This window comes from Trichoderma citrinoviride, assembly GCF_003025115.1.
Source record: "Trichoderma citrinoviride strain TUCIM 6016 unplaced genomic scaffold BBK36scaffold_8, whole genome shotgun sequence".
NCBI classification, from domain to species: Eukaryota; Fungi; Ascomycota; class Sordariomycetes; order Hypocreales; family Hypocreaceae; genus Trichoderma; species Trichoderma citrinoviride.
Genome location: NW_020194716.1, coordinates 1 through 109522, shown reverse-complemented (window position 1 = coordinate 109522; position 109522 = coordinate 1). Strand labels below are relative to the sequence as shown.

The window sequence follows — 109522 nt, the reverse complement described above, 5'->3', positions numbered from 1 at the left end:
CATTTCCTTTCCTTGTCCTTCCTTTCCTTACCACGCCGCGTTCCACAACCGAGAAAACCAGCCGCATTCACCGCATCTATCGACCGAGTAATGACGAGACTCGCGCTGTCATTGTCGACCTAGGATTCCGGGCACAACAATGGCGGCTGCCGATGTCGACGTCGGTTACATCGCGGGCCATCTGGGCCTTGACCAGCCTGTGGTGGCGACTCTGACGACGCAGCCTACGGTCGAGCTGGTCGCTACTCTGCTCAAGGCTGTGGCTGCCAAAGCACACGAGTTCGAGACGTTGTATGCCGAGAAGCTACAGACCGATATCGAACTGGAGAATGCCGTTCGAAATTCCGAGACCAAGTCCCAGACCTTCAAGGCCACCGCCGAAAAGGCCCTCAAGGATGTGGAGGAAGCCCGACAGCGCCTCAAAGAGGAGGGTATGTGGTTTCCCGACTCGTAGCAGTGCCAGAGCCGCGTTTGGCCGTCCGCCTAACATTTGTGCACACCTTAGAAACGAAACGACAGTCGCTGGAGAACGAACTTCAAAGTCTCAAGGCCAAGTACTCCGATTACGATGCCGACGTCAAGGCTCTCAACGACAAGATCGAGACTCTGCAGTCTTCGAACCGAACAAACCTCAGCATCATTGAATCCCATAACAAACGCGACCAGACCTTGACCGAGGAGCTTACCAAGCAGCATCAGCGAAATGTCGAGCTTGCCAGAGAGGTTACGACCCTGCAGCAGTCGGAACAAAACGCCAAGGCGCAACTCAACAGCGCTAAGTTCCGACAGGACGCGCTGCAGCAGCAACTTGATTTGGCCCGTCAAAATGCCGAATGGCTCGAGACTGAGCTCAAGACCAAGAGCGACGAGGCCCTCAAATACCGAAAGGAAAAGGGTTCCAAGATTGCCGAACTTCAGAGGCAAAACGAAGATGCAAAGTCTCAGATTGACTCTCTGAAGCGTTCCGAGCAGCAGTTGCGCGAACGCCTTGATGCTATGCAGTCCAGGGCAGACGATGCCCTTGTCAAGCTGCAAAAGCAGGAAGGCTCCTTCGCGGCAACCGTAGAGAGCTACAAGCAGGAATTGGACGACCAGCGACGGCTTGTCGAAATGTCTGAGCAGCTCAGCAAAAAACACCAGGAACGCGTGCGAGAGCTGGAGGCCGAGAAGGAGCGTCTCAAGGACAACTACGAGAACGAACTTCGCCGCGTGCGCCTGGAGCTTGAATCTGAACGTCGGGTCACCAGCGAGATGGAGGAGCGGATCCGACGACTGGAGGGCGAACTGGACGAAGCCCAAGTCCGCATGGAGCACGCTGCTCCTGCGCCGTCTGCACCGCAGACTCCCCGATTGAATGGCTCAAACTTTGGACGGGCCAACTCCCCCTTTGGAACGCCTGGTTCTGCGCGAAACAAGTCGACCATCACTGCCACGCAGGCAATTGAGCAGCTTTACCAGGTCAAGGGTCAGCTTGCCAGCGAGAAACGGCGAAACCAGCAGCTTGCCGAAGAACTCGATGGCATGATTGCCGCCTTGGAAGCGAAGACACCGGAGATCCAGGAGCTTCAGTCCGAGGCTGAGACTCTTCGGAACGAGATTGCCCACATGTCTGAACTGTCGCAGCAGAGCTTCGAAGAGCGCGACGCAGCACGCAAGGCAGCCAGGAAAGCAGAGAGCGCTCTCGCTACAGCCCAATCCGAGAGCAAGATTCTGCGCACACAGCTGCGAGACTTGGGCACTCAGATCCAGATGCTCGTCTTTAACATCTACGCTCTGGAAAAGGGCGTGGACCAACTGACCGACGAAGAGAAGTACCGCCTGCAGCAGCTCGAGAAGGGCGAAATCACCGAGGACGCATTGTCCGATATGTCTGATACTCACCAGTTCATCACTCAGAAGCTGGTGGTCTTCAAAGATATCAAGTCGCTACAGGCCAAGAACGAGGACCTCTTGCGCATCACGCGTGAACTTGCCGAGCAGATGGAGAGCGAGGAAGCGTTGGCAGCGAAGCACCAGGCCAAGGAGGATCACGACATGGTTGAGAAACTCCAGCAGGATCTCACCCATATGATGGAAGAGATCAAATCTGCCAAGATCACCATGGAGAGCTACAAGATGGAGCGCGACATGTTCCGACGTCTTCTTCAGCAACGCGGCGCGGGCGAGGATCCATCTTCCTTCATGCGCCACTCTCTCGATGGCCGACTGCCCATGGCCAGCATTGAGTCTGCGGAGCAGACGGAGACTCTGACGGAAGCTTTGCGTAAGATACAGGCGGAATACGACAGCTTCCGAGACGCTCAGGATGGCGTGCGGAGGGACTTTAGAGACCAAATCGATCACCTGACTGCAGAGAAGAACGCGCTTCAGACTGCCAACATCAAGCTACAGGGCGAGATCAGACTGGAAGCCGAACGAAGAGAGATGCTGCAGAGCAATTATCTGGCGCTTCAGAACGAAAACAGCGAGCTTCAAAAGAGGACGCAGATTCTTTCCGAGACGGCCGCCAAACAGGATATTAGGACTCAGCAAGTTGCAGAAGAGCTCATTGAGGTCAAGGGCCTCTTGGACAGCATGCGTAACGAGACGGCCAACCTCAAGGCGGAGAAGAAGCTCTGGAAGGACATCCAAGAGCGCATGAGCAAGGACAACGACTCATTGATCGAAGAGAAGAACAGACTGGGCAACCTCTTGACGGCCCAACAATCGCTGGAAAACGAGCGCAACATTACCGAATCCGAGAACCGCCGCAAAGCACAAGCCAAGATTGAGGCTTTGGAGCTTGAGCTGAGCACTGCGCAGAAGAAACTGTCCCAGGCCGTGGAAGATAATCAACATCTCCAGCAGAGGAAAGAATATGAGGCAAAGGAATCCCAGAAGAGGATTGACGATCTCATGGCTAGCCTGAGCCAACTTCGAGAAGAGCACGTCAGCGTCAAGACGTCCCGTGATCATCTCCAAGCCCGTGTTGACGAGCTGACCGTGGAGCTGCGAAGCGCCGAGGAGCGTGCTGGACGCCTGCAGCCCCGTCCCACGCCCCGGCCGGGTCTGGTGACAGATGACAACGTGCGCCAGCAGGAGCTTGAGGCTGAGATCCAGGATCTCAACAACGACATTTCAGACCTCAAGCGTGATCTCGACATGGCCAACACGCAGTTGGAGAATGCAAAGGCCCAAGCCGAGCAATACAAGGAGCTGAGCCAGAGCAACGAAGAAGCATTGGAAGACTTGAGGGCCTCCCAGGAGCAGTACCGCCAGGAGGTTGAGGTTCTCATCCAGGAGAAGGATACGAAGATTAAGGAGCTGGGCCAGCAGATTGAAGATTTATCTGCTGAGCTGTCACGCTCAAACACCGAACTATCCGCAATCCGGGATTCGCAAGGGGAGATCGCTCGGAAATACGAAGACGAGAAGACGATTCTGGAGGAGGAGATTAAGCGGCTCAAAGAAGAGAGCAGTCGCCACGTCGAGGCTGCCCGGTACCACCAGCAGGATCTTCGTGCTCAAGCTGAGATTGCCTCGAAGGCTCAGCAGGATTACGAAAAGGAGCTTGTCAAGCATGCCGAGGCCGCCAAGCTGGTGCAGGAGTTGCGCAGCGAGTACAATGAGCTCAAGCGGGAGTCAGCATCATTGCGCGCTGAAGCGGAATCTGCCAAGGTTGCGCTCGCTCAAAGTGAGAGCTCGTGGGAAGACCGGCGACAGCAGCTGGAACAGGAGATGACCGAACTCAAGCAAAGACGCGAGGACGCCAACGCTCAGAACAAGCTGTTGCACCAGCAACTGGAGAGCCTGACCGCCCAGATCGCAGCTATGCAGCAGAACCGCAGCAAGATCGCTGACGCAGACGAAGCCATGTCCCCGGTGGGAGTGGGCGATGCCATTGAGGGCATGCGAGAGCTGAATGGGTATCTGCGTCGTGAAAAGGAGATCCTGGAGGTTCAATACGATATGAAGACCAACGAAGCGAAGCGTCTGCAGCAACAGGTCGAATACCTGCAGTCGCAGCTAGACGAGACACGTCTGAAGCTCGATCAGGAGCGCCAGGCTTCGCAAAGCGGCAACACTTCAATGGCTCACAAAGATCTTATGGAGAAATTGCACGAGCTCAACCTCTATCGCGAAAGCAGCATGGCCCTTCGGACAGAAAACAACCAGCTCAAAGATCAAATCGCCGAGAAGAACAAGAAGATTGACGAGATGACGCAGAAGATCCAGCCCCTCGAGGCTGAGATTGACAACCTCAAGACGCAAAAGTCTTTCTTGGAAGAGGAGATTAAGCAGATCCAGGAGGACCGCGATCGCTGGCAGAAGAGGACCGAGGGCATCCTGACCAAGTATGGTCGCGTCGACCCGGCCGAGATGGAGCAGCTGAAGCAGACAATTGCTGACCTCGAAGCGGAGCGGGATGCTCTCAAGGCGGGCGAACAGCCGCTACAGACGAAGGTTGCCGAACTCGAGGCGATCCTGGAGACGGAACGGGCCAACTGGTCCAATACCCGAGCCAAACTGACCGAGCAGTTCAAGGACCGATCCCGAAAACTTACCGGTGAGAGGAACGAGGCTAGTCAGCGGGCTAACAGCCTGCAAGAGCAGCTCGACAAGGTGAATGGCGATCTTGCTGGGGCGCAGAAGCAAGTGGAACAGTTCAGTGAGGAGAAGACAGATTTGTTGCGGCAGCTGCAAGGCTTCCAACAGCAGGTCGAGGAGCTTCGCCGACAGGCCCAGCAAACACAACCCTTGGCCGCACAGCCAGTCGCTCAGCAGCCGCAGTCTGACGCGTCTGCAACAGTTGTCGCTGCACTGGAGGAGCGTCTCGCCAACGCCCAGAAAGAGCTGGAAGCCGTCAATGCCCAGAAACTGGGAGCTGAGCAGCAGCTGGAGAGGCTCCGGAGCGAGCTACAGACTGCTACTTCAGAGCGTGATAGTGCGCTGCTGAAGCTTCAAGACGCCACCACGTCAGGACAGCCTTCTTCTGCTGGTGCCGCACCTGCTGCAGCGCCCGAGGCCGGAGAGGGCCAACCTGCTGCAAATAGTCTGTCCGATGCTGAGAGGAAGGCACTGGAAGATAGGGTTGCTGCAGCCGAGGCCAAGGCGGCCGAGTTTGAACAGAAGGCGAATGAAGTTGAGGCCAAGATTCAGCAAACGATCAAGGAGCGGTCCGATAGGATGAAGGACACGTTGAACAACAAACTCAAGGAGAGCCGCGCCAAACTGGAAGAGGAGTTCAAGAGAAAGGACGAGGACCTCAAACTCCGATTCGAGCAGGAGAAGTTGATTTGGCAAGCCGAGAACACTCCCAAGGCGGCTTCCGCGAAGGAAGCCCCTGCTGCCGAGCAGCAGCCTCCGCGCACGCCAGCCAAGGCCGAAGAAACGTCAGCCCCCGCCGCTCCAGCTTCTGGCGGGCCTCCCGACCTGTCCCAGCTCGACGACTCAGCCATCCGACAGTTTTTGTCTACCAACGGGACGGTCAAGAACATCATCGCTGCCAACATCCGTAAGAAGATGGATGCAGAGAGTGCAAAGATCAAATCAGAGTACGAAGCCAAAATCACGGCAGCGCGCGAGCAAGCTCAGCTCATGGAATCGAAGAAGTCTACGCTACGCATCAATATGGCGGAGAACAAACTTAGGACTGCAACCGCGAAACTGGGCGTGGTTGAGACAGCAGCAAAGGAGACGCCGCAGAAGCCAGTTGTAGAAGTCTGGGAGGTTGCCAAGTCGACTCAAGCTCCCCCCCCTCCTCCAGCAGCATCGGCAGCGAAGCCGCCGGCTCCAGCCTCGGCTACTGGTACGCAAGCGAAGCCGTCAGTGACGCCTGGCACAATGCTGCCTATCTCACCCGCCAACCCGCCAGCTGCAGCTCCGGCTGCCCAGCCCGTCGCCAATGGCCCCAGGCCCGCAGCTGCTTCAGCACAGTCTGCTACCCAACCTCCCGCAGAGCCCAAGGCTGCAGACACGGCCGCGCCGGCAACCAGCGGAAACCCGCCTCCCCAAGGTACAAATCCATTCGCGGTACCTGTGAATGCGAGCAACGCAGGAGGTCCCAACCCGTTTGCAAAACAGGAGACTGCCGACGCACCCGCAACCCAACAGACGCAGCCGCAGCCGCAGCCGCAGCAAGGCTTGCCAGGGGCGCCGCAAGCATCACAACTGCCGCAGCCGCCAAACCTACCACAGATCCCACCGCAGCCCCAGCAGCAGGGCCAGATGCCAGTTCGATCCGGGATCCCGATGCCACGTGGGGGCGGTCGTGGACGAGGAGGAGCTTACGTGCCTCCTAGCCAACGTGGAGGAGGTGGCAATGAAGGGGGACAGGGACATGCTGGCCGTGGCGGACGTGGCGGTGCTCGTGGAGGTCGTGGAGGCATGAATGCTTCGGCCGCCGAGTTCCAACCCGGGGCGAAGCGACCAAGAGGCGATTCGGAAGCCGCCGGTGCTGGGGCCAAGAGGGCTAGAGGAGCTCATTGAGGGCAACGCAAGTGTGTGAAGAATTTGCAAGGCTGAGGAACTTGGTAGATCTTGGGAAGGGGGTTTTGCAATGTATAATGCATGAGGAGGATGAACTCTCGATTTATCTACTCAATGTTTGTTTCATTATCAAGGGGGAAACGACTTATGGAGATATAAAATGGATGGGGAGGACATTGGAGACGCATTGCTGTATTCTTAGCATCATTACTATTTAAACTCAAACATTTTCTTTTCCCTTTTTTTCTCAGACGCTTCTTCTCTCAAAGAACTTTGATGTATTTCAGTTGAATTCGAAGAGATCTACTGGCATTTGTCGTGGGATGAGTGTGCTCGATACTCTATCTGGCCGCTTCTCAAAGTGCGGAGAGAAGTACTAGGTACCTATGCACTTGCAGGATGTACTGCCTACGGTAGTAGTATCTGGTACTAGGTACCTACCTTGGTGGATCGAGGCCTAGCGGTGCCGTTTTCCACTAAGATAAGCCCAGCAGGGGGAAAAAAAAAATTTAGGAGCTTCATCCAGCGATAAGAGAATCTGGCGACAACTTCCACCTTTGCTTGACACTGATACTGGCATCGATGCTAATTTGTTGGACTTCATTGGCGCTGAACTTGGAATCGAAGCGATCAGAAACGTCGAAAGAGCCTCGATGGGACCGCCGTCAAACAAGCGAAAGCTTCCCTCTGCCGCCGCACCAGCCGCGAAGCGCAGCAAAAACTCTGCCAAAGGCGCTGCCGCTGTCACGAAACCGCAACCGAAACCGAAATCGAAACCGAAATCGGACCCAAAATCGCAATCGAAGCCGTCGCGGAAGCTGGTCGATGCTGCCGCTCTCGCCTGGCAGTCGGTCGGAGAGGAATTCGGCGGGCTCGAGGTGATTGAGGGCGTTGACGTGGTGAGAAATGGTGGGACTGTGCAGTTTTTAGTGGCGGAGCAGCAGCAGCAGAAACAGAAGAACCCCGACTCTTCCGATTCATCAGCACGCAAACAGGGGTCGAGCAAGCACGAGAAATCACCGACAGACGCACAGGATGCCGTCGGCGAGCCTTCTAAAGGGTCTGGCGACAGCGCTGTGGAAGGCGAGGATGTCGATTCCGGCGAAGCTGGCGCTGCTCAAGGTGGCGTGGAGGGCGAGAGCGGCGAAGAGAAAGCTGCAGGAAAAGACAGGGCCGGCGACGAGAAGAAGCAGAAAAAGCAGAAGCAAAAAAAGCAGCTGGAAACGGCCGACAAAGAGCTACAGAAGCCCGCTCCACGCAAGCAGCAGCAGCAGCAGGGCAACTCGTTCGACGCGCTCATGGCCGTGGACGACACAGCAGAAGAAGCAGACATGGCTGCCTGGGTGGAGCTGAATCTGTCGACGCGCGTCGTGTCTGCGATTGCGAAACTGGGCTTCCCGAAGCCGACGCTGATCCAGCAGAAGACGATACCCGAGATCCTGGCGGGCGAGGACGTGATTGGCAAGGCGCAGACGGGATCTGGAAAGACGCTGGCCTTTGGTATACCGATCGTGGAGAAGTGGCTGGAGCTGTATGTGGACAAGGCAAACGTGAAGCGCGAGGGCCCAACGGCGGTTGTTCTCAGTCCGACGCGAGAGCTGGCGAAGCAGCTGTCGGACCACATCAAGGCGCTCTGCGATGGATTGCCGACGGCGCCCTACGTCTGCACCGTCACCGGTGGCCTGAGCATCCAAAAGCAGCAGCGGCAGCTGGAGAAGGCCGACATTGTCATTGCCACGCCCGGTCGTTTGTGGGAGGTGCTGGACGGCGACATGAGCTTGCAGAATGCCTTCACCAAGATCAAGTTCTTGGTCGTCGATGAGGCAGACAGGCTATTCAAGGCGGGACAGTTCAAGGAGGCGGAGGACATCATCGGAGCGCTGGATCGACGGGATCCCGAGGCTGACGAGAATGACGAGGACGACGATCTTCCTCCGCGGCAGACGCTCGTTTTCTCGGCCACGTTTGATAAGAACCTGCAGTCGAAGCTGGTGGGCAGAGGGAAGGGCCCCAAGGCAGCGGCGGGGAGCGACGAGGAGAAGATGGAGTATCTGATGAAGTGTCTAAAGTTCAGGGGCGAACCCAAGTTTATTGATGTCAATCCGGTGTCGCAGATGGCTGACGGCCTGAAGGAGGGCTTGATTGAGTGTGGCGCCATGGAGAAGGTGAGTTCTCTACGTTCCGAGCCTTGCGTTGTTATGTCCTCTCGCTAACCATAACTTACTAGGATCTCTATCTCTACACTGTCCTTGTCCTCAATCCCGGCCGTCGCACTCTCGTCTTCACAAACTCCATTTCGGCCGTCCGCCGCCTCACCCCCCTCCTCCAGAACCTCGGCCTCTCCGCACTCCCTCTACACTCTCAGATGATCCAAAAGGCTCGTCTGAGATCCATCGAGCGCTTTGCTGCTGCCAAGAACTCCATCCTTGTCGCAACAGACGTGGCTGCCCGTGGTTTGGACATCAAGGAGGTCGACCAGGTGCTGCACTACCATGTGCCGCGCCAGGCAGATACATATATCCACCGATCAGGTCGAACGGCTCGTGGCGATCGTTCGGGCGTGAGCGTCATTCTATGCTCTCCAGAGGAAGTCTTGCCCACGCGACGCCTGGCAAGTAAAGTACATGCCGAGCGAGAGGGTGGCGGCGGTGTCAAGCGGGAGCATTTCATCGAGACGCTCTCCATCGATCGCAAGATTGCATCACGTCTCAAGACTCGCGTCGATCTGGCCAAGCGCATCGCTGATGCTGTCTTGGCAAAGGAAAAGGGCCATAGTGAAGACACCTGGTTGCGCAACGCTGCGGAGGAGCTTGGCGTGGACTATGACTCTGAAGAATTCGAGGGCGGTGGACCGGGTAACTGGGGTGGTCGGGGAGGGGGTCGCAAGAAGAAGGAGAAGGAGGCCCGTCAATTGAGCAAGGCCGAGATGGGAGCGCTGCGGGCACAGCTGCGTGAGGAGCTGAGCAGGAGGGTTAACCTTGGCGTGAGTGAGAAGTACATCACAGGAGGAAGGGTAGACATCGCCGCGTTGTTGAGGGAGAAGGAGAAGGGGTCTGTTGGGGGTCTGTTTCTGGGAGGAGACGGGCTTTTTGGGTTGAATCTATAGACTTGCTTGCTTGTATGCGGACGCGCGGACACTGACTAGATGGCCATGAAGGGAGATGAATATCCAGCACGATATGAATGTGGATTCGATGCTCTACTCTGTTTCTTGCGATGCCGTATGGGAATTCAATTTTCGTGTCATCATTATTCCGTATATAAGCTCCTATCGTCTCAGTGTCCAACGCTCTTCGCCCATCTCACGCCTGCGCTTTCTTCCGTCGCACCTGAATCTCTGCTTTCAAGGGAGGCAGGCAAGTGCCACCCAAGAATTGCTTCTCGGGCAACTTCCCAACGAGCTTGATGTCGTAGTTGAGGAGGATGTGAGCCATGATGAGCTTCAGTTCGTGCGCGACGAAAAACCGTCCGGGACTATCCGAAAGTTAGCATCCTGACATGTCATGTGTGTGCATCGTCTGAGTATGGCTCACCATGCGTGTCTGCCGTGGCCAAAGGCCAAGTGCTGCGCGCTCGTCGTGACCATTCCAAGACCTCGAATCTTGGCCCCCTCCTCTGCATCGCGCTTCTTCTCTTCGTCCGATTTCGCATCCCAGGCTTCCCTTAGTCGAGAATAACGGAGAGGATCATACGAATGGGGATCGGCGTACAGATCCGGGTCGTGATGCGTTCCCTCGAGATTGACGGTGACAAAGCTGCCCTTGGGAAGAGTCCAGCCCAGATCGGGGTTGTGCAGGCCGTCCTGAGCCACTACTGTCCGTTCGATCAAGGTGGCGGCGAAGTTGCTCACTCTCTGAGACTCGCGGATGGAGGAGTCGAGGCGGACGAGTTTGGAGATGGCGGCCTTTGTCCAAGGGCCGGAGGAGGGCTTGTTGGCGGTAATTTCGGCGCGAAGGATGTCAAGGATGCCGGTTTCGGGGTCGGAGGTGAGGAGGTCTTGCATCCAGAGCTGGCCTGTGAGGACGGTAGTGTGGATTGCCGCGAACTCAATAGGTAAGAGACGGCGAGAAATAACGATAGGATCGAGCTCGAAAGTCTTCTGGTCGAGGAGGGCTTGTCGGATTAGCCAGGTGATGAAGTCTTCAGGGGGCGTGTAGTCTTTGTATTCTTCATCACCGGCGGCTTTCTTCATCATGGCGCTGAGGCGCCTCTGGATAACGGGCTGGGCCTGGGTGTTGGATGAGCGCCAGTGGATGTAGTTGGATATGCTGAAGAGTCGTCCAAATATGGGGTGGAGGACCTTGGGGAGTAGGCTTAGCAGGAGACCGTTCCGGACAACGTCGTTTGTGAAGTTGATCATGCCATGAAGAAATTGCTTGTTGCGGCAAACCTCGGGTCCTATAAGAAGCCTGTTTGTGACGTGCGGGACGATATCGAGCCAGAGGTTCCATAGCTTGATTGACTTCCAGTTGTCCGTGTCCTTTCCAAGTGCTGTGTCTACAGCGTGCTGAATCTCGTCGTCGACGTTGGGGATGACGGTGGACAGATGGCGCGCCAGATACTTGTGCATTACACGATTGGGGAACGGATCGTATGCTAAGCGGCGGCCAAGAAAATTGTACTGGGAATAGAGAATCGCGTTATGGGCGTCGTAAGTTGAAAGGATTTCGTCAGGCAAGTTGAAAAGCCAAGCGAGCTGGTCGCGCGGGATGACGACTTCTGAAGGGCGAGACAGCGGCGCTCGCACAATGAAGGCCATGCCCTTCTTGCCGAACTGGAGTTTAAGCGCATTGTGTTAGCAATATCTTCGAGAGACGGATGAGTGCTGCTCACTTTGGCGTAGCCATCCCTTAACCAGCTTACGTAGCTTGTAATGTAACGAAAACTGTCGAGAAAGGCGTTGAGCACTCCATGGCCCTTGCCCATGACAGGAATCTGGCGAGGATACTGCGGATGGCTGGCGAAGTCGACGATGAAAGACAGGACTAGGAAGAGAGCGCCAAAGCTCCACAGCTGGCTCGAGGTCACAGACCCCAGCAGCTCGGGGATAGCCATACTGAATGGATGTGTTTTGATGCGATGAAACGTGATGAGATGTCTAGGCTGGAACGGTCGCTGCTTGTTTTCATACTCTTTTCACCGATGCGTTATCCATCACTCACGAGCAGCTGTCATTGCGACGTTGCCTGATTGTGAAAGAAAATGGATGTCTTGGAAGAAAAGATCCTACGGAAGGATGAAGAGAGGGGACGGACGTCTGTGAGAGGTGACATCGCAGCGCAGCTAGCCGGGGGGGCCATGCTTATGCGAACAGGGCTATAAAAAGCGCGAACCATCAGCGACAACTTCACTCGGGAACGGAGGGATTAGCCGTTGTTGTGCGGGAGCACAAGCACGACGTGGCGTTGGATCGGGCTGTGCCAAGCGTCTCACACTGTCAATGTTGACGAGTCGATTCTGTAGTCGACCCTTGGATGACTGTACTGCCCTGGCGCCTATAATCGCGTTCGTGGTGGGAAGCCGACGGGATAGGATTGACCCATCGGAGGCGAAATCAACCATTTGGTGCCGTAGCTTGACAGCAGATGATATCAGAACTATTATGGCCTCGACAGTTGTCTGCCTCAAGGCAAATGAAATAATGTTTGTCAGGCGAATCAGATAGTATAACCTGGCTTAATCGGTATTAGTGGTTGCACGAGGTGACGCTGTCTGACGGAGCCATTGAAAACCCCGAATTCACGTAGGCAGTGGTATCAAGAGGATGATGTCGGTTCGGTGCCTCACTGGGTTGGACAATGCTATTGGCCACCCAAGCGAGATTGCGGCGACGCATCAGAGACCCTGGGCTTCTCCGATTGAGAACTGATTCAGTGGTTGCTGATGCGCTTTGGCGACTAGGTACCAAGCGGAAATGCGGGAGAGGGTAGGCTGCATGCGGCATCCAGAGTCGACATGTGAAAGTAGAGCTGCTTCAATTTGCTGCGGTTAATCTTAGTACAGGCCGGTAGTGTAGAATGTCGGTTCCAAAGATAGTTGGAAGAAGCCTCACTTTCCATTCCTACGCTCAACGGCTAGAGCTCTGTCTCTATTGCGACGAACTCAATGGGTAATAGACGTTATTTCACCCTCTACCGGATGCTAAGCCTTGCGGTGTACAGTAAGATACCCTTTTTGCATAAACGAGCCGGCGAAGGCGCTCTATACTCTCGCAGACTGTGCGACAATGATCGCATGTGACACTGTCCAAGTATTCCTGGGCGACGAGATCTTGATCTTCATCATTGCCGTTCTGTGGTTGATCAAGACCTCCACTGTCATGCTCAAGTCGACAGTGCTCGACAAGGGACCCAGCGGTGTCGAAGCGTGCTGTAGAGTGCTCACACTTGAAGATGGAGAATGAGAGGTTGTCGTCAGGGCCATGTGTCTAGGGCGCAATCGGCATCAGAGGCATGTTGAAGGCAGGCGATGGTTGAATGGGCGTAATTGTATAAGCTTCTCTTTGGTCGCGTTCTCCTCTGCTTTATGGACTCCGTCATCGGTGACTATGACCTTTCGATCCGTCTTCTCATAATTGGCATAAGTCTTGCGGCGAATGTTTCCCACGGCAAATTTCTTTGCGGCCTAACGAAAGTGGGTTGCTGGCTCCATTGACTGCGTCCTAATTCATGTAAGGCCATTCTCGTCAACGTATGGATCTCGGACGAGGTTATTGTCTCCACGACCGGGCTCCTTTTCCGAGCCGTCGGCGGCGGCGTGCTCCACTTCCAATTCGTCGGCCACGGCGCGGGGCTCCTCGTCCGAGTCGTCAAATGCACGATCGAACTCATTCTTCCGAGCCGTCGGCCGCTTCCTCGAAGTCGCTGCCATTGTTGTCGACGTCAACCTTGGAGCGGCCGGAGGAAAGGCTGATTGATGCAGCGGGCCTTTGAGCCATCTTTGACCTGGGAGACACACTGTAGAGATCGGGCTCTTCGTCGTCGTCGTCATCGTCGCCGGCCGATGTTTTCTTCATTGGGCTGGTTCGAGAGACGACCTGAACGCCTTTGGATAGTGACTGGCGTTGCGAGAGGATCGGCGAGACGCCTCTTTGGTGCCGGCGTGTCCAGGACGGGTGCGCTTCGCTTTGCTGGCACCGTCTCAATCGTTTCGATGCGGAGCATGGACGCACTGTGATCCTGTTCAATCTCGGCCTGCTCGTCCTTCCTGTCGCCGGCGACGGGGAGCTCATACCAGAGGACATCTCTGGCAGACTTTGTCCAGCCACTGACTCCATTAGTTTATGCACGAAAGTATGAGATGATTGGTGTACCTACCAGACTTGGCGAATTCCAGCAGTTCTATTTATCTCTGAAGGCCGTCGTTGGCCTTGTTGCGGAGTTTTGCGCCGAGTGTCTCCTTGACAGACCGGGTCCAGGCCTCCTCCATCGCCACCTCGATCTCCTCGCACTCCCGCTTGGTGCGTTCGCAGTCGCGGGTGTAGGTCTCCAAAAGCCTTACGCTGTCGGCGATTTTGCTGGGAGAAGAAGAAGAAGAAGAAGCCATTGTGTCGATTGAAGCTATCTTACATGTCAGTACAGCGCCGGGAGCCAGCGAGATGACGGTCACTTACAATGGGAGGACCACCTGAAATATTGTCGACTCACGGGGAGTCGAACAAATCCACAACCAGAAGTATCGTCAGCCCACGGGGGGCTGAGCTTCGGAGGACAAAGACGGAGAACGTTGGTAGCTGTCAGTAATTGACGACCGACTCGAACGGGCACCACGGGCAGGACGCAGAACGCAATACGCAATTGATTCGCGCTGTTCGACAATACTTGGACATCACATTGGCCCAATTGTCGCAATGCGAAAATACATGTATAGTCCATCAATTCTGTGGGAGTCTCCCTGGGCGGTATGGCCGCTCCTTCCTCCTCCTGAGGTCTCGCCAACCATTCTGCCGGATTCGCTATCGATACCGGAGTATTGTGCAGACATGTTGAATGATTGCCAGCCTGGATTGCAAATGCCTTCGATGAAAGTGAGATGGCTTGTTCTTGGACGTGTATGTACGCTGGTAGTTTGTGTAAGCCCATGCATCTCTGGTGGTGCCATCGTCGCCTAGTCGCCAGCTTTGTGTCGGATGCCTACCTACCGTTAAAGCCTTGTGAGGGTGCCCTTGCATCGGCCACCATGGAACAGGGTGGATATTGAGTACGCGCTTGAAGGCGCCTGCGTCAAGGCTAATGAAGAACGATTATCAGGCAAGTCAGAACGTTATAGTCTGGTTTAACCGGTGTTGGTGCGTGAGGTGATGCTGTCTGACGGAGCCTTTGAATACCCCGATTCCACGCACGCGGTAGTATCGGGAGAATTCTCTGGGTTCGGTGCCTCGCGGGTTGGGTGCTGCCATTAGCCCCCCCACGCGAGATTGCGACGACGACAGAGCATAGAGCCCAGGCTTCTCCAATGGATGACTGATCAAGTGGTCTCTGGTGTGTGTTGACAACCATTATTTGGCGGGCACATAGGAGAGAATGAACTGCATGGGGTATCTAGAGTTGACATGTGAAAGTAGGAATGCTTCACATGCTGGCCAGTCTCGGTACGTGCAAGTCGTTTAAAGCGTTGGCTGGAAGATGTGGGAGAATATTTGCATTTCATTCCTCCGCTCCACTGCTAAAGCTCCGTCTCTGGAAAGCTATGATTGCAACCGGTCGATATGAGCTCAATCGAATGCCAGGCGGTTCCCTGGAGCATCCGGTCGTATGCGTCGCGCCTAATCGCAGAGTGACGCATAGAGAGGCTTGAGGTGAGGGAGGCATCAGTGGTTTGCGAATCGTCTTCGCCGTTGACACTGTCGCTTTCAACGACGACCAGGGGCTCCAATGATCGTTCTCTAACGGCGTCTCTGACCGCTGACACTGACTGTCCATGATAATCTATTGGCCCTGGGCCATCATCTTGAACGATGATGGTTCTGGGACCAACGCCATGGACAGCGCTTGGTGATGTGCAAATCAAAGGAGAAGCCGACCTTGATCTGCAGCTTTCTCCTTGAGAGTATGGCTCCTCACGAGCACGCCGGATCCCTTGCATCGCAAGACTGTTGATTCTCATGTCGTGCGCAAACCTATTGCTGCTGCAATACTTCCCAAAGAGCGATTCGACGGACATGCCTATGTAGAGTATCTTAGCTTTGGAGGAACATCACCCAAGCTTGTGCGAGTTACTCACCTCTGCTCTGCCAAACATCTAGATGGAATGTGCAAGGCCATACATCGCTTGGCCGGAAGGCTTCCACTAAATGGCAGAGCTCGGCATAAGAGGAGTGTCGCGAATATGGAAATCGTATGATGTTTGGTAGACTGGAGCCATTGCCACCCTCGGTGAAATTGAGGGAAGAAATCGCCCTTGACCGGCTATTGGTACTGGCGACGGAGAGTATGGCTTGTCGCAGATCCGTCGAGTGGGCGTCTTCACAGGAAGAAATGTTGATGTTGAGCGGCAGGTTGCGTCCGCTGGCCAGTGCATCGGTGAGAATACGAGCACATTCTCCCCGCGCTTCCTCTGGCATATTGTGTATCGCACCTATTCTATGGCAGTATTCATATCAGTTCAAGAACATCAATATACCTCCAGAGTGTCCGTTCTGAAACTCACATTTCCAGTAAGCTTTGAAGATCCCTCCGGCTGGGGACCCCCAGTTCCATCTCCCGCTCCAAGTCTTCGCCACCTCCCCCTATTCCAGCTTCCTGGATGACTCCGCCGTCAGGGAAAGATGCGATAACGGGCTGAATTCTGACTACAGAGGAATTCTTTGCAATCGCGCACAAGTTACCACTTTCACAGCTGTGGAGACGAACATTCTGGTCCGAGGTAAGGCAGCCTGGCTGAGGCGTGTTTCCACACATGAAGCCGGTTAGGGCGGCGGCAGTTGACGTCAGTTGATTGCCAAAATTGGGTCGAGCTTCTGACGTTGTGTTCAAAGAATTGTATATACGGAGCTTGTAGTCATCGACATGAATCTTCGCCGGCGTCAGTTGAAGCGTTCAGTATCGGGGGGGGGAAGCCGATCAACTCACAGGGGAATGTAAAGCCTTCGAAAGCGCAACCCAAACATCTTCGTAACCATATGTCCAAGACTGAATGTAAAAGACAGTATCTTTTGGGTACCTCTGGACTTTTCGTAGCAGCTCTGCAATTCCCTCGGCCTTTGTCTGGAATGGAATGTCGTCTGTGAAGGACGTGTCGAGATATATCGTATCCAGAGTCTTCAAACCATAGGTATACTCGATAAGAGCTGGACTCCGCGTGATGGAATTGACAAACCACGGCTCGCTTCTAATATCTCCTGTGTAAAGTATCGCTTTTCCTTGTCCCTCAATCACTAAGTCACTGTCCGTCAGAAGATCATTCCGAAAAGACCAGATGCATCACTTACGGAACATGACAGACCCAGGGCAGTGGTTGGCATCAAAGAGCGTCACTTGGATGTAGTTTCCTGGCTGGAGCTCGATCGCGGTTGGAGATTCGAGTGGAAGAGGCTTCTGCTTAAAATCAACCACAAATCTTCGAGGTAAAATAAAGAGAGACACGCACGATGACCTTGCTCAGATGCTTGTAGGTCTGCTGCCGCGCCTCAAGAATGCCCTCGGCATAGCTGAGGCGGCAAGGGTATCTCTCTAGGCGTAGCAGAATCTCTCTGGTAGCTGCAGAGCAGTAGACGCTGCAACAGCACGTCAGCACTGAGTGTAGCAAAATGCCGACCGTGTACTCACAACGGAGACCTCAGCGTCTCCAGCCCAGAGAGATGGTCGCTGTGGACATGGCTGAGGAAGCACGCCAAGGGTGGTGCTACGCCTTCGTGATGTCTGAAGAAATCAACTGCCGGCAGATTAGCAACAAGCGTCGACGGGTCACAAACGGACGATCCGAACTTCTAATGTCTGGGAACTCGGGGACGAGGCCGTTGAATGTCGACATGGCGACCGCGCGGCATCAGGGAGAGCATAGGAGCCTCGAGATGGCAGAAGGAAGAGTCGTGAATTCTGTGGTGTCTCAGGTGGCTTCGATTTCATGGTCGGGCAACATTTCAGCGGTGCGCGCGAAAGCATTAGGCGGTCGGGTCATTCCGCACTGTAGGATCAGTGCATATGTGCGCTATACTCGCTTCACTTTGCCAGTAACGGTCAGGTAAGAAAGCCACCGGCGTACAGTCCCCATCTGAGATCACACAGTATTTCTCGTGCGGACTACAGAGGACGGTCCTTTTCTCACCATTTCGACTACGAGTCAGAGGCTCATACGGCCGTATTTTCACGATTTCGATGAAATTTGTTTTGTAATTTGTACTCAGCGCTACTAATGTTAAGAACAGCATTGCCTCCACAGCTGAGATACTACCAGGCTCCCTTGGACAACGACAACTCCAATTGCCAAACAGCGAAGGCTAGTCAGTCAAAATGGATCCGCCACAGCTCTCTATCGCTTCCCGACAGGAACGCGCTTCTCGTATGCATCATCAAGATGTTGTCGCTCACTACAATGTCGCCCTTGTCCCAGACGTGGTAGTAGACGACTCTCCGGTCATATAGAACGGAGTCGATGGCCTCGCAGATGGCCGCACTATCGGCGGCGTCCAGCCCGTCAATGGTGACTTTTGTGGGCTCGAACTTGGTCTTGTGTTGAGGCCATGGCTCGTGATATCGGAGGCAAGGCTTTCCTGTCACTGGATGCGGTGTGATTAGTGGGAGTCCCTTGAGAACCGTTTGGTCAAATGAGGCAGTAGAAACAGTCCAAGTCATCTCTGAGAGCGCTTCGAGCTGAAGCCAGTCTGGGAGATGCTTGAGGAACAGTGTCGAAGACGAAAACAGCGTGTATCCCGTATCACGAGGGCTTGAGGTGGCTCCGACGAAGATTTGGAACCTGGAAAACCGGACACGTTAGAACTGGATGCCCTGGTCTCGGCTACAATCGAGGCTACTCACCGAGGCGGCGTCGAGACCAGTGACTCTTTGCCATTGTCATCCACTTGCTTAACCGTTTTGAAAAGGCCGTCATAGTGGAAAGGCATCGGTTCCATGCTGAGCACGTTATTCAGGCCTTGAGTGTTCGTTCCCCGATCTTTGACTTCCAAGATGAGACCAAATTTCCACGACGTCAGCTTGCCAAACTCTTCCGCCTTCTTTGCGAATTGGTCCTTGTTGGGCTTCTTGACGAAGCCACGCAGGATAACTGGCGAGTTGAGCTCGGATAACGACCTGATCTTGCCGGCATCTACGTCTTGCATCGTCATGCTAAACGCGCCCCTGGCCGGCTTGAACAGCCATCCGGACGGGTATAAGGGCTCGCATACAACGCCGCCTTTTTCCGATCCCCATGAGAATAGATCTGATTTCTCTCGGAAGTAGCTGGGTCTTCCGTTCTCGTAGACGAGCTCATATGAGCCGTCTTTTTCAAAATCGGATCGCATGCCGGTAGACGTCGTTCCGTCTAGCCGGTATGCGACGGCGCAATGCCATGGAGTGGTGTAGATGGCGTCGGTGGGCAGCAAGCTGATGGAAAGCTTGTTTGTCATATTGGACGGATGAATTGAGAGCCTAACTGAATCCTTGTACTTTTGTCGAACTGCGCTGGCAAATGCCTGGAAACCTGAAGTCAGCGCTGATGAACGATCTGGATGACATCAGGGGAGACACTTGAGAACTTACATCACCACGGGCCATCATCTGCTGGGCAATGTATTCGATGCCTCGCTTGTACTTGGTCTTGCTGCGGTCGTCTCCGACGGGATACACCGTCTGGAGATCCGTTTCCAGGAACTTGATGTATCCTCTGTATGTCAAACAGACATCCTCGGTTTGGCTGACCGTCTTCCAGTCCCAGTCGGGGCGGCTGAAGGTATTAAGAAGTGCTCGCCGGAAGTTTGACGCGTTTGCAACATATGTCATCTCGTCAAGCTGCTCGGGTAGCTGGATCGCCACAAGGTCTCGAAGACGCGAGAAGAAAATGTGTTTGTATCCCCTAGCCCTGGCTATAGCTCGGAGGGTCTCTCCGTAGTGCCACACATCTCTGTCTGGAACTCCAAGCAAGTCTAAATCCTTCGAGTTAGTATTGCTCAACAAAGGCACGTGGAGGTGTCTTAGCAGTACCATTGTATACCAGGCCATCGGAGATGATGGTGAGATTCGCCCCTGGAGGGTAAATGTCTTGGATGGCTAGACAAAGGCCGTGGAGGTGTGCCAGAGCGAGTTCCTCTGCTCTATCAGGAAGCTTGCCAAGCACTTTGGACTGTGAGTTCGGTGACTTGAAAGGAAAAGCGGGCAAGCACATGGGCACTGCCTCGCCAGCTTTGACATGAGTGTAGATGAGGGCGAGGAATTTGAGGGCGCCTTCATCACGTTTGACTTCGGCATCGATCGGTCGCTTGAGACGGTACCGGTCGATGATGTGAAGGACCTTGGAGGCTGTCTCTAGAGCGGCTGCGTCCACGCCGGCAGTCAGGGACACAGAAGGGACAGTGACTGGAAGAGGAGGAGGAGAGGTGGACTTGAGCTTGGGTTGACTCGTCGGGACGTCCACGGCCGGGGACTCAAGTTCTACTGCGGACGGCATGGCTTCACTTGGAGGCTGGAAGAGAACAACTGTAGTGAACCAAAATGTGGTCAGTGCCGTACCGCTCCTGCTTGGAGAAACAGGATCCTTTTATTAGATGTGAAGCTCTTCATATGAATATGCATAGCCAGGTCTTGACCTCATGGCCCACCATCTTTCAAGTGATAGCCGTTGGGGCTATGCTACCTTCTCCATCTGGATTGGTTCGCCGAGGGGGGCGTGTGGCAATTTGTCGATACATCTCAAAAATTATTCACAAGTTTCACCTTGCAAGAAACTTCAGAGGCTTGGTACTCGATATGGCAATTGTGGGAGCTTGGTGGAGTGGTTGGCTCCTGGTACGGTGCAGCGGTTATGGAGAAAAGAGTTGAACCCCTGTGGGTGTGGTCGTGCGAGTTGGCTGCCGCTTAGGTTGGAGTATCACCGTCCTCGGTATGTGATAATAGGTAACTGAATCCCAAGGAAGCTCTAGAATCCTGTGACTACATCCCATCATTGTTCTGTTCTTCGCTTTTCCTCCAGGACATACCTCCAAGAGAACGGACCCTGAGAAAATCTTGTCAAACTCTACAACATGTCTGGATCAGACAGCAAAGTCGAAGAGGTTGACGTAGCCATCGTTGGAGGCATGTTGCAGCATACACGTCCCATCCATAATAAACGGGTTGATATTCTATTGCTAACGAAATTGGTCTGTTATAGGAGGCCCTACTGGCTTGCTCACCGGCTTGCTTTTGCATCGACTTGGTGTTTCCATCAGCATTTTAGGTACTGCCACCCGCGGGAATACTGACGGATGAATGAATGCAGGCTAATATTGGCCAATTTGCAGACGCCAAACCCCAAAGTCTAGATCTTGGACGAGCAGATGCCCTCAACGCCAGAACGCAGCAATATCTGGCGGTTGTTGGCATCCTTGATGAACTGCTTCCATTGGGTTTGAAGTGCAACAGTACGTGAACACCTGGCTCTCGAATCGTTTGTGCTTCGGGCTTACTTTGTGTAGCGAGTTCGACATTTGGAGACGGAGATTTCATCTCTCGCCAGAACAAGTGGTGGGTCAGCCTTGAACACACGCTTCACAAGAACTTCTTGATGATCGGACAACCAGTCATTGAGAAGGTCTTAAGCAATCGTCTGGATGGGTTGATCCATTACGGGGAGCAAGTGGAGACTCTGCTCGAGACAGACGACTTTGTCGAACTGGTGACAAAGAGCGGCCGTACAGTCCGCTCCAAGTATGCCCTTGGAGCAGACGGAGCCAAGTCGACAGTACGAGCAGCCATAGGAGCGACCTTTACCGGAACCAAGCCGGAGATGCTGTGGGCGGTGCTTGATACCTTCATCAACACGGACTTCCCCACATGCCCCGAAATCATTACTTTCCAGTTGAACGGCCAGTCTAGAGTGTCTTGGATTCCGCGAGAGAGGGGTCTTTGTCGTTTCTATGTGCTCCTTGAAGGAGAGGTGACGCAAAAGCGCGCTGAGGAGTCTATCAAGAAGCACTTGGCTCCATACCGCACCGAGTTTATCAAGACTGAATGGTATAGCACTTTTGATGGTAAGTGGATTTCCTTTACTCACCCTTCCCTTTGCTTTCTTTGCTAGCTATTCCCTTGTTCAGTATTTGTCCTACTTGTCAATCCTTTACAATGCCCTCTGCTCCAGGTCTGGTATGCGCGCCGCTTGCCTGGGGAGGTCGCATGATACCTCGCTAGCTCGACATAAGTCCTCGTCCATTTCTTTTCTGGCAAAACCAAAAAGGGACAGTATCAAAAAGTGCTAGGAGTCAACGGAGCTAACAAGATTGTGGTTCAGTCAAGGAGCGAATAGCAAGCTCTTTCATCTCCAAGGATGGCGCGGGCCGCGTGTTCTTGGCCGGGGACGCTGCCCACGTCCACTCAGTCAACGGGGGTCAAGGCTTGAACACTGGCATTGCCGATGCCTTTAGTCTTGCCTGGCGTCTGGCCCTTGTCATGAATCAGACCTCGGGCTCGCGTCTTCAGAAGGGCGCAGGGAAGATCCTCCTCCAAAGCTACGACATTGAGCGCAGACAGACTGCCCAGGGGGTCATTGACGTTGCTGCCGCGCTGGTCCGTGATACCGTTCACACAGCCAAGCAATATGTTGGCACAATCGAAAAGAACGCGGGATACATCACAGGTCAGTCAATTTCTCCGTCAAAGTCAATCAAATTCTTCCATGGATGATGGTGGTTGTTCGCCCACCCTCCCGATGAAGCATGGGCACACACACCCCGTATCACGGGCCTTGGTGGGCCAAACAATGAAGATGGGCAATGGCTGGCTAACACGATGGCCAATAGGAATGGGCGTCGCCTACGACGGCATGGAATCACCTGCGGTGCAAGAGTCAGAGCACGGATTCTGGAGGGCCGGTAAACGCTGCCCAGACGTGGTTTTGTCAAAGCTCGAGGTAGATGGCGACGTCTGGCTCTACTCCCAGGTCACTTATGGCAAGTATCTAATGTTAGCCATTGGAAACCATCCCGAACAGGTGCTTGCCTACGAGGACGTTGCCGTTCTATTCAACGTCCTGCCGTCATCGGCAAGGGCCGAGGGCGTGGCCACTTCCAAGGCGAACACGTTCACGGCGGACTGGGCCGAGCCGAACGATTCCTTTGCAGTCCTGGTTCGACCTGACATGTACATTGGCTACGTGGGAGCCGACATTGAGAGCTGCCAACGATACCTGGATAGGTTCTTCATCCGATGATGGTGCAAGGACGGGGTTGATCACCCATGCGGTTCTCGTATAAGCAACATAGATAGCCACAGTAAATTGAGTTGAAGTTCCAGAAGAAGACGAAGAAGGTACCACCTACCCACCGAAGTAGGGCCATGATCATCATGGTTCCACGTAGTATTATGTAGTCTGGCGTGCGTGCCTTGTACATGGATGGAGTGAAAGGAATGCAACCTCATCGGGGCGTTTTCCCCTTGTTCGCTTGACCCTATGGGGACTTGAACCATGGGGCTTGAATCATGAACGCTATCCCATTGATCGAGCCGGTAATTCATCCCACCGGCGGTAAAATTTTACTGCCGTGCCTGGGATTGGATTCAGATACATACCGCAAAGAGGGTGCTGATGCCAGTCCCCCAGGATCCGGCTTAACGTCTCAGGCCATTAGCAAACTTGATGGAGCCGCTCATCGGTTTGTAGTTCTACTCACGATGTGACACTGACATGGATCAGGGTGTCTCAATCAGGAAGTTATCCCTCATGTTCTGCATTGCATGATCCGCGGCTTCTGCTTTATGGTTAAATTTCGTCAGCCCAGTTGCGCTGCCTAGTGCCTCGGAGCCGTTTGAAGGGCATAGAGTCCTTGACAAACTACAGGCACGAAGTACGGATAGGCAGTCATGATTCATACTTGCAAGTTGGAGAAGTCACCCCTCCGTCATGTCGCGTCTTTCTATTTCTTTGAAGGATATCCGACAGGAAGGCCATGTCGTTTGGAAGATGGCTAGAACGTTGTTCAGGGATGTCATCTCGAGGCAACAGCCGGCGCCTTATTCCTATAGCGGCATCTGCGAGGTTGTCAAACCTGTTCTGATGTCTCTCTTGCTTAGATAGGGGCCGAACGAGACTAGGGGGGAGTGTAGAATCGGACTGTATTAGCGCTTTGCATGGATGTTTCGTCCGATCCAGTGGGATATAAGGTCTTAGCACTACAACTCTAAAAAGTAGTTCCCAACCGGCTTACAAAATAATGATTACGCACACCCATACATGTATATGGAGCATGGAGCATGGGGCATGTGGGAATTTACTGGACGGCCAGGGAAAACAACCCCGGTGTTTACATCCAAGGGGGAAGTCGATGCTGCTCAGACTTTTAGGGAGGCTTCATTTTAACAATGCTGATGCTGTCCATAGGGTTACAACCAACTGAGTCCATGAGTCAATGATTTTCTGTTCAGTAAATCTGAAGTGAATTAACCGATAATGGAAAATTGCCGATTTGTCGGTGTTGAGATCCCGGCTCTTTCTTGGAGACTTCCAACAGGCACAGAGCAATACAAATCACACAAGAAGGTGAAACGACATGGAGCCATCATCTGCAGTCCTTTGTCTATTTTTCTATCTCTACCAAATCTGGTTCCGATCTACTCCGTACTCAGCTCTATAAACCCAGCGAGTATGAAGCAAACAGGCCTCTCGACAACGTCCGACAAGGGCAGTGATTTTCAGTCGCCTATCTCGCTCTATTTGCGGCTCTTAATTTCCCGTCCGGTCCGTCCCACTGTCATTCCTAGTAGAACTTGCTGGAACCCCCGTGCCACTCAGGACCAGACAGATCCTGAGCAGGGTCAGAAACAGTGTCAGCGAACGTTGACAGGCGAGGTTCAGGATATCGAGAGCTTCTCACCAAGAAACGAGCCAATCTGGCTTGCCGTTGAGAGACTTGCACATGGCTCTGCTGCTCTCGTTTGACGGGCTAACATCAGCACATAGCCAGCCATCATCTCCGAACTGGGGAGACTTTTCCCGTAAAAGTTTCGTGGCAAGTTTCTTCGCTAAGCCCCGTCGCCTATAAGGCTCCTAGTAGTGTGTTCTACATGTTAGTCTGTCTTCTCGACACTCAATATTGTCAGGGCCGAATGTCCCATCCGTGCTGGTACTTGCTTCGCAGTGGACGCTGACAAGACTGCCATCTGTCCCTAGCAATGCCCATGCTATCGGGGTCCCATCGTCTCTTTTGATCATCAGATTCGGAAGGTTTACAAGTATCTCCCTGCGGTAATACCGATTAGTTCCTGAGCTGTGTGGGACCTAGCCAATCGAGCAGTGCCGATTGACCAAGGATAGATGCGTGGTTTGAAATCTGGAGTTGGACGAACGCAGTTCGTGGGATATCAGTCCGGGATACGATAATCTGGCAATCTTCGAGCGAGGCACTATCCCAGTACATGCCAGAAGGGAGGCTTTCGTCCAGGAGCGGCAGCTCATCCCTCCTTATGAGCCATTTATCATAGACTCCTGTTGGCCGAGGTTCGACAACGCCGTCGAACTTCTCCAAGATGGAGCGTACTTTCGAATTCAGGGACCCAACCAAAATTCGGTCCGGATTCGTGAATAGCAGTTTTTGGCCGTATTCTTCGCGCAAGAGGACGACTTCTGATACCAATTTTTCCAGCTGCTGCTCATACAGCTGCATTTGACTCTCATCGTCTTTGTTGCGGCCGTGTTCTAAGGTTGAGTAGATGTACATTTGAGTTTCCTGCCTGGAAAAGTCCAGATACGCCGCCGTATATGTCTCGAACTCATGATGCTCGTCCAAAGGGGAGTCTGCGTCATGGACAAAGACAACACGCGCATGGGGAGAGGTGCCGTGCTTGAACTTTGTCGATTGTAATCGGCGCAACAAGGGCAGAGAATATGGCAGCTCGGCAGCCAACAGCTGCACCAGCCATTCCGGTACGGAGTCGAATGAAGCTACGTGACCTGTCATTTGAGATGAAGCCCTGTCTATCGATTCTGTGAATGACGCCCACGTATGTTGTGTTGTAAAAGTAGTGATTAATGCGCCCTCTCGGAACGGCTTTACTGACAGGGGGTATAGTCACGTGCGCTTGTACGATAGCACACTTTGAGCGGTTGACTCATTTATTCGAGCTTGGTGATGAGTATTTTGTTTGTCTTCTTCCGTCGTCTCTTGTCGGAGCATTTCCATCAAGTTACGCAGTCAAACTCTGGCTGCGAAGCGCCTCCTCTTCTCTCTTGCGGAAGGTTCAAGCTTCACTGGTCTGTGCACTGCATGTTTTGCCGACGAAACCAACATGAAGTTTAACAAAGGCCGAAGCCCGCTTTGATTGCGGACATGGAATATTGTCTGTCTTTACATTTTCTGTTGATCAATTTTGTAGCAAATGGGGGGCCCAGTGTGACGTGATTGAAGAAATTAATTTGCAGCAATGGTTTTTCATGAAACAGGCATACAGAAACCGCCCGTCAACGACACGCAAAAAGTGATCGAAGGTGATCTAAGCTGTAGGCGTGTGTACATGTAGGTTAGCTGACCTATAACCCATGGTACATAAGTGTCTTCAGTATTGTCTCATATCCGTTGTAAGTGTCTGTAAACACGGATTGTTAGTACGAGTGGGTTGGAGGAACTTCTCCAGGGCCTTTAAGCGGTCGATGAAGAATGTGAAAAGGTATTCTGGCAATTGTACTACTTATTTACAGCTGGAAGACAGGTACCTAAACTAAAGACGTTAACCAAATGAACTCCGATACATTAAATGGATGTAGCGTAGCGTCCACTGACCATCAAGAAGCCTCATACGGATACGTCTGTGAGCTGGAACGAGCCGACTCTAATAGCAGCTTATCTTCATGACTAACCCATGACAAATCAGCTCTTCGGACATTCGCTTTCGCCTCTACTCCTTCTTTCACAGTCGAGAAAGGACGAATGTCATACGAATGTGACGTCTCTCACTGCCCATATCGAGAACGCTAAGAGGATTTTGGTGCCTCCGAGCAAGCTTCGCCTCTTAGTTAAGAACTTGATGTCCCTGGATTGAAACGATTGCTCGAAGAACACAATTTGAAGTTACTAAGATATGGCATGGGACGTAGTAGGCGCCGATTATGGATGACGCCGAGTGTGTCCGCTAAGGAACGCCACTGGTTTGAATGGCCTGAGTTTTATCCTTTCAAAAGCTGCGACAGAGAGCAGGGCCAGGCGGTCAAAGATTGAACCACGTCGGCCTTCCCTTTCAGTCATTGACGGTACTGATATGATCGAGAATACTTCTGCCTATCTGCTGTCTGCTGTAGGTGGCAGCTTCGTCGCGGGTAGTGTCCCTGTGCTGACGCACAAGGGAACTTCTGAGAATAAGCTGAGTGGCACGAGGCGTCCCCTTCAGCTTAGATTAGCGAATTCCTTCTATAGATAGTACAAAAAACACAGCCCTATAGTTTCGAGTCCAGCTTTTACTAGGCTACCTACATAAATGTGCCTACTGTTGCCAACTAAGGCACTCTCCCGTCGTGCTTATTTTCCCGCGGACTTGCTCATCTCACTTTGATGAACTTCAAAGTGTGATAGGTCCAGAAATACGACGTAAGCTCGGCTACTCAATAAATCATCAAGCTCATTCATTTAGTTCTTTAGAGGCGACTAATCATGAAAACAATACCTCTTTTATTTAATGCGGCAGCAATCGTTGCCGCATGATGCGAGACATCTGAGCCGAGTTCTTCATGATCAATGAGAAACATCCTGGGATCCAAATCTTGACCATACATCCAGCCCCCGCAACATGGCCGCCAAGATAGCTCTCGTCTTTGGCTATGGACCTCGAGTTGGAGCTGCTGTAGCTTCTGCCTTTGCCGCTCGCGGCTATAAAGTGGCCGTCGTCTCTCGCTCCGGTGACGCCGGTGCCGCCAACGACTACCTTTCCATCAAGGCCGATCTATCAGATGCTCGCATTGTCGAAGGTGTTTTCGCTCGTGTCAGGGACGAACTGGGGACTCCCAGTGTCGTCGTATATAATGGTATGCAAAGTCTACCGCTCACCAGAACATAGATCGCAGGCTGAGGTGTCCATGTTTTCCCCAGCTCTCGTTCTGTGCCCCCAAGGGTTTGAACAGCCCTTGTCGAGCATTATCACAGATGCTCATGTCAACACTTTTTCTGCATACGTAGCGGCGCAACTTGCAGTCAAGGGCTTTGCAGACCTGCCACCAGATGCGCCCAGGACCTTCATCTATACCGGAAACAAGCTGAACATCATGACTTTGGAGCCCCTTCTCTCCTTCGGCATGGGGAAATCAGCAACGGCTCACATGATACATTACCTAGCGGAAGTTTACAAAGACTCTGGCTACAAGTAAGTGTATTATGCTATGGATCCAGGGAATATGCTCATCACATACACAGGTTTTATTATACTGACGAGCGTGAGCCAAATGGAGAGCCCGCCTATGACAAACTTGATGCTGAGGCTCATGGTGACTATTATGTGAAGCTGGCGGAGGAAAGCGGCCAGGGGCCCTGGCATGCGACGTTCGTTAAGGGAAAAGGCTATGTCAAGTTTGACGAGAGTCCGGTGCACGGCGGCCGTTATCCTGGGGCGTAGAGGAGTGAGTGCAGGCTTCTTGCTCGAACATCATTATATTATATAGGCAACTCTGGATAAAATCCACTGAGGATATAGGAAGGCCACCTGTACACATTTTGGATGGAGATATCGGCTTGTTCAAGTCCAACACCCCGAAAGAAACAGTCAAATGCTCGAAGCACAGCTGAAACCCAGCTACCTAGTAATGAAAGAATATAGATCTACTTATTCAGGACAAACATGTCTCCAGCCCAGCCGTAGTTTCTAGCAAGTCTTCGGCCGTGGCGCCTCGCTACCATGAACGGGATCTTGCCTCGCGGATGCGGTTCGTGAAATTGAATGCTTGCTTCGACGTCAAGTCCAGAAGGGGAGAATTGCCAGACTGATCCATAAAGTTTCTGCGCGGCGAAGCCAACAGAAGTCAAGGCGTGCACGAAATCATTCCAAGGAACCTCTCCAGGAGTAGAGGTGATATCCGAGTTGAAGAACAGAGTACGGAAAACCTTGAAAGCTCGGCTGTCGACTTTGATGCAGGGCTTGGGGGTTTCCACTTCTTCTCCATGCGTGGGCTCAGCACTATGTGATGATTCAGTTTGTCGATCTGCTGTGCCTCTAGTCTTGATCTTGGCCCTAGCGGGCGTCGTATGGGCACTGCTGCTCTTTGTCTGGTCTTCTGCGCGTCCGTTCCAAAGATCAAAGTAGAGGGGCGAGAGTGGTTGTTCGACATGAGCAGTCGCGGCAACGTTCAGCGGTGTTGGCTGATCGACCCATTCCGGTGTGCGTTGCAACGAAGAAGATGCTTGCGTAAAGAGCTTCTGAACAGCAGTATCTTGCAGTTTGCTGGAAGCAGGCCGCATGACACGGTCTACTTCGGCCCAGAATAGATCGAGATCTCGCTCGGCTTGACGTAGCTTCTCCACGTTCTCCTTCGTGCGCCGCTTGTCAATGGGATAATTGAAGTTCCTCAGAAGCGGCTCCGCAAGTCTCGCCACCGCGGCCAGCTTTGTATCTCTCAGTGCCGCCATTATCTGACCCCATGGTTCGCTTTTGGTGGCAAATTCTTGTTGAATCTCGGCCTTGACCCCCAGGAATGCATCTTCAAAGTTCCGGGCCCACGGCTGATAGATCTCCAGCTGATGTATGACTTGGGACACGATGGAGAGATTGCCGATGAGGCGAGCCACGTTACTGGAGATGAGGTCACCCGTCGTTGGCTCGGTCAGCAAGAGACGCTCCAGCTCATCCACTGCACATGATAACCGAAGGAGAAAGAGGTTATGGTCGTTTTCCCACAGCGTTTGAAGCAAGTAAAGAAGTTGACTCTCGAGGGTTGTCTTCTTGAGCCCGCTTGATGTAATGGCCATTTTCGAAGAACTGGCATCCTCGGGCGGCCTACGAACGAAAAACTTTCGCATCGGGGGACTCGCCGGTACAGCTACCTTGAGCTGATCCAAGGGCCCTTTGACTGCTTGGTTGAGGAAGTGGTGGAAAGTCAAAAGGGCGTTCAGATATTCCTCGGGAAGATCCTTTAACGGCGAAATTGCTGCCTCGTACTTTTTCTGCAGAAACACCAGATTTTGGGCTTGGTGGTGGAGTTCCGAATAGAATTCGAGCTCAAGGTATGCTTCAAAAAGGATTTCTCCGACAACGCGGGCTCGGAAGAGTCCCTCACGACCTGGTATCAATGTCGGATGAGTATTATTGAGCTCATCCTTGATCATTTCTAGTCGATGCTCTCGTGCATCTAGGACATATTGTCGAAAGTATGCGGGGTCTTCGCGTAGAGCCCATAGGTGATCTTCTGCTGCGCGAGTCTTTGCAGAGAGCAACGATTCAATTCGACCGAGATCCAGTTGAGCCGGGGCTCGGTAAGGAGCTTCGGCGGCCATTGAAGCCAGCGACTCGAACCCACGTGCTTCATCCCCAAGCTGTAGAGGCGGCTCCGGCTGGATAGCGTACGCTTCGCTAATCAGTTGGTCATGAGAAATATCGTGAAGTACGTCCCGGCAACAGTCGACGAGAAACTCCATGAGCCTGTCCTGAGCCTCGAGAACGATGAGGCCGTCGCTGGGATTGAACTGCTTCTGGGTATGCATCCAGTCGAAGGCATCCGGATGATCGTCCCACGCGAGAAGTTTGCCGTATTCCTTGGCAACGGTCACTCCATGTAGTATCATGGTATACTCGTTCAGAAAGATGCGCTCAATGGCCTCGGTAACGATGCCCAGGTGCATGGCTTCAAGATCCGCGGCGGCAAAGCTGGAAGGATGGTTACGAGCTCTGGCGTTGAGCAACAGAAGAAGCGGCTGTGTCTGCGATAAGTCTTCCTGGTTAATGTACGGCCACATGAAGCTGTCTTTGACCTGCTTGGGCGCGCGCTGCAGCGGCTGAGATTTTGCTCTTTTGAAGACTTCGTAATCGGGGCGATGCTGGGTCGCCATTCCAGGCCATGCTTTCATCAGGATCTTGAGCCTTTGCTGTCGGCCTTTCTTGGTCCATCTTTTCCGGATGGTGGATTCATGCCTCAGGAGAATCTGGTTCAGCAGCTCGTAATTGGCGAAAATCGCGGCTGCTTTCTTCCGGGCCGTACTGCGAACCTCAGCTGCGGAGGGCATTTTCGGCACGGGACGACCCAGGGCATTGAAGAAGTTGGCGGGGTCGGAGTAGAAGTCATCACCGAACGACATATCCATGATGCTATCGGTTGGGGGGTTGCGTGCATGGCAAACCCAACAAGTAGCCGGACAAGAGCCCCGAAATTCTGTGAGGCGGCATGCAGGTGAGGAGAAATCTTGTCATGATCACCTACCTCTAGAGGTAGGTTGAAGTTTCAGATCGGTGGGCAAGAACTGCGTACCTTACCTGTCTGTGGCACATTGCTGAATCAGCCATCACCAGCCACAGCATGCATGTTATCAATTGACGCCACACTGCATGCGCTCACGAGCTTCAACTTCAAATTGCGTGCCACATAAAAGGTGACAGACGTAGGTAGAATTTTCAAACCCGCTGAGACGAGATATTACCGGATTGTTCACATGCAGCAGTCGCTTAGGCCGAAGCTGCATGAGAGGCAGACGCAGTTTGACTGAGGACGAAGCACCGAGAACGGAACACCATCAAGCAGGCACAGAGCATTGGTCACGCCCGAGAAGCACGATATAACCACAGACGGCGGATAAAACTGGACAGCGGACCGAAATGTATAATGGTCCTCATATCGGCTCTTGGGCACGCTATTGATGCCAGTACATCACAATACCCGTATTCTGTTCTCGTATTCTTAAACAGTCAACGCAATGCTTCTGGATACGCTCCTCATGCTCTGTTCCGCTTTCACTATCCAGACCGATGGAAAAGGGCTTGAGTTGCAATATGCGACATCGGTGAGTAAAGCTCATTGATGCATCTATTTGCAGCGACTGTGTTCAAGAAGCATTGAGTTGCTCATTCCTGCTGAATGCCAACGAGACATGATAGGGTCTCTTTCTAGTCACGGTTTTATCGTCAACTGTCAGGCGAAACCAGAGCGCGTATCCCTTTAGCAAATGAACAAGTGCGATAGCCCTATTTGTACACCGGAAACATAAGGGATGATAGCTGATATAGGCAGTGGTATGTATTCGACTTTCGAAAATTCACCAACATCCAGAGGGCTTCAGATACAGCACCTCTTCCAGAGCATGGCGACAGGCGTTTCATATCAAGGCCAATGTCGGCTGTGAGAACTTCACGGTTGATTAACCGCCTCCTCTTACGTCAACAGTTGCGTTCTCTCAAACTTGCTCCACGTTTTTACCCTTCAGTAAACACCGACGAATCCCTCTTCCGCCGTTTAACAGTATCAAATTCTATCCCTCCATCCACCTGAGATTTATTGGCCACATACTGAGGAGACTGTGGAGCACTAAACGTTACCCTGATTATCATTAGACGGATATTTTCTGCTTTGTGTCGGTAGTTGTTGACATGGGCATACAGTACCTTATTCCCAAGTCTCCCGCAGTGCCATTTTGAGGCCACTCTCGTGCCATTGAACCAGCAGCACTGGTTGTCTTGCCACCTTGGCACCTTGTAAGAGCACAACCTAATCAGCTGGACTATAAGTTTCTGAATTTTCCGAAAGTGGTACCTCTCCTCGTCATACCTTTCGTCCTGATCTGCAACACTGCGCTCGAATTCGAGAGATCGCTACTACCTTTGCCTTTCTCATCAGTGACCGTTCCCTTTTGACTACCTCGACGAGAGATCATCTTCTGGGATGAATGAGACTCGTATCGAACCAAAATGTCCCATACTTGGTACGTAGCAAAGCCCGATGCATCTAGGCCACGCCCTCAAGCGAAGACAACTTTCCAACTAACTTATTCTCTAACTTCTCAGTGTTCTGGCCGAAAATGGCTCCAACTTATCTCCGCTTGGCTGTTGACTGACGCATCGGGAGCCTTACTTCTCTCGTAAGGAATTTCAGCCAGGCTCTTTGTCGCACCGCATTAGTAACAAGCTTCGGTATTTATAACCACTCTTCCATACAATATCTATACCCAGAATGACTACTAACAAAACGCAAGCTATTGATGGAGAGATACAGGAACCATCAAGTTCGGCGTACTACTGCGCGATCTGCGAAACATACCTCTGATCGTCCATGCTGCGTGGCCTAAACTCGTCCACCAATTAGAGCGGCTCTCAGAAACACCAAGAGAAGAAGAAGGTTAGTATGGGCCTTGAAAAGATTCTGAAGGCTGCTGCCAAACAGGAGGTGGAAGACCGACTCAGGTTTTTGAAGATGCAGAACGCAGTTTGCGGTTCTTCTCAGATGAGAAAATTGAGATTGACTTCCCACTGACAGTCGGACGATTGATTGGAGTTGAGCCAGAGAGAACTCCGAGCAGATCATGGAAAAGGTACTTGTGACACTCATCGCAGCCTAGTCGCTAACGTTCGCAATCCTGATTGAGGTCATACAATATGTGAATGACTGTCTGGGAGATGGAGTGGTTCCTCAGTCTCTGAAATACATCGCGAGACTGCTTTTGGGAGAAATCCTGACGGAAATCGACGAGCATAATGCTGCTCTCTGGATGGACCATTGGGGTATCCTTGGATGGTGTCTGTGAGATTATTGAACTGCTTCTCTTGAGCGAAGTCGACTGGTACTTCTGCCAAGGACTCCATGCAGCCTATTCATCTCTTCGCTTGTTATCAATATTGAGAGGCAATGGACACAGTAACGCCCGCCAGAGATGGACTTTGTTACGAGGGTCCTAGTCAGCCTGTCTTTAGGAAGGGGAGTGATACGCGTCGGATGAAACGAGAGAAAAGATTTCATTTACTTTATTTGCTCAACATTGTGAATGATCATACGAACGCATATATAACTGTGCAGAGCTGTTCGAACATTGATAAAGTCAGGATACCCCCAAGCTTTCTTGCACCCATTCCGAGCTTTTCCCATAATATCAGACAAGGCCCCAATGGCTTGGCCAAGTGAGGCACTAGAAAACAGAAACAGGGTCATAATACGACAACAAGCAACAAGACTTCAGACTTTACCACTAGATGGTATTCATGGAGCCGATTACTATGATCAAAGAACCTTCTGGTGGCCGTCGAGTCTTGCTCTTGTGCCAGCCCTTTCCCTCCTAAACTGAAGTCATTACGGATACTTTATATCCCATCTATAGACAGCTTATGACTTAAACTCCTCCACTCAACATCAAGCTTGAGGTATTACCAAATGTCTTTTTTGGCTTCTGAAATTGGTAACTTGGCTCAGTAGTCTATCGGCACAGGAGCTCGCACCGTACCTGAGGGGTTGGTCAATCTATATGCCAGAGACTGTGCCCTTTGCCGAAGCACTTGGATTAGGCCAGCCCAAGTCAATAACCTGCGTTGATAGTGGTCTGTCAACTCTCCGAGCAGTGCAGTGACAAATATCGCAGCTTTCTTTGGCGATGCCGGAAGTCATGAAATCACCAACGTACATAGTGTCAATGACATGAGTGTGATTATAATTGGGCCTCATGGTGTTCAAATCCTGTCGCAGAGTATGAGATGCACGACATGCTCTCTACTATTCGCAGTAGTAATCCAGAGATATATGCGAGTTCTCATTGCCTATATCGTTCCTCTAAAATGTAGTACGATAGAAACTCTACCTTATCAACTCAGCCCGGCGTTCAAGCTCTATGCAAGTGTCATTGAGTTACAAGAACCTGATTTGGCGACTGTTTGACTGTCCTGATGGGCATATATCGATGCGTTACGGGAGATCCCATTTCAGCGTCAACAGATTGGCCAGTCGGGACGGGTAGGCCATGTATGACATCGTAAATCATCCATCCATATAAGCATCGCTTTCTTGACTTCATAGCAATACTGGACACCACATTTCTGATTGTACAGCAGTTTAAAAAAAAGAAACAAATGCTTCATTGATCATGACCCTTGTAAAACCGCAAAGTACCAACCCGGCTTCGACTGAGACGTCTTTCCCAAACTCCCTTTTAGCCAGCAGCGGTGAAGCGAACCTGCATCGCCCGGGATCACCCCCCAACCGCAGCCCGTGCAATTCGGATAATTTGCGCAGTTCGTCACACAGGCCTCCATGTCAGTTGTGTATAAGCTGGCCAAGTCTGTGGCCTGGCCCGCGCCACTGTAGTCTATATCGCAGACGAGCTGGAACGTCTTGTGCGAGTTGGGGACGTCATATTTAGTGCCGTTGCCTTGAGGGCAGGAAAGAAGAAGTGTTGTCGTGGGCTGAGGCGCAGTGGCGGTCTTTGAGCGCGAAGCCGAAGTCGGAGATGATGTCGATGTCGGGATATGCGTTGTTTCAGTGGGCGTTGTTCCAGGGCTATTGAGAGACTGCAGTCAGTATATCACCTTGCCATTAACATCAATTGGGGGCATGCACAACAGCATTCTTCCAGACTCATCCCGGCGTACCTTGTTTCAGCACCTGACTTATGCTCCTTTCCTCCAATCCCAACGCCAACACCTACTCCCACTCCAATGACCAGAAATACGACAACAGCTCCCAGAAGGAGCCAGAACAGCCGGGCCTTGAGTCCGAAGATGGTTACAGCCGGGATCGGGGCTGGTGGCGCTACGTGATCGTACTGGTAGTCGTAGAACTCGCCCGCCTTCTGCAGTATGTTGGTCGTGCTCGACGCATCGATGTTTGTTTCTCTAGGAGGCGGTGTTGGTTCGCGAAGGAAAGTTGGGACAACGGATCTGCGGTCCGGAGTCACCGGGGGCCCGTCCGGGGCCGCACGGAATGAGTCCTGTCGGCCTCTACCATGGATATAATAGTCGGAGTCGCTTCTGCCAGTCGAAATGGTTCTTGAACGGCCGCGCCATTCATCGACATCTCCTCCTCGTCCCTCGGGGCTGTACTGAGGCGGGAACCCCATTGGACCCCTCGCTCAAGAAGTTCTTCGCGTTTAACGCGCCCCAGGGTCGCCTTGAACCAAGTGTACTTGTTTTCCTTCTTCCCCTTTGACTTTCTGGCGTCAGCAGCCACCCCCGGTGATTGTGCTGTCGTAGTGGCGTTTTTGTCGCTGTTCAGCTCAGCCTTTGGGCAGAGATTCGACCCCGTACAACCCAAGCTCGTCCCTTTGCGACAGGGAGCTCCTTTGTTAAAATGAATAAAGCGCAATGTCATGGATCTCTGACGTCTCCAAGTAATATCCCTGCTCGGCGCCATCACGTGGCAATACCCTGTCACTTTGCTGCAAATGAATTCGATAGTGCGACAGCGTATCCGCTTCAAGCCGGTATTAGTGCTTCAAAAAGCGTGCCGGCTAGAAGGCCGTGCTTGTTCAGAGTTAGGAACCGGCTTCTTTGCAGATATATCTCAATGAGATGGGAATAGAGACGCACCTTGTCATCTCTACGGGCCAGTCCAATGAAAAGGCCGTAATAACCTACACGCCAATTGCTTGGCGCCCGTCATTGCAGCCGCCCAATGGCATCGCTTATCCGCACAAACGTGACGAGTGGCATTATGCAGGCCATCTCCATTCTGGAGCGGCTTCGATCGATCGACATTAACCGAAAGCATCTCTCCATGCTTGAAGATGATCACCAGGAGATGCCTTTCCCGTAAGATGCCAACCAAGCTTACGAGTACACGCGTTATCAAGCAAAACCCGAGTTGACATCAAGACCCGCCATGAGGGATTGTCAATTTGCACCGTGTTCGTGTGCGACAGTGGAAAACCGTCCTCCGGCGCCGGCCCACGCCGGAGTGCGTCGGTCCAGTGCCTTTCTGCGCAGCCTCTGAGCAATAGACTGACCATTATCAGAGCCAAGCACAAGATGCCCTGACGACCCGGATCTCGTGGCGTATCCGCGCCCTTTCTCGTCCATCAAAATCGCGTGGTCTGTCCCGGAACCAACGTGTTGGGTGTGACCAAGGTCAGGGATCGCGATAGGGCGAAAAGGGGTGCGTGGCCGGCCATGCTCGTCTTGGTGAGTGAGTGACTCGTCCTTGAGCTGCTCCGCTGAAAGCTGGATGCCCAGCTGTCCTTCGTCAAGAGAATTCCGATACAGCTTGGCTCTCGCCATCAGCTGCGACAGCGGCAGAATGGTGAGCACCTTTGGCTTTGGTCCTGATACCCATCCCGCACAGTTCCCGGGGCTCCGTGGTATGCGGCAGTACGGCGAGGCTACCAGCCGCCGACTTGGCATCTCCAGCCTTTGCCAAAGAACTTAAGTCCCCAGTCCCAACCATTGCCTATAGCATCCACTCCAAAGCTGTGGTAATCCCGTGAGGGGATGTGCCGCGTTTCTACGGCATACTTCGACCCGTTGCGGCGTGAGGAATTTACCCGCAAGAGATGGTTGTAAGAATTGGAAATCAGGAAGATTCTTTGTCGGAGGATAGTGACATAGCCGCGGTCGCGGAAGATGTCGGTCTCTTTGAGGTCACTGTAGAGGCCTCCGGATGTGATGACAGTGATGGGAATGCAACGATCATGCGTGGCCCTTCGCTAGAGCGACTATTTGCCTTTCGTTTACCCGGGTCGAGAGCCGACCAAGGTAGAGGAGTGACCGGTACATTTGTCGACTTCTTCGCAGTTTGTCTCTTAGGCACCGCGTCTGCGTCGTCTCTGAGGCCGTCTACACGTTGAGAATGTCAGTCAGACAAACAATATCACAATATTACAAGGGGGCAAAATGTACAAGTACTCCTTGGGAAATCGAAAAGCAAAGTGTAACTCATGGGATGCCTTCTCCTGCCATCACAGTACGGGATTTCGCGTCCTGATGGGAAGCAATCGTCGATGCCTGATCTTCGGGAGGTTGCTTGACAGAGACCAGGACGAAATTCAGCAGAAGCAAATTTCTGTGCGCGGAGGAGGCTGCACCAGCCAATAGAAAGGTTACGTGCTTGGGAAAGGTCTCACAATGTTGAAGCATGGTGACTTGTTTTTCCTGCGATTTATTCCAGTTGCTTCACTCCAGGGTGGAGCTCGAAAGCAACGTGACCAGCAACGTTCTCTCAATTGCACGCAGCGGCAGCGCATCAGCAACCTAGGAAACAACTGCAGGCGTTGCTTACAATGCGGTCAATACGACACAAAATGAGTTCCTCCAATGCGATGATGGAGGAGGACACCAAAAAAAAGAAAAGGTCTTGAGAAAAGTCAAAAAAGGTACGACAGAGGCAGGGTTCGAACCTGCGCACCCGAAGGTATTAGATAGCGAGAATCGGTTGGATTCAAGTCTAACGCTTTAGACCACTCAGCCACTCTGCCTGCTGGTGAATCTGATGATGTAAGGTGAGCTGCTTCGGACTAAGTAGCTCTTGCACACTATCAATAAGTTGCCTTTCTCAGTCTCAGGTACGTGCATGAGGTTTTCTACAACGTCGCTGGCTGGGTTGCATGTCAGATCTTTACGGCGGCAAGCTCCCGGGCTGGACGGAAGTGTCAACTTTAACGTGGAGCTTCTTGATCCGTAAGCACGATAAACATGGAGACCAGCCACAACGCACAGAGACTCTTTTTACGGGGCTAAGACAGACTGTATCGTATCCAGACGCATTGTAACGATGATTCACAGCCTTCGAGAGCAAACTGTGTAGGTCCAACTGAACCTGCAGTTCGCGCTGCGACCCTTTTCTTCTCCCTTGTTTGCTGTCTTTCCCGCGGTCCCGGGAAGGACGGGCGCGACGGGTACCGTACGCGCCTGATGGGTGCCAGGTTCGATGAACCCAATCTGCAATCAACGCTGGCGGATGCTAGGATCACCATTACAAGCAGCATGTCCCACCAGACCCCATAGTTGGTGCAGTGGAGTGCTTCCCCGCCATCGCGTTATCGCCCTGTTGGAGATACATACATACTACACAAGAACCTTGAAGGCTGGGAAGCCGACGTGCACTTCCTCTCAAATGTAGCTGTCTCCAGTCTCACGTGGTCGCTCCCTGGCTGGCATTCCTCGCTTTTTCATCATCTTCAACCACACGGCCTGAACCTTGCCTTTCATCATCTGTCGGCATTATCCTTATCAGCATTGCTTATAGGCAACTTACTGAGAGCGACAAGGGCTGAGAATGGTCTCGCTCAATCGCTTCGTCCGATATGGCACCGTCGCCCTCGTAGCCTGCGGCCAGGCTGCCGCTTTGGTGCCAATCAATCTTGCCATGCACGCCGTCCATCTCCATGCAAGGCCTGATCCCGAGCAGCACGTGTCGGTCAAGCAGTACGAGGACAAGTACCCCAACATCAAGGCGTACAACTTGTCAGTGCCGATCGACCATTTCCACAATGACTCGAGATACGAGCCGCACTCGGACGGTTCGTTTCCCCTGCGGTACTGGCTTGACATCTCCAACTACAAGCCGGGAGGCCCCGTCATTGTCCTCCACTCCGGCGAATTCGATAGCACTGAGCGACTGCCTTATCTCCAGCATGGAATCGTGCCTATCCTGACAAAGGCGACGGGAGGAGTCGGCCTCATCATGGAGCATCGATACTACGGCACCAGCTACCCCGTCCCTGATCTTACGACAGAAAACCTGCGCTTCCTCACGACGGAACAAGCTCTCGCAGATACTGCCTATTTTGCAAAGCACGTTCGGTTCCCCGGTCTGGAGCATCTCGATCTCACCTCTCCCGGAACGCCTTGGTTCATATACGGAGGGTCTTATGCTGGCGCTTTCTCAGCCTTCTGTCGCAAGCTATACCCAGCGACCTACTGGGGGGCCATTTCATCATCAGGCGTCACGGCTGCCATTGAGGACCTCTGGAATTACTTCGAAGCGGCGCGACAGTACGCTCCAGGCGACTGCGGCCCTACCACGCAGAAGCTTACTCACGTTGTTGATACCGTCCTCTTTGGCGACGACAGGGGCAAGGTACGCCGCTTCAAGGAACTCTTTGGTCTTGGGGACCTCGACGACGCCGACTTTGCCACCACCATCACCCGCGGTCTCCATGGGCTGCAGTCCACTAACTGGGACCCCGAAGAGGACGTGTCCTCCCTTGGGATTTACTGCGCAGTTGTCACTTCGGATGTTCAGCTGTTTGCCAGCACGGCTCACCTCATCCCGACGGTGCAGGATTTGGTCGCAAGAGCCGGCTTTGCAGGACAGTCCGATGTCCTCTCTGTTCGCATGCTCAACTATATCGGCTATGTCAGAGACTACGTCAAAACCGATCTCAAGAAAGGTTGCAAGGGCAAGTCAGTCTTGGAGTGTTTCTCTTCCCGCTATACATCCAACGACACGAGTCTCAACGCTGGATGGCTGAGGAGTTGGAGCTACCAGGTGTGTACACAGTGAGTATCGCCGCACTTCATTAGTTGTGTGATGTTGATCATTGCATCATGGCACTAACTGGATCATCTCATCAGATGGGGATATTTTGTCACCGGCTCAGGTACGCCCAAGGACCAGCTTCCAATGATTTCTCGAGCCATCACCCTCGAAGCGGCATCGTCGCACTGCGAGAGACTCTTCAACATCACCACCCCCCCGGACATCGAGTCCATCAACAAGCTTGGGGGCTTCAACTTCAGCTACCCTCGCCTGGCAATTTTGGACGGCTTACAGGATCCATGGCGCTCCGCCACGCCCCATGCCGATGGCCTTCCCGACCGAGAGTCAACCACCAGCGAGCCCTTTTTGCTCATCGACTGGGGGGTGCACCACTGGGACGAGTTTGGCCTTCCCGAGGACACGCGCATCGAGGGTCTGCCGCCGCCTCAAGTTGCTGAGGCACACAGGGCGGAGATTGAGTTTGTTAAAGCGTGGTTAAAAGACTGGAAAGAAGAGAATGGAAGTTCAAGGTCACAATCAATGGACGAGGAAGAGACGATGGAAGAACTGTAACCGATTAATTGACGCTGACGAGATATTGTTACAACTAACTTGATGATTGCAAAATGTGAATGGTTAATGCTCATGGTATGCAAAATCTAAGCTGCTGATAATGTTGAAGAAAATTTAGTGTATAGCTTGGCTGTTGTTCAAGACGGAAAACTTACCTTTGCCGGTTACTGCGGTCTGTGAATCCAAGTGCAAGCTTGCCTTCACTCCATCAACACACAAATGGACGCTCGGAGTAGTTCTGTTAATGATTACAATAAAGCTGAGCGATTCGGTGCGCCTTGTCATCGATGAGTTTATCTCATTACAAATTCCGTTCTACAAGAGGCGAACAAGCCGGCAACTGAGCCACGGATGCGTGATCAGTAATCAAATTGATTCGACTCACTGATTACTGATCTTTGCCAAGAACGCCTCCCTTTCACACACAATGAACAATAGCAGGAAACTCCCGGTTCAGTCTAGTTGCGCCTTTCCATCAGAGCGAATATCTAGCTGCGGCAATTCGGGCTAACAAAGACATCCCACCGGTGAAGATGGACTGGAATCAACTGAGTCCGTCGCTTTCAAGCGATAAAAGAAGAGGTGTGTCTTGATGAGCACTTACTCTGATCAGTAATATGATATCACTCAGCGCCTCGGTTTCGCAAAGAGACTGATGGCAACGAGACTCGCAATGAAGAAACGATGGCTGATATAAATAACCCGGCCTATTGCCTGAATAGATGGAAGTTGAGAAACATGACCGGCAAGAGCTGACTGCACATCCTCATATAATCGGCAATTCTCCAGACTTCGTTCCGACATGGCACCTCTCGTCTTTGTTATTGGCGGAACTGGAGCTCAGGGCATTCCTGTTATCCGCGGCCTCGTCAAGGACGGCGCCTATGCAGTGCGATTCCTGACTCGAGATGCTACCTCGGCTAGATCGAAGCTCCTCCTTAACTTGGGGAATGTCGAAGCCCTTGAGGGTACTTTCGCGAGTGAGACCGATCTTCGCAAAGGCTTTCGCGGCGCTCAGTATGCTTTTGTGAACATTGACGGGTTCAACTGCGGCGAGAAGACTGAGATATACTGGGCCATACGCGCATATGAGCTGGCGCTGGAAGAAGGTATCAAGTTCTTCGTCTATGGAAACCTGGACTATGTGTATAAGAAGAGCGGGTTCGATCCCAAGTTCAGGACGGGCCATTATGACGGAAAGGGCCGCATTGGAGAGTGGATTCTGCAGCAGAACAAGACGCCCGAGATTGCGAAGCGTATGGGAGCAGCTGTTTTCACCTCGGGCCCCTACATCCAGATGGTGCTTGGACAGGGAACCCCCATGTCTCCTGTTCTTGAAGACGGCGCAGTTACCTGGAAGGTTCCTCTAGGAGAAGGTGCTGTGGCTCACGTTGACCTTGACGACTGCGAGTATTATGTCCGCTGGCTGTTCGATCATCAGGATCGCTCCAATGGCTTAGATCTCGAAGTAGCCATTGAACTGGTGGATTATCACGAAATGGCCAAGGCCTTTACAAAGGTCACTGGCCGTCCTGCAAAGTACGTTGACATCGACTTGGACACGTACTGGAAAATTGGCCCATTTGGCTCTGGTCAAAGCTGTAAGGCGACCCTATCGTTCATGCTGCCGTTGATCTATAAACGAGCTCTAACACATCACAGCGTCGGGGTACAATAGCGATCTTTCGGACGCGAGCAGCATGACCGTGCGCGAGAACTTCACGGGATTCTGGAATATGTGGAAACACACATACACGGGGAACCGAGGTGTCATCAATCGTGACTTTGCTCTTCTCGACGAAATACACCCCAATCGGATCAAGAGCGTTGAGGAATGGTTCAGACGAGAGGAGAAGAAGAGCAAAGAGCAGGGCTTGCCTAGTCTATGGGACCGTGCTACAATGCTCAAGCCTGTGCTAAAGATCGCGGAGGATGGAAGACAGGGTCGTCTGTAGTCGTTGCTCCTGCGTCTCATCTCCTTACTCCGTTAGATTGCTGAGATTATTTGTAACGCTGTAGAATTTCAGATCAATTTTCCCCACTTCACCACAAGGGTTCTTCTGCGTTCATCGGTATCGTTCACCTGACAGATTGAGTGTCACTGTCTCGGCATGATCGGAATGAATTGGAAGACAAGGGATACAAGAATTGAACAGTGACTCCTTTAGTGCCTTTTCCTGGGTGCCACATGATAGCGATGAAGGTATTAAAACTACCATTGCTGGGCGTTAATACTGCCACACGCCTCAGTGCCATGTTCGGTGGACTTCGCGATGCATCAACAACCCCTCGACAATACAAGGAACAGCGCATCCTTGGCACTTGTTGCACTACATGAGCTCGGTGACAGGATGCATTGAATCCTGAATAATACGGTATAAATGGGGCCTTATGTTCGGAGTTTTCCCCAACGAAAGACCAATAAAGCAAGACATGCATACCATATACGAGGGCAGGCTCCTCAGTCCCTTGTCTCGTCCAAGCAGTCTCTGCATCCGATTGGTTCAGTGTGCATTTCTTAAGGATCAGCTAATAGCAGTATATTTAAACTGCAGGTAACCACCTGCGCGCAAGGTCAGGATTGGAATCCTTTTCACATGCGACTCTGCCTGCTGGCCGTGCAAGTGGCTGGAATTAGTAGCTGAAAAATAGCTCGAGGATGGCCACGAACCACGGCCGAGAGCCGCTTGAGATTCCTAGCTGGGCTTAAAGGCTACATGTATCTTTGTAACGTCACATTCACTCCGCAAAGGCTTGAGCCTGCAATTGTGTTTGGTCTGCCGCTGGTAGCTATTTTACGGAAGCGGAGTGAAAGATAGATATTTAAACACCGAGTCCCTCCCAGGTTTCGGAAAAAGAAGAAATCGTTTCCACTTCAGCGGAGAGGAGTAGGGATATCCAACAACCACACGCTTGAGATTAGCATCAGCTTAGTCTACCTAAGAACAGGACGCAGTCGGGCAAACCTTTCAACATGCATCGTTTTCTCGCTCTCACCGCGGCTGCGGCAAGCGTCTTCGCCACGGCCTCGGGCACCAAGGTTCCCAGCGTCGACGTGCCCTCATGCCCTCGCGTCGGCTCGATTGTCTACAACAAGTCGGTGCCTGACCTAACACCATTCCCGCGGACGCAGGTCGACCTGTGCTATACCGACGACAGCCTTGAGCTCTCATTTACCGCCTATGATGAGGTGAATTACTTCTTCAACGCGTCGCAGGGCACCAACGACGACATCTGGGAGTACGAAGTCATGGAGGCCTTCATCTACAAGGGAACCGAAGACCCTCAGACATACGTCGAGCTCGAAGTCAACCCCAACAATGTGACGTACCAAGCATTTGTTTACAACCCTTCCAAGACCCGAGAGGCTGGCGCACCGTTCGACCACTTCTTCGTCTCGGATCCGGCTACCGACGGCTTCAAGTCCAAGACACTTCTCAACAAGAAAGCCCAGATGTGGAAAAGCACCCTTACCGTCCCTCTAGGAATCTTCAATGTGGACGTTGGCAAGGCAAAGGGTACCTCTTGGAGGATGAATTTCTTCCGAACCGTCGTTTCAGAAGAGATTTATCCAAACCAGATTCTGGGCGGCTGGGGCGTTCCTGACCAGGCGAGCTTTCATATCACCAAGTATTTTGGTAAGGTGAAGTTCATTTAATTAAGAGCTGGTGGTAGTTTCAGAGCGGGCTGTGACATAGTTCCAAGACACATCATATCCTCAGCCCGCATTTTTAGTGTATGCAAGATCTGCTGTATACTTTGCCAGAGCGTCAAACTTGCCTGGTCGCATCGTGAAGATTGATGTGCCATGTTGGAACTTGCCCTTGAACGGTTCGCCCTACGAATGACATATATGAGTAGGTAGTTATAGAGATATGACTTATGTTGGGACGCCGAGTAGCCAATCTGAGGTGTCGACAAGCCACAAGGCTCCAATCAATGATGGGCCAATCGTCAAAGATTGAGAGTGTTCAAAGTGATGCTTTGTCAAAACTTCATATAACTAAGCATCATCCTCGATATACTTATTGTACACTTGCGGGTAGAACTTTTGTCCATTAAGTCGATGACTTCGAATTTTGGTCCTTAGTTGACTCTCCCCCCACGTATCGTATTTGCCTTGAAGAAAAGGAGAGTCAATGGCGCGTCCAATAGTTGACTTATGGCCTTGGTTCAGCGAAAAAGTAGAGAAATGCCCTCGGAAAGACTCGGTGGCCTCTCGCTTGGTCAGATTCCTCCGGACTCCTTGGAAGAAAGGAATGCTGAAACGCTCGTCGCAGGTTGAGAGAACTCGGTGTATGGTGGCTTTGCAAGTACCCAAGGTCAACACTTCAAACGCTTGGCCGACATTCACCACAAACGTGTCCGGAATTACAGGAACATCAATCCAATCACCAGCATTGTTGAGCACTTGAAGGCCTCTCACATGCTTCTCTGATGCCTGGAGTAAAAAAGTCCACCAACCGGAAGAGTCTGTATGTGGGCCAACGCCTTGAGTGACACCAGAACCAGGAGTGACGGCTGGGTAATGCGCTACCTTGAGGCGATTCTGATCCGAGAGAAAGGGATGAAATGCTTCCTTGGGTAAGTCCAGTGCCTGCGCGACCAGAGAAAGGAATCGCTCGCCGAGAAGAGTCAGCTCAGTAATGTATGCCTCAACGATGGGCCGCAATTCTGGGAGTTCTGAAGGCCACTGCGGAAAATGAGTCAGGACGTGATCATTCTCTACCATAACTGTACAATAAACCAGTGCATATCTACGCTACTCACCTGGTTAGGGCCTCTTAAAGATTCGCACAGAGGAGCATGCGGATCAGATACAGTCGTCAATTCGGTTGCAAAGTCCACCTGTTCTCTTTGGTCGGCCTTTGCCGCCGTAGTTTCACTTCCCACGGAACTATAGCCGAGAAAGTGCTTGGAATTCTCCAGCGAGATTCTATTCTTCGCACTTTCGGACAATTCGAATAGCTTCGGTAGGATTTCCACGAGGTTCCGAATCACCTGCGGTGGCACTCTGTGATTTGCAACGTAGAGAAACCCCACCTGTGTAACTGCGAAACGAAGAGCGTCGAGAAATGCTGGAAGCGACGCGGGATCATCTGCTAAGGAGAGGTCAATTATGGGAATCTCATGAAAATTATCCATAGAGGGTGACATGTTCAGGCCTTGTGTATGTGTGCCTCTGTGATGAATACGTTTGAAGTTCTAGTCATAAACATGAACAAAGTTTCCAGGTTGTCGGATATGACGTGCTCGCTTATATAAGTATCTAGGTAAGGTAGGTAAGGTAGCTAGGTCATGCAGAATTCCCCTCTGCCGCTCAAGCTACCAGATGAGAAAAGACAGCCCTAGATGAAAGTGCAGAGTTCATAGACCTAGACTACTATGTCATAGAAAGACACTGCTCAAGAAGAAATTTATTCGAGGTAGAGTCATTATATAAATATATGTTTTAGATCAATTGCCATTTTCTGGATATTTTCATTCCTTTGAATGGATGGAAATCGTATCTTCGTAAGCTCCGATACATGATACACTGGAGAATAGTCTTATATAGTCTTCTAATCTGTATATATATCTTTTTACTATGTGCAGTGCAAGGCTGACGCAGACTAACTGGTTAAACTCTGCGCTGTCGGTTGGCAGGAGACCTAGCGTTGTAGCAATACCTGATGATCACATGTCCAACACCTAGGTATCTGGGTACCTAAGGTAATAACAAGTACCTGGAGTTAGTATCAAGACGTCTCTTACCTACCTTACCTAGTGGTTACATGTCGATAGATGCTTGACTTCAGCAATTCGTGCTTGAGAAGTCACACAATGGACGAATTCTCCCTCCCAGATGCGGAGGCACGAATTTTTGTCGAATTTGCTTCACAGGATGTTCCAGAACCGTGAACTGTTAGCATATCTCTCAGACTGTAGTGGATAGAAAGATGATACTATTACCATGCAAGGATATTCATCTGTATTCATCTGTTCGTGGCCTGCCTCGCAACTAGTAGTAGCTACACGTTATTAGTTGCAAGTACTCTGGCTAGTGAATCCTGCCGTGCCTGCTACCAATGCGGGCGAAATTGATTAGTCTGCCAAATGGAGAATAGAAAATCCTCTCGATGCATTAGACATTGAGATGGCTTGCTATCCTTGAGACATAAAAACTTTTCTCTGGACAGATTCTGTTCATCTAGCTGGACAGTACAAACCTGTCTCTCCATAATGATAGACGTGATTGAGCACTTAGGCATTGATGCTCCTTCTAATATGATGCAGTTTGGAGGTCACTTGCGGACTTCGTAGGTTGAGCGGCATATTATTCAGACTATGCAAAAGCCATTATCTCTGTCTGCAGTAGTAGCATTCAGGCTTTAGTACTTCAAACTGGACTGAATGCATATACAACTTGAACTTCCAAATAATTTCTGCCAATTTCTGCCCAGGCAACATGTGCCGATAGAGGGCCGGACTTTCTTGTTCTGTGTTTAGGTTGCCTGCTGAATGGTGTTCAGTATTCAAGCTTCAGTGTATCTCACCCTGCGCAAGCTCCTGATATGGAAATACCCTAGGGTATCTGGGGGAAAAGTTGAAACAACTCCCTGCGCAGGGCTCTCTTCGGTCAATTTAGGCTGAGTAAGACGAGACGAGGCAGTTGGCCTGCACAGTCCAATTTCTTTTTCGCCGCTTTCTCACGGCAGTGCTATTTCAGTTGCCAATTTGGGCATCTTAGGAGCATGCATTGTGCCGTTTGCGCGGTTCAAGTTGAGAAAACATCAAAGCTTTCCAAGCAACATCACCCCCTGCGGACCGAGGAAACATTGTCAAGGTCTCGCCGCAGAGCCGAAAGACGCCCGTACTGTCGTTGGATGATACAGTAATGTGTCCCATCGCTCCGACAGAGCGTATGGGCAAGTGTTGCTCACGAGGAAGATAAGTGTGTTCCCCCACTTAGCAGAGTGTGCTTGTTGACTCCAGATTAACTCCGAGGAGCATGTGGTGTTGCATGTACTCGTATGCCAGTATCTTTGGTCCACGAAGAGGTTTACATTGGATGTGGGTGCAAATGCCGGTGCGGTGCCTCGAGGCTTCTTATCGGTATCCGTTATCAATAAAAAGCATGTCACCGTGCCAAACCTTTTGGCCTGCAGACATCATCACATGAAGCGGTCGTCTATCAAAATGGTGTTATCAGCAGTGGTTCACTTCGTGTGGGCCGCGATGCGAGTGATACAGCTTCTGCAGTAACTCATGCGGGATGTTACTACTCCATAGTCCAAAGCTTCTACCGTCTTGACTCGATCATTTCATGTAACATCACAACCCCCCCGAACTCTCATTGCAGCGGACAATATTATTCGGCTATAAAGATGCTCACAGAGTCTAAAACTCCGTACCAATAAGCCTCTTCTGCCAATCAGCCTGTCACAAGAGACGAAGCTGTCCCGTGTCCTCGTGGGGTGCTTGTACCAGGGACCCTTGGTGAACCTCCCACCACGCGTATCACATCCCATTAATAACGTGCCGTCGGTCGTTACATGGCCACCTACACGGAAATCTCAACCAGAGGAATGCCGCGTCAGAGGAGCCAAACGAGAAGCGAAATCGTTATCAACTGAAAAATAGCAGAGTACGCATGTGAGTTATTTGAGACTACTGATTATTGATATGAAGTGCAGTGCCGCGAAAGCCGTGTAGCAGAGATTACTTTCCAATTACGCTATGCTGGGTACAGGTCGGACATCTTCAATGGTCGGGTAAGCGCCCTCTCAGCGGGCATCGCGAACGGAAATATTAGGCCTACTGATTCAGAAGAAGCTAACGGTGTTAGTCTCCGGACTCTGGTCTCGCATTCGCCCATGATTGGAGTATACTGTAGATTTGTATTGCAGAATCGCAACTATTCATCTCCCTCAGTACTATTTAGTCGATATATTACCAACGCGTTGTAGTCGTTCGCCAGAGGTCGATGCCTTTGTTAGGTACATGGAGACGACGAATATACTTCTAGGTACCTAGGTATGTACGCGGCGGCTGCTTATTGCCCTGGTCAGTACGTATGTACTCCCAGGGCCGTTACACTAAGGTAGTACCTACCTATGCTTGCAACGCATCCCCGAGATTTCCTTTCAGTCCGATGTCAGCCACGAGATGAGATTGCATTTCGACCGCGGACTTGTTTGGTAGGTACAGGCATGCTAGATGGATACTGAATTAGTAGCCGAATCCGCTTGCCAGACGCTCCATGTTAGAGGGTCATGTAACTTGGGCCAGTCCAAAGCATCGATTGTCAGCCATTCTGCTTGCACGAGTTGTTTCCCACGAGAATAGCCGTAGCATGAGCAGCGTGACAGTTGGTGTGGTAGCACGAGGTGTGCAGCGTAGAAACATGTTTGCTCCATCGCGTGGTCATTGTAACCCCAGAAGCAAGTGACGGCCGCATGGATCGCGTGCACGCAAACACGTGGAATGAGGAGGGGAACCAGAAAAGCGCTGAATGACACTTCTCACTGATATCAATTTGAGAAATGTACCATCTGTTTCTGTGCGGCCATTCTAGGTGTGAGACCCAAAACGGGCTTGCATCTTCTACCTTACAAAAAGGGAGTGGGCTCAAACGCCTCACGATGCTAGAGCTCCCTGATTTGGTCTAGACAAGTGACCCCCGGCGGCCGATTTACCGAGCTGTGTAGCAGCAAATCCAGGAACGCGAGATGCAGTGACCGGGTTGTGGCCAATCGCCATCATCTCCAATTCTTCATTGAGAAGCTGAGTCGGCTGTCCATTCTATCTCGTCGACTAGTGGCCCGTCCACTTGATCCTTCATCTGGCAGTCAGCGGGATGCTGCCTACGCAATCTAGGCCGATATGTAACGTCTCTTTCTGGGACTGGACGGCGCTCTAGATTACTCGGACTAGGTAGTAGGGAATGCAGCCCTGTGTGATTAGGGAACGAGGAGTGAGGGTATCATAAGGCCAGAATCAAAGAGTTGCCCAATTCAAAGACTCTGTTTCTGATACTTAAATATAACATCCCGCTCACTCTGTTCATGCTCTTCCCTGAGTCTCAGCAGGAGCTTCTTTGCCGCGTCAACCTCCACAACAGATTGCCCAAGGTCCTCGACGGATCGATCCTTTCCTTTACCAAAGCTGATTATATTCTTCGTATATATACCTTTACTTTCGTGTACATAACGTTATACAAACAACATGTTCTTCACCAAAGTTGTAGGCAGCCTTAGCCTCCTCGCCGGCCTCGCATCAGCTGCTCCCAACCCCATCGCTCGCAGGCAAGCAGCAGGTGCTCAAAACGTCGTCTACTGGGGCCAGAACGGCGGCGGAACAAGTATTGAGGTCCTTTATTACTCTGCCAGATGCATAGAACTAACCTGTGTATAGTTGAAAACAATGATCTGTATGTTGCGTTTCCCGGAGGTATATGCAGCTTGTACAGGCACTCTGTGGATGCCTACGGACAATCAGAGGCGTAAAGTACTTGTAATTGAGGATCTTATAGCTAACGACGGTATATCAGATCGGCTTACTGTACCCCAACCTCGGGTATTGATATCATTGTCCTGTCTTTTCTCTACCAGTGGGCAGAGGGATCCTCAGTCCTGGGTGGTACAATTGGTCAATCTGTCGGTCTTCTCTCGTCGTTTCTGTCTTTCGACTAGTATACTGATTAGTATACAGTGCGGAATTAGTAACTCTGGCGAGCCGCAAAACTGCGACGCCCTGACTGCGGCCATCACAAAATGTAAGGCTGCGGGAGTCAAGATGATACTCTCTCTGGGCGGTGCCAGCGCCTTCTCCAGCTTCCAGACAGCGGACCAGGCAGCAAACGCTGGCCAGTACCTTTGGAATGCATATGGAGGCGGCAGCGGTGTCACTCGTCCTCTCGGTAACAACGTCATGGACGGCTGGGACTTGGACATTGAGAGCAACCCTGGCACCAATGAGAATTATGCTGCTTTGGTTAGCGCTCTTCGATCCAACTTCCCTAGCGATCCCTCTCGCCAGTACGTTATCAGCGGAGCTCCTCAGTGCCCGTTGCCAGAGCCCAACATGGGTGTCATCATCCAGAATGCTCAGTTTGACTACCTCTGGGTCCAGTTCTACAACAACAACGACTACCCAGGTGACCCGTGCTCTCTTGGTCTTCCTGGAGATGCCCCATTCAACTTCAACAACTGGACCACTTTCATCCAGTCCACCCCGTCAAAGAACGCAAAGGTGTTTGTTGGTGTTCCTGTACGTAAACATACCCGTTTCTGTGACTATTCGTCATGCCAGTGAGTCCTAACAACGCATCCAGGCGGCTCCTCTGGCAGCGAACGGCGCCCCGAGCGGCGAGGTTTACTACGCCACTCCCGCTCAGCTGGCTGAAATTGTTAACGATGTGAAGAGCAATCCGGCGTTCGGGGGGGTGATGATGTGGAGTGCCGGTTTCTCGGATTCCAATGTGAACAACGGCTGCAACTATGCCCAGGAAGCGAAGAATATTCTGCTGACTGGCTCTCCCTGCTCTTCTGGCCCTGTCACTATCTCGCCACCGCCAGTTACAACCCCTATCACCATCTCTTCGCCTCCGACAAGCAGCCAGACTCCTCCCCCCTCGTCAGGAGGATCAGTTCCTCAGTGGGGACAGGTAAGTTTCTATTTATGCACCACTACCCAACTGGCCATGGTTCATCATCTAACCGGGTATGTCAGTGCGGCGGTAATGGATACACCGGACCCACGCAATGCGTTGCGCCTTTCAAGTGCGTTGCCACCTCGGAATGGTGGTCGCAATGCGAATAAGCCGAAGAGAAATGCTGCGATAGTTTGGAAGCAACTTACTGCTTCAAGTGCAAAAGAGGTTCGTCCACAGCTTTGACTGGGCCTCTATAAATCCACAGGTCATCGGGCTTTGGATAGTTATCAAGTTCTTGTAAATAAGTCTTCCCTGCATGTATATAAACTCCAAGAAGCTTTGTTTATCTTGTCCATCTTGTGGACACAAGCAATATTATTTAAGCCTCAGCTGAACCGCTTCCATCACAATGCGTGACAGTTTTTCAGGGCTACACACAGCCCTATCTGACCGTCAGAATTGACAGAACCACTCTTTATTTCACGCGACTGTTTGCAATTCAGGTCAGGGCTCTCTCTCACGAGCCTCCCTTGTTATGATTTGCCTCTTATCTGGCCTCTCGATAGAGCTTCCGCTTCACGCTATTGTTGAAACGGGAAGCAAATATTGAGAGAACGTACATGGTAGAGCGCTCAGCAGCACATCATTAGAGACTTCTGCTTTCGATGTCCCTTGTGTGATAGAGTGAGACTCCGCGGAGAAAAGCTGTTGCACATCATACCTTGTATGACGTCATGTGAAAGTGAGGCGTTGTAAAAGCCAGGTTTCTGAACGACTGCTTTGGAATCGTTCTTTCGGCCACTGCTTCTGAAACTGCGCAGATGGTTTGGTTCCATTATTAACTGCCCATGGGCTCTGAAGCGTAGGTATATCAGCTCGCAAACTGTTGCCATATGGTTGTCCGCAAACCTCGAGCTTGACATGACTTGCCCGCCTCATTCTTGGCTTAGTGTGCCGCGAATCAGCAGCCATTGCTCCGTACGGAGGCATTACTACTCAATATGGTCTCCACCGCTGAGTCTCCCCTGTGTTAACAGGAAGCCGCCAGGTATGCGTTGCTGCAGGTAGGAGCCTATGTAATCGGGCGAGGCTTCAACTTACCTAGCGTCCTATGAGCCTACACTCGGCAGACTCATCCGCGGAGGTTATTAAGCCCCCCTCGTCTCCTGAAAAGACCAAACCGGGAAAAGAGCGCCACAACCGGGCAACATTTGAGGAACTGAATCGCAAAGGCTGCTGGCCAACAAAGTCCTAGCGGGATGCACGTCAGCATCTACAGCGGCGCAAAACCAACTGCCGGTGTTTTCCACACATCGCGATATTGATCCTTCAAGCACGTCTACGCTCTGGCTCGGAAGTATAAGTACCCCAGACTTATCCCTCACGATAGGTCCATTTGGATATGGACAAGGGCTTTTTATCAGTGCATATCACCTACTTGGATTCTGGTCTAAGAACTCAAAATGGCAAATATCACAGGCGTAATTATACCAGCCATCCACCATCTGGAGGTTGGAGACTACGACGTCTTCTACCGTGAGGCTGGCCGTGTTGATGCTCCTACTATCCTGCTCCTTCATGGATTTCCTACTTCCTCCTTCATGTTTCGCCATCTGATTCCGATTCTCGCGGTCACCTACCACGTAATTGCGCTGGACTACCCCGGCTTCGGCTTTACAACAGTTCCAGAATTATATCCCCATACATTTGACAATATCGCTCGTGTGACCGAGAAGTTCTTGGAAATACTCCAAATCTCCAAGTACGCACTTTATATATTCGACTATGGTGCTCCAGTTGGTCTGAAGCTTGCTGTGCGAAACCCTCATGCCATAACCGCAATCATCTCACAGAATGGCAATGCTTATGGTATGGCGCCTAGCCACCGTCTATAGTCAACCAGCTGACTAGCAGTGCAGTTGAGGGACTTGGACCATTCTGGGATCCAGTGAAAGTATACTGGGAATCTGGAAGCAAAACGTAAGACGCTATTCTCTGTCTCCCGGCACTAGCAGATTTACATACTCTGAGGCAATGGCCCCTGACACAGAATGTATTATCTAGTGATCGCGACGCCCTAGATGGAGTTCTTTCTTTCAACACGACCATGGGCCAATATACGGGAGGGACTGAGAATCCTGCTGCTCTCGAGCCTGAGTCTTGGTGGCTCGACTGGACACTCATGGCAAACAGACCTGGCAACGATGATTATCAACTAGACCTCTTCTATGACTACCGAAACAACGTCAAGCAATATCCCGAGTTCCAAGAATACTTTCGCAAGTCTCAGGTGCCATTGCTCGCTGTCTGGGGAGAGAAAGATACCATGTAAGAGAGACCATGCCACGAGACTGCTCCTTTTTCCTTCCAGATTGACTGATACATATTCCTCTTTAGCTTTATTCCTCCTGGGGCTGAAGCATTCAAGAGAGACCTGCCCAATGCTGAGATTCACCTTCTAGATGCGGGTCACTTCACTTTGATCAGCAATCTGGAGCAGATGGTGGAATATATACTCCCTTTCCTTGGAAACCACCTTGGCAAAGGTCGCGCATAAGGACCCAAGTCAACGGCATAGAATTTTGTGCGTGAAGAACCTGGGTAGAGTGAACCGTGGCCGCGAAGACCCGACATGGACAATTGTAATGTGTGCCGTAACGAGGCCGGGGTACGTACACAATCCAGCTTCTAGGTACTTATGGACGACGTTGTTTGGTGGAGTTTGCAAATGCCAGAGGGCGGATAGTGTAGATGAAGAGTTATTAATCTTATTTAAAGTCTCATATGTCTTGTCCGCTTTAGACCTCGAGCATCCCACCATCTTGGTCCGACAAATATGCAATGTTTGCAAGCAGCTCCGCATTCTAGAAGACCTAGCGCTTACCTTATGTAACGCTTAAATGGCTGTGGTAAATGCCTAACGCCCGGCTTAGCTGGTATGGCGCTGCTGCTCCTGCGATCCTAGTCTGCAGAGAAACACCATCTTACCGTGTCATGGCGTCGTCTTGCATCTAGTATCGCTTCAGGTCCCTTCTTGTACATTTGCAAGAGAAGCCTTGTTTGCACGAGTACACGGTCAACGTAGGATAGGCGAAGCTTCGCTCAATGTCCGTCAGGTCACGTCTCTCCCTTTCTTTTGTTATAAAACCTGGCTTCTTGTAAGCAAATAGCGCCTTTTACCATGTTTGTGATGCTGATGAAGATTAAGCCTGTCACCGAAAAGCACCACCTCGATAGACTGGGCGCAACCCAAGAGGGACTTGATATGATTTCCCAGGTTAGTAAAGAGCCTATTACATAATTTTCATCCGTAGTACCTTTTCCCTTTACCGTGATTGAAATAAATTGCTGTTCTATCACAATTCTGGTTCTTCGGCTCATTTTTCGTCACGCCGTGGCCTTGATTTCCCAAGGCACTCATCGGCCGGGTCATCAACCGCGAAGTTGTGCGCCTCGAAACTCGGTAGCTTGGGGAGTTGGAAAGTTTGCCACTTCGTATCACCAAAGTCATTTATTCCGAAATACGTTTTGTACTTTCTATTACCCGGTCCTGATCATCAGTTCAATAGCAACAATTACTGTGGGCGCGATTGCCCGACCGCGGCGGCCATATGATAGCTTACCTAACCTAAGGTAGGTAGGTAATATCTAAGCTTATTACAATTAGGGATGCTATCAACACGTAAAGATTTTCGGATCATTTCGCACGAGTGCATTACCATTACGTGAAAGACATCAAGATTCCAAAGGCGCGTACTCTCACTGTCACATCTCTGAACTTACCCCTTCCTTTGTTGCGCGATTGAAGCCGAGTTGAACTCTGATCCTTGCCAGTGACCGCGACAAGAAGCCACCCGCCGTATGCACAGCGGCGGCTTTCTAAAGTGTTCAAACTCGTACTCGCTGGGAACCATCCGCGAGCTAAGGCACTGATTAAACACTGACACCGATTCCAAATGCTGCAAATTCGTCCGCCAGCTGATTCCACATTGTAGATCGAGCATTTTAGACGGATAGATACTATATATACCTAGATGTATAAACTCTGTATGATCTTGGAAGCCAGTCAACAGCAAAGCAGGATTGCAATAGACAGCCTCATCACGGAATTTTCTCTGTTGTCTTTTCGTCTTACTTAAGAATCTTCCACTTGAACGGCTACCCAACATGGCTGAAAAGGTAAAGTCTGCATGGCGGATTCGAGCTGATCTCTCACTGATCCAAAATTTAGTTTACTATTTATTCGTCTTCCGAATCGCAATGGGTCGGGGTCATGCTCCTTGCGCTCGCTAAAAAAGGACTCAAAGAGCAATTGGATTACGATGTTCGCGAGATTCGCCTTTGTAAGCCTCACGGCCGCCAAGTGAACAGCCATATAAATAGCCAGCGCTAATGTATCATCATCTCCTAGCTACGGGAGATAACTTCGCGCCGGAATATCTCGCCATTAACCCCAACGGCACAGTCCCGTCTTTGACTGCCCCCTCTCTCGCCAAACCTCTGATCGAAAGCGTCGATATCCTCAGGTGGATTGACTCTCGCGGCACAAAGACTCTTGTGCCCCAGGACGAAACCCGCTCAAAGGAAATACTTGAGCTTATGCATTCGCCGTCAATGACCACGAATCTCATCCTATTTCAGGCACGAGATTCCGCTGAAATGGCGGCAAAGAAATCCAGTGCTTGGAACGCATTTCTAGAAGGACGTCAGACGCGCCTTGACAAGGAGCTCGCCGCCCAGCCCGATCATCCGTTCTATGCTGCAAAGACCGCCGAGAATCTCTCAATTACTTCATTATATCGGGCTAAGATTAGTCCGGATCACGAGCAGCTCTATAAACTGTCAGATCAGATGTATCGCACTGTGGCGGAGGGTCTCGATAAGCTCGACGGCTTGATCGCCCTGCCGTATGCGGCTGGATCGCAAGTCAGCGAGGCGGACTACAACATGGTGCCGTGGCTCGCTCATGCTATGATGGGGGCGCAGACGCCAGTGAGGGCGATTCACGACTTTGGCCCTCTAGAGGAACTGATCCAAAAATCCGTCCCTGAATTCAAGATTGGATCTAGAATAAAGGAGTGGTGGTCCAATGTTTCCGAGACGGAGCCGTTCAAGCAGGTATATCCGACCTTGCATTAGAATGGTACGTTGATTCGGGACATGGTCGTTGAAGGAAGGTACATCGGCATGGTCAGCTGGAATTTCATCGGCTTCAGCTACTGATTTTCGCCAAGAAAATTATCAAGATACTTTATGTATACATGACAGAAGGAGTCTGAAAGACGGTAATTGCGTTTCTCATTTCTTTTCTGGCGCCTCTGTGGCAACCTCTGTCTCATATGCGTCGACATGTACAGATGAGAATTTTCGGGCAGAAACCTTTCTTGCAAATAGAATGTCCAGCTCTTCATACGTTCTCCCCTTCGTTTCAGGAAGGCGGAAGTAGGCCCAAACGAACATCATCAGAGCAGTGCCACCCCTATCTTCACTGTTAGCACGTTCGCGCGCAAGGCCTGTGCTGGTCATGACATACCAGAAGAATCCCGTCTTCCCGGAAGCATTCCAAGCTGTTGGGTTCATAAAGTAGGGCTCAAGAACCTGTGGGGAATTAGTTCCATCGTTCGGGCAGGCATCGAGACACACCATGTACTGACCTGAGAAATAACGTTTAAAATCTGGTAAGCACTCCGCGCAAGCGATACGGTGAGCGGCCTAAGCCGGATAGACGATGTCTCGGAAACAATTGAGTACGCGATCGGGCCGACTGTAAGAGCATAGACCAGAAGCCAAAAGATGCATAAAGCAGCTTCTGCCCATATGGCATCCTTGGCAGAGGTTGCAGCGTTGATGATGCCAATAACAAGAAGAGTGGTGCATAAGACACCTTGGCCCACGACGTAGAGTGTTCGACGGCCAAAATGCGTGATCAAGAACCAGGAAAATACAGTTCCAAGAAAAGCAATAGCTGTGCCCCCGAGGTTGAGCTGATATGCGTGATCAGGACTCATCCCATTAACAACTAGGAAATACGACGGACTATAGGAAAAGGAGCTGCCTGATAGAATTTGCCCAAGAAAGGCCACACAACAGATTTCTGTGCGCCGGAGGTCGGTGCCCTTGAAGCATTCCACGTAGGACCTGCTTGCCTTAGCTTGGGCTTGCTCAATGTTGACAGTATGCACCATCATGGCAAGCTGGCCACTGATTTGGTCTTCAGTCTTGTTCCCTCCCAGCCTTCGCAGACTTCGTTTGGCGTCCTCTACGCGGTCCTTGCGCACAAGAAACCAAGGCGATTCGGGCGCCAAAAAGCACAAAATCATCAGAGGGACTGGCCATATCCATTGGATCGCGAAAGGAATCCTGTATGCCCATTGGTCACGACGGTGAATCAGGCCCTCGAGTACACCTGCGGCGATGAACTGGCCAATGGCCCAGCATAGGTTGACATAGGTCGTGAGATATCCCCGTAGGTTTGTTGGGCAGACTTCCGAGGCGTAGGAGGGGCTCGCAACTGCGAAGATACCCCAAGATAGGCCGCAAAGTAGCTGACCAACTAGCAGCACGGCAGCAGAGTTGGCAAAAAATACAACGAAGATGAAAGCGTTCATGAAGAACAACGCTCCCACCAAGACGAGTCGGTAACCGAACTGAGATACGAGATAGCCGTTCAAAATTCCACCTGCGGTTTACCGTTCGCATTAGCAAAGGTTGGACCACACAAACAAAACAGTATACGATACCAATCAACTTACCGAATATAGCTCCCACGGTGCTACCCATGTTCAAGCCCGACTGCCAGGGCGCTGAAACCTGATATCCGACAGTGCCGCCATGGTCCGTGCCATACTTTTTCGCAAACTCAGGGTAGCCGAAGAAATTACCCATCAATATCGTGTCGTAGCCCTCCATGACGATGCTCATGGAGATTAGCATAGACCAAAAAACAGCCTTGCGATTGCTCTTTAAGGCCTGGAAAAGAGTCTGGGAATGCTCTTCGTCGGACGCATTCTTGGCCTCGATGATGGCACCTTCACCCAGGGTATGCTCGAGGTGCGCTGCCGCCACCTTAGTAATACTTGCCTCCGCCATGGCAGTATTGTAGTAGAAGCTGCAAATACACTGACCTTATCTCAGGGGCAAATGAGAAGAGGTCTTGGAAAACTGGAACCCGTAGATCATGATGGGGTTTGAAGAAGGGGTTTAAGTCCTTATACGCGCCAGAAGGCCGCAAAGGCAAGACTAATTACAGGTCAGCTGGCACGGCTTGCTCGTAACACTCCTACGGTCTACTGCTATTGGAGCGCCAAAGAAAGCAGGATCATGAAGTCAAATAGCCTAGTCTGCAAAAGATCGACCAACGTTGGTGTCGCTCCAACACTGGGCGCTGCTAGCATATTTATCCAAGCCTTTGGTTAATCGATATGTAGATATTAGGCTATTCTTGCAGTTTTACGCCATCATTTTGCCTCGTAACTGCGGCTGGCTCCTATGCGAGTCCGAACAGCGCTTTCTAGCTCTTTCCTCATCACACTTGCTCAAGCGTACTTCATCCCCGGATTTATCTGATCTTCAATCCGGTCCCCGAACCCCACGATTTGCCCCTCTTTTACCCGAGGCCAAGCTACCTACCAGCTAGTACGCGTACTAGCTTGGCTGACATTAAGGTTTAGAGCGAATTGGGTTTGCGGAGGATCATCTTCCGCGGCTGGATTGGCAATTCTTGAAGTGACATAGGCGATTCCCCATGGTCTGACGACTCTTTCGTGGATGACTCGAGGCAAATAGTAGCAAGCACTTGAGAAGCTCTAAGCAAGTCCATGGGCCTTTGGATAATTTAGCTGTTGTCTTTAATAACAGAAGAATTCTTCAATTAGCTATAATTGTAAGACAGACACAGTCCAGGCGCAATTATTACTGCCTGTATTGCGTGGGTTGCTGTTAGGGATCACCGAACGAACTTTTATGGGATGGTCGACACAAGAGTTCTTTTGACCGCCTCATCGAGATTGCAGGCTACACTTCGCTTACGCTCTCGGTGCGTTGCTCCCCCGACAAGGCTTCGACTAATGCTCATTCGGGGCCTTCTTTGCCCGATGGTGGGGACAATCGAGACACGAGTAGCTCTACGAAAGTGCATTGCTCCTCTTTCTCTAAGTCTAGAGTAAGTTTCCACTCTAATTATCGTGCACTCAGGTATGTTTAGTATGCAGTCCTACCCCGCATCCCTCTCCCGGCCCTTCGGCGTGGTGATATGCGGCAGGCCTACGGAGTGCAATGTACTGCGAGTACATGTATTTCAATCTGTGCAGGCTTTTCTTCTAGTAAAGGCTGACCACTGTGGTGATAGGAGACTTATGGAAGATTATCTTTCAATCTCATCTCGGCCCTCAGAAGCCAAACCGGCAGAGCAAAGCGCCGAGAGTCATGGGGTGTATAGGTGACCTCTTCACCGGGCGGATACGCTGGTACTGAGGGGGGCTGGACTGGCTCGCTCTTTGCCTTAATGGCCTCATGATCCATTGATGAGCCGATTAGATTCATTACCTCTAAGTTTGCAGTAACTTCGAGCGACATACACAAGAGGAACAGTTTTCGGCGTTAGAGCTCACATATATGATATGACTTGATACTGTTTTTACGTTGAGAGTCCCCCATTCAATTTCGGTTGGTCATAAGGCCTGATTTCTCCAAGACTTCCGCGCTATCTTAACAACTCCGCTCGTCTGGCGACAGTCACCATATGAGTCTTAAAGCTATTGCATACTCGTACGTACGCCTAGTGATTGCATTTTAAGTAGAAAGACTTTTACATGTCATAATCCTGATTGTTCAGAGGAGTACGGCTGGCGGAATCCATAGACTCGACGTAGCCAATGTGGTTTGGCGCGTTTGCTTCCCATCGGCAATGGCCCCATCAATGCTCTCGACTTTCATTAGAGCGCTTCAACGGAAATTCTCTTTTAGCCTAAATGCAGCACATTCAGCTTGATCTGCGTCGTACAAAGTACACCAGATGAGAAATGTCGCTGACCATGGAAGCTGCCCCCACAATAGAAGCATCTTTGTTCCTCTATGAGACGACCCGTGACGGTAATAAATGAACTCTATGTGCCGGTAGCTCATTTCCTATGTGTCTCACACAAGAAAGGACAAGCTCGCGTTTAACGACAAAAACGACATTATGAAGTTTCGCAGTGGGATGTGGCTACCCATAGAGGGTAAGAGGCTAGAATATGCAGAAGACGTGTATAGCATCACAAAGCAGCCAAGCGGACGTGCTCTGTCTTTGCTATGCCCTACAAAGCACGTCCGCAGTCGTGGAGATACCCTAAATCTGCCCACAGTGACCATTGTGAGTACTGCGCCGATTGGGTAGACTAGGGTGCTGACATTAGCAGGACATTGAGGCCGTCTTTGATGGCGTGCTCTCTGTTGAGGTCACTCACTGGTCCGGAGCTGTGAACAGAGGGCCTCACTTTGAGCTATTTCCTGAGGGGAAGCCTCAAGGTGACGCCAGCATTTCTGCCTCTGAAAAAGGGACAACCATCGCATCGGGTTCTGTGAGCGCCACAATCCATCCAGACCAGCACACGTTCGACATTCGTTTTCACGCGACAGATGGATCCAAGCAACTCACCTCATTGCTGAATCGCAGTGTAGGGTTCGCCTACGGTCCGGCACCCAGCAGCCCTGTGCAGCTTGACGATATGAGAAATTTCGATCATTATATTTTCACGCAGACGACGCTAAGCGTGGGCGAGACGGTACACGGACTTGGAGAACGGTTTGGCGCCTTCAACAAGGTTGGCCAGAGCGTGATACTGTGGAATAACGACGGCGGTACGTCCTCTGAACAGGCGTACAAGAATGTACCGTTCTGGTTGAGTAGCCGGGGTTATGGCGTCTTCATCGACACTCCAGACGAGATTGAACTCGAGGTGGGAAGCGAGCGGCTATGTCGTGTACAAACAAGCGTAAAGGGCCAACGACTCAAATGGTACTTGATCTATGGGCCATCACCAAAAGAGGTCCTTCACAAATATACCACATTGACTGGCAGGGCGGGGAGGGTACCCAGTTGGAGCTTCGGCCTGTGGCTTTCCACGTCGTTCACGACAAGCTACGATGAGAAAACTGTAAGCTCATTCCTCGACGGCATGGCAGCCCGCGACATCCCGGTCGAAGTCTTTCACTACGATTGCTTCTGGTTGAAAGCCTTCCACTGGTGCGACTTTATCTTCGATGGGGACTCCTTTCCTGATCCCAAAGGCATGATAACCCGCCTGACGTCCAGCGGTCTGGTTAAGAAGGTCTGCGTCTGGACCAATCCATATCTTGGCCAGGCATCGCCCGTGTTCAAGATGGCAGCAAAGAAAGGATACTTGTTGAAGCGGAAGAACGGAGACATTTGGCAGACAGATCTTTGGCAAGCAGGAATGGGCCTCGTCGACTTTACCAACCCCGAAGCCACCAAGTGGTTCGTCAGCTGCATGGAGACTCTATTCGACACAGGCGTCTCCGCCATCAAAACGGACTTTGGAGAGAGGATCCCCGTCGACGACGTTGCGTGGTTTGACACAAATGTGGACCCGGCTAGAATGCACAACTACTACTCCTTCATCTATAACAAGGCCGTTTACGAGGCTCTGCAGAAGCGCTACGGCAAGAGTGAAGCTGTTGTGTTTGCCAGAGCTTCAACGGCAGGCTGTCAGCGTTTTCCCTTACAATGGGGAGGAGACTGCGAATCCACTGCAGAGGCAATGGCAGAATCACTTAGGGGAGGGCTGTCCCTTGGCCTATGCGGATTCTCTTTCTGGAGTGTAGATATTGGTGGTTTTGAAGGCTACCCTTCGCCGTGGATATACAAGCGATGGGTTGCTTTTGGGCTTCTAACTTCTCACAGTCGTCTTCATGGGAGCAACAGCTACCGTGTTCCTTGGACTATTGACAATGACGATCAGGGAGACCAGAGCTGCACAAAAACATTGGCAAGGTGGACCGCGCTTAAGGCTCGTCTAATGCCTTACTTATACGCACAAGCCGCGGAAGCCACTGCTGGAGGCCTGCCACTCAGCGTTCGTGCCATGTGCTTGGGTATGAATTGACCGATTAGATGAACGGAAACCGTATTGTGAATGGCTAGACAGCTAACAATCATCTTGCAGAGTTTCCCGAAGATCAAACATCCTGGTATCTCGACCGCCAATTTATGCTTGGATCCAGACTACTGGTAGCTCCAGTCTTTGAGGAATCAGGAGAGGTAGAGTTCTATTTACCTAAGGGCCTCTGGACCAACTTTTATACTGGGGAAGTGAAAGCTGGACCTGGCTGGATGAAAGAAACACACAACTTCGACACATTGCCACTCTATGTCCGCGAAAACACAGTCTTGGTTTTGGGAAAAGAAGGTGAAAGACGGACGGTTTATAATTATCTCGAGGATGTTGAAGTTCGCCTCTACCATACCACTGCAGGAGCTAAGGCACAGCTGGTGGATAGTGACGGCAACGAGAGAGGCACGCTGCAAATTGACGCGAATAACGCCGTTGTTGGGAAAGAACTTCTTCAAGGGAATTCGAAGATCCAGGTTATATCTAATGACCAAAGATGAGGGATTTCAACAGATGAAGCATGATGCTGTCCGTTGTTCTCATGTCGTGGAAGAATTTTTGTTACTGCCAGCGCTACCCAAAGCTATCTAGATGAGAAGGATCTTACAGTACGCACCGAGACACCGCCGCAACTCACTTGTTTGCTAGTCTAGTCAAGAGAACAGGGGGGCAAGCCTTCAATATCGATTGTACTGCAGAGCAAGGAGACTACAGGCTCTCTTCAATCAGAGAAATAGAGGCCAGCCATGATCCGCATTTACGCGTGCGATCCGCCAGAAGTGCATACACTGAAAGAGGATTTATCACTGTTTTCATTCAAAGCCGAAAACGATTTAGCGGTTTGGTCTATTACGGCGCACATCAACCCATGAGGCTTCCTCATCTTAGCTTCTTAAAAAGCACCTTAACCGTAGGGTCAGCCAAGACGTTGACTTCAAACATAAAGTTCTTGGGCCGTCCTTTGACCGAGTCATCAAATTTGATGTCATAGCTCGACAGGATATGTGACAGGACGATCTTGATCTGATTGCTGGCAAAGAATCGGCCAGGACACGCGTCATTACCAAAACCAAATTGCATGCTGTCATAGGACGGACTCGCAAATTGGAACTTGTTGGCATCTTCGGGATTCTCCCGTAGCCGATAGAATCTGAAGCCGTCGAACGCATGCGCGTCGCCCCACGCTGACGGTGTCTCGTCCAGGATGTTCGTGTTGCACTGTACCACAGTACCAGCGGGGATTTGGAACCCGTTAGAGAGCTTGACGGGGATCATGACTTTTCGTTGGTAAGTAGCTTCAATTTCCGTCAGCTTCGGCGAACCATTTGGCCATGAGATAGGTTTGGGAATACTTACCGACTGACGGTGGGCTGTGTCTTTGCGATTCCTTCATGAAGCTGTCGAGCTTCTTCATCTGGGTCAAATGCTGCTTTTGGAGAGAACCGTTGTTGGTTACTTCTTGAATTTCTTGTCTCAGCGGCTCGATATACTCTGGGTGAGCTGCAATGTCGTAAAGAGCATGTATAATGGCCAGCCTCGTGGTATGAATGGCCGCAGTTGCTGTCAGCATCTGGAGATTGGCCAGCTCCTTGTAATTGAAGGACTTGTCGCCAATTTTTCGAGCCCGTTGCTGCATCCATTCAATCATGTCCTGTCGTGGTACGGCGTCTATTGCCGTAGCTTCTGCAGCTCTTTTCTTGAGCTCCGGCATCAGCAGATCAAGCGCACGCTGGTGATCGCCCCGTATCTGCCTCATCTCGGGTATCCAATATTGTGCAAATGGACGGAGCCACGGATGCCACAACTTCAGTTTTTCGCCGCCAGTCATGACATCGAGTGCAAATTTGGTGCTACATTCAAGCCACTCTTCATTACGACACATGGGATAACCAACAAATATCCGCGCGGAAGCTTGAGCAACAATGCGAAGCAGCGTTTCGTGAAGGTCAACTGGAGTCCAATCTGTGGCGAAGGTGAGATGCTGGAGGTTCATGGTCAAGGAGCAGGGAGGATGTACCTTCACAGGGAGGAAAATGTTGCTCGAAGCAGACCTTCACTTCACGGTCAACATCTCCAACGAAGAGCCCTAGATTCCTGTTCAAATCAATCTTGATAGCACCAAGCATCACATCGCTTTCATGGTCGATTGTCGTATAGTGGCCAAGGTGGCGCTACAGTTAGATGAGGCCTGTGAGCAAAACGAAACCTAGGTCTATCGGAGGGAATTCAGCATACATCGGCTAGAGCTTTCATCCCGCTTGCTTCGTGCCGCTTGAATGGTTTTAACTCATTGGCAAATTTCCTGGGGAGAAAGAGCCTTGGACCATCTGGCGTGAGGACTTGGAAAATGGTGTTTTTGAACTGTGGGTTATGTAGTTTCGTGGTCAATACGCCTGAGAACTTGGATCATCGGAGGGAAGACTACCTTTTCGTATCCTTCTCGAAGGATAACGTCGGCCTCGTGGACATATCGCATCTTGAGTGCGTTGGGGTCCGTAGAGTCTTCGCCAAGCGTGGGGACGTTGAACCCTTTGGGTGAGTTTTTGTACCCTGACAAGAAAGCGACAAGTACGACAGCTACGGCTGTCAGAGCTGGCGACATCCATGCCAGCACGGGAAGCGACTGCACATCTTCCAGCAGCCCTGAGAGCGTCATCACGGCTTGCCGACCAGTTTTTGCTTGCAAGAGCTCTCAAGAGTATACGTTATGAGCTGTAGAACCAAGAAAAAGTATGCTCTTCTTCGCACACTAGACCAGCATCGTAAGCCTCTCTTGTGTTATAGCATGTCCGCACAGGAAGTTTGACATCACCTACAATTGCTACTAGACAAGAGGAGGAAATACTTTGACCATCAAGCGTACTGTGAGTCAGGGACCCGAGCCAAACGCTTGGATTTTGGGGGCAATTGGTGCAGCTTCTTCCGCCGAACTGGGGGATGTATCTGGCGATAGTAAGAGAAAAGAGAAGACAAGGAATACTGAGGGACACTTCATTACTTTTCTACCACAAACTATAAAGCGTATCTCACCTTTGCTTCTGGCTAACCCATCAGAGCCACATATACAACTTTAGGGTATATCTGTCGAGAAGCAAAGTCTGTCTCAAAGAAAGCAGAATGCAGAGTTGTAAATGTAGGCGCTAATGAGATATGCAAGGGTTATCACCTCTGAAGACCGCCGTTTTTCTCGGCGAACGCACTGCAACGTCACATCGTCCTTCAATGGACCATAACCCTGTCCAAACATTGTCAATCGTGGCCGAAGCAAGACGTGGATGTTGTTTTGATGAGTCCTTCTTCACTATCAAGGGAGCGTCTTCATATGCAGCTTCACTGGGCAATTGCTTACTGGTTGTGAGTAAGTTGTATTATCTGCTTGTCTTACGGACCCCTCATTGTAGACCATTGGCGTGCCATCGCCACCTACCTATGTGAGTAAGTGCGCCTTTGAGATTTCCGCATCTTGTGCACAAGGCAATCGATTCGTCGGAGTCATGTTTTCTTAATATGGGTGTCTCATCACCCGTTCGTGATTCTTGATACCTTGGGTTTGTGCCATGGCCCTGTGACGACAATAATCGTTGTGCAGTCTCATATTGTCCACTTTGATCGTAATCCTTAGAGAGGATCTGAAATGGCCCCGTCCAGACTTGAGAGTACGCCTGACGCGGAGGACACCTACAAGGCCGCAGTTCCTGTTGGTCTGAAGGCCATACCTGCTGAAAAACTGGACCTTCGCTCAGACGAGGAGATTGCATCATGGCTACAATCTCGACACCCTATCGAGTCGGACAAGAACGTTTGGGCATTTTGGCATGCTGGTTACTGCCAAATGCCTCCTTGGGTCCAGCGAAACGTTATCAACTGGGTTCGCCGTCTCGGTCCAGAATGGACAGTCCATCTCCTCGACCGCGTCCCCAATTCTGAAACGAACATCTACCACTTCGTCGAGGAATCATTCTTCCCCGATGCCTTCAATAACAATACAATGGACGGCGTCCACGTCGGTCCGCACCAAGGTGACCTTATACGCCTTCCATTGCTGTGGAAATACGGGGGCGTATGGATGGACGTCGGGTCGTTCTTGTTCCGACACATAGACGACATCTGCTGGAAAGAGATTGAAGACCCCAGCTCCCCCTACGAAATGGCCGGCTTCGTGATCGAGATCCGGCCTGGGGTAGACACAATGCTCAACGGCTTCATCGCTGCTAAACGCGAAAATCCATTCATCAAGCGCTGGCATGAGATCTATGTGGCACTTTGGAGAGGGAAGACTAACTCGAATGGCTTCCACAAGTCTCCCCTTCTCAAGCATCTCCCTCTCCTCTGTCCACCCGTCGACAAGATGAACTGTCCAGATCTTGGTGTGATGATGGAGAGTTTTACGGATTATCTCTCACACTTCATGGCGTTTGAGCGGCTTCGGAAGATTATCGATCCATCCGATGGGTTCAACGGCCCCGAATACTATGCCAAGCATATGTTCCTCGCTCCAGCCCTCCAAGAGACCTTCTACTTTCAACAGGTGACAGGATGGTCCGGTACACGGCAGTTCGAGCTTCTCACGAAACAGCGCGCCGGTGAAGGCGTAGTCAAAGACGAAACGTGGCATGCAGCCGAAAAGTTTGTCCATGATGCGCTTGCCAATACTTCAACCATGAAACTCAGCCACGGGCCCCCGGGAGCTTTGGATTCATTCTTGGCCGACCTCTGGGACTCCGAAGAGCACCAGGATAAGGATAATGTCGAAGACACATTTGCAGCCTATTTGCGATATGGAAGCGTGCATTTTGATCAGACGCGACAGTTGTTGCCTCTCAAGTTCGACATAACCACCGAGGAGGTACTGCACATTGGAGTTCTGGAGCCGAAGGAGGATTAGAAAGACCACCTGCACTCCGTAGCTGTTGATAGTTAAGGCAGTCATTATACATACCAAAATTAAGGTAGCTAAGCCAATGTCACTTCTTCACCTCAACAACTGCATGCCGTTGAATGCAAATAAGCCTTGAGATCGGCGGGAATTTGCCTCTGATCCCACAGAGAGCCAAGCTACAGAACAATAGATATCGCGCTTTTCGCGTTACAATTCTCGAGTGCAACTGCTCTCTATCCAGCGCCGCAATTCTCGCCTACAAACGCTGCAGTAGACATGATTGTGCAGCTAGACGAAGGACTTCAGATGGAGCGGAGTTTCGGAGTCAACAAAGGTAAGAAGCCTTGATAAGAAGCGGCTAGCTAATAGTGCTGAGGTGAGAAAGGTTCCAATCGCGTATTTGGAGATGCAGCTGCTGTTCGCGGTTAGACAAGACGCGGGGATTCACAATCAGCTTCGCAACGGCCCGAGCCATGCTGATTGCTGATGGATATGAGCAGTACTTGGTACCATAGCTTCATAGCCTCAACGAATTACCAGTTACTTATCAAAAGATTGTAACCCTGCCGATATGATCTAGGGTTATGATGAGCATTCAATACGGCGTGTAAGAGACAAAATGTGCGTATGGCTAACTCCAACAGGCGAAGCAGCTCACAGTACTACATAGATTCGGTGATACTTTTGTGGCTCCCCATATCCTACACTTCATGTTGCTGCCGCCGCAAATCATGTTAGTCCATCAAAGGGAATCATTTCTGGAACGTTTAGGTTGGCAAAGTTCTCCTTTGCAGTGGTCTGCCACCGTCTTTACTCTCTATTCGTATGTACGCCCCCCGTTGCTTGCACTTTTATACAACTTCACAATGATCCATGTGCATACCACGCAGCTCTACGGCGTACTCCATACGCTCGGTCTGACCCGCAGCATCCATCCTTGACACACGTTTACTTTAGCTTCATTCAGGAATCCTCTCCAAGGAGCCCGGCCAGGCTACAAGTTGAAGGATTGTAAGATACCAGCTAGTCATCGTTACATAGGTATCTGGGATGACATGCTGCATACAAAGTCACGCTTCGTAACGTTGATCGAAGGTATCTGCCGGAGGGGCTGACAACAACTGATGAGCCATGTAACATTGGTGCGTATCGAGGATGATGAGCATGGCCGACGATGATATCTCAATCCAAGGGCATTGGAAAGCATCCCTAAGAGCGGGTATATTTAAGCGATGCTGAATATCCGTCAACGATGGCGGTATCGAAGAGCTCATCACGCTCGAAATTAGGAGAGCTTCGTGAGGGCCAGAATCATGGATTCACTATGGAGTGTTATCGATTTCATACGTGATATTGCTGTTAAGCACACCGTCGGAAGCAGTCATATTCATAAAGCTGCCGCCGAAGCCTTTAATGAACGCAAAGATGTTATCAGAAGGGCTTTGAATAAGAAGGTCCTCATACCTGATATTCTAGCCTTCATGCCTGCATGGCCCAGCGAGTTCCAACCAGATGTTGACGAGATTAACCTGGAACTCGACGAGTGGTTGCAAAGGTTTGTCTCCAACTACGCTACCACTTTACGATTTGTCGTTAGGAGTTACTAACTTATATTTCACCAGTGTAAATGTCGCAGAGGAAAAGAAGGCCAAGCACCGGGCTCGAGGCAACTATACACTTTTGGCGGGTATTTACTACCCCCATTGCAAGAAGGATAAGCTATTGGTACTGTCTCAGTTCCTTTATTGGGTATGAATCTCTGTCCAGTCAAAGATCAAGGCGGCTTGCTAATGCGTGAGGCAGATATTCTTCTGGGATGATGGTGAGCATATCTATGGTGTAAAGGCCACAAGATGTGGAATATCAGCGTTGACATTATTGAACAGAGATTGATACTGGTGGGGAACTCACCCACGACAGACAAGGCACGCTGCAGTGTTGCGCTGAGACGAACAAATGCATTGACGATTGCCTTGGTCCCAACCCCAATTATACCCCCCCTCCAGGTGCCCGCGGTACCGTGGAGATGTTATATCCTATCCTGAGAGACCTTCGGAGTGGCCTTGGACCTGTATCCACCGAGCGATTGAGGAAAGAGCTCCACGACTACGTCAATGGAGCAGCCAACCAACAGAAAGTGCGGGAAGAGGACCACCTCCCTGACCCTTGGGATCACTTCAAGATGAGGTCTGATGATGTTGGGGTCATACCTAGCATCACTCAGAATGAGTACGCCATGGAATTTGAGCTTCCAGAATGGATTCGGAGACATGAGGCGATGGAAGAAATTGTGCTGGAATGCACCAAGCTGACTATCCTGCTCAATGAGGTCTTATCTCTGCAGAAAGAATTTGTGAGTTGTACGTTTCAAGTGTTGATAGGGTACTGATCCGCTAATCACTCCGGCGGCAGCGCGTTTCTCAACTGGAGAACCTATGTTTACTATTCATGAACACCGACAACCTATCCATTGAGGAGGCCATAGGCAAGATACTTGACCTTTTACAAGAGCATTATGAGATTTGCGTTGCTGCCGAGGCTAGACTTCCTTGGAGTGAGACGGACGAGAAGCTGAATGAAGATATTCGGGAATACGTACGAGGCGCAAATAGATTGGCGACTGGCACCGCGTGTTGGAGGTAAGCTTTGAGTCTCTTATCCCAAACATCTTTCTATGGCCTTCACTAAGCATATATGTAGCTACAACTGTGAGAGATACTTTAAGCTGAGCCAGGTCAACGAGAAGCGGGAGTTGTTGTTGGACTTGTCTTACCAATAGGACTGGAGTATTAGAAGAAACCCCGTCCATAAGTGCGAAGCTTAGACAAGCTTGTTGCTTCTTCTTTTATCCGCATGACCCTTTGCCATTGCTGACGCTCTGTGATTACCGCGGCCGTCATCTTGTAACACTGCGCAGCTCATCTGCAGCATTGCTTGAATCCAATGGCTTTCAGGGAAGTCTTAATGCTATCGAAGAATTCGCGGGTGTATGACGTATTTTCTACATCTGGCTAGAAACCTGTCGTGGGTACTTATTCAAGAATGGCCGGCATTATACCCGGCGATGGAAACAAATTTCCTTGATGAGGCTTGACCATTTTTGAACAATCTTCATGAAAGACTCGACGAGGTTATTTGGCGAGATATTACATCAGGGCGGAAAAGAATACAAGCTTGGCGCTGCATCTATTTTATATCCATATCTATCTGTTCAGGCCGTATACCAGATCACCCCGTCGGTGACTCTCTCATCAAAGCATAGCACGCTTGAAAGTGTCAATCGCTTATTATGACCAATGCAAATGCAGTATGCAGAATATACAAGTTCTAGTTCAAGAGTATGTTCAGAGAATATGCATAAAATGGCGGGTGGACATGGATCTAACGACCCTCTTTGTTCAAGTTCTCTAGCTGGGCGTCTTGAGCAACGGGCAGATAGCTTCCTTTCTTGCTGTGTGCGAAACGGTCTTTCGCCCACCCGTACAAGGCACTCCCGCCCAAAATAAGTGCCATGCTGCCGGCACGATTGGCGGTGATTGGCTCTCGAAGAGCTACGACGGCGATGGCACTTTGGGCGACACCTCGTGCGGCGGTGACAATCATGTGAGTTGTTGGGCTGGTGACTTCGATCTGCATGAACGTGGCTATCGTGAGCAGGAACCCAGCCACGCCGGTAAGCACGGCGGTGCCCAGGAACTGGCGAGCGCTGGCCGAGACCTCAGCTGTTGCCGTCGAGCTGAAGAGAGCCATGGTGGTTCCCATCTCGCCGGACAAGAGGAGCAGTGGCGCATAAAACGCACAAGCCATGACGTTGGACATCCAGACCATCTGCCACATGCCTTCGCTGCTCTTCCCTAGAAAGCGCTTGACGACGACTGACTCGACGGCCGTAGTGAAGCTCGAAATGACTCCCAGAAAGACGCCCTTGCCACTGGTCAGCATCTGGCTGTAGTCGGAAGCCATTCCGGCGCCAAAGCCGGCCATGACCAAGGCGCATCCGGCAAGCGACAGTGGCGGGTAGTATGGGCGTGGTCGAAGGACGAGGAGCGACAACATCAAGGTGAAGGGAAGGAGAAGTCCCCGAGCAATCTGGTAGACGGAGGCATTAACTGAGGCCAGGCAGTACGTCTTTGCCAGAATGCCGACAAGTCGAGCGGCAGTGAGTGGGAGAAGCGCAATCCATGCCTATGCAGATGTACGACACGATATTAGCATTCGCAACGACCACACAAAGGCAGCAGTGACACCCCAAGGAAGATTGCCGGTCCCCCCCCCCCGTGACACAATCGTCGAGAAAGCCAAGCGGTCGCGACATACCGAAACGGGTCTTGACAGGGTGATCCATTTGGTGAAGTAGCCGATGGCTGTAATGAGCACGACCTGTACTGAGGTCTGAAAAGCCAGAAGTGTTACGGGTGCATCAATGCCGTTCAAGGCAGACTTGGAAAGAATGGTGCTGAGGATGGCGCATGTCGAGTGGAACAGCACGGTCAAGGCGACGCGGCGCCTGGAGGGTGGATGGGCCTCGGGGGCTTCACTCATATTGGAGTGTGCTTCGTAATAAAAGGCTGAGCGAGTGACTGGGGAAATACGGTATAAAGGAACGTCAGGAATACTCCCGTAAACACAACGACAGAGAGAAGAACACAGCAAACAGCTACTACCTCGTACTCTTGTTACAGAAGCAAAATCTCCAATGTGCTCTGAGGCAGCAATGGAAATGCCACAGATTACCAGCGTTTAGCACTGGCACTAGTAAAGGGGCAAGCTATCAGTTGCGCTTATGTTACGGAGGTGAGAGATAGTGCGAGGGAGGTATTTCCGTGCGCTCTCGCACCATTCCTCAGGTACCAGTACACGGACCTCGTACGGGTACCTCTTACGGAGTATAAGGTATTCTGTAGGTAATGTCAGACGTATGCTCAGGGCCCCGTACTGCCTTAGGTGTCGTCCCGGCGAGTACGGAGAATGGAATACTATCTGAATGTTGCTGACGCCTTGCATGAAGCACTCGTAGAGACGCTTCGTACAGCGACAAGTGCTCCAGGACGGTTGCGAAGCAAGAATTTTCCGTGCTTGCAAGTTACCTACATACTGGTAGCTCCGGCAGGCAAAGCAGGCTAGAAGCAATTGAAAGTCAACTCGGCCGTGGAACTCTGCGGACTATTGGGAACACTAGTACTTTATCTAGTAACGCCAGTCGTGCGAGCCTACCAGGAATACAGGTAACTTCTTGAACCGGGTCGCAAGTATCTAATACCACTACGAGTCCCCGGACGAGCAAAGTAATCGCCGTGTAGTTTTTTTTTTTTTTAAACTTCTCGCGACTGTCCGTTTCAGCCACCACTGACGCGTCCCACCCCTTTTCTCTGCATGGCATGTGTTGGAATCGCACACACACACACACACACACTTTTGCATGAGACTAATATACCAGTATGTACTCAAATAGGCAATGAGGTGACTTCAAGGACAAGGCTCACCCTACGGATTATATATACGTATTGTACATAACATGTATGCGGCTGATGAGTACTCGTACTTGTACTCCTAGTATCTGCGGTTGAAGTCCGTACCGACTGGTAACCTTCTCCGCCCCAATAACAAGCACAGACACAGTTGATCAATCTCTTCTTTCATTAATCATACGGAGTACCATCAGTAGGGTTCCTGATTGCGTCGCCTCCATTACGCTAACGCCTTGGCAGCTCCGCCTAATAATAGCTTCGGGGAGCTAAAGAACATCATCCGGCCACTCACAAGCTGCGGCTGTTGAAGAGCCGTCAACATGGAATAGTTGCCAAGACTTGACAACTCTGAAGAAAAATGCCGCCAACTCCGATATGTCCCTCAGTCGCCGCTCTGTAAGCTAAGTAAGCTAAGTACCAGGTACAGAGGGCTGGGTGCTGCCCAATGCCAGTAATTCCTTGCAACAATGACTTGAAAGAGTGTATGAGGAGGGGGGAAAGGAAGGGATGCGAGTCCAGAATTACCGCGGCTCTCATAGATCTGTGGTGCGAAAAGATACGGCGGCTTGGTGAGGAAGCTGCAAGAAGAACGAAACAACAAGAGAACCCTTCTCTCGTCAGTCTAGCGCAAGAGGAAAAAAAACATGCTACATGATCCATATATGACTGAATACCCACATCCCAAAATCCCAATCAAATCGAAGTATTATGATGCCGTAAAAGTCGCTTGTAGGGCGTCGTCATGTCGAGACGGCGTCTTCAGGCACGATCCCGCGCCTGGTGAAATCCTCGTTCATCCACTTTCTCACGTTCAACCGATTTTGCTTCATTATGTTTTCGGCTGCCTCCTTGACCTTTTTCTTCTTCTCCATAAACGCTTCCCTATCGCCTACCACCCTCTCGATTGTCTCCATCTCCCTCTCATCCGGCTCCGAGAGCCAGACTGCCTCGCGCGGCAAATATGAATAGGACGCGAGAAGCTTCTCGTTTGCCACCAATGGAACTCCCGCAATAAGCGAAGCGGGAACTGTTGACGAAGCTTTGCGGTCGAGATAGGTTTCGGAGGCAAATGCAGGAATCACCGCATATGACTGCGATAAAAGCCTGTAAAAGTCGGGATACGAAAGATCTTCGTCAAACGCAACGTTGCCGCGAATGTTCTCAGGTACTTCGACGTGTGGGCCGTGTCCGATCAAATGCAATTTGACCGTCTCGTCAGTGTGATCGCCAGCCGTCGCAGCACTTCCGTTGATTTTCTTCACGACGTTGTCCAGGCTTCCAAATATGCGTTTGTAGTCTCGGCGCTCAGGAGCATAGTCCCCTTGCATCGCTAGCGAGACTTCATGGATACTTTCGTTGTGTGTCTGGTTGACCGGGAAAACTGGAGGAAATGTTCGCGCCGTGACACTTGCCTGCAGATTTTGCCACTGAGTCACTGACTTCTGCAGAAGATAATCAACCGTGTGCTGGCTGAGACCGATGAAATCAACACGCTCTCGGTCGACCCATTCTCGGACGACGTCGACATGCGTGCCCTTATCCCAGAAATCGGCGTGATGTACAAGGCAGAACAAGTGCGTGGTCTCGTTGAATAGCAGGTGACGGAGAGGAGCGACAACCGATTCTGGTTTCTCAAGGTCCAGTTCGCAAGTGGTAGAGACAACAAAGTGAGGAGGCGGCAGGTTTGCGACGTCCCTCTTGAAGTAGTTGGAGCTGTTGACCGAGAGAATGGGCGTCTCCAGCTCGAGGCTGTTGATGATAACATCGGACTGGTAGCGCTGGCGAGCAAAGTAGAGCCGCAACTCAGCGTTGGGATGCCCGCCAAAGGCATAGACCAGCGCTGCCGTCACCTCATCGTGGACACCGGCAGACTCGAGGATGGCGATGCGTATCGGTTCATGTTTCTCACATGGGAAACGGTCATTCCACCACAGCAGATCGTCATCCGTGGTGAAGAGGTTCTGCCAAATCGGGTCTTTGCCGAGAAGCAAAGATCGGGTGCTTTCGCGGCTGCTGAGGATAAGTAATGCGATAGCAAGGAGAATGAAGAAGAGATAGAATGAGCGTAATCGCCGATAGTAGGCGGTAAAAACCATCTTGAGCATATTCTAAGATAATACAATCATAAAGACAATAAAAGTAACAAGAACATCATGCCCTTCCACGATGGCGCATGAAGAGAAAGGAAAAATCGGTTCATGGAAAGGTCAAGATTGGATTGGCACGAGGGGACTGCCCCAGACAATAGCTAAAAGCCCGGGAGTCTTGTCTGATACATGACCCCCGGTCTGCCCCGGCCGCCACTTTCCACGTAGGTGTGCTTATTAGCGAATGATGATCGATATTTGCCGCTATGTACTGCAAGTACTTCTACGACTGTCAGAACTCCTATTTCATGAGCCCGAGTCTGTGAGATGCTCTGAGGTCCAGCTTTATCACCGGCATCGCCATCCTGAAGCAGACTAGCTGGCCGGCTTGGTGGAGACGACAACTGGCCGATCCTGGTAGCTGACGCTAGAGTTGCAAGCCGGCTTTGAAGCAGTCAGGGGCAGCAGCCTTAAGCGCAATGACATGGGTCAGCAATTACTCGCGGAATGATCAAGTACCAGTTACTTGTCCAGCTTTGCGTGTCTTGACGCTCCTTGTAATGAATGGCATTGCCACTGGAGTGAGGCACACGCTACTCCGTATCCGCGACGCTCCTTAACACGTCCCACTGTGGTTTGATCTCAGTTATTTTTTGTCTTATGACAACCACTCCGTGACGCCTGTACACCCGTCAGCCTTCAAGAGCACCGCTGCGGTCTCACGCTTCTCGCCATGCTGCTCGCGAATCGGTTTGGCAGGGCCACCATCATCGCCGGGGCGACCCTCCTGATATCGTTGCTCTTGGTGATACTCGCACAGAGCGCTGACCTGAGATCACATCTTCCCAGCTCCCCCTCAATATGGCCGGCGAAAGAGTGCTCCCCGCCGGCTTTGGCGGAGAGCAGGAGAAACATTTCCTATGATCTCACGGTACCCCCTTCGATCGGCTGTGAGGACATTGTCAACGACCTCCAACAGAAGCTCATTCAAGCCTATTCCAAGAGCTTGAAGGGCGTTCGGTATGCGAACATCTGGGGCTACCTAGAGACGGAGAACAAGGGCGACGCCGCCATTTGGTCCGCCCAGCAGATACTCATGAGCATGCTCGGTATTGAGATGATGGAAGCATGTCGGTAAGAAAAACAGCTGTTACCTCATGTTGCACCCCTCGTGACGATTTCTTGTGTTAACGATTCTCTCTTCCCGGCGCAGATTCATGGACAGAGACTGCGACATCAAACGCTTTCGCAAAGTTCTCGAAGATCACCGGCCCAATTCGGCCATCATCATGGCAGGTGGCGGCAACTTCAACGACTACTACTGGGAGGACCAGCCTTCCCGCATGAAGATGATCGAGAGCTTCACCAACGTCTCCATCCGAGCGTTCCCCCAGAGCGTGTACATGACGAATCCGGAGCGTATCAAGGCGACCGAGGAAGCTTTTGGGAAGCACAAAGACCTGCAACTGGCTGCGCGGGACAAGCCTAGCTATGATTGGCTCGACAAGACATTTGGCAACAAGGAGGGCATCGATAGCCATCTCGTCCCGGATATTGCATTCATGTGGGGAAATCGATCCGACTTTAGAGTCAATGGGAAAAAGACGTACGTATTGTCGCTGCCTGCGCCTTTGGCCACCCGATATCATCTCGGCGATCGTACTAACAAGCTTACAGTCACGATATCCTCATTCTCGCCAGGAAAGACATGGAAATCTCCGACGGCGACTCATCCAACATTGAGTTTGGCGAAGGTGAACTTGACCTGGGAGAGGGCGTCGGCAAAGTGACCTACCAGAAAGTCGACTGGAAGTTTACACAGACACCGGATATCGATCCGCCAAAAGACTCTGGCGACGAAGCAAACGGCTCACCTGCTGCGCCTAAGCGAGAGAACGGCAAGAATCAGCGCGCTTGGGCCAAGGCCATTGCCGGCTTTGAACTGCTGGGTTCTGCCCGCTTCGTCATCACCGACCGTCTCCACGGTCACATCTTGTCGACACTTATCGGAGTGCCCCATGTCCTCATGGACAGCAAGCTGGGCAAGAATCTTAACTTCCATAACACGTGGACTCGCGACTGCGAGTGCACCAGAATCGCGTTCAGCATTGAGCAGGCCTTGGACGTGGCACGCCTATATTTCGAGAAGGAGAACAAGGCGGTGCAGACCTAGATTAATATCAGCTGTGTGTTTTTTCGTTGCGTGTGTTACTAAGATTTTTCTCTATAGAGCATAGCACCCAAACCTCGTGTTTCCGAGCGGCTGGATTTCCAGCTGCTGTTCTTCTTGTTTCACAGAAGTAGTAGCACCCTATTGCCGGATAACTTGCAGTGGGAATAATGATGCCTCGGCGTACGAGAGCCTCATACTGATCATACGGGTTATCAAGATCTGTATTACACACTGATAGTACTACATATTCCCCTTCGTTTATGTGCCCGTCGGTCGTACGATCGCGAGTCCCCCAATGGCCATGTAAACTGCTTTATTTTAAACCCCGCTGCTCGCCACCATTTCCTGACTGAACAAAAGCTCCGGTAGCGAAAGTAATAGTCATGGGCTTTCAGAATTTTCGCGTTGGGAAACATGGGAAAGTGGACACACGGTTTGTTGACAGCATCTTTTTGTTTATTCCAACAGTAACGCAGGATAAACGAACGAACTGGGACAGGATATCAAGCATCAGGGCTCGTTGAGCTCCCCATTCAAGTGGTTACCTGCTGTGGCACGCAGGTTTATCCGTGGCCGCCCTACTAGGAGCAGATTAGATTAAGAATGATAGGTAGTACTACATACAGCCTTATGTGCTGGCCACCTCTGATCTGGACCGTCATCGTCGAACTCGATATGAAGACGCAACATCTCTGACTGTACCCATCTTGACGAGACAGTCACTAACTAAGCTATCAGTTTTCAAATACATGGTCTATTTACGAGCAGCTAGAGATGCCTCAATCAGGCAGAGACTGCAGACCGCAGGTTAACGTACTCTCATGGTATGTCACACAAACATTCAGTAGTAGTTTTCGTCCCCCTTGTTTTACTCTTGTCATCAAGAAGCCAAGTGCCGCCGGTTTCGCCTCAACGCCAGTGGTACATTTTAATAGCACTCTGTTGATATTGACTGGCGGCCTACGTGTTTGTCTCAATTGCAACAGAACTAAACATATATTTGCTTCTCTATACTAATCTTTCCTCTCTTTTACCTCCACTTAGTTAGAAGCTGTGAGATAGTAGAGTACGCTCTCGCCGGGGCCCAAGAACGATGCAATGGAAGACCTGGTAATTCCAAGGTCACTGTGATCTCCGCCGCCGGAGCCGCCACCTCCGAGTACCCTACGAACACTCCAGCCTGGTGCCCCGTTGGGTTGATCTTCTGCTATCCCGAGCAGCGACAATGAGATATTCACCAGTTGAACCCCTTGAAGATTTCCACCAAAACCACCTTGTCCTAGATCCGGGCCGTAGTTCGCGAGAACAACCACAGCATTTTTATTATCCGTGTTCGGCCCAGCAATCCATGCCTGAAGCTGTTCGGACGCCTGTGATCCCGGACTTGCCGTTCCGAAAGGGTTCTTTGGTTGCATCGGATACTGAGCTGTGAAATCAGCGACAGACAGAAACTCGGAATCGTAAAGGAGCTCTCGCCCAAGGGTGTCAAGCTGTGATAAATCCGAGCCGGTGATTAGATTTGCGCCTGCTCCAACCCAATGGATTGCAACCGTGTATCTTTGTACGTCTGAGAGGCCCGTGAGTGATTGGGCGTTACCAGTGTACATATTGTCCATGTCTGGACGGATCATTATCGGGGTACCCTGGCGTGCTGGATCTTCTTCTTGCTGGTTAATGAAGCTTCGGTACTGTTCTATGGCTCGCTGCACTGTATTGAATCCCAAGAACATGCCTTGATTGGCATTATTGATATCTTGGTCCAGGCGCAATCCATCAGCATTGCCGCGCCACAGGAAGAAATCTGCTGCTGAGTTCCGATCAAGCTTCCACGAGAGATCCAACCGCATCGGTCGACTGGCTTGCTGAATTGCCTTATGGTACGCCACTGCGGCCAAAGAGTTATTGGCAGGCAGATCTTCGTTAGCATCTGGGCTACCCGGTGTCATGTAATCTAGCTTGATGTAGTCCACTCCCCTGTCGTGGTATGTTAGCGCCATTCAAGCGCGAGGCACAGAGACTTACATTGAGGCCCAGTTGTTGACAACGGAGTTATGCCATTGCTGGACACCGTCTTTGCTGAAGTCAAAAGTCTGCCTCAGGTTGTAGCTCGGCTGGCTCGTGTCAAACAAGCTTCCCAATTTGATGTTGGTTCCTTCAACAGTAACGCCAGCGTCGGCGGACAGCGCCCCTGGAAGCGCGTAGATTCCAAGAAGCTTGCCCTGAGAGTGCAGGTTATTTGCCAAGGCTGTCAGGTTTGGAAAAAGAGAGGTGTTTGGCACAAGACGACCAAATTGGTCTCCTCCATCCGCCGACCAGCCCGAATCCAGGCTGCACAGCGTGTATCCCGCCGTGGCATTTAGAAGATCGCATTGGCTTTGAACGTCCGCCTGATTCAGCGTAAAGGATGTGCCTGCCCGAGATTGCATACCATAAGAATTCCATCCCCTGGGAGGCTGATTGAATCCATTGGCACTTGTCCCGTAGAAAGGCACAAAGAGCTGGCCCGCGGCGGTCGTCGCTGCTGTCATTGCTACCAGAGAGACCGTGAGAAGTGAGTGGTTGGCTTTGTTCTCCATTTTGCCCACTCTGCTATTTGTAGCATGTAATCAAGTGCAGAAGGTGTAAAAGTCAGTCCGTAGAGCCGTGGAGGAAACGGGAGACAAAGCGACTATTTATTTACCGTTGCCGCTGTTCCCTCGTGGACCGAGGTGATATGTACATCGTATTATGGAACGAGCAGAAGCAGCTTAAGGGGTTATATTCGGCATGTTTTAGACTGTATCACCACGCTGATGCGGCTGACACGGCATAAGACCAGCCTTTTATGGGGTACACGACGCTATTGACGGCTTCCTTTTGAAGGTTAGGGCTCTCGTCGCTATTGTCCGATCCTAGATTACTTACTTGAACTGGCATTGCAAAAGCCCGATTATGTAGCCTTGCCAATCAAGGAACAAGATTCATTTCGTGATGACATTTTATGATCCTTTATCCCGTGGCATGAACCAGCAGGTGCAGAGGGCGCCTTTTAATTGAAAAGAATGACAAAGCGGAGCATTAAGAAATAGATTGGGACGCACGAGGCTTACAGTCAGATACCAAACTATTAGAATGTTTTTTTTTTTTGCGACAACTTTGAGTCGAGTCCTCTTTCTCGCTCGTGTCGTTGTGTGTTTCCTTGTCGGCGTGTGTCCGTATCTGCCGGGATTTCCTACATCTTGGGATCAATGGTCTATGATCAGACCTTCTTCTTTTCTTCTTCAGCCGGGTTAAAGAAAGAGGGAAGGCAACCAATCCTTCGAAAGTTGTAAAACAAACTATTACCCAAGCTTGAAGAGGGTGACAACTCATTTGGCTCCATATGATGCTGATGAGATCTGAGAGGTTTAGCAAGATTTGAGTTATCGGAGCTCTACAATCAGGTAGGATATATTCCCTTCTCAGAAATTCATCAGTCGTTATCGGAACGACTTGGTGATATGAAAACTAAGCTTTTACAAAGCCTTTGAGTTGTCACCGCCATCTTAAGCGTGTAATTGTAATGGGACATGTGACTTAAAACCACGACTTTCATCAAACACCTTGTCTAGGGAAGTTCAGAGGAGTTGATCTCGAGATTGTCTCCTATTGTTTCCTATACTTTGCGACTCGCGATAGAAGTGTATAAGAAACATAGTGATCAGCTAATGTGTATATTATCAAGCGGTTGAGATCTCCATGTTGAAGTCATAGGCACAGCTTTATTCAAACATACGTCAATGGCTTTCATAATTGAAGCGCCGCGAGTCATCGACCAGTAGCGGTTATAGAGCTGTTAACTGGTCCTTCTAATATTTGCGTTACTCGCTGCTAATGTTTGGAACTGTCTAGTGCTTTTCTGCTTGAACCTGTTCGCCACTTGCTTCCGAGTATCCTTCAGCCGGCTCTGTCTTGATTTCGTCGATATGGCGATGGTTACGGACAACGAGATAGGTAGGAAAAACCGCCAGTCCTTTTCAAGATCAAGGTTAGACTCCCTCCGTGGCTTATGAGAGCAACTATTCGGAAAGAAAGACTCACCAAGAAGAACTGTATTAACAGCGAGAGGCACTCGTCCTCCATACCAATCCCTCGTATTAAGGCCATATGACACCGCTTGTGCAAAGCTTTCTTGACCCCTTAATATGCCCGTCAGACGTGTCAACTCTGACATATTATCTGTCATTGTAGCGACAAGATAGTACAACCAGCTCTGGGCCGCCTGCTGTGAGAAGCTCCAGAGGAATAGAACGAAGAAACCTTTAACGAAGCCAGGCGTGCTCCAGTCCAACGTTGGGGGGTTTGCTGTGAATTGTTCGGAAACCACCCAACCATATACCCAGGAGAGAATGTGGACTGCAACAACATAGTAGTATCCGTATTCAAGGCGTTTCCCAACTGAGAAGCGAGTCCAATCGAGCCATTGGCTGAGAATCTGTGAAGAGAACAGCGTGGCAAAATTGCTAACAAATCCGATCAGAGCACGCCCCCGGATGCTGAAGTAGTAAGCTTGAAAATTGCCGCTATACTGGTTGAAATAGGCAGCCCAGAAGACGGGAAGGAGAAGAAGAACGTTGCGTTTTCGGGATGTCTGGTAAAGGGCCTTAAACTCAGCAAGGAACGACGCCTCTCCCTTGACAATGACCCTAGATCCGTCACTTCGCTGAACCTTTTGCGGTGGTGATAAAGCCAATGCCAGGGGGCCGGCCAGACACTGCAAGACGATGAAGATGAGGTAGGTCACATAACCAACGCTTCCCTTCTTTGAGGTTTTGACATTCAACCCCAGAACAATGGCACCACCGACAATGGGGCCAAGAGTACGAAACCACACCCAAATGTTCAAGTACTTGGCGCGTTTAGTAGGCTCTGGGTAACCTAGAGCGATTGCTCCCTCGCTTGCCCAGAAAAGACCCGCTGATATACCACAGGCGACAGCTCCGACGAGCACGAACCATTCGTTTCCGAAACGATTGTTGGTGTAAAGGCCTGCCGCATAAACTGGGTAGCCAATGGCGCCGAGGAAAAGCGTGTAGGAGAGCCCGATTCTATTGGCAATTGGGCCACCGAAGAGACAAAAGAATCCCATCAACCCAAACACGAGCGCGTTGGCGGCGTTGACGAGGTACGGAGATTCGGCTCCACCGGCACCTGTCGAAGTTACGTATCAGAGATGTATCGTGGGATTAAAAAAAGACGAGCTATATGGAAACTTACCTAGCGAGTTCATGGCATTCCATAGACCTGGAGCCAGAAACCCAACTCCTCCAATCACAAATGCGTTAAACAACGTACTGCGGTACCAATGCCGCTTTTGAGTTGATAGAGGGGAGACGTGCTCTTCCGAGCCATCTTTGGATACATCTGCTTCGATATCGGTCATGATGCCAGAGTTGCCGTATAATGGAGGTCAGGCTCCAGTTGACCTCTGCGCATGAATGCCTCTTGGAACTCGGTTGTAGGGGGCGTGATCTGGTATTTATGTGCCCACGTCCACGTCCACGTTTATGGAGCCATTTTGGTGGGAAACTTCGCCATGTGCTTCGCTTGCAAGGAATGTGATGGGTACAATCGGTACAACCTCTGAGATGGAAAACTCTGCCCTTAGCTATCTCTGATGTTGTAGCATGAATTCGCTGAATGCTCATTCTTGTTTGAAATGGCGTGAGAGAGAGAATGTGGATCCAGCAACCAATTGGACACTGGCAAACTCCATGTGGGCATCATAAATGGAGTCTTTCATCTGCTACATGATCGACCCAGCCGCTATCTTTCCGCAGTTTCAATGGCATTATTTCGCAGTACATACCGTTCACAGAGCATTTCTTTTGACAAAGCAGATGGATTCTCCATCGAATGCTAATAGGTAATTGGCGATTAAACGCAGACCGTAACTACATATGTTTCTGGGGGGCGCTGCAGCTCCACTTGGTTCCTGCATCGCTCCGTGATGCGAGATGCTGCAAGTCCAGATGGCAGTCATCTGGTGCCATCAGTTCTTGTGCGTGCCACAATAAAAAAGATCGTCATCCAGTCGGTCACCCTCAATTCGTACAGAAAGACAGCTGTAGGGCAATAAACGCTCAGCGGCAGCCAGAGTAATGCTCGGTTCCCTTGTCGATGCTCTGATAAATCTTCGCACTGCTGTGTAAGGCAAGGTCACCAAGATGAAAGATTTGGTAATCCTGTTCACCTCGATGAACCAAATATATCGAGCATTTATTGTCCGTGATGTGGCTTAAGGGTACAAAGACAGCTCGATAAATACTAAGCCTGCAGGAATATGTGGCTCCAGATCTCAAACACCGCAAACCAATAACGCATAATAATTAGCAACTAGATCACGCATCACGGTTGAGGATCTACTGAATGAGATACCACTCGGCGTGAAAGCAAATGACCAAAGAAGGAGAGCGAAGAACAAGTTTATCAAGAACAACTGGATTTTCGGGGGGCATGCAAGATAAGGTACGCTACCAAGGCTACTTAGTCAAACTTGAGAATCTGCCACGGAGCTTTTAACAGTTTCCTCGAGTGAAGTCCACTCATGCCCCACAAACGGTTTGAGCAGATCCTCAGCCCGTCCATTAGTTACAACGCTTAGATCGCGCTGCAGATTCGGGATATCGTCAATCAATTGTCTGCCTGGGCAGAGCTCTCTGAAAATAGCCAAGATGTCATTCCAGTTGTATGAATATGCAAATGTGAAGATTCTCTCCTTGCTCACATCTTTGTATAAGAGCGTAGCAACACACACGATAGCGTCGTCCATGCTATTGATTAAGTATTGTGGAGGCAGATTCCCTAAGGTTTCTTCACCATCAAAACCACTCTACAGAGCGCGGATCTAACCTAATGTGCTGGGGTACTTCTGATGGTGCTTGTCGAGAACAGAACCGAAATTCGCATTGGGTAAGACGTGTTGAAGATGAAATTTGGCTTGTTTTCGCGAACCCACTTCCACGCTTCTTTTTCTCCTTGCGTCTTGCTAGCGTAGTGAACGTCATAAAAGGCGGTTAAGTGCTTCATACGGCGGATGTGCCCATGCGGCAGCTTCGGCCTCTTCCTTCCATGTGTTCGAGTCGATCGTAAAGACCTTGCCGGGCTTTGCATCTGTGCAGGCACCGGACGAGGATGTGAGCACGAAATGCTTGAATTGGGCTCCTTGGCGGCAGACTGGACTGCATTCAAGGTCCCATTGACAACGACTGGTATCGCAATATTGGGGTCTGCAGTTTCCATTACCGGGGTGGCCATGTGAATGAACCCGGAGGCGCCTTTAACAGCTTCATCGAAAGCACAGCTCTCTGCCATGTTACGAACCTCTGCCAGCTCGATTTTGCCAGGTCCGTATAACTGCGAAGAGTAGCCAACCAGCCAACTGTTCTTTTTGACATCCCAGACGCTGCCGCGGACGAGTAGCCCGTCTTGACGAGCTGGTCCACGATGTGGTTGGCTATATTGCCGTTCGCTCCTGACGCGACAACAGTTGTGCCTGTAGGATTGGCATATTCTGGATCGAGATGAAACATTTTGGAAGAGTGCTTGAAGAGACTGATGGAGTTAGGTAGTCGATGAAATGCTAATGACAAGACATCTAAGGACAGGTAGTCTCTACGATAATTAATTTCCACGGTAAGTAGATGTTTTACATCTGTCAGGTGCCGATGCGATGCACAAGGGTCTTCCGTATTGAATGTCATAGCTCATACCTGAAGCCCATTGGGATTCCGCCGGGCAGTTTAAAGTGAATAACTATGACGCTAGGATTTTCCTAATATTTCTTTTTAGGTACAGCAGAAGACGAAACACCACCTCTTGGAATCACTCAGGTGACGAGTTTAGCATTTAGATCATGATATATTGTCTGTTCTGTTTGAGGCCCGATTGATTTTACGGAGTAAATGAGTCTAGCAAGCAACAATTCACTTGAATGTATGTTAATGATGAAGCAGGAAACTTGGAATGCCTCTAATCACTACACGACTTAACCATAGGTGGGGGGTTCAAGTGCGGGCATAATTTGCCAACTGGGATAGAGGCGATGCATGTTTAACGGCGAATTCAGTTTTCTTTCGTCACTTACAGATACACACGAGACGTCTCTGGCACCGTAAATGCCGGTCTTCAACACATAATGACCGGCAATATCTTCGCACATCTTTGGGATATAGCTAGTGATAGGATTACTAAACAGCGTTACCAGGATGCAACCAGACTTGCCAGGAATCGCAGAGGCGATCACGAGCGCTACGTGACCAGCTCGCCTACCCTGTTGATTTTATGCATACTATCAGAACTTGCTGGGCGCATTATGGCGTATGTAAATGCTGCCACGATCGCGATTGTCCTAAAGCAGTTTTCTTCGAACTTGGCTTTATTACGCATGCAAGCGTTTTGCGCGTCTGTTACTTTAGAGTCGGTAAGAAGTTGTCTTTTATTTTTCTATTTTTCTATTAAGATAGAATCACGAGTTTATCTCACCTTCATGATCTGGTCCTATTATACAGCTAGATCGAGCCTGTTACTATTATCCGTCTATAATTTAACTGAGGAATCCCTAGCATATCCTCCTTTTACCACTTGTAGCGATATGTGAGGTATTATTGCTACGCTATTACGCATCTATTCCGCTACGTGCTGTATATTCTCAACCGCGGAGACGTCCGTTCGTGGCGTGTCAGGAGTAGTAATTGAGACTGTGACTCACGTCGCTTCTGTTTAGATGCTGCTCTTCTTACTCAAGCAATGACGTCCTAGGTGTATATAGATTACCCCAGCTTTACTAAGCCGACCGTCTGTGGACATGGAATCTAGGCAGGATTAACACTGCGGTTTTACACCGTATGAGACTGTAAGAATACATACCGTGTTATTGACCTGGAACCAATGAACTGCGACTCGAGGTGATAGTGCATTAGCGTCACGCTAATTTGGATCGGATATCGTCGTGGGTTGCCCTTTTTGAATCGGAGCATCTTGCCATGCCCTTAATAGACCGCACCAAGACAACCTAACCGCAGAATATGCTTACTCAACCCTACCTTAAGCTGGCAGAGAGACAGTCAGTGATCTGACTAACGCAACAGCATCTTCGTATACTTGGAAAAATGAAAGGGTTCTGTCATGAAGTACTTACCAAGGTAAATGACAGTAGGAATCAGGATTAGTACATTGAATTGGGAAGCAATCTGGATCTCTTTCCCATTCAGAAGTATATAAGGCCTACAGCGCCTTACACAATTCTCAGCGATGTACAGACAATCCTAGTAGATAAATCGATATGGCTTCCTTCGACCTCACTTCATATAAGGCTCTCTCTTTCGACATTTATGCAACGCTCATCGACTGGGAGTCGGGTATCTTCTCGCAATTCCTTCCACTGCTCGGTAAACTTCCCAAGCATCATACATTATGGGACAAAAGCCTAGTCGACGTTCGAGGCTATCTACTCAAGCAATATTCAGCTCACGAACACGCCCTTGAAGTTCAGTATCCCGACGAGAAATATTCAGTGTTGCTGAGCAAGGTCTATGAGAATGTCGCGGGAGATTTGGGCATCGTCGTAACCCATGATGAAGCCAAGGCGTTTGGAGGGGCCATCGGGAGATGGCCGGCCTTCGCGGACACGGTGGCAGCCATGCAAACACTGGGCAAATACTACAAACTCATCGCGTTGAGTAATGTCGACAAGGCGTCATTCAAAAATACTCTAGAGAACGGCTTGCGCGGTGTTGAATTTGACGCCATCTATGTCGCCGAGGACATTGGGACCTACAAGCCGAATCCCAACAACTTCAACTACCTCGTCCAACATGCGCGCCAAGATTTCGGTATCGAGAAACATGAAATATGTCATACGGCGCAGAGCCTGACGTTTGACCATATTCCGATCGCCTCACTGGGATTTCCTCCCGCGGTCTGGATTTCTCGCGGAGGTGGCAGCATGGGTATGGGAGACATAGAGGCAGTGAAGGACAAGGTTAACATTGGGGCCACATATGAAACGTTGGGAGATATGGCGGCAGACGTGGAACTGGCATTCGGCAAGAACAAAGAATAGTTCAGCAGACTCTACAGAGATTGTTTAGCCAAGATAGCGTTTTAGGACACGTAAATTACAGGATGCGTCTTTACACAAGGGTATGAATAAGAAATGGCTATGTCTCTATAGAAGTAAAAGGTCAACTCCTAGTCTTTGCTGGACTGTCTTCCAATCTATTACCACCAGATCGGGATCTAAACCACGAGCAGTAGCTTCCTGAGATCTCTCATGCCATATGTGGTGGATAACTTTCCCAGCTATGAAACGATTCTGCATCCCTATCTGGCTTGAGATGGCCAGCCATTTCTCGACGATGACCTGATCTTCTTTTCCAGTAGCTTCAGTGGCAGCAATAAAGACAGGCCATAGGGATATTGACCCTCCTCGCCTGTGCATAAAGGTCATGGCGTCCGCAAGCACGGATCTGACCAAGTCTCGAACGCCACGGGGAGGAACCTTGAGAACAGCTTGGTGCAGATAAATTAGTGCCGCGGTACGGAAAAGTCGGAGGTGCAGGTTATTCAGAAAGCCGAGTAACTCCCTTTCCGGTAGTGATTCAAGAAAGATCTCGCGGTCCGGAACATCGAGATCCAGACCAATGCCAGAGTGATTCTGTGGTGATAATTCGACGAAGTATGCCTGAATGGAGACGCCTAGATCATCCGGGACAACGCCCAGTGCCAGCTTCTCCGCAAGTAGCCTGATGGATGAAATGGTGCGTAAAACTTTGCAGCTGGCGCCTACTGTGTACCCAAAGTTTTCGCGAGTTGCAACGCCGGCCAGGAGAATGTCCGTTATTGGGGACGAGCCATAGACCTTCGCGTTTCCTGTCTGTGAGATCTCGAACGAGAGCGCGAGGCTCTGAGATATTACCCAAGAGTGCGCCGACTGACTCCAAGGCTTTTGTTCAACAAATTGCGTGACGAATCCCCCGACACCGTCAAAGTGATTCCTCCAGGCGGTTGAGCCCCGCGCGTTCCCCTGTGACGCAAAAAGAATTATTATCAGGGAGCTTTCAAGTCCTCAATAGCTATCACTTACCTCGGATATCATCAGCGTATACAGAGTCGCAGCGCAGGCATCGTATTCTTCTTCCTTGGTGACGATCAGACTCCGACTTAGTTCTCTTAACGAAATGCCGTAGTGCTTCATTGCAACAGACTCTTTGCGATGAGAAGACGCACGGTTGTCCTTATGCAAGTTGGCCATGTTAAATGCTGATTGGGCAAGAATGGCATGGTATAATGCGCGCGAGGCGGCGGAGGAGTTTCGAAGCGCTGTCGATGGATAGACAGATTTCCATGGGTTTTCAGCACCATCCACTGGGATCATCAGAGGAGCGATCCACGTCACATAGTGGTGGAATATCATAGCCTCCTCCCTCGACCCTGATAAGCAATCGATTATTGTGGGTGTCAGGGAGCGCGCCACGAAATTGAAGTCTGCGCTTAACGGCGAGTAGTAAAAGCGCGCTGGACGAGGAGATGAAGATAGAAATTCCGTGGCGCCAGAGGACGACGTATCCTCGGCAAAAACATCCGATTCTGTGCGTATATCCGATGGATAAGCATTAAAGACAATGAATGGACTGGAGGAACACGAGGGCTCTGGACTTGCGGCATCAATGTCGTCCATCTCGTCAATCAGGCGTTGAAGGCTCCCTTCCTTGAGGGTCGGCCGGCCGCGCCATGTATGCTCGAAATCCATGCTCCTGCGACAGAATGGCGGATACGCGCCAGTCTTGGGATCTACCCAGACCAGCTCGATGCCGTAGCCTTCGCATTCGACCTTGTACTTTCTGCACGGGTTGCAGGGCAGACCGACGCCATCGCATTTGACACGCCGGCGGCGGCAAGTCCAGCAGGCGGAAAAGGACCTGGTGACCTGCTTGCGTGCTCGAGTCATCGTGTGTGAGATGTGAGCAGTGTTTCCCGTGATCGCTGCGCAAGCTGTTGCAAAGGCGTAGAGACTTGATCGAGTAAAGCTCCCGACTGGGCACAAGTTGGTAGATATATCATCACGTGTAGAATTTCAAGAAAGATAGAATGGCAATAACGATTCTTGAAATTGCCAACCCCGCTGGGATCGCAACTTATATGCATCCCGTCCATGCTAGCCATGGCCATCACAAATACCTAAGGTATGTAGCTTCGTCCTGGGTTGAAACAGTATGTGCACCGTATGCCCCGCAAATGCAGTAATGTCTGCGGCGTACCCGCACGAGGTCTTTGGTTCCGGCCCCTCTAATCCCTACATTGCCCACTTACGCCTGCATAGAGTCGATCCTGGCAATTGACAGCTTCACGTATATAAAGAGCTGGATGCGAAGAGGTTCAAGACGAGAGACGGGGCTACAGATACAATCGGATTGAATGAGAACAGAACAAGTCAAGAACAGAAATAAGTCATAAGCTGCTAACAGCGACAAATTGTCAACATGTGTAATTGCGTGCGTGGTTAGCATTATCTGCGCCGTGGAAATGAAACTAAGCATGGCGTGACTGAGCTTGAGTGTTCTGCGACTATACACTTTTCAAGCCGTATGGCTGGCTCGCCAATCAATCCGTCACATGTTTATCACTCTAACCTTCCACTCACTGGCAAGTATGCGGGTGTTCCCAAATCCCAATAGTTCCAATAGTAGCTCTGACGAGTAGCTCTTGAGGTTACAGATCTACACATCTTTTCAAGGCGTAAAATAAGGAATTGCGAAAAGTAGAAATCTACCTCTCTCGTTATACACTCTGGAGTGACACGTAGGGCCGAGCCAGCAAATACTCATTATGCCTATAAAATCTCAAGGTCACCGAGGCTGCACTTTGTTATTCGATTTGTGAGAGGAAGTATTGCAGAATGGACATGAAGAATGGGGCATACTGATTGTCTAGACAACGGCTGCGGAATGTGTTCTTCGAGTGGTTGTGCTGGGCCATTTACCAGTGAGCTCAATGAAGAGTCTTCTTCACAATTTGGACCGGTAATTTACTTCAAGCTTCGCTTATAATCAGGCGACAAAGTTATCATTTGCTCTGGGCTGGCACTTTGGTTTTTCGTCGGCTGTCCTACATCTCGCGTCCTAGGGTTTGTGTAATATGGCCTAGATAAAGAACTCCACCAGGGCACTGGACAAGGCAGAGTGCTTTTTTAATATACTTGTGACATCGACTGTATCACACTCCGTACAAGAGCAAAGGGTGGTACTCGAAGTACTGCTGCTATTGTTCTTCTTCACTCTACGATTGGTGTGTCTTCCAAGAGGAAATGACAGCCTGATAGCCTGATGAGAAGATGAGATGCGTGCCATGTTATGACAACCATCACTTCAAAACCCATCCCGATAACTTGGAGCTTGATGTATACTGAACGATATTCGAATTTGTTAGTAAAGTCAGTTTATGATTGCAAAACTCGTTAATTGACCTGGCTGCGAGTGCTATTATTAGGTAGATTACGCTTTGTCTGCATTCACGCCCGGTATCGCACTGGAAAGGCTTCGCGAACCAGACAAATTTCGAAAAGCCGACATCGTATGAGTGGGATGTGACGTGTTGCAAGCGGACTAGATTTACCTCTATTGACATTATTTTGCAGTGATGTGTGCCTTTGATCATATATCACGTTGGGATATATATACTCGACGAGGCTGGCATATTGGTAATCTTGGTTGTTGTCCCATGGGGTAATCGTTGAGTTCTTATTATTCAGAGGCTGACCTGGCCCGCTGCCGATCTCTTTGTATCGGAACTAGCGCTTATCCTAGCCACGACACACATCATGCAACTAAGATTGAGATCCTTGCAATATGAGCCTTACGGCTTCATATAGGAAATCGCCCAGGGAATGTCGGGCGATCGGCCGTTAACCAACGACGTATGAGAAGACTCACGCATGTACTGAGTCTACGTGACCCTTTAGTGTCCTATTTACAATTATGATTCTCTAGTAGTAATAGTTTATCTCTCTAAATTGTGGTAAACTACTTTGTAAGCAGTTGATGTTAATAGTGACATAAGATAAGTACGACTCCAGAAGTAACAGAGAGCAATTCGTGCAGCCTCTCACAGACCAGATGAAAGGTTTTGACAAAACAGAACGGACCATTGCTGAACTTGCCTGTTAGAGAGAATCGGAAATACTTATTATGTCTCATTTTAAAAAGTCACTCGCAGAATGGAGAAACAACGCCGATAAAATAATTGGCTATACACCCACATCTCGTATCCATGCCCTTCTGATGCAGATATTTGGCGGATGCCCGGCGCCAAGGCGGTGCAATATGCTGACTTTTCCGGCAACGTACGACTCGTTATAGAGTGCCTGAACCCCATGTAATGCAGGGAATCGACATCGTACTGGCTGTTTCCTCTTTTGATCCGTGCCAATGGGTAAGACTTCTGCCGTCTTATCATCGTGAAAGGCTCAGCTTCACAAAGTAAGCAAATATGTTGTGGGACTGAAAGCAAGACAAATCACTCCCACTGTGGTTATTCCACCATCTCGGCAATGATCTTCAGTCCTCAGTTGAGAGGACAATTATAAAAGGGCATCGAAATCCGGTTGAAACAGCAGCCAGTCCAAGCATATCAACCACTCTTCTCAACGAACACTCAACCCTTCTTACGATTCAGCAAGCTCTCATACTTTCATACTATTCATCATGAAGTTCTTCGCTTTGGGCCTTCTCTTTGCCAGCTCTGCTATGGCCGGACAGATCTTGTTCTGCAACCAGGAAGACTGTTCTGGTAGCTGCAGCTTCCAAAGCCCTGCTGGCAATGGAGCTTGCATTCAACTTGGCGGTATCTCGAGTGCCAAGGCGACTCAAGTAGATGCCGGGTGCAGCTGTGAGTAGATTAGTCTCGCACCTTCTCATGAATAACTGCCTAATAAGCTCAGTCTCCGTTTATACCGACCCCAACTGCAGCGACTTTGCCACCACTGTTGGCCTCGACAGCTGTGTATTTGCCCCTATCTTGGGCTCCTACTCTTACGACTGTTAGATTGGCAGGTGGCACTTACTGGATTCCCACTCCATGAATCCACATGACGACATGGTAGAAAACGTGGAAGCCCGCGACTATATATAAATAGCTCCCTTCACATATGTAGTCCTCAATACGATAGTTTGCTTCTGACTACTATACACTGCCTCTAGTACTATATGCATGACAGCACTGCCTAAGTATGAATTAGTTGCAGGGCTAAGATTCCAGACACTGACGTTACTGAAACGAATGATACTCATACTCTTCACATTGCAAGGAGTAAGATCACAACTAATGTTCTGCAATCAAGCATCTGCGAGGTGATGTAACGATCAATCTTACGTGATGTACACCACTTCCATATATCGGCTATCCTGCAAAGTACAATTACATCTTACTGTTATCCCATTGGCTGGAAACCCACCGTTCGTATGAGTTGGTGGTGTGTCCTTTAAGCTCTTCATCACGCGCACGCTAGGTTCTTCTTATCTGGGAATAGGATAATTGTGGAAAGACTTGCTCGAGCTCACTCTAGGTTTAAATCTGAGTTCGCATCCCCAGTACATTGCCTCAAGCTTCATTCACCTCGACGTGAAGCTTCCCCTTGTCTGCCTCCTCCACCAGTTGGTGAAGTCTGTCAGCTTTCGGCAGAGTGCTAGACTTCCAAGGCTTTACACCAGTAGCGAAAAGTTCGTCAATATCTGGAAAACGGGTTAACTGCGTGCTGCGTCACGATGAAGACTAAAAGATCCAACTGGTAAGGGGAGACTTGTGTATGAGATCATTACCTTCTAGGCTTCTTCGCTTAGTCTCTGGAAAAAAGAAGAATGCGTGAAGACAGGCAACAGCATTAAACGTGCCAAAAATGATGAACGTCTTCCACTGGATATTTTGAAAAGCCGGGGGCGTATAATAATTGTTGGCGAAGCCCAGAATCCAGTTAGCAGACGTTGCAATCGATACGGCCTTGCCTCTTAGGCGAATGGGATAGATCTCTGATGGATAACACCAGGATATTGGAGCCCAGGTGAAACTGTATGTCGCAACCAAAAGGTATGTAAACGCTATCACAGCAGCTTTGGCTGACTGTGCACCGTCATTCATCGTCCATGTCACCGCACTTGACCCATCAAAGCCTCCGGGTACATAATGACCGTACTGCGCCATGACGCCCGCCGTAGAGTATAGCCATATCATCATGAAGAATGCACCTCCAATAAGCGCAGGGCGTCGACCGATGCGATCCAGAAAGAAGATGGCTGGCAAAGTGAAGATAACGTTAATAATGTACTGAACGCTCGATGCGATGAGCTTGACATTGCCAGTAAGACCAGCCATCTGGAAGATGTACACGATGTAGTATAGCAATGCATTATTGCCGCTCAATTGTGTCCAGATATGGACGAAGATTCCGTTCGAAATGCGGTGGATGTTGTCACGATGGATCAACTCGGCCCATTTCACTTGGCCTTGCGATTCTGCAACGGCCATTGATTCTCGAATCTCGGCGTACTGCGCTTGCACAATTGGAGCTTGGTGGTTGCCTTGGCCATGAATGCTAGCGAGCACATCCAGAGCATCCTCCCATCTGTCCTGAGAGGCAAGCCAACGTGGCGATTCAGGAATAAAGAACAGCGCTGTAAGTAACACGATGGCAGGAAAAATTTGTACTGCCCACGGCACTCGGAATACCGCCTCCGATTTTGTGTATGACGTTCCGAAGGTAATGTAGTACATGATGAGAGCCTGGGATCGGTGAGCTATGGTTCCGACTGCCATTGCACGCTGACAGATGCTCGCTTACTCCCCAAGTAATGCTCCATTGTTGGAAACTCAAGATACGGCCCCTTGTTTCCGGGAGCGACAGTTCAGCTAGAAAGAGTGGCCCAGTAGAGGTGAACATGCCTGCCATTCAACTTAGCTTTTGTATATTCATCTGGGTAGATCAACGATCTTGCAAGTCGAGCGCTATATCTTACCAACTGCTCCGCCGCAGAGTAGCCTGCCAACTATCAACATTGCTATGTCAATACTGGCCGTACATATGATGGCGCCAATCACAAAAATAATGCACCCTGCCATCAAAGTATGCCTGCGACCAAACCTGTCAACGACAAGCATGTTGACTAGGCATCCCAAGAAGGAGCCGCCAGATATGCTGGCAGTAATACCGCCTTGCTGGTCAGCGGTCGGACTGTCAAATCTCTCTTTGAATGGTTTGGTGCTGAGGATCGCTGAGAGAGACGATATGTCAAAGCCTTGCAGCAGGCCTCCGATGACTAGGAAAGCCGTGATGACGTAGATGTTACTTATCTTGTAAGCCATCTTGAACAGAATCGACTTCGAGGGTAATGTGAAAGTGTAAGGGAGCGGAAACATTCACAGTAAGAAGTGCTATTTGTCTGTCTTGTATATATAATTACGGAGGTTAAGGCGTGTCATTCAGCAACCCAACTCCCTGTCGCCGATATCGCCAATTTGGGTATTTCATCAGCGTCCTGGCTCTGTCAAAGAAATTTGTAGACAGGACTAATGCCGAAGCAAAGAGAGAAGTGTCAATTTACCGCGGCCAAGCAATCCCTCTGATACGAAGAGGCTGAACAGGACTCCCCAGAATGTACTCACTCGTAGTGCGACGGACAGTCACCGCATCGCGCAATCCTTTGCTGATAGGCACTCTAAAGTAACAAGCTTATACCACTGCACCTTGCACCCAAATGTTATGAGCATGGATCGTGATTAAAGCGGCATGCCGTGGGGCTTCCGTTTCTACACAGAGAACTACATAGTAGCAGCAATTTCCACGAGACACGCCCAATGACACCGAGATCATCGGCACCAAGCTTCCGTGAAAACCGGGGTTATTTCCGCGCCAGACTTCCTGGAGCTGTCGCGACATATATAAGGTCTATCACGACATCTGTCGCTATCCTAGAATCTGGCGACGCTCAATGAACTCTATCCCAAAGGGGGATTGAACAGCGACTTCCGATGATGTCTTACGACGGAAGAGCGAATTGCAGGTGCAGGACGAGGGTGCATCAAGTCTTGGCAGCGCAACCATGACATTAGCTCTGCCGTTAGCTGCTGGATCTTCTCGCCCATATGTAGCTTGCCTATTGTCAGATCAAACCAAGCTGGCAAAACATATGTGGTGAACCGCAAAAGATCCTTGGCAACGGCTCCTCGGCACAAGCTCAAGCCGCATGGCTCCCGGAGCAAGTGAGGGCAAACGGGATGTGAGTTGTCATGGTGAAGCTGCATTTCGAGCAGCTCAAAATGCCGCAACAGCGCGACTGTGAAGCGACCTTATGGCTTGTGAGAAATGAACCAGGCCAATGAATTCGGTGGAAGAAACAGGTGATTTTGCCTTTGAAACATCGTGCTCAATGAGCTGTGGAACTAGGAAGCAGTTGGGCTTTGCACGTGTTGGCATTGTGGTATTAAACCTGCTACGAGGTATTGTATGTATTGCAGCGTATTGGCGTGCACAACCTATCAGAGCTCAATTCTCTTCTCTGTAAATGGGATGAGTTTGACTGGTGCTGTAAGCCCATAGGGTTGGCCACCATAACTCCCTGCATACTGTGACTGCTCCCATGATTGGGTGACATTGACTTGAAGCAACCTGTTTCTCAAGGTTGAAGTGACCTCGATTTTAACATCGTTTACGCCAGGTCTTAAATATGGTGTGATGTCGACAATTGCATCTGTGATGTCGATTGGGCCAGTCCATTCGCTGTTGATCCAAAGGCGGACAGTATTGAATACGGGACCCAGATCTATCAAAGCACCATTGGTGGCCCCTTGGGGGCTCCAAGCGAAGCGAGATGTGTACGTACCGACGCCAGACGTGTTATTGAGGCCGGTAATGTTGTACCATGGGATAAGCTTGTCAAGCTCGAAAGAGTGATACCGGTACGTAGAGGTGTAGTTGTGAAATCTGTCCGGGTTGGGAAGCCAATCTTGGATCGTGACATTCCACGGACCTAGTTCCAACGGAGTTGATTGTTCGTCGAGGCCACTAAGGGTAAACTTTCGGCCATCGCTCAAGGTGATCTCTTTGCTTCCTTTCGACGAAGAACGAGCGATGATGGAATGGCTGCTGGCAGCGTAGCTCAGATACTCGACATTTGTTTTGGCAACGTGCACGTCCGGCACGCGAACATTTGCGAAGAATCCATGGGGCGCAAATGCCAGTATGGTAGACTGGTTTGACCGAAGCTCGACCCAGACATTGAACCTGTCTCCAGACGTTGTATAGTTTACCACCGGGGCGATGGCCCCTGTCCATGCGTCTAATGTATACGGAATTCCGTCTCCTCTGATGGAAACTTCCGTAGCGTGGTCATCGTAGATGTCGGAGTTGTATACCCAGTAGTAGTCCACATGATTGTCTTCATCGATCCTGTGGACATACAAGATCGGGGCTGGAGCTAGGTTCTTTGCCGCAGGTTGCACATTTAGTGCCAGCAAAGCGTCAACTACTTGGTTCTCCGACTGCAGTGCTTTGACCGAAGGATATTTGAGCAGCTTTTGGACCTCTTGTTTGACGTGTTGGTCGCATGAGTCGCAGTAGTAAGGAGTTGTCTCGGGGACACCGCCGACGAAAAGGATGGGGAATCCGAGGTCAGCATATTCTTGAAATTTGGCAACGGCTTCAGATGTTATGTTAGTTGAATTATCCACAATGAAAGCGGAAAAACCTGGGCCGCTCTCTGCTAGCAGACCATTCGTGATAACTGCATTATCCTTGAGTCGTAGCTATGTTAGCACCAATTTGACATGAAACCAAAATGGGAACCGTACCAATTTCAGTAGCGAAGGGCTCACAGAAACGTAAGAATACCCGGCATTTTGCAGTGACTGATCCCAGAATATGTTTTCCCCCATGTTGTAGTGCTTAATGTCGACTGAGAGATACTTGTGACGGTATATGCCAATGTCCACCCTCGGAACACCAGACTGGAGAATCAGCTGTGTCCTAGCAATCCAGTCACCCATCTCCTTGACGTGAGACCAGCTGGGCTGTCTGGGGCCCCACATCTCCGAATACAACCATTCAAAAGTTGTAAGGCCAGGCCATTCGACCTCTGGTCGAAGCCCGGAGTAAGGGAAGCCATGAGTGACAATTCGATTGACACCGCCTGCGTAGTTGATCTTGCAGTCGTTGAGGATGACGGGCCAGGTGATTGCGTAAGACTCATAGCGGTGCGCTCCGAGCTCGCTGGAAAAGATTTGCTTCTTGCCCATCATGGCACCGCCGCCCATGGCGCGGAAGGCATCGATTACCCCATCGAAATAGTTGGACTCCGTCTCAGGCGCGTCAATGTGTGCAGCTGCCGAGTTCATGTCCCATGGTGGCGCTGAGTTTGGCGCAGTGGCGTAAGGTTGCAGGCTTCCCTGGAGGCCCCATTTGCTTGTCCACTTGGAAAGGCCATCCAGGTGATACTGTTCATACATCTCTTGGAGACACTGGTAATAGTCATTGCGTAGTTTCCAGCTGATGTCCGTTCCATTGGCCTGGCTGTTGAAAGCGTAGTAAAAGTAACCGTTTGCGAGTGTGCTGGGCGGAAGGCCATTTGTCCCGAATAATGCCGGCAAAGCTAAGGTAATATCGTAACCCCGTGTCTTACGAAAGTACGAGCGCAGGTTGTCGGTCCAGAACAATGTTGCACGGAATTCAGCTGAATCTTCCCACGCATACAGCCCGAGCTGTCTCAAAAGATCGCCGTTCTCGCCACTCATCACATATTGCTCGGTAAAGCTCGTCCAGAGATCCGTTCCTTCTTTGCTGAAGTGATCAACAACATAGGCAAACCAGGAAGCCGGATTTCGAGGATCAGTCGCATTGTTGAACGCGCCTTGAGCAGCAAGATAGCCAGTTCGACGCTGATAGAATGCGAACAGGACGTAACTGCCTCCATCGGCTGGCGCCGTATAGTGCAGTTTGCCGTCTGTAACTGAGTCTGTGATGTCGACAACACTATCATAGTCGAGCTGAACCACTCGCGGATCTTTGGAGAGTACTTGAGGAGCAGGGAAAAGAATGGCAGTGAGCATAAAAGCTTGAAAACGCATTGTCCGTCTTGGATCTCTCACCTTTGCTTTTGCGTGCAACAACAGCGGCGACAAACTTGTTCGTGAAGTTGGTAAACGGAGCAACGAAATCCGGCTTGTTGGCATAACCTGCATCTGTTCGGCTAGGAGGAGGGACATCTCCGTCGAAAGTTTGCCCCGAGGCCAAGGTGATACTGCCGTATGCCAACTCGGTATTCATCCCCGGAGAGTCGGGATCCAAGATTGGAATTGAAGCGCCCTGCGTTGGCCCCAAGGCGAAGTCCACAAGGAGGTTCAGATCTTGCGAAGCCCTCAACATGGTGTTGAACTTTTGGCGCCATTTCTCTCCCCCATATCCATATATGGCCGGATCAACCACAGCCGGCTCGATGCCGTAGTTTTCCAAGCAGATAATCTCAACACCGCCCCATCCTGCTTGCTTAATCTGCTTCAAATCTGCGTATAAGACATCGTCGTCCACATCAGCATCTGGAACCCAGTAGCGAAATGTTGGCCGAGCCAAGCCCTTCGGATCAGCAAACTCTGAAGGAACATTGTACGTGATCCATGGGGCTGGACGACTACCGAACCCTGGGTTCTTGTCGGCAGTTGCCGCAGTGTTTCCGACCACCACCAGGCCAAACAATAACAACAATGACACCCTCATCTCAACCTTAATCCCTCTGGCAACAAATTAAAAAACGCGAAATTGCTCTGCTGTTGTCATATTAGGGACTTGCAAATGCGTAGGCACTGGTCGCTATGTAAGACAATTGGTGCTAGCCACGCCCATATACTCTGCTTCAATCGAGACGACATCGCCACGTGGCTTGGCACAATCAAGCTGGAGCAATCCATAGGCCAACGGAATCACATCATCGCAACCCTGCATCATCTCTTCATCAATAGTTCACTTTTCAACGTTTCGCTACCGGGTCAAACTGCGGGTTAAAGCACACCGAAGGCCAAAAGGTGAAATCATCTCCACATCTAACTAGGTTAAGCGGAATCGACCAACTCTTGCCGCTTTATCTCGACGTATGAGTTCCCTTGCGACGGGTCGCAGCGATGATGAAATCGAGTGCCCTGGACGGATGTGACTTGGACTAACTACTATCAGTACCTCGTTGAGGTTCCGAAGTTGCCGATCTTCGACTGCTACCCACACGCGGTAACGCACCTCGACCCTGTCTTGTCTCCTTCGTTCTCCGGCAGGTAGGGCCATCGCGTGGTTTCCAAAGTCATTGGTGGGCATTCTGCCGAAGTTTGTATCTCCGTTTAGCCAAAAGCAATATTCTTCCTATGTAAAATAGCACCTGGCTAGGACGAAATAGAAAAGTCTTTCCCGACGGGCCGATGAGGAGTTCCACCACCATCACAACGCGGTGAACGTGCATGTAATGCAAAATGGAACAATCTCCGGTTATCGGTGAGGAAAGGGGAGGAGTTTGAGAAACTCTTGAGTGGCAGGATGTAATCGGTAAATCACAGTTTCTTCTAATGTTATATAGCTTAGGAAATTAGCACTCTTCACCAGGTCCAACAAGGACGAATTGGTTTCGACATACCACGATTGCCATTATGAAGCTCTTTTCTTCGGTATTATGGGTTCTGACAACCATCCTGGTGGCGAATGCGCACAGCTTACCGTCTCCAGAACACACATGTGTTATCCCTGCTTCAAAAGATGGGAGTGATGATTCTCCTGCGATCCGCGAAGCGTTTGCCAAGTGTGGTAACAATGGGAAAGTTGTATTTCAGAAAGATACTACATACAGTATCCAGACCGTCTTGCAGCTACATAATTTGAAGAATGTTCAAGTGGATATGCTTGGCACTCTTGAGGTAGGGATTTGGCAATATCTTGACTGGTTGTCGTAGTTTATTAACCGTGTACAGTATTCGACAGATGTCCGGTACTGGATCCTTCACGGGTCATACTATTACTTCCAGAATATCTCTATTGCTCTGGAGTTTTCTGGCGAAAACATTGTAATTGACGGACATGGCTCTGGCACGATTAATGGCCAAGGCCAAGTGTGGTATGATCTGGCTCTTGGTGTTGGTGGGCTATACGGGCGTCCTATCCCATTCTGTCTACGAAACGTCAAAAATGCAGTGGCGAGGAATTTTAGAATCCTGCAGTCCGGTAAATGGTAAGCTCACGTGCTCCGCGTCTTTGTAAGGTGTCTCATTGACTTCGTTATAGGAACTTTGTCATGGTGGAATCTCAAAACGTTCTCGTGGACAATATCTATTTGTCTTCTACTTCTGACGACTTCCAGGTAAGTCGTTGAGCACTCAAAGTCTTCTGCAGCATCGCGTTATTAACTAGTTAAAGGCCAATCCAGGCAATCTTGGCAATACAGATGGATTCGACACCATTAACAGCAACAACATTACTATTCAGGTTGGCCCAAGGGTCCCATGAGCCATTTTAGAACATGACTGACATTCCTTTAAAATAGAACAGCTGGGCAAACGTTGGTGACGATTGTGTCAGTTTTAAGCCTGGTTCTACAAACATGCATGTCAAGAACTTGACCTGCTATAACAGCGCAGGCATTGCAATAGGCAGTCTTGGTCAATATGAAGGAGTGCGCGATGTCGTTGAAAATATCACGGCAGAAGACGTTTCTGTATGCTCACACCCAATCATTGCAACTATATGGTTAGTGATAGGAGACTAACATGTCATATAGCTCTACGGAAGCCGCAATGGAGCTTATATCAAGACGTATGTAGGTAAGAGAACCTACTGGCCTCCACAGGGTGGCGGCGGCGGGAATGGTTATGTTCGCAATGTTGGTACGTCTGCACAGAACTATGTTATTCCTATTTTGGGTATTCCCATATGCTAACAGCAATAACTAGTTTTCAAGAACTTCCACATAGAAAACATCACCGCTTCACCTGTTCTTATCCAACAGTGTACTCATTGGGCTGGATACAACGTGCCAGCATGTGCTGATACACCACCCACTGGTTTCTTTTCGAATATTTCGTGGTCTAACTTCACGGGATATATGAACGAAAAGGTCGGAACAAAGGCAATTAGCTGGACTTGTTCCCCTCTTGCAACATGTGAAGGGTTTTCGTTCAAGGACATCAATGTCAAGTCGGCAAACGGAACAGAAGGCACATATAGCTGCACGAATGTCGTTGGCTATGACTCGACCTGTCAGGCACAAAACTGAATGTAGAATAGATAGACTGTGAAAATATATATATATAATAAATCACAAACTGACTGCAATCACTTGAGGTACTCTATCCTTATGCCTTGGGGAGAACGTAGCCCTCCTCCAATTCTTCTCTCCTGGAGTTATCGTTAGTACAGCAGCAAAAAGAGATCATGCTGGTAGGTCAACTTACAGAAATACCCCAAATTCAGCCACATACGCCAACCAATACTTGATGAGCTCATTGAGGATTTCCGGCTTCTCTTCTGCCAGATCGTGAATTTCACCTATATCGTTGTCCATGTCATACAGCTGCCACTTTTCAGGGCCTTTGGGCTTGGGAATAAACACAGCTTTCCAATTCCCTTTGCGAATTGCTTGATGGAAGAAGAGCTCCCAGCCGGTTACGTGGTCTTCGTCGTGCACGCGGGGAGCTTCGCCAAGCAAATGCGGAAGCCAGGATTTGCCCTTCACCGGAACAACTTGTCGCCCTCTAAAGTCTGATCCCGGCTGTGGAATACCTGCCAGGTCAAGAATTGTCGGAAGAATGTCCATAACCGTGGTGAACGAATCAGTAATGCGCCCATTAGACGCATGGGCAAATCGTGGGTAATGGATGATGGCGGGGCAGCGAATGCCTCCTTCCGTGACATAGCCCTTGTGCATCCTACACGGCGCGGTGGAAGCTTGCGCCCACTGAGGGCCATACCAGATAAACGAGTCGCGATTACCGAGATTCTCATAGTCGTTGTTGTAATGTTTGTCAATGGACTTCTTGATAACGTCTCCTGTCATGGGAATTGCCTCAACAATTGCTCCCTCGGCTCCGTTATCGGACATGAAGATGACAAACGTATTGTCCCACTCGCCAATTTCCTTGACCTTGGCAATGACTTTGCCAATATTCTCATCCATTCGGTCGACCATGCCTGCAAATACCTCCATTGTTTTCGCCGACCACGCTTTTTCTTCCGCTGACATTGCATTCCACTCCTTTGTTGACGCAATGACTGGATGAGCTTCGACATCCTCTGGAAGGAGCCCAAGTTCAATCTGTCGTTTCAATCTCATATCCCGCAAAGCATCTGGGCCGTCGTCATATTTTCCTTTGTACTTTTTGATGTTGGATTCTGGCGCTTGAAGAGGCCAGTGTGGCGCCGTAAATGGGAGAAACGCGAAGAAGGGCTTTTCTTTGAGAGCCGCGCTGTCTTCCCTTTCGCCCAAAAAGTCAATTAGCCTTCGCGAGAAATAGTCTGAAGAGTAGAAGTCTTTAGGAAAGTCTTTAGTCTCGACTCTCTGATCGTCCTCGTAGTAGAGACTGGCCCAATGAGCAAACACAGGAGTGCCGTCAGAATGCTTCGGCTCGTAGGCATAGTGACTTGAGCCACCAGGTAGAAGGGCAAAGGAACGATCAAACCCTCGGGCATATGGCGTTCGCTCCTTTGTCAGGCCAAGGTGCCATTTCCCGCTCATGCATGTATAGTATCCTGCATCCTGGAGAATCTCTGGCAGAGCTGCAACGCGAAAATTGAGGTATCCTTCGTAGCCTGGTCGTCCGGACCATGGGACTGGCGGATCACGCCCACGGCCCCAGTACTCCATCTGTCCAAGGCCGGCAATGTGATTGTCAGTACCTGAAAGAAGCATCGAGCGTGTAGGGGAACACATCGATGCTGTGTGGAAGTTGGTCATGCGTATGCCAGAGGGCGCGTAAGCTAGAGCGTCGAGATTTGGCGTCTGGATCTCTCCACCAAAAGCACCAATGTCTGAGAAGCCGAGATCGTCGGCGACGATGAGGATGAAGTTGGGTTGCTTAGTGGGAGCCATGTTTGCAGACTGTAAGTATTGCTTTACTTGTAAAGTGAGAAGTGGCCTGGGTATAAAGAGCTGAGGGGAAAGTGCAGTAAGTATTAGATATTTTATATAGACGTACTTAGTATAAGTAGTATAAGAGAAGCTTAAAGCAGCAAGAGATTAAAAATATATTTAACCTATAGTAAAAGAGATATAAAAAGAGAGATTTAAATAAAGTAATTAATATAATTATAAAAAATAAGATATATATTATATAATTAATTATATATAATATTCTTTTTATTTTAAATCTTCTATATATTTATAAAATAATATTATAAATAATAATAAATTAAGATTTTATTATAAGTGAAAATAGTTTTTTTTTTAAAATAAACTTATTATTTTAAATATAGCTTTAGAATTTTTTTAGTTAAATTATATAAGTTTTATATAATTAATATAATAAAGTGATATATTTTATAAATTAATATTTTAATAGTAAGTAATATTACTACTTATTACTAATTATTTAGTAAACCTAAATAGTTATAATTAGATAAATATAAGTTTAGCACTCTTTTCCTAAATAAGTAGACTAATATCTAGAGAGAGAAATAGTATAGGAAATTTATAGCTAATTAGTCTTATGAAATAATATGCAGAGCGAATGTTAATTAATCCTTACGTCCGTCCAGCCTCGCTTTAGTGGGAGCCCCTGAGGTCTTGATATATCCTGATACAAGAGTAATTTATACATTGCAAACCTCGGCCACCCGCGTCTAGTCTGTAGGCGAGAACATTGAAAACTGACAATCGGAGGGTGCCAAACTTGCCATCCACGTCTCATCTGTGGGATCCCAACTGTTGTGTTGGATTTGATTATCCCAGGCATTCTAGCAGAGTTAGTATCGGCTTTTTAAAGGATGGAATGTTTTGAGGAGATGTGACATATGGACACAGGACACAGAAATATTGGAAAAGCGCTTACCCAATCAAACCCTTCGGGATTGTTCATCATATCCTCCATCGCCATCGATGTAGGCTCTACCATTCCGCTGAGGTCTAGGTCCGCTGACTGCTTGCTGGCCTCGTTTGCCTGCGTTTCGCCAGGGAAGAACACCTGGGGCTGGCTGTTTTCCAAGGCGAGACGTCCGGTGTCATCTGCAAAGTGTTACTAGCCTTACATAGTAAGAAGTCTGAAAGAGGATATGGGACAACGTACGATTAATATTACGCAGCCTCGACCTTCGGTCTCCCACTGGCTCCTCTCCTCTGTCTCTAGAGCCCGGATGGTTTCTCTTAGCACTTTGAAGCATTAGCGCCAGCGCTTTGGATGCCTTCCGAGCTTCCGTTGAGGTTTCACTGAATGTGGTCCAAATGCTGTACGAGGTCTCTAAAGTTTTTGATAGTTCTTCTTGGCTTTTGGGTGTCGAATTCATTGAGCCAGGGTATAGATTTGGTGGGTCGCTCGTCGTCTTCCAGGAGAGTTCCAGGCATAAGATCATCGCAGCCAGAAGAAAGTCATGGCTGGTTAGCGATGATATATACCATCTATCTCTATACAGCTGGCCCCCTGGTAACGTCTCGTCGTAGAGGTCACTCTGGTGGCGAATAATCTGCGTCGCTGCATCTACACACGACCACCTTGAGTAAGCATATCTCAGATCTGATCGGTAGTCGGTCAAGTATCTGCGATGAAGCACGCATCGGGCTTTCTGATAGAGCAATTCGAGATTATACCGTTGCATGATGAGGTCTGGTGGATCGGTAATAGACATGGTCATGGTACGGATGCGCAAAAAAGGCGGCAAAGAGGTATGTGCGTCCTGGAGATTCTTATCAAGCTGCGTCACCTCCTCGTGCATTGCACCTCCTGTCAAGTATGTTTTTTCGACAATCCGGGCGAAAACAGACACAAGCTTTCCTTTCATGATTGTGTATGTCACCGGAGTACGCTCCGTAATTGGCCGAGGCGTGGGAAGCACCTTTGTCGTCTCGTCAAAGTCCTCGTCAAGAAGGTTATGAGGCAGGCCCGCGTCGCACTGCGAATCAGATATCGTTCTAGGAAGACCAACTTGGAACGAAACAAGATGGTCTACTTGCCATATCAATGCCCAGGCCCGTCTCCGCATTTCACCTTCAAAAACCGAAAGATTCTGATAATGTTTTGAATCGCGATGGTAGCCCATATGCATGGCCAGCTTAACGATGACGCTGACCAGAATAGAAATGCCAATCTGGCTATCTCTGGTCCTCATGAATTCTGTTCCGGAGTAGAGTAGGAGGGCCTCGATCTTGTATCGACCTGGTCTGGTGTAGTCTGCGAGGGCTAGGCATTGCGCAGCACGGGTTCTGTAGAAATCGCGAGCGCGCCTTGGCTCACCCAGCGAGCCCGGAAGTGCATCGCCTGCGCGCTGGTAGAAGGAGACTGAGTAGCACAAGATATTGAAGAGGAGACCGACCCAAGCAACAGGTGCTGCCTGTTAGTTCTCCCAAAATTGAGTGTACTATAGTTGTCATCAGTTTTCGTTTGTAGATATATTCTCAAATAGTTACCTCTTTATAAAAGGTCGGGATATGGAGGACCACTGAAATTTTATAAGCATTTATTCTACACCTTAGAGAAGTATTAGGGCATTGCCGTGCCCTCACATACTTAGTATAGGCTCCTTAGAGTTAAAGTACCGAGAAACGAGCCGGTCGGCAACAGGCCTTGAAGGGAGGGATGCCAGCAGATCAGACCGGTTCATTGACGGTGATAGTCCAAAAAACAATGTCAGTCCGTAATTCTCTTCTTCTGCAGTGTCTGGAAGGGGGTCGCCGCGTGCTTGTTCGAGGGTATCTGTGCAGCCCTTGAGCTCTGCTATCTTTAGTTGCATTAGCTTTGCTGCGGAAAAGAGGCCACCGACATGTCCGTTTTCGGCAAACACCTACATCGTCTATGATAGCTTGCCAATGCGTATCATCAAACCATCTTGTGCCCATCTGATCTCCAAGCATTGTCCCTGGAGTGCCGATCTCTTGCGACAGCCCACCATCATTGTCGGGAACTGCTACACGAATCGCTGCCGCGTCGGCGCTTTGGTTTTGCAGACCGGAATTTCGAGCTCCCAAGGAAAGCACGAGATTTTCCAAGTGACGTACCCTCTCAGCAATGTCGCCAGAGTAGGTCACCCGGCGAGCTTGAGCAGTTCTGTTGCGCACCGCAGGAGTGGCATACTGGCATGATTGAGACTGGTTGCGTTTTGCGCAGTTGTCGCAAGGATGCCCTCGGTCGCACTTGAGCCTTGAGGTAATTGGATGAGATAAATTAGATATGTATAAAAAGGAGGCCTGTACTTACTTCTTTTGTCTGCAGTATGTACAGGACAGTTGAGGTCTGAACCGCCGCCCTTTATTGTAAGATGGTGGGTTTATAGAAGGGTCCCTCCTCTCTGATAAGGTTGCCATTCGATTCGCTTATGTGGGGGAGCAACAATTGCTTTACTATTATAGTACAGAGGTGTTTAATAGCGCCTGATAGAAAACACAGAAGCCGTGCAGTTATGTGCTGGGTTGAGATAAAAGTAAATAACATTCTTTATAAATGAGTGTGATAAACTAGTGTTCTTATAATTAGTAAGAACAGTCTTTCCTAAAGGATAAACCTAAGGTTTAAGGGTTTATATTAGCAGAGAGGTTAGGTTAAATGTATTAATAGTAACTTATTATATAGCTAGGAATATAAGCAGTAGATATCTAGATTTTAATCTAGTTATATTATTATTACTATACTACTTATATAATAATAACTATCTATTTAAACTATCTAAATAAGTAATATAAATAAATCCTTATATAGCCAGTTATCTTAATATCCTTAATATACTTAATCCTTAAGTTTATTAAGTTATCCTTAATCTACTTAATAGTTAAGTTTATTAAGTAATTCCTAATTAGTTAAACAGCCTGATATTTATCTAGTGCTATCTCTTAAAAGTAGCCCTTTATTATAACTATAAGGTTAGGTTATAATATAATATCCCTCTCTTATTAGTCTTATCTTTAAGACTTTGCTTATTTTATTAAAACCTTATAAGTCCTTTACTTTTTTATAAGTGTTTTTTATTTATATATCCTTTTCTTTTTATACTAACTATAATAGTTAGCAGTAAGTATAAATATTTTAAGTTTTTTTAAATACCTTAGCAGTAAGCTTTAGAGCAGTTAATCTTACTTAAACTATTAATTATAAAACCTTATTAATACTATAAGAAATATAGTTTTTAGTGTTTTATATTAAAAACTAATTCTCTTTACTATTTAAGCTATATTTATTCTTAACAGCCTAGCTATAAAGCTTTTAGTTTATTAGTATCTTAACTTTATTATATAGCTAATAAAAGTGCTAATCTTAACTTTAAGCTAGAAAAGGCTAAAGAAGCATAGCTTAAAGCAAGTGTATATATTAAATGTCTTTATATATAAAAGAAGGAATAGGCTAAAAAAATATAAAGGGCTATTACTTATAGAATTAATAATCTAAAAGAGTTAAAGTAAGTAAAGAAGGCAGAGTATAAGGCAGTAAAGGCTATATACTAGGCAGAAGTATTAATACCTAATTTAGCTAGTTTTAATATCCTAGCTTCTTTTATTAACCTTATTAATTAGGACTAGTTTTTATTAAATCTCTTACTATTAACCTTTATAAGTTTAACTATTAATAAAAATAATTAACTAGGGTTTTTAAGTATTTAAGATATTTAATAAGTTCTTAAGTGTTATTAGCTTTATTATAATTTTTTTATTTTATAAGGTATTTTAGCTATTAGGTTTTTTTATTAAATTTTATCTAAAGTATTTATTTAACTTTATATTTAAGTTCTTTACCTTTAATTATAATTTTATTATAAATAATTTCGCCTATTTCTTTATTTACTATTACTTTCTTAAGTAGTAATATATAGAAAATATTATGTATACTTTATTTTTATTATCTTTCTTTTACTAAAAGGTTAAGTTTATAATTAACTTCTTTAATTTATTTTAAAACCTTATATAGTTTAAGTTTTTTTAAAATTAAGCTTATTACTTAGCTAATTTATTTTAATATTTAGTTATTTTTCTTTATATATATACTAAAGTAAGTAAACTATATCTCTCTCTTAAAGAATTAGTCTTTTAATTCTTCTTTAATTTATATACTTACTTATTCTTTCTTATATAAATTTAAGTTATATTCTTATCTTATTATACAGTTCTTTTAATTAATCTACTATAATAATTACTTTTTCTGTATTTTTACCTTATTATAATAGTTAAAATGCTTTTAGTTTAAATCTATAGTTTATATAAAATAGTAATTTCCTTATTAATTCTACTAGTATACTATTATATAAGATTTATACTATTAGTAAGTGTTTAACCTAGTTATTTTATTTAAAGTTAATATAGTATTATAAGTATATCTTAATAATCTAGTTAATCCTTTTTATCTATCTATCTATTTATAAATAATAAGCAGTACTAACTTTATAATTTAATCTAAGTCTAGCTATAAGTAATTACTAAAATTTTAAAATAAATATTAATCCTTTATTTAAAATAATTTTATTTAATAGTTTATAATTAGTATAAATATATTTTTAAAACTAATATACTAAGTCTTTAGCTATACTACTTTCCTTAGCTAGAATAAAGTAGCTTATTTTTATTAATTAGTTAACTATTATAAAGATACTATTTTAAGTTTTTCTTATTATTAGTTTTTTTAAAAGTAAAAGCTTAATAATATAGTTAAATAAGATTAATTCCTAAGGCTATGTTAAAACTTATAAGGGTTATAACTTTTTATAAGGAAAATAGCATCCTGCTTTTACTTATTTATATATAATATATTTTAAAATAACCTTTTAAACTATTTTTTTAATACTATTAAATTTATAATATTACTAAACTTACTAAGTGGTTTTCCTTATTCCTTAATATTTATATATTAAATATATATAAATTATCTTAACTACTTTTTTTTATAGTTTATTTAGTACTTAGATAAGTTTATTTATTATTAAGTAGCCCTTTTTTATAAAAGTGCCTTTTAGAAACTATTCTTTAATCTAGTTCTTAATATACTCTTTAATATTATTAATAATTAGATTATCTTCTTTAATTATAAATATAGTATTTAATATTTTTAATACTAAGTTTTTATCTTTATTATGCTATAGTACTTATACTTATATATCTAGGATTTTCTAAAAATAGTCTAGTCTTTTATTAAGTGTATTAGCTTTACTATTTTCTATTCCCTTATAATACTTAATAATTAAGTTAAATTTTAATAAATATTTATAATATTTAACTTATTTTTATAAAAGTTCTTATATAATAGTAAAGTAAGTAATATTTTTATAATTTATAAGGATTATTATAAGGAATTTACTTCCTTAACAGTAGTTTCTCTAGTGTTTTTTATTAAGTGCTATATAAATTGCCTTAAATTCCTTATTAGGGTTAGGGTTAGGGTTAGGGTTAGGGTTAGGGTTAGGGTTAGGGTTAGGGTTAGGGTTAGGGTTAGGGTTAGGGTTAGGGTT

The 109522-nt window shown here is 49.4% G+C and overlaps 37 protein-coding genes and 1 non-coding gene across 38 annotated transcripts; 17 read left to right on the top strand and 21 right to left on the bottom strand.

Annotated features, from left to right (window-relative positions):
- Window positions 1-6854: 6854 nt before the first annotated feature.
- On the top strand, window positions 6855-9574 carry BBK36DRAFT_1169237 (DEAD-domain-containing protein; the record flags this gene model as incomplete). Its single annotated transcript, XM_024895286.1, has 4 exons — window positions 6855-6894; window positions 7201-7397; window positions 7476-8633; window positions 8696-9574. 4 exons carry the CDS (start codon window positions 6855-6857, stop codon window positions 9572-9574), a joined length of 2274 nt encoding a protein of 757 aa, XP_024748845.1.
- A 196-nt stretch (window positions 9575-9770) lies between these two features.
- BBK36DRAFT_54905 (cytochrome P450) lies at window positions 9771-11523 on the bottom strand (the record flags this gene model as incomplete). Its single annotated transcript, XM_024898240.1, has 3 exons — window positions 9771-9942; window positions 10002-11242; window positions 11302-11523. The coding sequence occupies 3 exons, from the start codon at window positions 11521-11523 to the stop codon at window positions 9771-9773; spliced, it is 1635 nt and encodes a 544-aa protein (XP_024748844.1).
- Window positions 11524-13134: 1611 nt separating this feature from the next.
- On the bottom strand, window positions 13135-14013 carry BBK36DRAFT_1141481 (hypothetical protein; the record flags this gene model as incomplete). Its single annotated transcript, XM_024893448.1, has 5 exons — window positions 13135-13331; window positions 13426-13587; window positions 13640-13721; window positions 13785-13788; window positions 13877-14013. The coding sequence occupies 5 exons, from the start codon at window positions 14011-14013 to the stop codon at window positions 13135-13137; spliced, it is 582 nt and encodes a 193-aa protein (XP_024748843.1).
- Window positions 14014-15132: 1119 nt separating this feature from the next.
- BBK36DRAFT_1201930 (hypothetical protein) lies at window positions 15133-17439 on the bottom strand (the record flags this gene model as incomplete). The annotated part of the gene is made up of 8 exons (XM_024897192.1): window positions 15133-15381; window positions 15445-15632; window positions 15691-16049; window positions 16117-16481; window positions 16569-16835; window positions 17056-17182; window positions 17235-17340; window positions 17394-17439. The coding sequence occupies 8 exons, from the start codon at window positions 17437-17439 to the stop codon at window positions 15133-15135; spliced, it is 1707 nt and encodes a 568-aa protein (XP_024748842.1).
- Window positions 17440-17909: 470 nt separating this feature from the next.
- Window positions 17910-20070, bottom strand: BBK36DRAFT_1169234 (Clavaminate synthase-like protein; the record flags this gene model as incomplete). Its single annotated transcript, XM_024895285.1, has 5 exons — window positions 17910-18381; window positions 18444-18690; window positions 18931-19099; window positions 19167-19549; window positions 19608-20070. The coding sequence occupies 5 exons, from the start codon at window positions 20068-20070 to the stop codon at window positions 17910-17912; spliced, it is 1734 nt and encodes a 577-aa protein (XP_024748841.1).
- Window positions 20071-20644: 574 nt separating this feature from the next.
- Window positions 20645-22806, top strand: BBK36DRAFT_1141478 (hypothetical protein; the record flags this gene model as incomplete). Its single annotated transcript, XM_024893447.1, has 5 exons — window positions 20645-20714; window positions 20924-21022; window positions 21077-21631; window positions 21889-22233; window positions 22397-22806. 5 exons carry the CDS (start codon window positions 20645-20647, stop codon window positions 22804-22806), a joined length of 1479 nt encoding a protein of 492 aa, XP_024748840.1.
- A 1509-nt stretch (window positions 22807-24315) lies between these two features.
- Window positions 24316-25549, bottom strand: BBK36DRAFT_1201911 (hypothetical protein; the record flags this gene model as incomplete). The annotated part of the gene is made up of 4 exons (XM_024897191.1): window positions 24316-24397; window positions 24467-24639; window positions 24724-24832; window positions 24939-25549. 4 exons carry the CDS (start codon window positions 25547-25549, stop codon window positions 24316-24318), a joined length of 975 nt encoding a protein of 324 aa, XP_024748839.1.
- A 1819-nt stretch (window positions 25550-27368) lies between these two features.
- On the top strand, window positions 27369-28187 carry BBK36DRAFT_1169231 (NAD(P)-binding protein; the record flags this gene model as incomplete). Its single annotated transcript, XM_024895284.1, has 3 exons — window positions 27369-27603; window positions 27689-27915; window positions 28008-28187. The coding sequence occupies 3 exons, from the start codon at window positions 27369-27371 to the stop codon at window positions 28185-28187; spliced, it is 642 nt and encodes a 213-aa protein (XP_024748838.1).
- Window positions 28188-28390: 203 nt separating this feature from the next.
- On the bottom strand, window positions 28391-30862 carry BBK36DRAFT_1159666 (hypothetical protein; the record flags this gene model as incomplete). Its single annotated transcript, XM_024894222.1, has 1 exon — window positions 28391-30862. One exon carries the CDS (start codon window positions 30860-30862, stop codon window positions 28391-28393), a length of 2472 nt encoding a protein of 823 aa, XP_024748837.1.
- A 3748-nt stretch (window positions 30863-34610) lies between these two features.
- On the bottom strand, window positions 34611-35030 carry BBK36DRAFT_1120869 (hypothetical protein; the record flags this gene model as incomplete). The annotated part of the gene is made up of 1 exon (XM_024890752.1): window positions 34611-35030. A coding segment is annotated over one exon (420 nt), but the record flags the coding sequence as incomplete, so codon positions are not given.
- A 1068-nt stretch (window positions 35031-36098) lies between these two features.
- BBK36DRAFT_1201897 (hypothetical protein) lies at window positions 36099-37553 on the top strand (the record flags this gene model as incomplete). The annotated part of the gene is made up of 8 exons (XM_024897190.1): window positions 36099-36275; window positions 36317-36420; window positions 36479-36554; window positions 36596-36644; window positions 36684-36762; window positions 36805-36820; window positions 37254-37310; window positions 37424-37553. The coding sequence occupies exons 1-8, from the start codon at window positions 36139-36141 to the stop codon at window positions 37551-37553; spliced, it is 648 nt and encodes a 215-aa protein (XP_024748835.1). The 5' UTR covers window positions 36099-36138.
- Window positions 37554-37834: 281 nt separating this feature from the next.
- BBK36DRAFT_t98 lies at window positions 37835-37933 on the bottom strand. The gene has a single exon. It is a non-coding gene; the product is annotated as a tRNA-Ser (tRNA).
- Window positions 37934-38823: 890 nt separating this feature from the next.
- BBK36DRAFT_1169229 (hypothetical protein) lies at window positions 38824-40512 on the top strand (the record flags this gene model as incomplete). The annotated part of the gene is made up of 2 exons (XM_024895283.1): window positions 38824-39959; window positions 40035-40512. 2 exons carry the CDS (start codon window positions 38824-38826, stop codon window positions 40510-40512), a joined length of 1614 nt encoding a protein of 537 aa, XP_024748834.1.
- Window positions 40513-41314: 802 nt separating this feature from the next.
- Window positions 41315-42467, top strand: BBK36DRAFT_1120931 (NAD(P)-binding protein; the record flags this gene model as incomplete). Its single annotated transcript, XM_024890760.1, has 2 exons — window positions 41315-42113; window positions 42175-42467. 2 exons carry the CDS (start codon window positions 41315-41317, stop codon window positions 42465-42467), a joined length of 1092 nt encoding a protein of 363 aa, XP_024748833.1.
- Window positions 42468-43486: 1019 nt separating this feature from the next.
- Window positions 43487-44170, top strand: BBK36DRAFT_53878 (hypothetical protein; the record flags this gene model as incomplete). The annotated part of the gene is made up of 1 exon (XM_024898227.1): window positions 43487-44170. One exon carries the CDS (start codon window positions 43487-43489, stop codon window positions 44168-44170), a length of 684 nt encoding a protein of 227 aa, XP_024748832.1.
- Window positions 44171-44515: 345 nt separating this feature from the next.
- Window positions 44516-45669, bottom strand: BBK36DRAFT_1120705 (Clavaminate synthase-like protein; the record flags this gene model as incomplete). Its single annotated transcript, XM_024890729.1, has 2 exons — window positions 44516-45205; window positions 45334-45669. The coding sequence occupies 2 exons, from the start codon at window positions 45667-45669 to the stop codon at window positions 44516-44518; spliced, it is 1026 nt and encodes a 341-aa protein (XP_024748831.1).
- A 4050-nt stretch (window positions 45670-49719) lies between these two features.
- On the top strand, window positions 49720-51315 carry BBK36DRAFT_1169225 (carbohydrate-binding module family 1 protein; the record flags this gene model as incomplete). The annotated part of the gene is made up of 6 exons (XM_024895282.1): window positions 49720-49855; window positions 49909-49924; window positions 50045-50150; window positions 50206-50763; window positions 50828-51160; window positions 51226-51315. The coding sequence occupies 6 exons, from the start codon at window positions 49720-49722 to the stop codon at window positions 51313-51315; spliced, it is 1239 nt and encodes a 412-aa protein (XP_024748830.1).
- A 1296-nt stretch (window positions 51316-52611) lies between these two features.
- Window positions 52612-53705, top strand: BBK36DRAFT_1201887 (alpha/beta-hydrolase; the record flags this gene model as incomplete). The annotated part of the gene is made up of 4 exons (XM_024897189.1): window positions 52612-53017; window positions 53068-53128; window positions 53213-53476; window positions 53546-53705. 4 exons carry the CDS (start codon window positions 52612-52614, stop codon window positions 53703-53705), a joined length of 891 nt encoding a protein of 296 aa, XP_024748829.1.
- A 1610-nt stretch (window positions 53706-55315) lies between these two features.
- On the top strand, window positions 55316-56287 carry BBK36DRAFT_1141467 (hypothetical protein; the record flags this gene model as incomplete). The annotated part of the gene is made up of 3 exons (XM_024893446.1): window positions 55316-55327; window positions 55380-55491; window positions 55560-56287. 3 exons carry the CDS (start codon window positions 55316-55318, stop codon window positions 56285-56287), a joined length of 852 nt encoding a protein of 283 aa, XP_024748828.1.
- Window positions 56288-56446: 159 nt separating this feature from the next.
- Window positions 56447-58237, bottom strand: BBK36DRAFT_1120523 (general substrate transporter; the record flags this gene model as incomplete). The annotated part of the gene is made up of 4 exons (XM_024890707.1): window positions 56447-56627; window positions 56682-56746; window positions 56803-57827; window positions 57901-58237. 4 exons carry the CDS (start codon window positions 58235-58237, stop codon window positions 56447-56449), a joined length of 1608 nt encoding a protein of 535 aa, XP_024748827.1.
- Window positions 58238-60329: 2092 nt separating this feature from the next.
- BBK36DRAFT_54812 (glycoside hydrolase family 31 protein) lies at window positions 60330-62759 on the top strand (the record flags this gene model as incomplete). Its single annotated transcript, XM_024898238.1, has 3 exons — window positions 60330-60500; window positions 60547-62242; window positions 62314-62759. 3 exons carry the CDS (start codon window positions 60330-60332, stop codon window positions 62757-62759), a joined length of 2313 nt encoding a protein of 770 aa, XP_024748826.1.
- Window positions 62760-63138: 379 nt separating this feature from the next.
- On the bottom strand, window positions 63139-64915 carry BBK36DRAFT_1169219 (cytochrome P450; the record flags this gene model as incomplete). Its single annotated transcript, XM_024895281.1, has 5 exons — window positions 63139-63554; window positions 63616-64221; window positions 64277-64430; window positions 64495-64620; window positions 64712-64915. 5 exons carry the CDS (start codon window positions 64913-64915, stop codon window positions 63139-63141), a joined length of 1506 nt encoding a protein of 501 aa, XP_024748825.1.
- Window positions 64916-65893: 978 nt separating this feature from the next.
- BBK36DRAFT_1120957 (glycosyltransferase) lies at window positions 65894-67144 on the top strand (the record flags this gene model as incomplete). The annotated part of the gene is made up of 1 exon (XM_024890763.1): window positions 65894-67144. The coding sequence occupies one exon, from the start codon at window positions 65894-65896 to the stop codon at window positions 67142-67144; it is 1251 nt and encodes a 416-aa protein (XP_024748824.1).
- A 1307-nt stretch (window positions 67145-68451) lies between these two features.
- BBK36DRAFT_66121 (terpene synthase) lies at window positions 68452-69917 on the top strand (the record flags this gene model as incomplete). The annotated part of the gene is made up of 6 exons (XM_024898459.1): window positions 68452-68693; window positions 68761-68887; window positions 68942-68960; window positions 69025-69491; window positions 69551-69777; window positions 69839-69917. 6 exons carry the CDS (start codon window positions 68452-68454, stop codon window positions 69915-69917), a joined length of 1161 nt encoding a protein of 386 aa, XP_024748823.1.
- A 602-nt stretch (window positions 69918-70519) lies between these two features.
- On the bottom strand, window positions 70520-71323 carry BBK36DRAFT_1135483 (hypothetical protein; the record flags this gene model as incomplete). Its single annotated transcript, XM_024892660.1, has 1 exon — window positions 70520-71323. A coding segment is annotated over one exon (804 nt), but the record flags the coding sequence as incomplete, so codon positions are not given.
- Window positions 71324-73341: 2018 nt separating this feature from the next.
- On the bottom strand, window positions 73342-74792 carry BBK36DRAFT_1135482 (hypothetical protein). Its single transcript, XM_024892659.1, has one exon. It carries the CDS (start codon window positions 74700-74702, stop codon window positions 73347-73349), a length of 1356 nt encoding a protein of 451 aa, XP_024748821.1. The 5' UTR covers window positions 74703-74792; the 3' UTR covers window positions 73342-73346.
- A 634-nt stretch (window positions 74793-75426) lies between these two features.
- BBK36DRAFT_163227 (hypothetical protein) lies at window positions 75427-76886 on the top strand (the record flags this gene model as incomplete). The annotated part of the gene is made up of 3 exons (XM_024897738.1): window positions 75427-75827; window positions 75907-76299; window positions 76371-76886. The coding sequence occupies 3 exons, from the start codon at window positions 75427-75429 to the stop codon at window positions 76864-76866; spliced, it is 1290 nt and encodes a 429-aa protein (XP_024748820.1). The 3' UTR covers window positions 76867-76886.
- A 1020-nt stretch (window positions 76887-77906) lies between these two features.
- Window positions 77907-79394, bottom strand: BBK36DRAFT_54667 (glycoside hydrolase family 27 protein; the record flags this gene model as incomplete). Its single annotated transcript, XM_024898235.1, has 2 exons — window positions 77907-78840; window positions 78889-79394. The coding sequence occupies 2 exons, from the start codon at window positions 79392-79394 to the stop codon at window positions 77907-77909; spliced, it is 1440 nt and encodes a 479-aa protein (XP_024748819.1).
- A 1338-nt stretch (window positions 79395-80732) lies between these two features.
- On the bottom strand, window positions 80733-82267 carry BBK36DRAFT_66118 (MFS general substrate transporter; the record flags this gene model as incomplete). The annotated part of the gene is made up of 3 exons (XM_024898458.1): window positions 80733-80857; window positions 80926-82035; window positions 82102-82267. 3 exons carry the CDS (start codon window positions 82265-82267, stop codon window positions 80733-80735), a joined length of 1401 nt encoding a protein of 466 aa, XP_024748818.1.
- Window positions 82268-83374: 1107 nt separating this feature from the next.
- BBK36DRAFT_1169211 (hypothetical protein) lies at window positions 83375-84416 on the bottom strand (the record flags this gene model as incomplete). Its single annotated transcript, XM_024895280.1, has 5 exons — window positions 83375-83714; window positions 83754-83861; window positions 83916-84034; window positions 84067-84265; window positions 84301-84416. 5 exons carry the CDS (start codon window positions 84414-84416, stop codon window positions 83375-83377), a joined length of 882 nt encoding a protein of 293 aa, XP_024748817.1.
- Window positions 84417-86167: 1751 nt separating this feature from the next.
- On the top strand, window positions 86168-86947 carry BBK36DRAFT_4867 (HAD-like protein; the record flags this gene model as incomplete). Its single annotated transcript, XM_024898135.1, has 1 exon — window positions 86168-86947. One exon carries the CDS (start codon window positions 86168-86170, stop codon window positions 86945-86947), a length of 780 nt encoding a protein of 259 aa, XP_024748816.1.
- Window positions 86948-87052: 105 nt separating this feature from the next.
- On the bottom strand, window positions 87053-88834 carry BBK36DRAFT_1159648 (hypothetical protein; the record flags this gene model as incomplete). The annotated part of the gene is made up of 2 exons (XM_024894221.1): window positions 87053-87910; window positions 87971-88834. The coding sequence occupies 2 exons, from the start codon at window positions 88832-88834 to the stop codon at window positions 87053-87055; spliced, it is 1722 nt and encodes a 573-aa protein (XP_024748815.1).
- A 2752-nt stretch (window positions 88835-91586) lies between these two features.
- BBK36DRAFT_1169208 (hypothetical protein) lies at window positions 91587-91926 on the top strand (the record flags this gene model as incomplete). The annotated part of the gene is made up of 2 exons (XM_024895279.1): window positions 91587-91770; window positions 91823-91926. 2 exons carry the CDS (start codon window positions 91587-91589, stop codon window positions 91924-91926), a joined length of 288 nt encoding a protein of 95 aa, XP_024748814.1.
- A 555-nt stretch (window positions 91927-92481) lies between these two features.
- Window positions 92482-94236, bottom strand: BBK36DRAFT_1120706 (general substrate transporter; the record flags this gene model as incomplete). Its single annotated transcript, XM_024890730.1, has 4 exons — window positions 92482-92612; window positions 92700-93657; window positions 93716-93816; window positions 93891-94236. The coding sequence occupies 4 exons, from the start codon at window positions 94234-94236 to the stop codon at window positions 92482-92484; spliced, it is 1536 nt and encodes a 511-aa protein (XP_024748813.1).
- Window positions 94237-95409: 1173 nt separating this feature from the next.
- Window positions 95410-98638, bottom strand: BBK36DRAFT_1121182 (hypothetical protein; the record flags this gene model as incomplete). The annotated part of the gene is made up of 3 exons (XM_024890796.1): window positions 95410-96663; window positions 96721-97928; window positions 98014-98638. The coding sequence occupies 3 exons, from the start codon at window positions 98636-98638 to the stop codon at window positions 95410-95412; spliced, it is 3087 nt and encodes a 1028-aa protein (XP_024748812.1).
- A 914-nt stretch (window positions 98639-99552) lies between these two features.
- On the top strand, window positions 99553-101168 carry BBK36DRAFT_1120958 (glycoside hydrolase family 28 protein; the record flags this gene model as incomplete). The annotated part of the gene is made up of 7 exons (XM_024890764.1): window positions 99553-99816; window positions 99871-100127; window positions 100181-100256; window positions 100313-100381; window positions 100440-100610; window positions 100674-100779; window positions 100846-101168. The coding sequence occupies 7 exons, from the start codon at window positions 99553-99555 to the stop codon at window positions 101166-101168; spliced, it is 1266 nt and encodes a 421-aa protein (XP_024748811.1).
- A 79-nt stretch (window positions 101169-101247) lies between these two features.
- BBK36DRAFT_1169204 (alkaline phosphatase-like protein) lies at window positions 101248-102980 on the bottom strand (the record flags this gene model as incomplete). Its single annotated transcript, XM_024895278.1, has 2 exons — window positions 101248-101290; window positions 101380-102980. The coding sequence occupies 2 exons, from the start codon at window positions 102978-102980 to the stop codon at window positions 101248-101250; spliced, it is 1644 nt and encodes a 547-aa protein (XP_024748810.1).
- Window positions 102981-103942: 962 nt separating this feature from the next.
- Window positions 103943-106400, bottom strand: BBK36DRAFT_66113 (hypothetical protein; the record flags this gene model as incomplete). The annotated part of the gene is made up of 7 exons (XM_024898457.1): window positions 103943-104080; window positions 104210-105430; window positions 105507-105538; window positions 105607-105817; window positions 105885-105955; window positions 105986-106236; window positions 106294-106400. 7 exons carry the CDS (start codon window positions 106398-106400, stop codon window positions 103943-103945), a joined length of 2031 nt encoding a protein of 676 aa, XP_024748809.1.
- Between the last annotated feature and the right edge of the window lie 3122 nt (window positions 106401-109522).

Coding starts and splice junctions, on each gene's coding strand:
- BBK36DRAFT_1135482 (XM_024892659.1), bottom strand. CDS start 74,702: ATGGTTTTTACCGCCTACTATCGGCGATTACGCTCATTCTATCTCTTC.